Source organism: Rhipicephalus microplus, chromosome 6 (assembly GCF_043290135.1).
Source record: "Rhipicephalus microplus isolate Deutch F79 chromosome 6, USDA_Rmic, whole genome shotgun sequence".
Taxonomy (NCBI): Eukaryota; Metazoa; Arthropoda; class Arachnida; order Ixodida; family Ixodidae; genus Rhipicephalus; species Rhipicephalus microplus.
Window position 1 is genome coordinate 116548845 of NC_134705.1, and position 144179 is coordinate 116693023.

General features: G+C 44.4%; 4 protein-coding genes and 1 long non-coding RNA gene across 8 annotated transcripts; 2 read left to right on the forward strand and 3 right to left on the reverse strand.

The window, feature by feature from the left end:
• Positions 1-18654: 18654 nt before the first annotated feature.
• On the reverse strand, positions 18655-70926 carry LOC142765443 (uncharacterized). Of its 3 annotated transcripts, none has more exons than XM_075866474.1 (5): positions 70714-70926; positions 63251-63387; positions 63087-63178; positions 38557-38649; positions 18655-18694 (listed from the first exon to the last, which is right to left on the reverse strand). In XM_075866474.1, exons 1-5 carry the CDS (start codon positions 70891-70893, stop codon positions 18681-18683), a joined length of 516 nt encoding a protein of 171 aa, XP_075722589.1. In that variant the 5' UTR covers positions 70894-70926; the 3' UTR covers positions 18655-18680. The 3 variants fall into 3 exon arrangements, with proteins under 3 accessions (XP_075722589.1, XP_075722588.1, XP_075722590.1); XM_075866473.1 differs by lacking the exon at positions 18655-18694 and adding an exon at positions 29643-29971; XM_075866475.1 differs by lacking the exons at positions 18655-18694; positions 70714-70926 and adding exons at positions 29643-29971; positions 67380-67521.
• LOC142765445 (uncharacterized) lies at positions 23539-87587 on the forward strand. The gene is made up of 3 exons (XR_012884255.1): positions 23539-23567; positions 55195-55351; positions 86023-87587. It is a non-coding gene; the product is annotated as an uncharacterized LOC142765445 (long non-coding RNA).
• Positions 83846-97051, reverse strand: LOC119168489 (amblin). The gene is made up of 4 exons (XM_075866476.1): positions 96944-97051; positions 95280-95462; positions 85994-86173; positions 83846-84007 (listed from the first exon to the last, which is right to left on the reverse strand). The coding sequence occupies exons 1-4, from the start codon at positions 96993-96995 to the stop codon at positions 83883-83885; spliced, it is 540 nt and encodes a 179-aa protein (XP_075722591.1). The 5' UTR covers positions 96996-97051; the 3' UTR covers positions 83846-83882.
• Positions 97052-97352: 301 nt separating this feature from the next.
• LOC142765446 (kunitz-type serine protease inhibitor BmKTT-1-like) lies at positions 97353-116423 on the forward strand. Of its 2 annotated transcripts, XM_075866477.1 has the most exons (5): positions 97353-97476; positions 101025-101211; positions 111723-111923; positions 112832-113011; positions 116104-116423. In XM_075866477.1, exons 2-5 carry the CDS (start codon positions 101157-101159, stop codon positions 116157-116159), a joined length of 492 nt encoding a protein of 163 aa, XP_075722592.1. In that variant the 5' UTR covers positions 97353-97476; positions 101025-101156; the 3' UTR covers positions 116160-116423. The 2 variants fall into 2 exon arrangements, with proteins under 2 accessions (XP_075722592.1, XP_075722593.1); XM_075866478.1 differs by lacking the exon at positions 111723-111923.
• Positions 116424-128182: 11759 nt separating this feature from the next.
• LOC119182746 (uncharacterized) lies at positions 128183-130304 on the reverse strand. The gene is made up of 2 exons (XM_037433440.2): positions 130192-130304; positions 128183-128790 (listed from the first exon to the last, which is right to left on the reverse strand). The coding sequence occupies exons 1-2, from the start codon at positions 130264-130266 to the stop codon at positions 128599-128601; spliced, it is 267 nt and encodes an 88-aa protein (XP_037289337.2). The 5' UTR covers positions 130267-130304; the 3' UTR covers positions 128183-128598.
• Between the last annotated feature and the right edge of the window lie 13875 nt (positions 130305-144179).

Sequence of the window (144179 nt, forward strand, 5' to 3'; positions counted from 1 at the left end):
CTGGCGGCCAGCAATACAGACACGCGAGGTAACCATGCCGAGAACGGTAGATGTGCTCCCATCGGTAAGCATTACTGCAAACTTAATAATGGGCGTGATCACTTTTCGCAGTTTAGCACAGAGAGCAGTGCTCATGACTGAAATTTGTGGGCCAGTGTATGAGGACTGTAACGGTTACGTCATCCATCAAAAGATCTAAAATATTGCGGCGTGTAGGAATCGTCAACAGAGGATTTGCCGAACGGGTCATTATTGCAGCGTCACCTCCGGCAGCTGCATGGTCTAATTTCCCGAGGTTGGGGGCCCAGGTCGTGCAGGGGACCTGGATCAAGAAATCATCGGCGAGAGAGATCGGCGGCCTTGGGGTGATGGTGACCGGCTGAACCTTCCGCCCTGAACGTTAGTAGCAGCAGAATGTGGATCGTACGGAGTAGAAAACCGGCGAGAGTTGCCTTCAAATCGACGCCATATCCCAGTGTTCAAAGATGAATTGGATGTCCAACGATTGCGACAGTAGCGCTCAATGTGGCCGGTGCGAGAGCAGTGAATGCAGATCGGTCTATCATCCGGCATTCTCCATTCAGCAGGGTTCCGGTAGCGGGAAGGGTAGCGTGAAGGGTACACCGGATCTGGTGAACAGAAGCCGAGCTCTCGGTAGTGCGAACAGCGCAAACAGGTGCAATGACGAGATTTGCTATTTCTCCGCGAACGACGGCTTGGGTGAGGTAGACGGTGGATGCGTTGTCTTGAAGACCGTCGGAAGCGATGGCTGCAGGAGCCATTGCTTCGAGTTCGCGGCGAACCATTCAGGTGACATTTTAGGACGATGTGAACGGACGCGTGAACTTGGGGCTGTCTTCGCAAGTCAAAGTGGCTGCAGTATTAGGCAGACGCACCACCTGGCGGGTTATGCGACATTTCTTGGCGTGCTCGAAGCGCTGACATTCCTTCACAACCGCGTCGATGGTGGAGCAATCTTTAACGATCAACAGATTGAATGTGTCATCGGCGATTGCTTTAATTGTTTGGGCGATTTTGTAAGTTTCGCTCATGTTCTCGTCCACCTTTCGATAGAGGCCCAATACGTCGTGTATGTAAGATACGTACGATGCCGTCGATGTCTGCACGTGACATTCCAGGTCTTTTCTCGCCACCTGCTGTCGCCAAATGGCCTGTTGAACAACTCGAGAAGCTTCAGTCTGCAAATGTCCCAGCTGGTCAACTCCAACTCATGCGCCTCATACCAGGTGAACACCGTATCCCGCAAGTAAAATACAACGTTGGACAGCATCAACGTGGGGTCCCACCTATAGTATTCGCTCACGCGCTCGTACAATGCGACCCAATCTTCAACATTCACCTTGTCCTTGCCTGTGCCCGCGAAGTTTCCGGGGTCTCATGGGGGCAGAAGAATAAGAGGAGGCAGCTGCTGCTGCTTCTACTGCTGCGGGCGCTGTTGCTCTTGTGGGTGGGTCTGTTGAGCCGTTGCAGGAAAATGAAAGTGGCGACCACTCCGAAGTTCCATGTTGGTTTGCCAGGAAAGCCAGGTAGGCGTACCCAGCACCTCCACCATTTATCTTACAAGCAAACGTATATTTGCAGATATTTACGACGTTTACAAGCAACGACAATGCCTGGCACACTGGCGGGCTGGGACCAGTTTGTTTGTTTGTTTGTATCCTCTGACCAGTCTCTATCCACTTCGTAGTCTTTTCTTTTAGGCAGAGACCCTGTACCTCTTTATGCCCCAATCCCACTACTGCCTTGTGGCACTACCCGCGGCGTTAAAGCGCCAACCTGGCGCTTGTCACGAAAGGGGAGTGTTGGGTGACACATAAGGCTTCAGTCTTACGACATGCACAACAGTGGATGGTGGTGGCATTTAGTGCGCTTCGTCGACGACTCGCTGTATCTCGTAGGTTTGGTTGGTGATCTTTCGCAGGACTTTGTATGGTCCGTCATAGCGAAATAAAAGTTTTTCTGAGAGACCGATGTTACGACATGGGGTCCAGAATACTACGAGAGAACCTGGTGCATACGAAACTTCGCGGTTGTGACGATCGTATTGATTTTTCGAGAGGCTTGAGAAAGTATGAGTCGTTCTAGGGCAATCTGTCGTGCTACGTCGGCTCGCTCTATGGCATCGCGGACGTATGTGACAGGGTAGCTTGAACCAGCGTGAAGGAGTGTATCAAGAGGCAGAGAGGGTTCCCGTCCATAAAGAAGGTAGAACGGGGAATAGCCTGCGGTGTCATGTCTGGAGGAGTTGTAAGCGAAGGTGACGTAGGGTAACGTTGCGTCCCAGTCACGGTGGTCTGGAGAAACATACATTGACAACATGTCCGTGATAGAGCGATTCAGGCGCTCTGTAAGTCCAATAGTTTGTAGATGGTATGTCATTGTGAACTTGTGGTTCGTGGAACAGGAACGTACGATATCGTGGACGACGCGAGATAAAAAGTATCGGCCTTGGTCAGTAACGAGCTGTTGAGGAGCGCCGCGATGCAATATGAGGTCATGCAGTAAAAAGTCGGCGAAATCGGTAGCGCAGCTGGTTGGAAGAGCGCGGGTGATCGCGTAACGTGTCGCGTAGTCGGTCGCCACGGGAACCCATTTGTTCCCGGATGCAGAAGTGAGAAATGTCCCGAAAAGTCGATCCCTACTTTGTAGAATGGTTCAGCAGGGATCTCAATAGGGTTAAGAAAGCCAGCTGGAAGCGATGTTGGTCATTTTCGACGTTGACAAAGGTCGCAGCTGGCGACATACTTTTGCACAGAGCGTTATAGGCGTGGCCAGAAAAAACGGCGCCGGATGCGACCATAAGTGCGGGTGACTCCCAGGTGACCAGCGGCAGGTTCATCGTGAAGCTGTCGGAGAACATCTACACGCAAATGGGAAGGCATGACGAGAAGGTGGTCAGGACCATTAGGGCGCATGTTGTGGCGGTAGAGAACACCTTCATGAAGGAAATACAAGTTCAGAGAAGTGGGTGGAGTAGCGGAACTCAGGCTTCCTATGACGGGAAGTAAATGCGGGTCGCGACGTTGCTCAGAAGCGATATCAAGAAAGTCTGATATTGATAAGACGCAAGCCTCCGTTGCTCTCTCTGTGGCGTCTGGTGGATCCACTGAATACCGTGACAGGTAGTCGGCGTCTTGATGGAGGTGACCAGATTTATACGCGACCGAGGAGGTGTATTCTTGGAGGCGTAGAGACCAACGACCGAGACGTCCTGTGGGATCCATGAGCGAGGAAAGCCAGCAGAGTGCATGATGGTCAGTTACAACAGTAAAACGGCGGCCGAACAAAACGGGCGAAATTTAGTGATAGCCCAAACAAGAGCAAGACACTCTCTTTCGGTGATGGAATAGTTCTTCTCGGCAGTGGATAAAAGGCGGCTGGCGTAGGCGATGACGCAGTCACGTTCATGCTGACGCTGAGCTAAAACAGCACAGCACCAATTCCGTGGCCACTCGCGTCATTACAAACTTCTTTCGGGGCAGTCTGATTGAAGCGGGCTAATATTGGCGTAGTCGTGAGGGCAGCAATGAGCGCCGAAAATGCAACACTTTGAGGCGAGTTCCAAGTAAACGGGACGTCCTTTTTAAGAAGCTTGGTGAGAGGCCGTGCAATATCGGCAAAATCGCGGATGAAGCAGCGGAAATATGAGAAGAAACCAAGGAAGCTCCGGACATCCTTAGCAGAAGAGGGTACAGAAAATTGAGTCACTGTGCGCATTTATTCCGGGTCGGGCTGTACCCCAGATACGTTGACGAGGTGACCAAGTACAGTTATTTCGCGACGGCCGAAACGGCATTTGGAGGAGTTCAGCTTGAGACCAGCGTGGCCGAATACTCGGAGAATAATGGACAGTCGCTCAAGATGGCTTGCGAACGTCGGTGAAAAAACAATTATATCATCTAAACAGCATAAGCTGGTGGACCATTTGAAGCCGCGCAAAAGGGTCGGAGAACATCATGCGCTCAAAGGTGGTCGGCGCATTAAAAGCCCAAATGGCATTACTTTAAATTGGTATAACCCATCGAGAGTTAGAAATGCTGTTTTTTCTCGGTCTTGTGGGTCAACAGCGATCTGCCAATAACCAAGGCCAATGGACAAGAATAACTTTGCACCATAAAGGCAGTCAAGGGTGTCATCTATTCTTGGTAAGGAGGGAACGTCCTTCTTAGTGTCCTTGTTGAGATGTCTATAGTCAACGCAAAACCACCACGTGTAGTCCTTCTTCTTGACAAGCACGACCAGGGATGCTCACGGACTGGATGAGTGTTCGACGACGCCTTTAGCGAGCATTTTCTCGACATTTTTCTAGATGACAGAGCGTCCCTCAGTGGAGACGAGGCAAGGGCGACGATGTATTGGATTGGCATCGCCAGTGTTGATGTGATGGGTCACAACTGAAGTCTGGCCTAAAGGGCGGTTGTCAAGATCGAATATGTCCGCATAGGATGTCAACAGACAGTGGAGGTCTTGTACTTCGGAGGGCGAAAGATCAGGCGCTATCATTTTGTTAATGTCAATGCTTGACAGGTTGGGCACAGTGAGCAAGTTGACGTGCGGAGTAGGTTGCTCAGCCGACAGTTCAGAAATATCACACTCTTGTATCGACGGCATGACGCTTAGTTTAATACCAGCAGGCAGCACGTGTGCGGAGAAACCAAAGTTCAAAAAAGACAACTGGGTCTGGTTGTGGCGTACTCTCACCACGGTGTGCGGGACAGCAATGGAATGCTTTAGCACAACGTTGATAATAGGTGAAATGACATATTCACCATCGCGCACAGGCGGATCACACACGAGCCGCAGCTTGTGGTGGAAGATGCAGGAACTCGGTGGTGCAAAGGGGACTTTGAGCATCACAGGCAACAGTGGCGTCAAGAAGCAGCTCCAACTGAAGAAGACCCGTCGAGTAGTCGATAAGGGCAGAGTGCGCAGAGAGAAAGTCTATACCGAGAATCACGTCATGTGGGCACTGCTCAAGCCCGGCGAACAATATGACGGTCTGGCGGCCAGCAATACAGACACGCGAGGTAACCATGCCGAGAACGGTAGATGTGCTCCCATCGGCAAGCATTACTGCAAACTTAATAATGGGCGTGATCACTTTTCGCAGTTAAGCACAGAGAGCAGTGCTGATGACTGAAATTTGTGGGCCAGTGTATGAGGACTGTAACGGTTACGTCATCCATCAAAAGATCCAAAATATTGCGGCGTGTAGGAATCGTCAACAGAGGATTTGCAGAACGGGTCATTATTGCAGCGTCACCTCCGGCAGCTGCGTGGTCTAATTTCCCGAGGTTGAGGGCCCAGGTCGTGCAGGGGACCTGGATCAAGAAATCATCGGCGAGAGAGATCGGCGGCCTTGGGGTGATGGTGACTGGCTGAACCTTCGGCCCTGAACGTTATTAGCAGCAGAATGTGGATCGTACGGAGTAGAAAACCGGCGAGAGTTGCCTTGAAATCGACGCCATGTCCCAGTGTTCCAAGATTAATATGATGTCCAACGATTGCGACAGTAGCGCTCAGTGTGGCCAGTGCGAGAGCAGTGAAAGCAGATCGGTCTATTATCCGGCGTTCTCCATTCAGCAGGGTTCGGGTAGCGGGAAGGGTAGCGTGAAGGGTACACCGGAATCTGGTTAACAGAAGCCGAGCTCTCGGTAGTGCGAACAGCGCAAACAGGTGCGATGCCGACATTTGCTATTTCTTCGCGAACGACTACTTGTAGGAGGTAGACGGTGGATGCGTTGTCTTGAGGACCGTCGGAAGCGATGGCTGCAGGAGCCATTGCTTCGAGTTCGCGGCGAACCATTCGGGTGACATTCATGGACGATGTGAACAGACGCGTAAACTTGGGGCTGTCTTCGCAGGTTGAAGTGGCTGAAGTATTAGGCAGACGCACCAACTGGCGGGTTATGCGACGGTTCTTGGGGTGCTCGAAGCGCTGACATTCCTTCACAACCGCGTCGACGATGGCGCAATCTTTAACGATCAACAGATTGAATGTGTCATCGGCGATTGCTTTAATTATTTGGGCGATTTTGTAAGTTTCGCTCATGTTCTCGTCCACCTTTCGATAGAGGCCCAATACGTCGTGTATGTAAGATACGTACGATGCCGTCGATGTCTGCACGCCACATTCCAGGTCTTTCCTCGCCACCTGCTTTCGCCCAAATGGCCTGTTGAACAACTCGAGAAGCTTCAGTTTGCAAATTTCCCAGCTGGTCAACTCCAACTCATGCGCCTCATGCCAGGTGAACACCGTATCCCGCAAGTAAAATACAACGTTGGACAGCATCAACGTGGGGTCCCACCTATAGTATTCGCTCACGCGCTCGTACAATGCGACCCAATCTTCAACATTCACCTTGTCCTTGCCTGTGCCCGCGGAGGTTCCGGGGTCTCGTGGGGGCAGAAGAATAAGAGGAGGCAGCTGCTGCTCCTGCTTCTGCTGCTGCGGGTGCTGTTGCTCTTGTGGGTGGGTCTGTTGAGCCATTGCAGGAAAATGAAAGTGGCGACCACTCCGAAGTTCCATGTTGGTTTGCCAGCAAAGCCAGGTAGGCGTACCCAGCACCTCCACAAATTATCTTACAAGGAAACGTATATTTGTAGATATTTACGACGTTTACAAGCGACGACAATGCCTGGCACACTGGCGGGCTGAGACCAGTTTTGTTTTGTTTTGTTTTGTTTCTCTGGGATGATGGCTCATACCGACTCAGGGGGATTTGCCAAGAAAGTGTGGTGCAGTTTTTTTGTGATCATTTTAACTATGTGTAATGAATTGGTATTATATTAAGACTAATGGGAAAAACAACATAAAAAGAGCAAACTAAAAAAACTCTAGTTGAGCAATTTTGAGATTTGAGGTGATATGTTTACCACTGAGCTGCGTTTACTTTACTCTGCCGGTGGGAGTAATAAATTATTATTTTTTAAATGAAGATCACAAAGGTATACGCTTGGTTGCCTGAATGTAATCACAAACGGCATTGAAAGCATCCCTGTGGCAATGTCCCTAAACTGAGGCACCAAAGCTTAGTGCCGTTTTCACCGTTAATCCAACGCCTATTTTCAGAATTGGCATAACTAGTAACCTTTTTCGAAGCATAGCGTAGCGGTGACAATACAAAATATAATGATCTAGTGATTCCATTTCTCCGCAGAATGCGCAGAGGGTTGATGTTGTCTGACCATCTCTGTGTAGATACAGGTTAAGGGGGGGGGGGACACGACATCGAAATTTAGTAATTAAGGCTTCGAGCTTTCTGGGCTGGCTCCAGTGGTGTTGCCATGGAAACAAGAAGTGGTTATATTCTGTCCATGTAGTTACTTTTTCTATCGTATCAGTGGAGATTGCTGATTTTCGATATCTTATTGCCGTAATATATTCAACATCTGGCAGTATAGACAAAACTGGCCCATCAAGTGCGGCCCGTGCTAAGGAATCGGCCAATTCATTTAATCCTAATCCACAGTGCCCCGGAACCCATAGTAACCTCAGGAGTCTACACTGTGGGGGTACTAATGTTTTGAATGTGCTTAGAATTCGAGAGTTCTCTGAAGCTGTCAGAGCTGCACAAACTGAAAGAGAATCCGTCATTATGACTTCGTTGTTTTGATTTAATGGAAGTTTTCGAAGAGCTAGAATAATCGCCACGAGTTCCGCTTCAAAAACTGGAGAAAAATCAGGCAGTCTCACTGAAAAGCACCAGTCAAGCGAATCAGAGGCAATGCCTACACCTTCTTTTTTATTATTTACGGAAGCATCTATGGCTATTATATTTTTAATTTCTGCATGCTCCAAGTAATATAATAATATGTTATTTAAAAATTCGAGAGATTGTAACTTGGCGTTTCGGGGGAATATATCATCATACTCAATAATAACATGACAATTCGAGTCATTAGTCTCAATTACATTTCTAATGTTCACATTTATGCTTTGTAGATTCTTTTGTACAAACATTATCTAAGGTGTGTGAAACCGTGGCCAATGAGCAAGAAAGAAGGCGTCTGGGTTTGCGATAACAGCATATTGAGATCTTCTTGTTGGTTCGCTATAAAGTTTAAAAAATTCTTGCACGGTCAAAATTTGAAATCGACAAAGTAGTGTAGGCAGGCGCGCTTCCTGGTACAGTACGTTGATAGCCATAAATCTAGGGAGTCCCAGACACATTCGCAGTGCTTCTCGCTTCAAGACAACTAGAGGTTTCGTTTTATAAGCAGGGCCTCCCGAGAATAATATGCAGCCGAATTCCATGATGGGGCGCATATACATCTTGTACAATGTTATCAAGGTGTGCCTTGTAACCCATATTTCCGGTTACTTAGCTTGTGTAGTAAGCCTGAAGCCCACTGTGCTTTGGTAGTTATATACTCTATGTGTGGACTCCAGTTAAGTTTGTCTATATGAATGATTCCCAAATATTTTATAGAGTCTACTTGCTGGTTGGGTTGCTGTTTATATAGAATTGAAATGAAAATTGGGTCTGCAAGCGGATACGCCATGAGCGCACTTTTGTTGACATTTAACGATAACGAAATCGACTGCAACCAAATTTTTAACTTGTTAATATATCTTTGCAGTTTAAGTTGTGGTGAGTAAATACCACAGTCAGCAGCAAAGAATGCGATGTCATCAGCATAAATGTAGACAGTAACTTCTTGATCTGTTGGAATTGTGTCCGTTAAAGTATTAAATAATACTGGAGATAAGACTGCTCCTTGGGAAACTCCGCGCGTTTGTTTAAATCTAGATGAAGAACATCCAGCCTTGACGCAGTATAATTCTCTTGATTTTAAGAATTCTGCCACCCACTCAATAAAATATTGTGGGAAATTCAATCTCTTTAGCGTATTTAACAATATGAAGTGCTCCACACTGTGACACGCCTTAGCTATGTCAAGCGTTACTAAAACAGCGTAATGCCTTCTTTTTCGCGCAAGCTGTATTCGGCTCTCTAAATCAGCATGGGCACACCAAATAGAGAAACCATTACGGAAACCGATTCGGTTCGGTTTTATTAATAAATTGTCTGCCATCCAGATACTTATTCGGCTATATAGGACCCTCTCTACTACTTTTACCATGTTAGATGTTAGAGAGATTGGTCTGATATTATCGACTGTTAATCCTACACCTGGATTTTTTAGCATAGGAATCACCTTTGCTATCCTCCAATCCTGCGGCACCCATGAGTTTTTTAGGGAGTAGTTAATAACATTGGCGACGTCTCAAGGCGATAAATTGAACCGAATTTTATTCATGGGTACTGTGATTCCATCTGCGCCAGGAGACGCACAGGGTAAATGTTTAATCACGTTGGGTACTTCAGTCTGTGTCACTTCGTCAAAGTCAGACTTTGTCGTAGACTTGTGCCAGTTGTTTGGCAGTACTGAAGTAAATCTGCTTTTCAGACCTTTACCGATTGTCTCTAAGGTAGTGGTCATTTCTTGCGCCAACAGATTATCACAAGCTGCATTAACTGGAGGTGGCAAGATTTTCCGAGCTTTCATATATCAAAACAGTGCTTTCATATGTTTAGGCTTCGACAGGTATTCATAATGTCTTCTGTCATATTCTTGTTTAGCTTGAGCTACCGTTCTCTTAAAGCCGGCAGCAATGAATACATAATCGGCCCAGTTTTGGGGGGATTGATTATGTAAGAGCTGCTTCCAAGCTGCCTGACGTCGTCGGTGCTGTCTTGTACATTCATCATTCCACCAACGGCTATATACTCTTTTTGTGGATTCAACAGTAAATTCGGCTCTTTTGTAGGATCTTTTAATGACTGCGTTTATCTTCAGTGCTTTTGTATCATCGCTCTCTTCCGAATGAATAGCCAATGCTAACTTCAGATCATTCTTAAATTTAGTGTAATTTACAATTACTCTTACATTTGAACAGGATGGAAGTATCAGGCAAGAAATTTCAAAACTTATCGGTAAAAGGTCACTGTTGGTGCCACATTCCAGCGCTTTCCAAGAAGAAGTAGTAATGGCCGAACTGACAAAACTTAAATCTAAGGCCGACCTGGAGTGATTGCGAATAAATGTGGGGGTTCTGACGTTGAGGCACGTTCGGTCATTAGCCATTGTCCACTCCCACAAGCGTGTCCTGCTCAGATCAGTTCTAAAACCCCAAATCGTGTGGTGGGAATTAAAGTCTCCAACTAACACTTTGTCTTTGCACCACGACTTTGTAGCTAGATCTAAACTTCGTGTGTCTTGAACTCCATCCGAAAAATACATATTAACTAAAGTGAAAGAAAAGCAGTTGAGCATTGTAATGTCTACTGCTAAAATTTCACATTCTGGCGACATATGTTTGTATGAGCATTTGACTTTTATACTAATTCTATTATTAATAAAAAAAGCTAGACCCCCACCTCTCGATGGACGATCTAGTCGAAAAGATCGGAAGTTATTTAAATGGAACAAATTATGTACAGATAGCCATGTCTCTTGTAATGCTATAATATCAGGAGCTAATTTAGAAGTCAAGTATACCAAATCCGTAGATGCATATTGAATTGATTGGCAATTTCAATGGAAAATCTTAAGTGATCCTATGGTTTCGAAAGAGCTGCTACCGCTATAGCTTTCTCTAGAATGCTTTCTTTCAAGAAATCTCTCTTTGAAAGGCTCTCCTTTTCCTTCAGATACTTTTTGTTCTTTGTTTGTTTCGGTGAGTTAGTTTTTCTTGACACAGGAGATTTAGATCGCTTCAGAGACCTAGGGTCCTAATCCATGTCATCGGAATCTATTGTATATGCAGCTTTGTCCTCACTTAGACTCTGTATATCTACTGCAGAGGGTGCTGCAGACGGAGAATACGATGGTGCGGTTTCAAATTCCTCATTTTGGCTGTGGACGCCTATTGCAGAGGCTCCTGCGGGCGGATAATACGATGGCGCAGTTGTAGATTCACCCTCAGCTATTGGTCGTGATACCAGGCCTTACTCTCCCGTTGTACCAAATATGCGAGTCATCTGGTTAGCCACAATTTGAGATAAAGAATCGCAAAGGTTAGAAGTCAGTCGTTCCATGGCTTTTTCTAGAGCCTTTTCTATGGCCTCCGCTATATTCAGGGAAATCGACCCGTTTATTTCCGAGAGATGTCGTGCTGCAACACTGGCATACCCCTGAGTTCTAGCCTGTATTTGCGCTAGGGCTTCTCGTCGAGAACAGCGCCTACGCCCTATAATTTCAAGCATTTGCATTTCTCGAGCCTTAGCTGAGCAATCAGGACTATCTGCACAGTGTTGTTCGTTGCAGAGACAACATTTCTCTTTTTTAGCTTTGCAGTAAATTGTTTCGTTGTTGTCACCACACACTCGGCATCTGATTTCTGACCTGCATCCTTTATTAGTGTGACCGTATCGCCAGCACTTCGTACACTGGAGTGGTCGCGGTGATAGCGGTTGCACTCTGTATATTAGTGACCATGCCTTGATTCGCTTAAGAGATTCGCTCCAGCAAAGGTTACAATTACCGACTCAGTCGGCATCTTCTGCTTCTCTACCAGTCGTGCACACCTATAAACGGAGATAGCACCAGTCACGGCAAACGTCTCTAATACCTCAGGCGGTGTCAAGTTTACATCGACACCGCGAACAATACCTTTCACACATGCCAGATGCGGGGGAATAAAGGTGCTCACGGGATCGTCGCGAAACTCGAGCACTTCAATAGGTCTTGGACACAGAGCTGATCAGATGAAAAACATAGAATACCACCTCTGCCAAACTGGCGGACCTCTGTGATGCTGTGAAAGTGAGACGTCGCAGCTCTAAGCTCCGCCTGGACCACTTTCGGATTCTTCATCCGAATGAAGCCGTCATTGCTAGGGACGAGGGCCACAGGAACTGCGGGAAAGCCGTTGCGCAGAAACTGATCCATTGGTATTTCCTGTGACGGAAGTGAAGCAGACTCGAGGCAAGCCCCTGGTCCAGGTGAAGAAAACGGCATCTAAGTGCTCTTTCTAGCGCTAAAAGCGCTTACTTAGCTGTAAAGGCACTATAGGAACACCTAATAAAGACAAAGAAACCACAGAGACTACACAAACTTAAGCCGAAGCCCTAGAGCAAGCACGACCAGCTACTTGCGTGTTCGAGCGTATCGCAGATGTTCGAGCGGTGACTCAACAGTCAAACGGCCGGACCCGACAGTGAATCTTCTCTATCGACGGTGACCAGTCTCTATCCACCTCGTAGTTTTTTCTTTCAGGCAGAGACCTTCTACCGCTTTATGCTCGACTCTCATTACTGCCTTGTGGCAATATCAAAAGCGTACTTGTACAGCCTCCACAAAATGCGACTATGGCGAAGTGCATGGCGTGCCTGGCTGCTGCTGTCGCGGACTGAACTCATAGGTTCGACTCCGAGTGACAAAATTTTCGTGATGTGATACTGCGCGGTTTCCTGACGTTTTCCTTGTCGTAAATGCGTAATTTAGGTACTGCTAAAACCTGCGTAAAATAATTTGATGTTAAAAGTATTTCTCAACGTAACACAAGTATATACAAAATACAGGATTGTAACAAGTTTTGGCTGCTGGCCGAGTTGCTACGCTTCCGTCTTCTAGCAAACTTCGCAGCAGACAACACACATAAAAAAGCAGAACGCGACAGATGAGCGCACATTCACCAATGATTTATTGAAAAACTCTAATGACGGTAAATAGCCTCTAGCAAATAAGACGTCCACCATCAATTTTGATCAATGAACCGACGTTTATCAACGGTAGGTTGATGAACGCTGACAGTGACATGTCACCTTTGCTAAACGCTATTTCAGGTCAGATAGTTTTCTCCATAAATAAGTGGCGAGCCTGCACTTATCTGTCTCTTTTTATCGCATCTGCTACGCACTTTGCTACAAAATGTAAAACAGCTGAAACAGCGCTTATTTCGGAAGAAACAGCAGCATAAGGCTTGTCGGTGCTAGTGGCTTCATTCATAGTTGCTCTTAACAGATTCAAATAATGTCGTGAAATTGAAGATACAGGCGGAAATGTTGTATGCCTGTATGCTCAGATTTGGGTGCACGTTAAAGAACCCCAGGTGGTCGAAATTTCTGGAGCCCTCCACCATGGTGTCTCTTATATTCATATGGTGGTTTTGGGACGTCGAACCCTACATATGAATCATCAATAGTGGCATTGGAGAACAAAAAGTGAGCCAAAACTTTTCCTTGATTTCTTTTATTTAAGCTTTAATACTCGACACGACATACGTTATCGTGGTTTCTTTGTTGTTATTGCTCGATATCTATGCTTTTTTTTGCTACACATTCTACAGGCATTCTACTTTACGATTGACAATAAAGAATAAAACTCCGAAGTCAACGTTGTCTTTCTTTGATGACACCATCTGAAGGCAGAGCCACGTTGCAGCATAGTTCTGGTGTCATCGTTTTTCAGGACCACAATACTCTCAAGTAAGCGAGCAGTTTTAAATTGAATACTTCGGCCGTGTTACTCTGATTTGCGATCGCTGAGCAAGCTTCGCTCCTTTAGAGTTGTGTTTCAGGGTGAAAAAAAGCTCAAACATTGAATTTAGCGACTCCCTTCGAATATTCGTTGGTGGTCAGCTCGATTGCAAGAGACCACTCCCATATCCTAATCACAGCTCAAGACTTACACGCACTTTATATAGAAGTACCCTAAGCTTGGCGACTGGCAGTCAGTCCATGCATTCATACTAGATTCTACAGAGGAAATGAAGTTGAGCATGACTTTTATTTTTTTTCGTATATTCTTTTGGTGACGAAAATATATTGTTATATATATTGGCGCCATTACCAAAGGAAAATCCCAACTTTCATTCAGGTTCATGCTTAGCATCAACATTATGTATTCCCAGGTGCTTTTAGACGTGAACAAGAAGACGAGCCGCTGCAGCGTTGCTGTTACTGTTCGCAGGTGGTTTTTTATTCAAATTTCCTCGTACTGTCACCTCCGTAGCGGGTGCGATGGCGACAGCAAGGACAAATATTCCGACCCCTCTTCCGCCAAGACCGGGGTTTGCCCTGCAAGCGTCAAATAGCACTGGTGCACTTCAGCGTATGAACATAGCGTTGCCAAGGTCATCGAGCTGCTCTGACGGGGATTTAATTGAATGTGATGGTGGATATGCTGAAGCCACGAACCGGCGCTTGAAGAGGAAGCTACGCAAGGCTTCAAGCGCAAGTGGCCTAAGCCACAATGCATCGTCCTCTCCGCAGGCGTGCACGATTGCTTACGTCCCTATCACTGCTACAGGCAACCGGAATTCCCTGAACAGACAAGCCCTAGCAGCGTATCTTGGAAAGATAGCTGTAGGACAAATAAAAGTGGTCTGCATTAATCCCAGGAGAAATATACTCGCTGTTGACGCTTCTACACGAGTGAACCTCAATGCATTGAAGGCTGTGACTCAGATGGCCAACATACCTGTGCGCTCCTTCATTATATATGGAGGCTGCACCATTGCTGGTGTGATTTCTGATGTGGATAAGGATTTCATTAACAGTCATCTTTTAAAGCTGATATCTTCGACTGTCGATATCACAGACGTACATTGTTTTGTACAGACCTGTTGTGTGAAGATAGCTTTTGAGGGGCACACATTGCCATCGCATGTGAAAGTGGGCTATCTGAAGCATCTCGTGCGCCCGTACGTACTTAGGCCATTACAGTGCCGCAAATGTCAAAAACTTGAGCACGTTATTGCTATGCGCGTGAACAGGTTAACTTGTCCCCGCTGCAGCAAATTTTGAAGGGTCGTCGTTCGCGGTCTCTAGACTGAAGTGGCCCCACCACGGTGGTCTAGTGGTTAAGGTACCCGGCTGCTGACCCACAGGTTGCGGGGTCGAATACCGGCTGCGGTGGCTGCATTTTTGATGGAGGCGCAAATGTTGTAAGCCCTTGTGCTCAGATTTGGGTGCACGTTAAAAAACCCCAGGTGGTCGAAACTTCTGGAGCGCTTCACTACGGCGTCTTTCATAATCATATGGTTTTCGGGAAGTTAAACCCAACAGAATAATCAATCAAATCTCATTTGAAGTGTTCTAACTACGATGGCCTGCATGAGTTGAGGTCGAAATACTGCCTCAAAATAAAGACTGAAATGACCGTGCTTAGAAAGATGGTACGAGATCACTATACACACAGAGAAGCGGCTTCTAGGATGCACCGTCACCTGAGGCGCTCACATACCCGCATGCGATGAGCATAGACTAGTGTACAAAAGCCTGTATTGCATGATAAGTCAGCGAGAGATTCTTCTATCATCTCTGAAGAAAGTGACAGACAATATCTCAAGGCCTTCTCTACCGCCTTGGAGTGCGGAAGTGCAAGGGCCAGAAAACTGGCATGAGCATGAGACTTCGTCATCGGATGTGAAAATCAAAGCAATGCTTATGCAGCTCATCCGTGCTTTGCGAATGCTGCTTGCTGGTGTCAAGACGCCTGTTGCCAAGGCTGCAGTGCAAATTCTAGATGGACTAGAACTGGTGCTTGGTGCTATCTAAAACTATCAGAAATCATGGTGTCGGCAACCTCAACGTCATCACTAAGTGAAAGAATTGGTCATTTTTGTTATATTTTGATGGAACGCTCGATGGCTACGGGGTCACCTTGGAGATTTTAAACAGATAATGTTGAAATATCAATTCCCTGTTGTTTCGATATGCGAGTCGAATATGACTTCACCATTCAGACTGTCCGGATATGAACGATTCACTTCCCAGACAAGTATAAACCCTGGTAAAGTGTTACTATTCGTGTGCTGTGACCTCCCGTATTCCCATAACCAAATACCTATGCATAACAGCCGTGACTAGGTTTCTATCACGTTGAAGCTATAAGACGTACGATATCAATCATTGGTGGTTACATGTCCCAGAGCGGGAGATTTCATGATGGACACCTGAAACTTGTCATTGAATCAAGTCAAGTACCTCACGTCATCGTAGGTGACTTCAATGCACATTACCATCTTGGGGGCCGCAGCATCATAAGTTCTCGGGGAAGACAACTTCTAGACTTCACAAGCAACAATGGCCTTCATATTCTTACCAACAGATCAACGACATATCTCTGTGGCTCAACGTACCGAAGCTGTTTTGACCTAGATATTGCTTCTCGGTGTATTTCAACATCCGCCACCTGGTGTGCAGGCGTTGAAACATATGGTAGTGATCACTTCTCTACTTACGTACAACTACGATGGTATACCGGTGTTGCAAGCATTCGAAGGCGATGCACAGTTTGAGAGGCTTTTCAAGAAAATCTAGAAAAGTCTTGTAGCTTTGTAGTTTCTTTGGCAGAAATTGAAGAACGAATTGCCACAGCAGTACAGACCACTACACGTGTTGTCACAACATCTAATTACACGTTCATGTAGTACAAGAAAAGATGCAGGCAGTTCGTCGTCGAGCTGAATGCAAACACAGGCGAACAAAATCAATCACACATCTAAGGACCTCTCGTAACGCGCCAAATAAAATTCAGAGGTACTTAGAAAAGCTTGGCCGCCAGAACTGGAAGGCATTTTGCACCACCCGAGACCCACGAAAACCACCATCTCAGATATGGCAGGTCGTACGAGCTCTACCATCTTCTCCTCAGCAACAACGTCCTTTTCGTGCATTGGTCATCAAAGAACATGCAGTGAGAAACAGTTCGCGGAAGAATTCTGCATGCACATCTCTTGCTCTGCAACAATGGATGGCTTACTACTTCGGTGCGCACACCCTACGACAAACGTTCGTCTCGATCATCCGTGCATGCTGCAAGAGCTTCATGCAGCTATGTCTGTTTCGCAGCGTTCCAGTGCACCTGGGCCTGATGGAATCACCTATGCTACCCTGAGCCACCTTAGTCCTCGGGCAACCGAAGAACTGCTGTCTTTTTACAACCTTTCTTGGGCATCTAAAACTGTACCAGCACACTGCAAAACTACCAAGATTGTGGCATTGCTGAAACCAGGCAAGTCTCCCCGTGATATGTTATCCTACACACTTGTGGCGCTAGCAAATTTTGTAGGAAAACTCATGAAACGAATGGTTCTGATGCACTTAGAATAGTTCCTGGAGAAGCAAAGAGTATATGCAGACGCCATGACTGGCTTCCGAAAGGGAAAGTCATCAATTGACAGTGTGAGTGATTTGGTAACAACCGTTGAACATCAGAAACGGCACTGCCGATTAACGGCTGCAGTAATTCTTGATATCAAGGTGCCTTCGATAATGTTCTCAGTGACGCCATTCTTCATGCTCTTGAAGACTATGGCATCGGCGGCCACATGCATCAATGGATAGCCAGCTATCTTCAAGAACGAACTATACTCATTTCTACTACCGACTTTGACGCAAACAAGCATCCTTTCTATCGTGGCGTGCCTCAAGGTAGTCATGAGCCCAACTTATTTAATAGCGTAATTATTAGCCTCGTTAAAAAGCTCGTTAGCCTATAAGGCGAAATCTCCGTGTCTGTGTACGCAGATGACATTCGCATTTGGACCACAAGTCTGACACGTTTGCAAGTACAAAGAAACTACAACGTGTGGTATCGACAACGTCTGCATACCTCAGTACCAGCGGACTGCAACTGTCACCAACGAAAAGTGCAACCCTGCCATTCACGAGAATGTCCATTGTTTGCTACCTCATAGTGATCGATGGGAACATAAAACTTTCGGTAACTCATCACAAGTTCCTCGGAGTTATCATTGATCATGATTTGTCTTGTTCTAAGCGCATCTCATTTCCAAGAAAAAAACAAGACAACCTTGCCCAGGTCATTCCCCATATCTCTAGAAAACTATGGGGACCATCAGAATCATCTCTACTGCAGCTATGCCAGGCACGTGTTGTTGGATATCTTCGCTACAGTGTTCCTGTTCTCTCCAGTGCTTCTGCAATGGCTGTACGTACACTCGAGGGAGCTCAGGCGCGTGTCCTAAGAATTTGCTAGGAGTACCTTGATGTAATTCTATTTGGGGCAGTAATACAAAAGCACGTGCTTGTCCAGCTCATGTTTATCTTCAACATGAACCCCTACGAGTACATCTGACGCTACTAACAAGGCATCAAGATCATCCACTGGCAGACACATTTACCCCACGACCCAATGCTGCATACTCAGAAGCTGTTTTGTTTCACCGAGATCTGCTGCCTTCAAACTATGCAACACTTGTGATCTCCGACACACCACTCTGGACGATGCCTAAGCCGATCGTGCGACTTTCGATCCCAGGGATAACAAAGAAGTCAAAAATACCAACTGCTGGTTTTAAGCATTTCGCTTTGTCGTATATGGCCTATATTTATGGAAATACAGTGCACATTTTCACAGATGCCTCTGTCACGCAGACCTCCTCAGCAGCAGCTTTGACTGTGCTTCAAATGGGAGTCACTCAACGCTTCAAAATAGCACACCAGACATTATCTACTGCCACTGAGCTGACCAGCGTCCGACAAGCTGCGTGCTACATTTTACAGCAGACTCGAGCGAAATTGGCTTTTTTTTGCGACTCCAAGCTGGTACGGTACTACAGTTAATTAGCAACTACATGAACAAAGACAATGCATACAGTCCTCAGGTGTGGGCCGAAATGAAAATATATAGAATGATGCATTTCAATCCAGACTTACCATTGCGTTGTAATAGATTCTCAGTCATTGTGGCATAGCTGGAATGAACAAGCTGATGCAGAAGCGAAAATGGCACACTAGCAGCGAAATTATATCAAATCACTTTTTCCTATATGACATCAATGCCTTGCTGTCTAAAGGTATGAAGAGATTTGTGCAAAGACTATGAAATGATCCGGATAATCGCCAAGAGCGCATTTATAGACTTGATTCATGTCGTGTTTTTTGCCTTCCGTTCCGACTGTGGAGAGACCAGGAAACGGTACTACATAGACTGTGGCTGGGTGTTGCATACACATGATGATACTTATGCAAGATTGGCAAGAGCTAAATCCTTACTGCAACTTGTGTAACACGACAAAGACTTTTAGTCACATCCTATGTGTGTGTTCTTTATACGCAGTTGAAGGACAATCTCTTAAGCGCCTCACAGATGACCTAGACTGCCAACCCTTTTCCGGAGAGAAACTTTTGAATTCTTGGGAACGTGTGGACCACACCCAATGCAGCTTAAAGGGCCTGCTCACACCTCTAAGCAAGACAGGTTTAGATTCCCTTCTTTAGAGCATCGGCTAATGTAAAGACTTATGTGCGTGTCCTACACCGACCGAGTCATTGTGTGCAGTGACTCATTATGCCATACCACAATCTCCCCTCATCATACACTCCTCTTTCTTTTCCTTTTCCCTTACACCCGTGAGGAGTAGCAGGCTAAAAACCCGCTTTCCAGGCCAGCGTCCTCTCTTTCTCATTACATACCTTCTTCTTCTTCAAGTATTCCTATATAAATTCATGTGGTCAATCAATCAATGCTGCAAGATAGAAATAATCGAACGTCTCTCTTTTTCAACGTGTGCCTCTGCCTTGTCGCACCAATAAAGTCCCCACAAAAACATTGAAGGACACTTAGTAAACTTCAAAGGATGCTCGATGAAGCCTGCGCCTTCTTGAACAGAGTCGCTAAGAACTTGACGCGATGAGCGCGTCTCATTTCTTGCATGAATGGGCGCGCTGGTCACAAAGGTACTACTCTATAAAAACATGAGTGTTGTATAGAGAAATTTCCCAACTAGGTCACTATTTTTTTGCGTGCAGTGCCGTCTAGCGTCTGCCATGTTTCGCTGTGGTGTCGCTGTGTGGGGATCCTAGGCGCTGTAGGCAGCGTTTGCGCTCAGTACACGGGGAATGGAATTGAAACACTTTATCTTCCCTGCAGGACACTCTTAGCGCGTAGCGGACGTCTCCCACGTAGGGATCGATAGGAAATACATGGCGGCCACTTCGTGCTGAACGGCTCATTGCTGGTCGGCAAGAAGTGAGCTTCTAAGAGACCTCCTCCAACTTGGTTGAGGTGGAGTCGGGATGAGCGTTTCTAGTCACAGAGAATGTGTTTGAGACACTCAGTACACTATGTATTGCTGTTCCTTGCAGTACACAATATAAAACCCAGAAACACTTCACGAGTGTTAAGGCACTAGTAAGTAACCGCTAGGCTGTCTGCTTCGAAATGGCTGAAACAGAAAGCAGCGGCGATCTACAAGACATTCCCAGAGTGGCGCCGACAATACGGCGTGAATATAATTTCAAACATTTTAATAAGGACGTGTAAATGGTTAATTGGTCGGTATGTTCAGTTTATAGCTCACCTTGTGGGATTTTGGGGTATGCGCTAGCGTTAAATGTTCAGACAACTGCTGAAGTGATGAATAAAGCGTAACTTGAGACGAGTGAATATGTGAGCCATTGTCTAGCTGTACTTTAGGTACGCACACTAGTGTTCAAAATGACTCTTACGTTTATTGCCGTAATTGTTTAAGTTTATCGTAACTCAACAAACTCTAACAAATAGTCTGGTTCTACTCAAAACGTCACAATAAAATATATAGAACGAAGAAAGCATAAACGTGAATTTGTGTGTCGATTCTTGTCATCGTTGTAGTCAGAAGCTTATGCCAGACCGATGCATAGGATAACAAAGGAATGCACAAAAGATGAGCTCAAACTTCCGCGTAAAAGCAACCCTAGTAGAAAATGATAATAAACATCGTGCACATCTGGAGGCATCGAATGGCGTAAGTTCAATTTGGCCCGAGCAGCTGACATTGGTGGATTCGCCGAAAGTGCACCCGTTTTTGCTGACAATGTTTTCTTTTTTCAAGACGAGAAGCTTCCTTTGGGGACCTTCAAAAAAAATTTTTAGTTTGTCTGTCTGTTCATTTGTCTGTTTGTCCGCCAGTATTGATACCTCAAACGGCACTGAACGGTCGACCCCATTCACAGCACCCACCAATATTGCTCAAGGTTTAGTGTTCATAGTTGTGCGATTGTCAATTCAAAGCAATTATTGCGCATTTCTGAGGCTCTATAACAACACGTTGATGTTTTGTACGTCTGCCTTTATACTAGAAGAGGCACACACAAGTAATACTAAGTAATGTAGCGTTTATCACGCTGCGCTGACAGTGCAACGCTTTGTTCAAAGGGCAAGTGTTTCGAACGCTTTGCTAGGATGACACGGGGGTGGCACCTCCCCATCGCTTTGCGTTCTACACCTTATCACCTCTGAGACAGGTGCGCATCTTTCGCCGTGGGCGTGCACGCCTTCGTTTTCGAAGATAACTGCCAGATGGCGCTCGTGTCTCACGTGCCTCGATGCGCTCGTTCGCCTCTAACGCAGTGCCTCCAGAATATCATTCACCGTTGTTTTTTTTTTTGCGCAGAGCATCAAATAAACATTTTGTTCACTCTCTCCAGACTCAAGACTGTCGTCTTTCGATGACATTTGCAGTGTGTCATGAAGATTCAGGGCCAATTTTTCATAGCATCCCGAAAAGCGTACGTGTTTTGGTAAAGATTTGGCATTAACGATTGTGGGTTGATGATTCACGACACTCAGGCTGCTGTAAAACAAATTGTTTGGCTGTCCTTAAACCACCGCAGTTATTTTCGCAAAATTGACAAGCCGGGAAATGACGTGCCGCCAAAAAAATTTAGGGGCATGTTCGTGAACAAAAGAGCACGTATGCCATGCTGGCCTTTTTTGCCATGCAGTTTGTAAAGTGCTCATTTGATAATCTTGAAATTTCACGCACTTAGATTTCTGTACCTACAGGCATTATAACTCGTGCATGTCTGTATACAAATGGGGGATGTTGGTGCAACATAAGAAATCAGCGCAAAACATTTTCTGTACTACATGTTGCTTTGGTATTGGTTCTCAGATAAAAAAGTGTACCAGCACGCAAGCAAAATCAAAAGCTGGTGTATTGAAGATATGGCACAAGTACAGACAACACAAATATTAAAGTATTTGTCGAAGAAGGCCAAGTAAAAAGTCATTTCTAAGGGCCCCTCGCATGTCTCGGTGGCCAGTTTTTGTGCTTGTGGTTGTGGCAGTCAAATTCAGCGCTGTGGTAACCTGTCAACCTGTTCTCGTCCGATATTTTAATTTCCGGCAGCACCACTCCTTTGGAGCATCAAAAAGAAATTAAAACTGGAAACACAGTGAGTTCTCACGAACCGCGCATGCAAAACGCGGCAAACCCCACACACCAGTGGTGGTGGCTGAACAATCAGTGGCGAGATAGAGTGGCGAAAATGCACCGGTTCGAGACCTCCTCTCTGTGAACACAGTTTATATACCGACGTGGCCAGCGTCTGCCGGCGCGCCCACAGTTGTCACCATCACACGGCTCGAACGAGTATAAGACATTTATGGCCTTCGCCTTAATAAGTCACTTTTTTCGACTCTCAGCAAATTTTGTTCACACAAGATATTTTGTGGCCACTACAAGCAACACAACTTGCAACAGAGAACTGTTCAGCACAGCTGGTCGGACTGAAGAGACACATAACTGCCGACGCATATGAGAAACGAAAGTTACCCATATTTTCGACGAACTTCACGCTAACAAAGGAGAGCACGACGTACGTGTGCTAACATCCATCATGGGCTTAAAGACGTTACTCTTTTAATGCTGATCAAATCAAGTTCTTTGTACTGGCAGGTGTTCCAGAAAATCACAGTTTGTTACTTAATAACAGGAAAAGTTTACGTGGTTTTTGAATAACGTATTTCCCCAGGTAATGGTTCCACTTTCTTGTTTTAAAAAAAATTACAGAGAATCGGATTTAGAATGTTTACGCGGTGCAATATTACCGTGAGAGCAATCAAGTTGTAGCTGAAAATTTTGACGATGGCTGCAGCTTAGAAGAACAAACGATGGTACGGATGAATGCGGATCTTTTCAATAGCGCAAACATTGTGTGGTTGAGGAGTTCATGAAGCATGTGCGCGCGTTCCCGGTTCCTTACCAGCAAACTCGAGTTCCTACTGGCTCTTCTCATGTACAGTGGCAAGGGTTTCTCAATCTTATCTTTATAGAAAAGAATCAAGGCTAGAGCTACGCTCCAATGCGAACACAAGTACCCTTTAGCCGAAGACGTGAAATAACATGTTGCATTCATGAAAACGATACAGTGTCAACCAAAGTGCCGCCATGCAGTTTTGCGCGTAGACCACATTTCATAAAAAAAAGAAGTTAGAGTATCAAGACGGTTATAAGCCACCAACAAGAGCGTGAGTTCTCGGAACGACCATTACACGGGAAAAAAATAATTTTCTTTGACAGAATTCAGAAGTCGGATCATCACGAGTGTGCGACCTTTTTGCGAGTTAGTAAAAAAAGCAATCCGGTGTCATGAGTTGACGAAATGATAGAGCAACAAAACTTTACGTGTGACGTATACCCGCACTCGATGAACGAGCTTGAAGTGAAGAGTAAACTAAATGTGAATTTGATTGAGGTAAAAAACTAGTTTACAATCAATGGTGAGCAGTTATATATCATCCGCAGAACGCGAATCTGATGATATTTAAGAAGGACCATTCTCAACCAGCGGCGGACTGAGGTAAATAACTATGAATTAATCGTGAATCAACGCTAAATTTAAAAGTGACATAAATGCAAAATAACACTGATTGAAATACCGATCTGATATAAAGTATATTAGGCATTCTTCACTAGTGAATAATACGCGAAAGCACAGGCCCCCTTCTCATTATTATCATCCTCATCAGCAGCAGCAGTCTGACTACGCCCACTGCAGGGCAAAAATGTCTCCCATAACCTTCCAATCAACGTGGTCTTGTGCTTTCTGCTGCAACGTTAAACCTACAATTTTTTTATCTCATCAGCCCAAACTAACTTTCTGTCTCCCCTCCGTAAGCTCGCCTTCTGTAGGAATCCAGTGAGTTACCCTAATGACCGGTGGTTATTCCTGCCTACGCGTTAACTGCCCGGCTCATGCTAATTTCTTCTTCTTGACTTCAACCATGGTATCCTTAACCCCGGTTTGTACCCTGATGCACTCTGCTCTCTCCTTGTCTCTTACGGTTACATAAATCGTTTTCCTTTCCATCGCACGCTGCGTCGTTCTCAACTCAAGCTGAAACCTTTTTACGCCTTTAGGTTTCTGTTCCATAGGTAAGTACCAGCAAGATGCAGCTGTTATATACTTTCCTCTTGAGATTTAGTGGCATGTCACCATTCATGACTTGAGGACCCTTGCCTATCGTACTCATCCCAATTCTTATTCTTCTACTTATTTAAATCTCGTGGTTCGCCTTTGTGGCTATTACCTGCCCTGAACACACGTACTTCTTCAAAACTTTAAGTTAACTGCTGCCTATCACGGAGCGCTGTTCTCTTCCGAAGTTGTTGCACAGACGGGTTCACAGTAAAAGGAAACACTTTCGTTTAAGATACAAAAACTTAGTGACACAAAATCTAAGACACCAAAACTTAGTGTGTTAGATTTGCATAGAGCTACTGCTTCTTGACTGTTGTGACTTCTTTTGATAGACTGGTGCAGGTCACGAACAATGTGCATGTCTGCTTGCTTTATGGAGCTCACAATATGGCAGGTGATCATAGGAGTCTTTCCTTTAACAGCGGACGGTACTGTATATTACTTTCGTTTTCTGATGATTAATTTTAAAACCTATTTCTCTCCTCCGTTGCTTTAATTAGGTAATCATCAATTGCAATTCGTTCCCTGAGTTATTGTGTTACTCAGCAATGCAATGTCATAGGTGAAGTGCGGGCTACTAGGTACTCATTTTTTTTAACTCGTAACCCTATTTAATCCCATTTAAGACCTCTGAGAGCCTTCTGTAAGAACGCGGTAAATAGCATTAGGGAAATTGTATAACCTTGTCTCGTACTATTTTATTAACATCCTGTCGCTACCTTTATAGAGCAGTATAGCGGCAGTTCATCCGCTGCGGATTTCTTCAAGAATATTTATGTGCCTCGGCGACGCCCCGATTCACGAGTGTCTTTATAGCTGTTGATATCTTTACGGGATCTAATGTCTTGTCGTAATCTATGAAGGCTATGTATAGTGGTTGGGTGTATTCTGAGCATTTCTCTATCACCTGCCTGACAGTATGAATGTGGTCGATTGCTGAGTAGCCTGTACAAACTCCTGCTTGATACTTCGGTTGCTTGACTTCTACTCTAATATTATGTAAAACTGCGTGAGTTGGTTAGAGGACATTTTTGGAAACGTTTTGGAGCGCATACAGTGAGCATAAAGCGTGAGGCAAGCATATTAACAGACGCACCTATTTGTGTTCTCGCTTTCCATTTTCCCGTCCACTCTCTGTGCACCGAAATGTTTTCAAGAATGAATTCTAATGCGGTCTTAACTTCGTTAGCAGCTACCTTTGTAAATAGCTCGTACATGACGGAGAAAAAGCTGATTGGCATGTAATTCTCCAAGTCCTTTTCATCCTCTTTCTTATGCGCTAAGATTAAATTAGTATTCTGCCATGATTCTGGTAACTTATCCTTCAGGAGACTTTTCTTATACAAGGTGGCAAGATTTATAACACAATTCGTAGTCAGTTTTTCAACAGATCTGACGTTACCTAGTCCTCACCAGCAAGTTTGCCTTTTTGCATTCCCTCCAAGGCTTTTTCTTTAATTTTGTCACTAGTATATAGTGGGATGTCATCTGGCTTACTGCTAGTTCTCGCGTTATGGTCGCGGTTGTCCTGGCTCCTGTGCAGCTCTCTGTAAAGCTCCTCTGCTCCTTTAACTATCTAATGCATATTGGAATTTACTTTACCTTTCTTGTCTCTTAGTGCATGCATCTTGTTTTGCCTATCTCAAGCTTCCTCTTTACTGTTTTGTTATTTCCTTCATTTTTTCAAGCATCTTCAATTCTCTTCAAGTTATATCTTCTCACATAAGTTAAATTACGCCTAATAATAAGCTTCAAAACCTCTAGCAGTTCTATATTACGTCTTGTACTTGTAACTTTCATGCTTTCATGGTGTTTTATGCTTTCATATATGGTAACGTAGAGGAATACTATAGCAATAGTGAAAGGGTGGCAGGTATTGTAATTAGGCATAATAAACGATACAAAACGAAGGTAGTACAAGCCTTCACGTCTACATGCAGCCATGATTATCTCTTGTATTCAGGCTTCTATGAAGATGTGGACAGGACCATAAGTAAAGTTCAACACAGTATACTATACTGATGGGTGACTTCAATGCCAAAGTAGTGAAAAAATATGGTGATGACCAGGCAGTAGGAGATTATGGCATCAATAGTAGGAATGCCAGAGGGCAGTTATTAGTAGAGTTCGCAGAACTCAATCATTTATGGCTCTTGAATACCTTCTATTGAAAAGGAGTGATTCGCTAGTGGACATAAAGGAGCCCTAACGGCGAAAAGAATAACGAAATAGATTTTATAATGTGTGAACACCCAGGCATCGTACAGGAAGAGAAAATGTTTAGAAAAGTGCCATGCAGTGATCATAGAATTGTACGGTCTTTAATTGACGTTGACTTGTAGAAAAAAACGCAGAAGCTTAAGCGCGAGAAGCTAACCAATTATGTCGCCCTGAGAGATAAAGTACAGCAATTCAGTCTCTGTTCAGAACAGATACTCGGCTTTTATCGAAGAAACTGTCCTTAGCATCGGTTCATGTAGTGATAGTCTGACGAATATCATTACAGAGTGTGTGGTGGAAGTTGGAGGTGTGGTAGCTAGACAGGACTTTAACAAGCTGCCGCAGAAGACACCGAACCTTATCAAAAATGCCGAAGCATAAACGCTTCATTGCAGAAGGTTTATTTAACTGAACATTCTTTCCAGAAGAATCGCGTGTGCCTGGTACTTCAATTTTACACCTGAATGGGTGAATTCTTTTGAGCTCTTTTATCTGCCAGTGGGCAACGCTTTCTTGTGGCACAGAGATCTAGTTGTGGAGCAATGTATTAGGGAGGTGTCCAAAATTATTTCTTCATTCAAGTTGTAGTTCTAGCGAAGATGAAACATTTTCAGCTTTGCTTCTATTTGGCTGTATATTTTTAAACATATCATTGAAAATGTCAGACTCTTTGTGAAATGCTGCCTGCCAAATATTTCTTATTAATTGAAGTGTTGAAATACGTTTTGGCGGCAAGTAAATGAAAAAATAAACGTGGCTGATCTCTCTTTTCGAAAATCCGCATTACACAGAGGTTAATCGTGTCCTCACAGAAATAGTTAGGTCTTCATTGTTCATTGTTTCGCTCCAAGGGCAAGGAAATATAATTCTGCAGTAACAAAATCAAACGTCACTCGAAGAACGGAAAGCAGCTCGAAACTTGCAGCGCGCACCTCAAACAGAAAGCACGTATGAAATTAGCAAACGAAAAATGAGCGTGAACAAACAGTATAGCTCGACCCTGAATGCACGCTGCTCAAACAGAAAAAAATACGCTTTAAAGCAAAGCACAGGTATGCACAGGTCGAGTGCAAACAAAGGTCGCCATTCTCACTACTTCGTGTGTGAGCAGCGCGCTCCTTTCATATAAACGTTGCTGTGGCAGCGAGTGAAACTATGTCTGTGCTCTCTTTAACTACTGTAACATCAAAACCACTTTCGGTGAAGTGCAAGAAGCACCAAACGCCCAAATGGCGAGATAAGCTCATGCGCAAACAAGCCATCATGCTAGAGGGCCTCAATACGCGCTTTTACCTTACTATTTGTAGGCGACGCGTGGGGTGGCGTGGTACGACGACCTGCACAGCGCGCCTCTAGTGCCATCTCGCTACTGATGAGGAAAACTCGCTGACGTTGCCGAACATTAAGGACTGCCAGCGGTACGTGGTTATAGGAATGATTAGTCGTGAAAAGAGCCCTGCAACACCTTTTTAGCATGGTCAGAAAATGCTGCCACTCGGTAGTGAAGGCTCCCGATAACACACGAGCCAAATGTTATGCGCAGCACGCGGTCTGGAATTCAACATATATTATCAAAGTCAGGAAAATTGCTTTCTTTCTCTCGAAAAATGACGGAAGATGGTCTAAATTCACTCGTAGAATGCTCATCTATCAGCCATTAGCCACGGTGCAAGAATGGGTCATTCTTACACCGTGGTCATTGGCTGATTTCAACATGGCGTGCTCGGTTGCTTACAGAGATTGCCGTGAAAGGCAGTCACTTGTTCACGCGTGCGCGCGTGATCGCACTGGGAAAGCGGCGTATTTGAAGAAAAAAAAAGAAAGTGCTCAAGGTGACGAGGCGTGCATGACGTTTTTTGTCTGCCCCTCTCATTCATCTCTGCTTAGCTTCCAGCACTTTCGTCGGCACGAGAGAAGAGAGAATGTGATCACAGCGTGTGACAAATCTTTGTGACTCCACTCGTACAGGACAGATTTTTAAAATTTTTGTGGTGTTCAATTTGTAACGCACTAAGCTCTTCCACAAAATTATTTCCATGTTTACTCACAGAAGTGTTTCAGGGCCTCTTTAAGATGTTCGATAAGGACCACTTTGTGGTATAGTGAATAGCGTCACGCGCTGAGGAGTGTGAGGTTGCTGGTTCAAGGCTGCTCTGCGGAACTTTCTCTCTTCGTTTTTCTCTTTGCAGTCTGTTAGCAAGTATTTTACAACGTCATACCTATGACGAATATACGCCATGGAGCCGTCGTGGACTCTGGCATAAAACACTATCGTATAAAAAAAGGTACTATAAATGTCAATAGGCTCTCTTTATACGGGAAGCTATACTTAGCAGTCATGAGTGCACTAAATTTGTGTGATGAACTAAACTGAATATCACATTGGAGATAACCAATCATGAAATTGTTGTACAACTAAATCCAGTTTCACAGTCTTTTAAAAACTGAATATACGCTCTTAAAGCTTGACACTACAAGCAGTAAAATAGTTGCATGGAAAAGCCAATAAGTGAGTGTCCTTGCCGGCCAAACGTGCATTCTACCTTTGAATAAAAGAAGCACTAAAACCCAGTACTTATATCGCGATCTAATCTGCTAGAGTTAAAACATGAGCAGCCCCGTTAAGATGCAGGCGCTTTTGCTACTGGATCACTGCAGGGGCCTGAGCTGTAGCATTTTTTTCATATATGCGATGTCGCATACTGTCATCTCTTATCGTAACACAGGTAAAACCATATATAGCCTAGCCAGCTCTGGCATATTCAGAGCTGCTCGCACCAAGAAATCTTCCTATTGTAGGCTCTTCAATCTTCTGCGCACGTAAGTGACGGGTGCAGTGGTTGTTTTGAACTGCTCTTTTGCGAAGAACGCTGTTCAAAGTAGTGAGCTTTACGCAGAAAAAAGGATTTCTCATTTGCCCAAGAAGTCGAGGGAAGTGGCTTAAGCGGAATTAATTATTCATAAAGAGAACAAGAGAACACGCTTCACTTTGTAAAGTACAGTAGCCATCAGAACGATCGAAAGCAACAAAATCACAACGTAAAAATGAGGTAATGGGTTATGCACAAATTTTCAGGAATTTCTTAATTCTTTAGAGCGAAGTTTTTATTATATACAATAAATAAAAAAATGGGAATACCATTTGTAAATACGCAGTAGCCACAATTTATTGGATGCTGCGAGAACGCTTCAAGGCTTTTTTTTTATTACGAGAGCACTAGTCTTGAGATTCACTTGAGCTGCTTAAAATACTTTTATTTTCAATTTCAACAGCACTGTATTTATCTAACGCTATGGCTGCATACAATATCATTGCAAATAACTTTGTTCATTATTTCCACATTCAACTTGCGTATATAACTTTCTTCGTGAACTGTTCTTAACACTTCATACAGCTTTGTTTACCTACGCTTTCTGAGAGAATATGCACTGGCACGAAGGCGTGTAATTATACGTGACATTTTGATACGTCAAAACATAGTTGAATATAGATAAGCAGCTTTCTTGGGGTCCTTTTTCAATAGTGGAATTTTTCAACCGTAGTTCTAACCAGGTACCTTCAGCTGAAATCAAAATTAAGCCACACTTGAGTCACATTTTCATATTGCAAGAATTTAAAAACTATGCCTGAAATACACAAACTGCATTGTTTTTACTGTGAAATGTTATATAATATTACTCTCGCACTTTAGAAGAGTGAGAGCAAATGTTTCGAATGAAATTTACACATGATTGCTTTTTTACTGTTTCATGACTGTACCAACAGAGGCTGATAAAAGCTGCCTAGCACGCGGCTTCTACCCTATTTGCGACCGATACATGGTATCCCGCATAAACAAAGCGCCGCCAATCGAAATGTTTGCGCAGGCCTTGTTTTGAATGACTTGATCACTTTATGATAATATGTAAACCCAGATTACCGTAAAGCTGGCGCCATGTAGAAAAGGCGCTCGATGCAATATTCAAGACGTGGCATGGTATGAGCCACAGATTGCAGTACGATAATGGGGTCTCCGCGAGCGCGATGGACTACAACAGCCTTCGGCGCCATTAGCTACCGCAGGAAGGCAGACCCCGACCACACGAACTGAAGTAGCTTGTAAGGTAGCGCATCAACCTCTCGTTTCTGAGCAGGCCATATATTTGTGGGGACTACGCCAGACAAAGATCTCGTCAAGAGAGGGTCGAAGCGGGTAGAGACGACGTGGTGCAGCGTCGAGGCGTGCTTACGGCTCTACGCTTTTGCTCTCCTTGTCAAAGTTTGTGGTGTCGTGACCTCTTTTTTGTGGCATCGTTTGCACTCTCTGTATTCTGGAGAGCTTCAATACTGCGTGAAAACTGTTGTCACACGTTGTGAGTTCTCGGATACGTACTTCTCTAGACCCAAAAAAGCTTCCGAACGGGCTCGATGCTTTAGTAACATGGCTTTGTCCGGCTTTTAATAATGATAAGGATATGCGGTTTTTAACGTCCCAAAACCACCATATGATAATTAAAGACGCCGTAGTGGAGGGCTCCGGAAATGTCGACCACCTGTGGTTCTTTCACGTGCACCCAAATCTGAGCACACAGGCCTACAACATTTCCGCCTCCATGGGAAATGCAGCCGCCGCAGCCGAAATTCAATCCCATGACTTGTGGGTCAGCCGCCGAACACCTTAGTCACTAGACTACCACGGCGAGGCTGCCCGGCTTTTGAGATTATCTAGATGTATAGATGTATAAAAAAAGTAAGGCTAGTGGTGGAGTAGGCGCATTAAATGACTCGTAAGGACGTCTTTTGCGCGTGTCGCGAGCAGCTTAGACAACTGGCCATTGGCTAAGCCAGGACTGTACGCTGAATTACCGAGGAGCAGTCACCACAAGGGTACCGCAAGGGGGATCTCTTCTAGTGGCCGAAGGCAGAGAACTGCTTAAGTGAGCCTACATTGCTGACTATCTCAAGCGCTTTGAAACAGATTAAGCTCATAGACCGCGAATTACACTGAAACAAGAACCTCGTTGGGGTGTTTTGTTTAGAAAAAATTTATTTACAGCATGTACAGAACACAAAGGCTTCATACCATTCCAGTAACAGGGCACATACACTTCGGCACATCTATATTTCACGACTAACATCACTACGTTACAGTGAAGACATTTGCTCTAATATACATGATTATGTTGACATACACGTACACAAGAATTCAATGTGATATCACGATACAAGGGTATAACGGTACAATAGATCCAAATGAAACACAATTTGTAACAAATGAAATCATATAAAACAACTCAACGGGCACTGCTTAGCACCAAGTCGGTCGAAAAATGAGTTGTATCCTTTCGTGTTCCGCCTTGACGAAAGGGCACGACCAATGCCGCAGAAACTCTTGCTCCCCGAGGAAGAAAAGCTCCTCGGAGAGGAACGCGAGGATCTCTCGTCTCATTCTCCCCAGTATCAGCCACGAGGCACGCCGGCGGCAATTGGCAGCTACGGCCTCACATCGGTTTCTCCAAAGACTGAACAGCCCCGCAACTATTAAGAGAGCGGAGAAGCGGCTACGCGGAAATCGGCCGTTGGACACGAAAGTTCGCACACCCTGTCCCCGAAAACCAGCATTAACCGCATGCCAAAAAAGGCGGGAAACCACACATTCAAACGTCGCATGTCGATTGGTCTCTACCATGACGCAGTTGGGGTAAGTGTAAGTGCGAACCACCTGCCATCGCTGCAACCGATCTCGCGTGGGGAGCAAGCCCCAGCCCAACCTCCAGACAAAGTCTCTGAGATGCCCTGGCAACACTGCGGCAGTTATTGGTTTCCAGGCGCGGTTCAATACAGATTGACGATGCTGGGGCACCAAGGGCCATAGAAGGGCGGCCATTGTGTCCACCACTTTAGAATCGGCCACCTCTATCTCTGGGCACGTAGCTTCCAAACGTCGGTGAAATGCCAGAAGGGCTCGATACAAAGATGGTAATTCAGTTGATTGGGGACCTTTGTTTATTTGGCTATCCGGCAAGAAGACACGTAGTGATAGCCCCAGATGGTAGCGAGCCAGTGTCTGAGCGGGCATGTCATCAGTGCTTAGTATTCGCAATAGAGTGCGGAGGCACAGTGTAGAAGCCGTGACGGAAACGTCGGGGAATGCAAAACCGCCTTGATCTCGCGGTTGAGCTAACGCTGGACGCGATAACAATTCTGTGCCACCAGACCAAAAAAAGAAATGAACTGATGCAGCTTTGCATTTTCCTGCAGACGTGGAGTAGTGGTTTAACAGAATGGCAAAGGTACCGAAATTTTCCTAGGTACACCGTTAGAGTTAAGTATCGGCGTTCCAAGAGGGGGAATTCGAAGTACCTGGCTGCTTTGATATCATTTAGAAGAGTTTGTACAACGAATGACCAGATGCTATCCTGTATACCAAATACAGTGAATGTAACTCCGAGTATCGAAATCTCAGGAGACCACTGTAAAGGCGACGTGATGTTGATACGACCGCTGGGATTGCCAATGAAAAAATACTGGCTTTCAGAAAAGTTTAACCTTGCACAATAGATAATACCGAAATCATGGAATGTATCAAGAGCATGCTGCAGCGACTGTTCATTATGTACATATAGAGTAATATCATCTGCATATGCAGCGACCGTTACTTGAGTGTTACCGGGTAGAGGTAAGCCACGAATCTGCGGGTGATGTTCAACGGCCCTTAAGAAGGGCTCTAATGCAAGGATAAATATCACTGGGGTGAGGGGACACCCTTGACGGACCCCCCGCGTGACTCTAAATGCGTGACTCTCACGGGAATCTAAGTAAAGGGTACTTTCAAAATTAGTGCACATCGCGTGGATGAGGTCAATGAACTTATCTGGGAATCTGTATGCATGTAAAACACTTAGTATGTAGCCATGTTCTATGAAATCAAAAGCTTTCTCTTGATCTAATGAAACCAACAGTCCTTGCGCACATCGGCTAATGGTGTATTAATGATGTCACGCGTTAACAACGTATTGGTGTGTATTTCTTGGCCCGGAACAGAACAGACCTGGTGGGGAGCGATTAATGTTGCAAGAAATGGACTGATTCGGCGCACCAAAATGTTGGCCAAGAGCTTGTAATCTACATTGAGCAGGGTAATAGGGCGCCAATCTTCTGGTCGCGTGGACATTGGGTCTTTCATGGGAACTAGTGTTATACGGCCTTTGTGGAAAGAGGTTGGAAGTGTAATATCTTGGTAACACTTGCGAATGACGCGTGACATAGTTGGACCAATGATGGGCCAGAACTGTACATAAAACTCTGCAGGGAGTCCGTCAGGCCCTGGGGCCGACCACTTTTTCATTGCGTCTAATGCGCCCTTGATTTCGTCATCGGATGGCGGTGATAGCAGGACGTCATTTGACATGATGGAATCATGAGGTAAATCTTTTAGCAGAGGATGCGAAGAAATGGATCCTGGGTAGCAGACATTAGCACCAGATTTAGCTATTGACTGAAAGTGTTGAGTGAATCCTGAAAGTCGCGCGTACCCACAGCAACTGGGGCGGGAGAGTTCAGCGAGTGGGCAGGCGAGCCTGGTGGACAAAGCAGAGCTCTTCGTGCATACCTTAGCACCTCAGGGTGCGCACACGATGCACGTCTACAGCGCCAAGCTGCCGCCAAGAGTGAAGAAGCGCGCATAAAACGTTGGTACCGTTCAACGAGCTCCTCTTGCCATGCCCGCATTACAGTGGAAGGACTAGGATCTCGATTGGCAATGCGTATCTTCTGGATTACCAATGACGCAACTTTCGACATACGGGTGCGAAGTCCTCTGCCCGACGCACTGCAATGATGGCGCCACTGTTCTTTGAGGCGATCCCAATCAGCTACATCCGCCGCAATGAGCGATGCGCGTAACGCTCGGGATAATTTCTCCGTAGCCTGAGAGTCCTGGAGGACGCGGCAATCGAGACGCCATGTTCTGTGAATTGTTGGCGTCCCCGCTGGCAGGCGGAAAGAGAACATAACCGGCCAATGGTGGCTAATGTACACTGGTGTCGGTGGCAATGACATTACCCCGGTGTCGTGAACGTAGGTAATGAGACTGGGGGATGCATACACGCGATCGATTTGGCTCCTCGACGCTGCTGGACGCCAAGTATAGGCATAATTACTGACATGCACACTTTGATGAATGTCACTCAATGCCAATTGCTGCACTAGACGTTCGAGTTCTCTGGCATTCCAGTTTGACCGGCCGTGACCCGGACCTCGAACGTCTGCGTGTGAGTCTAAGACACAATTGAAATCCCCTAAAAGTACCACATGTTGGGAATTTAAAAGCAACGCGTCAAGACATTGGAAGAACGCGTTTGCGTTCACGAGTTCCGCTGGGGCATACACGCCAACAAATCTTATTCTTAACGAAAAAAAGGTGCAGTCGAATGCCAGCACGCGTCCGAAGGCATCGAAGGAAACATGATGGTCTCGTAAAAGACCTCGGTTAAAAATAATGACTCTTACGCCAGTCGAACGAGTGCTGGCGTACGAAAAGAAACAATCAATATTGAACGCGCGCTTTAAAGCGAGTACAACAGAAAGCTTGAAAAAATTTGTTTCTTGGACGAACAGCAAATTACAGTGCACTGAACGCGCAAAAGCCAATAGTTCAGCCTGTTTTGGGGGATTGCGGAAACCTTGAACGTTAAAAGTATTAACCTTTAGAGTAAGAGCCATGGGGAAAATGAAAACATAGTATAGGATCACGCAAATGCAGGGGTACCTTCATCAGGTGCGGGAGCAGGAGCCCCGTAAGTGGCCGAGTCATTTTTTTCCGGCCAGGCGATCCACCGGAGGCTCGGGGCTTCCGCGATCGCGACGAAGTCTGCAGGGGACTTCTGTCTCTGGTGGGGGCTTCTAAGTAACGAGTAGTTATCCGGTGGCGTTTGGGGTCCAGGCTCTTTAGCGAGGATGCTACAAAGGCGTCTCCACTGTCCTGGCTTATGTCACTGGGGCTGGTGTCTTCGTCAATTTGTAGGGGCGCCTCACTCACGGTGCTGTTGGAGTTTTCGTAGATGCAGACATCGTCGTCTTGAGATGTAGACTCCTCGATGACACCTGAGCTTGTTGTCGACAGAGCAGCGACGCGAGGAGCGTCAGATGCAATATTTCCATCCGAGACGCCGTCCTCACGAGGCGCTTCGTCTGACGAGAGCTTGGCCTGCGATTCCTCAGAAATGGCCACGGGACGCTGGGAACTTAGGTTTTCAGTACCTGGAGGGATTACCAGGTCCGGAATTGTTGGGAACGCAGTGGGCGTCTGGTGCAGCGTCGCGATTGGCACACCTTGGTCGTGGTCGGTTACCGCGGCTCACGTTAACGAATCGTCGCGCTTGTTTTTAGATGGCGTTCCTGGTTGAAGTGGAGGAAAATCCTTGGATGCCACCTCGGAATACGATGGCCTGATGGTGCAGGCCACGGCGGCATGCGGGTCCCCACAACGACGACACGGCAGCGAGCAGCCTTTCCCGTCGTGGCCATAAACGCCGCACCTTCCACAAAACGGAGCTGTGCAGTTCATGCGGAAGTGCCCACTGTCTCCTCATCGACGGCACACTCGCTGGATGCCTTTATAGTAACAAGTTACTCGACGGCCCGCGACCGTAAGGTAGTTAGGCACCCGTGACGAAGCCTTCATTTCCATGCGGACGTATCGCGTCCCAGGGGTCACGGTTGGGCGCGATCCCATGAGTCCTCTGGTGATGTGCAGCACGTTCCCGTAGGGAGAGAGTGCTTGTGCGAGGACTTCGCTGGGTACGTGGCACGGCAGGAACAGGACGGTCACTAGGGTCACTTGGGGTCCCAGGGGTACGATGGCGACGCGCTCTCCTCGGATGATAAGGTGCGACGCGTCTACGATTTGGGCCAGTGCGGCCTCACTGTTGACGGTAACTTGGTAGTTCCGGCCTCCAAAGTGCTGAACGCAGTACACTTCTTCGATTCCTAGTATTGAAGACGTCGCGTCAACGACGTTTTTGGCACTAGTCCCCTCGGGGACGACTACGTCGAAGGCTAGCGCCTTCTTCGGGGACTGGCTTGCCATTACGGGCGTCTGCCAGCCCAGGGACGCCCTGAGACGCTAATGACGACAACGAGGGCGAAGCTCCTTATAGCGGCACCTGTTCATCCCTCGTAGCCATTGTAGTGTGTAACAAGTATAGCATTTTGACCTCCAAGGTGGTGCCGGTGAGAGATTTCTTCTGTGCGTTGTTGAACAATAAAAGATAGTGCTCAATGTACATGCTGATGGCTGCTAAGAGAGAATCGAAACAGGAGCATTCGGCTATTAGTTAACGCGCAGGCTTCAATCCCTATTAGCAGCCAGTGGCATGTACATTGAGCACTATCTGACAAGAAAAGGTTGCTACGCTATACTCGCTGGGTGTAACCTCCTTAGTTTTAGAAAGGTTTAGTGAGCGATGAACCGCAGTGCCACGAATAAAATGAATTAGTATATACCATGAACTCGAGGTGGTTAAAGTTGGGAAGTAGATACGAAGCGCAAGCCGTAAGAAAGTGTGTGTATGCCACCTCTCGTCCTTCTAATGTCCGCTGGATGGCGGTGCTTCTATATGGGAAATATATGATCAAAAGATGCGAGATTGTATTACTTGGAGTGTTGAATAGATGGACGAACAGACGCATGTCAGATGCATGGATGGACGCATGAACGAACACAAGGGTGGATGCATGGACGAACGCAGGGACGGACGCACGAACAGACACACGTACGGATGGGCGGATGAACGCATGGACGGTCACATAGACGCACGCATGGACGGACGGAAGCAAGAACGAATGGACGGACAAATGCTTCGCCCCACTCTCCATTATTCACTCTGTGGATATGCTGCCATTTTTTACGCCCCAGTGAATACAAGTTGGGCGCCATGGCACGGGAAGCCATGGCATGATCTCGCCAGTTACTTGGAGACAACTTGGCGGGAGACCTCATAGCTGCCGAGCATGGCCTGATTGGAACGCGAGACTTCTTCAGCGTCACAGTGCACCAAAATCTGCGGCTGGGTACGCCAACTTCCCGATGCTGAAAAAAAAGGCGCTAGAGGCTAGATGCGAGCAAACGTGAGTCACAGTCTCCGATCGCCTTTCGGTAATGTCTTCACAGGAGCACAATACTACCCAGCCATAGACGTATTTGTAGGGGAGTTTTCAATGGGTGTAATGTTAACTGGGGTCTGGTTTTGTCTAAGCCATCGACTTCACATCGAGAAATTCCCCACTGCTTTCAAGTCTTCTAGTTCACACTTGACTTCATTAAACCATAATGTCACTGCAGTAAGTTTGATGCAGAGTAATTAAGAAAAGATTTAAATTTTGACTGTAACGTCTTTCTACGATACATGTATGACCAAAGTGTAAAAATTCCAAGCCCAATATTCCAAATACAAATCATAACACTGGTAAGCTATGTTTGTATCAATGTGCTTACGCTTTTATAGTATTTTCTTCAGATATCCACCTTTATTTGTCTCCTACAATGTTATCGAAACGTCATGTCAGTGACACGTTCTTTTGTAGCTGTTTTAAATTTAACTTACAAACATGAAAAAGAAAGAAAACAGCAACGCTAAGAATTTGTTAGCGCGTTTTATATCTAAAGAGTGCATCAATATTTCAAGTTTTGTATTTCATTATTGCTCTTACAAAACCAAAACGCCGCAGTTATTAAAAAGGTCGTGAAATGGTCGCTGTACAACGACAATGCGGCACAATCGGCAGCCACATGCGCTAAATACATCATCAGCCCGAGTGGACCTGCATAGTCTATCGAGGAACGCGGAACTCTACGGCATATCGAGGGCGCGTAAGAGGCGCTCATCGGCGTCTGTCATATGCTATTTGCGTTTCACAAGAGCGCTGCCTGATATGAAAGTTAGCAGCGATTTCATACGGCAAAGACGCTGATGGGTGTTCAAATTTCACGCACTCGCAAGTACCGAAAAGTTCCGCGTTCCTCGATAGGCAAAGCATTACTTATGATAACGTCGCCCAGTTAGTGCGTGCGGAAGCCGGCGGTTTCACATTGCCGTTTTAGAGCGAGCGTTTCACGACCCCTTTAATGTTGAACTGAAAGTAAATCTGGCACACTCGTATACTTACAAATAGACAAGTCATTGTGATAATTCATGAAAAACACTCCACATGTGCTGTCGTCACTCTGGTACAGCAACGTCTCATAAGGTTCGCTGTTTGCTGAATAGAAATAGAAATACATGAAATGTAGTACAGACTTCTTTGAATCACATATGACAAGCGTGATAGAGTGATTTGACTGGCTCGCCGAATTTCGTGCCCACTGATTGTTCTCCCGCGATCTCCGACGACAGTGCAGCTCTAGCCGACTGGCTCGCCCTACGCTCTCTCCAGACGCCGACAAGATCTTTCGCTGAGTGGTGCCCCATCCTCGGACTCCTGCGATAGTGTCCATCTTTCCTAACTTCTGATTACTTCCGTTTTTCACTCTCTCTGCACCTCTCTCTATCTCTATACCTTTAATTCCTGCTTACCTCCATCTCCTGCGCATAACTGTAATTAACCCTCCATCGAGAGTGGCAGTAACCAAACTGCGGTTATCTCTTTCTTTTTCCCTTTCAAATGTCACTTTCAATAGAGTGATTTGTCTATTTACTGCAAAGTTTTAAAATTTTATGATGTAAATTGTAATATTTTTGCATACAGCAATATATTAAATCACGCACTCAATAAAATAGTCAAGTTAACTGTAATGTTATAACTCGTTCAAAATCATTATATTAGCTGAACAATATTTACTAGCCAAGAGCGATACCAGCAATAATATCCAAGTGGGAGAGGCTTAGTTCTGCAGTGAGTGTAGTCGGGGTGATGTATTTTGTGTGCGTGCGTGTGTGTGTGTTGAAATGCGAGGTTTAACGTCCCAAAACCACCATATGATTATGAGAGACGCCGTAGTGGAGGGCTCCGGAAATTTCGAACACCTGGGGTTCTTTAACGTGCACCCAAATCTTGCAACACGGGCCTACAACATTTTCGCCTCCATAGGAAGTGCAGCCGCCACAGCCGGGACTCGAACCCGCGACCTGCAGGTCAGCAGCCGAGTACCTTAGCCACTAAACCATCGCGATGGAGTGCGCGCACGCGCGCGCGCGTGTGTGTGTGTGTGTGTGTGTGTGTGTGTGTGTGTGTGTGTGTTTGTGTGTGTGTGTGTAGCTTCTAAGTTTGGCTATGCAGTGTGGGGCATGTAATTGCAGCTTTGTGCGGGGATTTAATGCGGCTTCAAAATCAAGGCTTCCTTCTGCGCTATCGGTTTGTGCAAAAAACAAAATTATCAACATTTTAAAGCAGTTCGAAACAAGGACTGTATGATTACGTAGAACACAGTCGGTGGGTAGCCACATTTTAACTAATTGTAGTTGCGAATTAACTGTTGTTCACTCGTGGCGGAAAAACAGAGAATCTAATTTGCGTCAGCGCGATCTATTAAATATATGTATTCACACAACAGCATTATAAAACATCGTCAGTGTCGACGTCCGCGTCGTTGGTTGTGACCGAATAGACACCATCTTACCAGTAACCGGAAGATCCGGAAAGATGAAAAATAAAGTGTGTGAGCAAAAACTTTGGTTTGAGTGAAAATCGAACCCGTGCCTTCTTTGATCCGAGGACCACTACTGCTTCAAAAAAACAATGCTATGAATGTTGTGTAGCACAAGGACTCGTCTCAACACTTGTAGTATTGCTTGACTGGCATGTAGGATTGCGAAAACACGTGAGTTGCGCGACAAGTAGGTGTTTTAGAGAGCCCGTAAACCACCAACGGACGCTCGCGTGTTTCTACCCTTGCCTTTTTTTCTATTGAGAATAGCTGGCATGATGTCAAATCACTCTGTTGCGCAATACAATGACGCTGTCGTTGGGCGAAAGAAAGCCTGTTGTCTGCTAGCACATGCACGCGCCTGTTCCGTTTCTACCTCGGGTGCTGAGGGAATGCACTAGGAGAGGTGGTCAAACGAGCCGACGAACGCAGCCTAGCGAAGGAAAGAGGATGGTATAAGATGCAAATACTTCAGGTGGGGACACTCGCGAGACGCAATCGACCAGATAAAGTGACAGCTACGCCTGTCCAGCGGACTGCTGCCGGCAGCGTGCCGGTCGGCGAGTTGACGGAACTTGAAGAAAGAGAGAGGCGTTGCTATAACAACCAGTCCGTCGTGGGAAAATTGAATTCAATGGCACAGGAGGGTTGTTCGTGCCAGAGTGCAAATTGATTACTGTTGTCTGCAAGCATGACGCGGACTTGAGTCACGTGGAGAGCACGATATACGTGCTCTCCACGGGACTATGGAATGCATGCCGATATTTGAAGTGGTTCTCGCACGTCCTGGGAACCTAATACAGCTTGGGGCGTAGCAGATTCGCACATAAATTACATGCTTTCCAAAATTTTATCAAGCGGTTCGTTATTTAAATACGCTAGCTTTCATGCACTTGCTGATGGTAGTAGCAAGCTGGATCCGCGAAGCGCGTGAATGGCGAAGGAGGGGGTGGGGGGACGCAGATGCCTTTGATGACGAGCATAGCAAAAGTTCAATAAGTGAATAAGACCACGTGTATGCTCGTAAAATGGAAGCAGCCACGTATTTACCTTGACAAATTCGTCGGCGTGCATCCAATAGATACCATCCAGTGTTGCACCAATTTCACTTTTCGCGGCTTTAATGATAAGTATACGATGGAAAGTTCACGAATACGTGATTAACCGCTGGGAGACAAGTATACAGGGGACCCTACGCATATCTTCTCGCTGATTTCACCATCCTTCTTACCGTGCACAGAAAGAGGATTACAGAATTTTTTTCCGCATTTAACAATCAGCGGACCTTTTTAGGAATGCCACTGTTAACTTGTTCACAAAAAGCAGTAAATACACAACGTAATAACTTAACAATAGCTGACTACGCCTGTAACATAAAGAAACACTATTTATTACACGTATCATTGTGTTGTATAAACATAAAACAAATGGTCGCGCATCAAAAATTATACACATTCACAAAAAACCCTCTCATCTGTGAAGTGTTTGCTGCTGAGTGCATCATTTGTGCTGAGTGGACGGTTCTTCCTGAAAAACGCTTGAGTGCATGCTTTGGGGCATTCGGGATCAGAAGGAACATTGGATAGTATACATTTGCTTGCCACGTAGAGCAACCTTACCGGCACCCACTAATGAAACACTTTCTTGCCATATTCACTCACTGTGAATTACAGATTACATTCGTGGCTGATCACCACATAACAAGTTGATTTCGCTAACGAGAATGATGAAATGCCACTTATTACTTCATGAAACGCGCCAAAGGCATGATAGCGACTGAAGCGGCCGAATGACTTGTTTTTTTTATTGCTAGTGAAAAACGCGACGCTCTCAGGACGCCGGCGTTGCCACCAACCTCACCGGTTCCTATAGCAACGGTGCGTGAAAATCCTTTTCTATTTTTGTGTTGCGCTCTCTTGCCGATAGGTGCGCTGCCAGCAGCGGTTCGATGGACGCGCGTCTCGGTTACTTTATCTGGTTGATCGTGTCCCATAAGAAAGCCGAGAAGTGTCCCCACCTGAAGAGTTTGTATATTACAACGTGGGAAATAGCGAAACGAGGAAACGTGTGGAATTCAATGAGCGTTCCCTGCAGCCCCGTACACAACTGCCACGCAATATCTAAATTTCTACCTCTGGGCGGCTTACGGACCCTTTAAAGCCGACGGATTGCAGAACACTTAAACATCTCTGCTACCAATGCCTCAACCTAGCGAGGAACTGGGTAGGTTCGCATGTAGGTGGTGCTGAAACATTCATTTAACAACAAAAAAAACGAGGTATGCAGTGACCGCCTTATAAGAGGACGGACGACACACACAATGAGTAGGAGGTGATCCCTAGTACAAGACCCCATTGCCGTCTGCTGCTGCCTGGGCTCGTCGAACCAATGTATTTAGGGCCTGAAGGTTAGAACAGCCAAGCAGGGTCGCCTCCCACTCCTCCTTGGTAAAGTTGGGTATAGGGGGTACAGTAGGGTTGCACGGGCAGGCCCACATCATGTAGTAGATGTCCGAAGACTTCTCCCCACAGTGTGAACAGCTGCCGGAAAAGGCAAGATCAAATTGTATGAGTGCTGCCGGACACAGCGTAGTGTTCGTGAAGAGTCAGTGTAAGAGCCGCTCCTACTCTTTAATTTGGCCTTTGCGTGGTCGTGCATAAAGGTTGAGATCAAATTGGTAATGGTTCACAATTTTGCGCAATCAATACACCGGATTGATATCGAGGTCTCCTGATCGGGGGAGGTGAGTAGGAATGCCCGGTGAGAGACCGCAAAGGTGGCGGCGTCGGCTGCCTCGTTTCCTTTGAGTCCCATGTGAGCAGGTGCCCTGACTAAATGGCGGGAAGCAGGGATTTCCTGATAGTCTTAGCGTTTCAATAAGCGGTTGGCAAGGTACGCGCCACAGTCACTCACGATGTTTCGACAGGCCCCTCGAGAGTTGGAGATGATGGTTTGCGATCTGGGGTGGACAAGCGGCCAATTCAATGGCGACTTCCTCCACGTGGAATAGGTCCCGTGTTCGAAACGTGAGCCCGCTAACTGATAGGTTCTCGTGTACGACATCGCCCGTGTACCAGCCCCAGGTGTGGGCCGGAGGCGTCCGCATAGAACACGCCGGGTTTTGATTCATAATAGCGGGTCAGGGCTTCCGCCCGCGCCAGGCACTGGCCATTGTTGTCTTTTTTTGTCATATTGTTTGGAAGAGGACGCTTGTCGAAGGCGCATCTCTACTCGAATGGGAGTTCAACGCAATCTTCCGTGATGTGAATGTGTTATATGTGAAGGGGGGCTAATTGGCGGTGCCCCGCTATTCTCAGTGAAAGTCAATTGTACTGATTTGTGAGACCCATTACGATAATACCATATATGGCACTTATATAGGCTATATGTGGCCACATATAAATATATATGTCAGCATATGTGGCCACACACAAGCATGTAGGCCAGCGTATGTGGCTTCCATTTACCATTTATGGATGTATATCTGGCGGAGTCGGTTCATTTATGGGGTTATATACAGCCCTATATGACGTGGTTGGCCCATTTAGAGTCACATCCAGCCGTATGAGGCACGGCCACACCATTTATAACATATCAAGTGGATCCTTATATACGGAAGTGCTCCCTTATATGGGATTAACCACGCATATATTTAGCATTATGATCACGCACTTTTATGTGGATTGTGATATATCACAATTCGTACACAAAGGTGACCTGCTTATTTTCTACAACAACAAGAGCATTATTTATATATGTTTCTGCCATGCAAAAAAACAAAATTTCAGGTAATCTTTGTGTACGTGATAGTTGTAGCTATGCATGCATTCGTGTAATTTAACTTGTAAATTTTCCATGGCATTTAGGTTTGAAACAATAAGTTGCAATTAATACGACGTGAATAATGTATACGAGAGCAGACATATTTTACAAGGAAGGAATCGTGTCAGGTCACAAGACGTATTGAAGCTCCCGAACTTCGCTATTATTATGGAGCAATCCTATATAGTATTATGTAAAAACGAAATGCATGCAACCTATATTGTTCACATTAGTGAGTTGTTTGAAGTGGCAGCAAGAAATTGTAATTTCAATTCATTTTAGCTTCCACATCGGCGGAGAAAATTGCTGAATATTTGAAGCTTTTGATGGCTATATGCTCAGTTCATATAACAATATTGCAGTTATTCTATTGAACCCTCGTCTGCCATTGCTTTCAGCGGCCATTTACCACAGTTGCATGCGCAGTACGATGTTTAAAGGAGTATCTTCAAACACAAAAAAAGAACTTATGTGAATGCAACTTGTAGGCACTATTATGAATAAATTCACGTTGGAAGTTGTACTAATTTATTGCAAAAATACATCTCGTATTTTCTTTGGCCACGAATAATGTTCTTGGCTGTGTACATAATAAATTTATCGAAAATTTTATGGTTGCACTAGTAAACAATTAATCTGGTGTAATCATTGCAAGCGTCAAATAAATCTCATGTCATACACAAATACGTTAAGAAAGGTGCCACTAACTCACACACGATACACATTTAATGGACCATGTATTGAAATGCTGAAGCTTTATAGCAACATTTGACTTAGGCTGCCGAATTCATTTGTGTGGGTAGGTCATTACTTGGTCGAGCTCACCAATGCGCACGTGCCATCATCAGGATTAGCTTAAACATTGCCTTGCGAATACAATTAGTATGACACATTTTGTGGGCTGGCATGATGCCTAAGCCAAACTCTACATTATGTAAACAGCCCCTTGCTGTGAAGGCGCTTGATAACTAAAACTGCTTGTGAACATATCCTTTCAACACCAACACTGTGGTGCATTTATCGATAAAATATGTATGCCATACATACCCAACAAACTGCGCCATTACACACTCACGTATTAAGATTCATGGGCACCTGGACACTGGCATTTCCTTCAATGTGGCCAGATATTTTCAGCCATGTCAGAATTATAAAAGGGTATTATTATAATATAATTGTCGCTGTTGTTGTTGCTGCTGCTATTGTGGTTATATCTCGCAAAACATCCAACGTTCAATTTTATACGCTGCCAAATCTGTGTCGTAATGTGAGGTTTATGAGATCAGTGATCTTGGTGTTTCTTTTGATAGTATGCTGAATTTTTTCTACTTGCAATAAATGTGCTGTCATGTGAGGCCTTCGTTGTTTCCCTGTTGGCAGAATATCTCTCGAGAATCCGGTTCTCCTGCAGCCTTCTACAAATTTTACACCGCAATATGTCGTGCTCAACTTGAGTACATATGAATATCTGATCTGGAATGGCCATGCTAAACCCAGCAGTAATGCCACGTTGTCCAGAAAAAATTCATAAACTTTTACCCCCATCGTTTATCTAGAATCATTTCAACACTGCTAAAATATTGTCTTTGCCATCACTTAACGGCCGTCAAAATCGCGCTGAGCTGTTATTTCTTTACAAGCTAGTTCAAGATGAGATATTCTGCCCTTCTCGTCGTAATGACTTTCAAACTCTACGTAAGTTATCCAGAGACAATCCACCGTTTCATGTACCTGCCAGCTTCTTCGAACACTCTATCCTTTACAGAATACCGAGTTTCTCAATCGTCAACTTTCTTGATTCGTTAAGTTTTGCATAGTCTACAGTCACTTTTTGTCAGTGAGGGCTGCCCTGTTCTAACGTAGATTTTCGCATGCACAGATTCTTCTCTTTTCCGTCTTTCAGGAAGCCCTCCGCACGGTTGTGTATATTCCACATTATTTTTCAGTCCAACTGCATGAATATATACTATTACATTTGCTGTTTCTATTGTGCGTTGATTTCTTTTCGACTGCTCCTTTTTGATCTTTTTATTGATTTGCATTTCTGTGGACAGTCTGTAATGTATTGTTTCTTATTTTCGTTTTATTTTTGCGCGCGCCAGCACTCAAGACTCTATGGTTGTTCCTGGGTACGTTAAAAAATAATTGATTGATTATTGGTTGATTGAATACTATTATTATATGAATGATTGAGAAATAAGATGAAAATCTGGCTGGAACGCGTTTTGGTAGCTAGCGTACACGAAGCAGTGATTTGAGCTCCACGGAATGCCTGTCTCAAAGATCCTGCACCTGGAGCTTCCTGGGCTCGCGGGAGTAAGTTGAGGTCTATTGTCCCAAAAAAACTCGCCTGACTGCCATACAGCTGTTGGCGAGTTTGCAAGAGGTGCACACAGCAAAAATACAAAAAAGGGCGCCCTTCGGAGGGGTGAAAAATTTGGAGAAGGTTGTTCGAAGAAGCGCGCGTAGGTACCGTGCAGCCCTGCCGTGGCCTACAGCAGTCTGTCGACACAGCAGGAAAGAGAGTGCCGCGGCTCACTTCAAGTAACGACGAAGAAAATTGTTTGCACAAACATTCAGTCGTATAGTAATAATAATGCGTTAATAATTGTTGAAAAAATGAAACGTCATTCGCCAATGAGCTCAAGAAAATTTGGTTCCAGTGAGAAGCGCGTAAATCATTGATCTCAAGGAGTAATGTGTGTTTCATTGTCAAGCCTGCACTGTATCCATCCGCGCCATTGCTGCTTTTTGATCGCCGGAGACTAGGTGCAGCGCTGATCGAGTTAGTGACTTTTCATTCCTCTCGCTCTTATTTCATGTTCAACTACTGCTCCAATTTACGCAAGATATTCACGCAGCTCTCAGGAATCTACTTTGGTGTACGTGGCGAAAGTGTCAACGGACATGGAAGTGTTTTTGTGTGCGTGTGCGTGTTTATGCCGCTGGATTAAGGATCGTCAACCTTTCGAGCGAAAAAAAAATGGACACCCATGCTTGTGGGCAAGCGTTCTTTCAAAACTTCTCCCAAAAGCAGTACGAATGGATGTGGTGGTTTTAAGGTGTGAATAGGTTATCAGGATTAACAGGCTTCTTGAAAGACAAGTCTCGATTAAATGTTAAGGTAAGTTCATCATTTTATTACCTTCGCATGTTATTCATAAATATCATGATAACTTAGAAAACGTAGCGCATTGCATGCTTGCTGAGTAAATCACCCCATACTAATCGTGGCTAGGTCATTAGGCTGTTTTGCTTAAGCAATACAACAACACTTTCTTTTTTTATTTCTTTCAGACCGTGCTCTATTTAATCGAAAACTCTACACCAGGAAAATATGGGTTTCATAAATATATTGATGCAAATATACTTGTCTTGTATTTTTCTAATTTTAACGCTTGAGAAATTACCAAGAATAAGTTACAACTTGCGTAATTACAAATAAAAAGAGTTGCATGTCTCCAACTCCGAGGGTGTCATGAGATTTCTGAGCCCGCGTTTAAATTTGTCTTGCGTTTGAATTTGTGTTTCTTCGTCTACGTTCCCCTTGTTTTTATATTTACGTTTGTTTTAATAGGGACATGCAGTTAAAATTTTTTTGCTAGTTTGGTTCTTCAAAGCAGAGTGCAATGCTCACGGATCAAAACAGAAAAACTTAAGAATAGCCCGAAATTTTGTTTCCACCATCTACAATTCGGGTGATATAATAGCTAATTTCACTGGAATGTGGACATCACAGGCAACATTATCGTTACTGATGTCGCAACATTGTGTGCCTATCTTGAGAAACTGCACATACCCGCATACATAGTTACACAAAATAATGTGATGTCACGTTTTAATCTGTGAGCACTGTAGATAGTTTTACGCAAGCCGACAAATAAACTGGTCTGATGCATTAGAACTTGCTGCTGTGTGTAAAAACTAGGGGACCATTAAGCTCCGTTTTTCAGAGTTGAACGTGATAGTAGTATCCTGTTTCTTGTGCGTAGTTCAATCTCTCAATGTGTACTTTTTATTGCAAGATGCTACTTGAACAATTATAATTGTGGAATAGTACTGTGTAATTGAGAATGTTGAAAGTGTCTTAATAAGGTTTCGCACATGGCTGCATTTCGTGTAAAAAAGAGGTAGCATTGTTTAAAGCACGAGCAATGGTATGTTATTACTGAGTTGCGCAAAAAACTGAAATACAAAAAGAAGACAACTGGACACACCGCACACTAGCAACTGAAACTTTGTTGGAGAAAACAGACATATATATGCGGTTACAGGAACACGTGCGGTGAAAGGAAATGATTAGATGAGCATACAGATTGTATAAATGATGCGCTTCCAGAAAAGCTACCGGAGTAGCAAGCAACATAACCTACAGTTATGTGACACATAAATTACCAGCTTTGTTTATGAAATACGCCTCTTCGATTTTCCGCGCTACTATGTCCCTGGATTTAGCTTTAACTACCATATCATCAAACAAGGGTGCGAGGCCACACTCTCTACAATGTGATAATTGGTTATAGAATGCTTGACCCTATATATAAGCTTTGTGACCCAAAATTATATCATTGAATTCTAAATGATACTTCCCGCACGACAGTGAAGTGCCGTACACCACACAATGTCCACACGGTGAAAGAAATTGATTAGATGTCTGCTCATCTAATCATTTTTTTCCACCTCGCGTGCCCTCCTGACCACATACATATGGCTGTTTTCTCCAATGAAGTATCAGTTGTTAGCGTGCGCTGTGTCCAAGTGTCTTTCTTTTGCACTTCAAATTTTTTCGCGCAACTCAGTTAAGAGGAATTACCAACTCGCCCAGCAGACCACGCTTCTCATTATTATGTGTGTAAAATGTTTTAGAACTTTATGCACCCACTATGCAGTCGTGAGGGAATACGCGCGGTAACATGTGTGCATTTTGTATTGATCGATTGATTTGTGTAGTTGAACGTCCCAAAACAACAGTATTATTAAGACAGACGCCATAGTGGAGGGGTCTGGAAGTTTCGACCATCTAGGGTTTTTAACGTGGACTCAAATCTGAGCACACATTGTGCGTTTTGTAATGATTGGCTGTCTTTAAACCACAAAGTTACGTTGGTAATAACGTGTTGTGATGCTCGATGCCAATTCACGTTTGCATCATGCTATAATGCTGCGATAATAAATGTTGTGCTATGAAACCTGTATACAGGATGCGTGCATTTCTTAAGCATGACAGTTATTTTTATTGCATTTTCAACCAGAGGAAGTTATTCGTACTTTATTTCCAAGCAGACGCATAGCTGTGAGGTAGAGCACTTGCTTGCCATGAAAATGGCCTGCATGATTTAGATCATCACTGAGACCCAAAAATTTATAAGAATTGTTTCATTTGCATTCTCTCTGCTTCTGGTCATGAACAAGATGAATTTTCACTCAGAGCCACCAATGCTTACGCCGGAATTTCTAAGGAACGAGATCTTTATGGCTGTTGCGTTAATAATACAGTAATGGCAGAACGGAAAGTGGGTTACGTTTACAAAAGACATATTCTAGTGTCCCATTTGCAAGAAATGTCGCGAAAAACCTCCGTTCCCATGCGCGCAGAGGCCTGTAGACACCAGTTTTAGCACTCATGCTATAGGTCATTCCTAGTCACAATACTTGCACATGACAAGCTTACATACCGATCGCTTGTGACAGAACCCCAGAAACGTTGATTATTAAGTCATTTAGGTTTTCACGCAGTTAACAAGCAGTTCATATGCTCAGCACCAAGTCAATAATTCGTTTTGACTAACTATCGACGCTCCATTAGCACGCCAGATAAAGTTTTAAATAAACACACCGTGGAAAATCTTTTCAGGAAACTCAAATTGGGTTCTTTCATGCGATTTATTATTGTCATGTCGGACTCAATAAAGCGGTATGTTTACTTGGACCATACTACGTCTCAAACCGTGTTGACCATAGGTTCAAGATAAAAAAAAATCGCTTGCAAGACTGACGCGTAAAATACGAAGCGTTTCTTGGCGAACTTCGGTGACGTGGAGCGTATCTATCTATCTATCTATCTATCTATCTATCTATCTATCTATCTATCTATCTATCTATCTATCTATCTATCTATCTATCTATCTATCCATCCATCCATCCATCCATCCATCCATCCATCCATCCATCTATCTATCTATCTAGCCACCTACGACATTTAGCTCTCCTGGCCGTTTCGATAATGGTATCAACACAAAACTTGGTATGGCCCAACATGACTGTACGAAGAACCTATTTGACTAGTCATAACTAGAAAATCGTGATATTTCATGGTTATTTACATTTCATGGCCCTGCAGCGCTCGTGGTGGTCTCGTTCACAAGGCATGTTTCAAAATCTGGTATGGTATGATATGATTGCATGGCGAACACATGTGACAGACCGTAACACAAAAATCATGAGATGCGTGTCATGTAACAACAAGACTACATGCCACGCTCATGATGCGCTCGCAGCCGTTTCGCTAGCCTCACATATACCAAATTTGTTATTATGGTACGTGAATGAATGACGGAGGTATGTGACTGGTACAAAAATGATAATCATGAGACGCTTGTCATGTAACAACATGACTAAATGCTATGCTAGTGATGCGCTAGCAGCTGTTTCGCTAGCTTTATATACCAAACTTGGTATTACGAGGCGTGAATGGATGACGAAGGTATGATACTGGTGCAAGCATGATAAACATGAGATGCGTATCATGTGACAGCATGACAACATGCTTCGCTCATGATGCTCTTGCGGCCATTTCGCTAGCTTCACATGTACAAAACTCAGTATTACGCGACGCGAATGGACGACATAGGTAAATGACACATCCAAGCTTGATAATCCCGACATGCGTATCATGTAACAACATGACTACATGCCGCTCTCATGATGCGCTCGCGGCCGTTTCACTAGCATCACATATGCCAAATTTTGTATTGCGTGACATCAATGGATGACGAAGCAATGTGACTGGTGCAAACATGATAATCATGAGATACGTGTCAGCGGGAATGTGAAGGGGATGTGCGTGGGGCCCTTACATGCCAGCGTATTCTGCTCCTGAACGTAAAGCTCAAGCGTCGAGCAAGTATGTAGTTATTTATTTTTTATTCGATGCTCCGAAACGTCCCCATGTGAGAATTTCGCATGGAGCAGATTTTTCGACACACATGAAAGAAAAAAAGGCACAAACTAAGCCAGCGTTTGAAATGATGCCCATAACAGTACATGTCATGTAAACAACCGCTAAGTAGCTAAAAAACGAAAATCATCGATATTTTAAATGGAGTCATGAAAAATGGCCCAAATAATGCGTTTAGATATGAATCATTTTCTGAACCGTACACAAAAGTACACAAAACCAATAGAGTAAGTTTAGACCAGCCGTGAGTGCAAATGCAGTAGTAACTTGAAGTTGCGAAACACTGATGCAAAATTTACCATATGAAGTCGTCAACACACATATGTCAACGACGAACCGTCACTGTCGTTCGAAACGGGCCACTTCTGGGCGTGCACATAGTCAGTGGTGTGCCTGCTTTGCAGTTTCTTTCCCTGTTTATCGCCGAGGCCTTGAAGACGGCTGTCACCGTCAGGTTGACTGTCAACAGCATAGCGCCGAAAAAGAAAGTGTGATTGACCGGATCGATGCCTTTTTTTCTGCGATCTTATTATATGTTCGTGTTATCATTTATTGCCGAAAGCGTCAGCTTGTTTGCTTTTTTTCTTTTATTTCTTTGCTGTTTCATTTTTACGAACTCTTCAGAGCGCTTTCTACGGCCTAGCTGGTTGCCGCATTCGCGGTGATAGACAAGGGTCCAAAATACACGGGGGGCGCGTCATTTGCCCCGTGCATGCTTAGATGTGGCGTATTCACGCCGACAGATGTCGCTCATGCAGCTCTGAGCATGATGTTCTGTTGGTCTAGACACAGTTGACCACTTTATATACCAAAAGTAGCGATATCTGATCTACAAGGATGACCGGCTTTCTGACAAAAAGAAACCCTGACGAGATAATTAGATGTCTTCAGTTCCTGCGGTGGTAGGCTATGCTGTCCAGTTATTGCGTGGTGGAAAAAAAGCATCCCCATTCATGTTCTTCCACTTATTTCACTCTCATGGTTTGGCTCTATGGTTACTACCTGATCTAAGTAGACATATTTCTTTACAACTGGAGATGTCTCTTTATCTATCGCAAAGTGCTGTTTCCTGCCGGGAGTTTTGCACATTACTTTAACTTTGTGCATTATATTTTGCGACCTACTCTTCAGCTTTCCTTGTACAGTTTAGTAATTATGAGGTGCATTTCATTCCCTGAGTTACCGATCAAGGCTTTCAACTAAACTTCGACGAGGTGACGCTAGTGTTCTGTGCACACTGTGGTTGGGCATCGCGTTTACTGGTGCGTACGCATTCCACTTTAAAATGGCCGACATCAACACATGTGACATCACCGAAGATGGAAAGACAATTCGACACGTCCTGTGCGACTGCCCCGAATACAACATACAAAGACAATACTTTTCTAATGCTCTCAACACGTTAGATTACCAGCCACTGTCAGAGGAAAGTATACTGTGTCATCGCCTAGACTCATCGTCACAGAAGAAGGCCGTGCAAGTGGTACTTCGCTTCTTGCAAACTACTGGCCTGTCGGAACGACTCTGAGTAAATTACTTTTGTGCGTGTGTGTACCCATGCTTTGCTCTTGTTTATTTTCCCTCTCTCTCTCTTTCAGCTCCCTATTTCCCAAATGCAGTGTAGCGTACCAAACCAGATAATAGCATCGGGTTAACCTCTCTGACTTCTTTTTTTTTTCATTTCTGTCTGTTCTCTCTCTCATCAAGTCATGGTCATCAACGTAACGCCGCTTACTAAGATCCTCTTTGTTAACCATTATCCCTAACTCTTCTTAATTTGGGGCCCTGGGAGCCTCCTGTGAACAAGCGGTGAATAGCATAGGAGAGATCGTGTCTCCTTGCCTTACACCCTTCTTTATTGGAATTCTGTCACTTTTTTATGAAGAACTATAGTGGCTACTGATCCACAGTATATTTATTCCAGTATGTTTATGTGGCGTTCATACATGCCCCGATTTTGTATTGCCTGCATTAATGCCGATGTATCGACTGAGTCAAACGCCTTCTCGCAATCTACAAAAGCTATGTATAGGTGTTGGTTGTATTCCGCGCATTACTCTATACAAAGACGCGACGTCCATTGCCTATAGACATAAGCGTGCAGGAGAGCAGCGGAATGTACGCCACGTGCGATCCGGGCACTGCAAGCGGGAGTGCACTGAGCGCACTACGCGAGACTCTTGGCGCTGTAAGCGGTGATGGGGGCGTGCCACTACAAGGCTCCCTCCTGCCCGCAGAAAATAAGTCGTAATTTTATGATCATTGTTATCAGAAAAGATATCTAGGCTAATCGCGCTCAGGCAACCGCTTAAATTAAGAGAAGTTAAACTAATATATCTGGGTTTGCCATGTACACCCTCTACTCGGTTGATCGCCACAACGTCCGTGCGGCCATTTAAAGCCACTGTGACAGTCTTTCCAGTACGGTCGAGCACCTTAAATGGACCTTCGTATGGTGGCGTAAGCAACGACTGGATGTCTTCTCGTCACACGAACACGTCACTTGATGAAGAAAGGTCTTTGCTTACGAAGACATCATAAGTGAAAGTCAGTCGGCTGTTTTGATCGCAGGCGTTGACATGAGAGCCACAGGTTTTTGACGTAGTCAAGCGCTGACAGTTCAGTTGCCGTAGAGGCGAAGAACTCGCCAGGTAGGCGGAGGGTGGTGCCGTATACCATTTTGGCTGCTGTGCACCCGTGGTCTTCTCGGATCACTCAGTGAATTCCAAGCAGCACGAAGGGAAGATCTTCAACTTGTGAAGTTCGAGCGTCGCGATCGATAAGTGCAGCTTTTAGCTGTCGGTGTAGTCGTTCGACCAATCTGTTTGCAGAAATGTGGTATGAAGTCGTATGAATGGAGCGTACACCGAGGATACGTGTCAGTGCTCTAAACAGCTCCGACTAAAACTGATGGCCACGTTCTGTAGTTACAACAGGGGACAGCTAAAGCGAGGTATCCATCTGGCAAGAAAAGCTGATGCCACTGATGATGCCGTGATATAATGTAGCGGGAACGGCTCTGGCCAGCCTGTGTTGCGGTGGACACAAGTGAAAATGTAGCACTTTCCTCGCGACGAAGGAAGCAGACTGACGATGTCGATGTGAATACGATCAAAGCGGCAATCTGGAGAGCGGAATTGCTGAAATGGTGATTTCTTGTGCCGCGTTGTCTATGCCCGCTGGCAGTGCAAGCACTCGCGTGTCCAACGCCTTACGTCCTTGTTGATGCTGGACCACACGAAGTGAGAGGTCATAAGACGTTGTGTGTCGTGGATGCCCGGGTGACTTCCTTCATGCAGCTTTGCGAAAATTTAATAACGGTACGACGATGGCACAAAGGGGTGGTTGTGGCCGAAAGACACGTCGCACGCAATTGTACTTGAGGAGAATCGCAGCCGCACGTCAGTCAATGAAAGAGAACTGGTGCTTGTATGTAAGTCACTCAGTTCACTGTCAGAACACCGTGCGTCTGCAATTGCCTTGAAGTTCACAACATCAGATGCTATGACACTCACACGTGAAAGGGTCTCGGTAGATGCGTTAATGGGGCCTTCTATGTACCTCAAATCAACAGTTAATTCTGAGATAAAGCTATGATGTCGACTTTGACGAGATGTGTAAGCACTGTGGTTTCCATGGCAGGCGAATTTCAGGGGCTTGTGGTCAGTTAGCACGTGGAAGACGGCACCTTCCTGTTCGTGGCAAAAGTGCAGGATTCCAAAGTAGACGGTGAGAAGTTCACAGTCAAATGTGCTGTTACAAGTTTTGTCATAGCTTTTGAGAGAAAAATCCCAGCGGGCACTACGAGCCTTGCTGAAATAGCTGTAAGATGGCACCAACGGCGGTTGAAGAAGCATCGGTGATCAGCCGCATTGGCGCGTCGGGTAGCGGATGTACGAGCAATGTCACGTCGATGAGAGCAGTTTTAGCCTCCTGGAACGCTGTGTCAGTAATACTTGTGCACTATAGAGGAGTTCACGGTGCTTTCGCTGATTTAAGCATGGCAGCGAGTGGCTGAAGAATCTGGGTCGCGTGTGGTAGGACGCGCCGGTGGAAATTCAGCAGACCAAGAACCTCAATCGCGTAGCTTGCGAAGTGATGTTGGACGAAAAACTTGCTCAGGAATGGAACTTTGGTTTTCAAAGGCTGTTTTTTTTTTCAGGTGGGACGAGGTGGCCTTGAACTTTGATGCTGCCGACAACAAAAACGCACTGCGCTAAGTTAATGATCAAGCCGTGTTCCTGGAGTCTTGAGAACAGCAATTGCAGATTATCCGCGTTCTCTTCAGGCGACGAACTTGCTACAAGGATGTCATCGAGGTAGGTGACGACGAACTGTAGGCCACGAGTGACATCATTGATTAATCTTTGGAATGTTTGGGCGGCGTTTCTCAACACTGAAGGCATGTGGACGTACTCGAAAAGACCAAAAGATGTTGCAATGACAGTTTTTGTTATGTCCGATGGCTCCACAAGAATGTGGTGGTAAGCCTTGACCAGATCAACCTTGGTGAAGATAGACGTTCCAGCTAGTGTTGCTGCGAAATCATGGATATGAGGAAGCGGAAATCGATCGGGGGCAGCGCAGCCGTTTAATGCACGATAGTCACCACAGGGGCGCCAGTCGCCGGGGTCGCGCTTCGGTTTCATGTGCAAGGCGGATGACCAGCTGATTCACGATAGGAGAATAATGGCCAGTTGCAGCATGTGCTCGAATTCTCTGCGTGGCGGGGCAAGGCGATCACCAGCAAGACGTTGTGGCTTCCTGAAAACTAGAGGTCCAGTTGTAACAATGTGGTGCGTGACGTTGTGTCGCACCAGTTGTTCCGAATTGTTATGCTTTGTCAGTTCGGGGTAATCACACAAAATTGATGCAAACGAACCTGCTTCGTAGTTGGGAGCCGTTTACACAAAGGCCAACACAGGTGCGAAAACGTCCGCATGTACAAGCTGGTAGTACAGTCCGCAAGGCGACGTGAGCGGATGTCCATGTTCAGGCTAAAGTTCGTAGGAAAGTCCGCTCCAGGTTTGGCAAAGCGCACATCAGCGATAATAAATACCCACCGAAATGTGCGGCTCAATCCTAAGTCGATGGTTAGTGAGCGCTGTCCAAACGTTGAGATTGTGGAACTGTTCACAGCTTGTAATGATGCCGTCTTCTCAGCGCGTTGCCGATCGAGGCGTGAGCCAGAAATAACGCTCACATCATCACCGGTGTCGACCAGAAAACGATGCCCTGTTGTTTTGTCTGATATGTAGAAAAGACAGCTGCGTGTCGTTGTGGCATCCTGCGAGTCACTCGCCGCCATTAGCGACTCGCATTTGTGTTTTCCTGCCAGCGACCGGGTTTTCGGCACTTCATAGCACTTGCGCCTGAACGAGCATGGTACCAGCAGTACCACTCTCACGGTTGTTAGTTGAGCGTGAGCGGGATCGCGAACTTGCGCTGCCACGGGAAGGGTGGGTTGTCGAAGTCCACATCGCAGCGGTGGAGGCAGCGAGCTCGTCCACTTTCTCTTCGAGGCGAGAGGACCGCGCTTGGGTGTCGGGTGTCAAGGTGGTCGCTAACTCGACAGTGGGGACCACGGGGGAGTAATCGGATATACCGTGGGCCAGCTCGGCTAACTTTTCAAGCTGATAGTCTTTCTTGTGGACCTTTGACGCAAAAGTTTTGGTCTGTCTGTCTGTCTGTCTGTCTGTCTGTCGGTCGGTCGGTCTGTCTGTCTGTCCGTCTGTCTGTCTGTCTGTCTGTCTGTCTGTCTGTCTGTCTGTCTGTCTGTCTGTCTGTCTGTCTGTCTGTACATTTGTCTGTTCGCCCTTAACAGTACTTCCAACAGTCCCAAAGTGTCCGAACAATACTCCAAACAGGAGACCCCATCCGCAGCGCCCCCCATTATTGCTCAAGATTCAGCGTTCACATTTGTGCAATTGTCAAATAAAAACAAATTACTGCGCATATCTGAGGCACCATAATAACAAGTCAATATTCTGTATGTTTGTCGCTTACTAGAAAAGGCATACTGAAGTAATTCTGAGGATCATAGCGTTTATCGCGTTGCGCTGACCAGGCAACGCATGCAAGAAAAGGCAAGTGTTTTCAGCGCTTTGCTAAGATGTTTTTAAAAAGTTTTAAAAAGTTAAAAGTTTTTCTTTTGTAGAAGACCGTTTCGTAGAAAGAACGACGCAAGTGCGCGCGTGAATACCTTCGGGACTTCGGCGGTCCTGCCTTCGAGGTATTCTATTAGGGCCTTAAGTTCCGGGTCGGCCCACTGTCGTTCAGCAAAGTCATCGGTAGTTATCGTTTCCAAGAAGTACTCGTCATCCGGGTCGTCGGGTAGCGGTTGGTCGACAGGCGCACGAGACAGACAGTCGGCGTCAGAGTGTTTTTTGCCGGACATGTAAATGACAGTAATGTCATACTCTTGAAGTCTCAGGCTCCATCGTGCGAGGCGACCTGAAGGGTCCTTCAAGTTGACTAGCCAACACAAGGCGTGGTGGTCGCTCACAACTTTGAAGGGCCTGCCGTAGAGGTAGGGGCGAAATTTCGACGTAGCCCAGATGATGGCGAGGCACTCCTTTTCTGTTGTGGAATAATTTGCTTCTGCTTTGGATAGCGATTGGCTGGCGTAACTAATAACCCTTCCAAGTCCGTCAGCCCTCTGCACAAGAACGGCGCCAAGACCTACACTGCTTGCGTCAGTATGTATTTCTGTCTTGGCGAATTCGTCGAAATGGGCAAGTAACGAAGGCGTCTGGAGGCGATGTTTAAGCTCCTGGAAAGCGTGTTCCTGTGGCGTTTCCCACTTGAACTCCACGTCGGCCTTGGTAAGGTTAGTGAGAGGATCGGCGATGCGGGCGAAGTTTTTCACGAACCGCCTATAATAGGCGCACAGGCCCAGAAATCGGCGCACGGCCTTCTTGTCAGTGGGCGGCGGGAAGTCGGCGATGGCGGCTGTTTTCGGTGGATCGGGACGAACTCCAGACTTGCTGATAACGTGTCCCAGAAACAAGAGCTCCTCATACGCAAATCTGCACTTTTCTGGCTTCAGTGTGAGTCCGGACGTCTTGATGGCTTGAAGTACAGCTTCAAGGCGCGAAGATGCTCATCGAAACTCGAACAAAACACGACGACGTCGTCCAAGTACACAAGGCAAGTTTGCCATTTAAATCCTGCCAGTACTGTATCCATAACGCATTGAAAAGTTGCAGGCGCTGAGCAAAGGCCGAAGGGCATCACCTTAAACTCGAAGAGGCCGTCCGGTGTTGTAAACGCCGTCTTCTCTCGGTCTCTTTCGTCCACTTCGATTTGCCAATAGCCAGTCTTGAGGTCTATTGACGAAAAGTACTTGGCGTTATGGAGCCGATCAAGTGCGTCGTCTATTCGTGGGAGAGGATACACGTCCTTTCTTGTGATTTCGTTCAGGCGGCGATAATCGACGCAGAAACGTAGGGTCCCATCCTTTTTCTTCACTAACACCACGGGGGATGCCCATGGACTCTTGGACGGCTGGATAATGTCATCCCGCAGCATTTCATCAACTTGTCTCTTCATGGCCTCACGTTCTCACTTCGAAACCCTGTACGGACTCTGACGGAGTGGTCTGGCATTTTCTTCGGTTATGATGCGATAGTTTCGTGATTGGGGTCTGCCGAATTTTCGATGACGACGAAAAGCAATCTTCGTATTGCAGAAGCAGGGCCTTGAGCTGTTCTTGCTTATCGTTCGGTAGTCTGGGATTGACGTCGAAAGCTATGGGAGGGGCTTGGTTCCTCTGAGCAGGTTCCACAGAATCGGCGAGGGCAAAAGCACTGGTGGCTTCGACAATTTCTTCGATGTATGCGACCGTTGTTCCTTTGTTCACATGTTTGTACTCATTGCTGAATTTCGTGAGCATAACCGTTGCTTTGCCTCCCCGCAGCTGTGCAATTCCTCTTGCGACGCAAATATTTCGGGTGACCAACAGATGCTGACTGCCTTCAACGACGCCTTCCAAGTCAGGTGATTTAGGAGCGCCGACGGAAATAATGACGCTTGAACGAGGCGGAATGGTGACTTGTTCTTCCAGCACATTCAAGGCATGGTGTCCTGACGGCGTGCGCAGTGGTAGTGCTTCTTCTGTGGATAACGTTATCGACTTTGTTTTTAGGTTGATGACAGCACCATGGAGGCATAAGAAGTCCATGACAAGGATGACATCTCTCGAGCAACGCCGTAGGACTACGAAGTCTGTAGGATAAATACGGCCGTTAATGGTGACTCTCGCTGTGCAGATTCTTGCAGGCGTTACAAGATGACCTCCGGCTGTGCGGATTTCAGGGCCTTTCCAAGCTGTCCTAACTTTCTTTAACTTCGCGGCGAACGACCCACTGATGACAGAATAGTCGGCTCCAGTATCGACGAGAGCGGTCACACTGTGGCCGTCAATAAGGATGTCGATGTCACTAGTTCTCCGTCTCGCATTACAGTTAGGGCGTGGCGTCGGGTCATGGCTGCGTCGGCTTGATCCGCTGCTTCCATGTTGCGTCGTCAGGCCACCTCCGGTAAGTGAGCTTTCGCCATCAGGGCTTTGCCTGGTTGGCATTGTGTTCGGAAAGCTCCGTCGCGGCGTCGTCGTCGTCGGAGGATCTTCGGTAGTTCATCGCACAGCAACCGCACCTCCACCGGTTGCTGCCCTTAGTTTTCCGGATACGGGCTAGGAGACCGGCCCCGCGTTGGGCCGGAGTACTGCCGGGGGTGCGGTGACATTCGGCGGCTGGGCGACGGCGAACGGGAAGGACTTCGAGGTGTCCATTGAGTTCCTGTCAGGTAGTCGGCGATGTCACGGGGCCGTTCCCCTGGCTGCGGACGTGGTGCATCGACGGCGAAGCCACGCAGTCCCATCTGTCGGTACTGGCAACGGCGGGAAGTGTGCCCGGCCTCGCCGCAGTGGTAGCACAGTGGGCGGTGTTCAGGGGTGCCCCAAACGACGGTTTTCCTCGGCGCACTGCGCTGGCCCGCTAGTGAACGGTAGGTCGTCGGGGGGGGGGGGGGTGGCGGCGGTGGTGTCCGGTGACGGAAGTGCGACGGGGCGGCGTTTTGCCGTGGACGGGGAGGAGCGTTATGGCGCACTGCAGTGGCGTAGCTCATAGTTTCTGGCTCGGGCAGCGGTGTTTGGGGAATTCGAAGTGATTGCCGAACTTCTTCTCGCTCAATGTCAGTGATCGAATCCACTTGAGGGTGCGCCGAAGGCAACAGTTTGCGCAGCTCTTCCCGCACGATCGCTCGGATCGTTTCACGCAGTTTGTCGGAGTCACTGGTTTGAGCAGCAGCGCATTCTGGAGTCAGGCGACGATTATACTGTCTCGTGCTCATGTCAAGGGTTTTTTTGATGGTGGTTGCCTCGGATACAAATTCTTGGACGGTGTTCGGTGGATTTCTCATTAGTCCGGCGAAGAGCTCCTGTTGGACCCCTCGCACGAGGAAACGAACTTTCTTCTCCTCAGGCATGTCTGGGTCAGCGTGACGAAATAGGCGGGTCATCTCCTCTGTGAAAATTCCAACCTTCTCATTTGGTAGCTGAACCCGGGTCTCTAGTTGAGCAGCGGCCCTTTCTTTGCGAGCGACGCTCGCGAACGTTTGCAGAAATGCGCCGCAGAAGACATCCCACGTTCGGAGCGTGGACTCACGATTCTCTAGCCACGTCCTTGCGGTGTCTTCCAGGTAGAAGTACACACGACGGAGCTTTTCTTCGTTGTCCCAGTGTTTGAGGGCGACCACACAGTCGTATGTTTCTAGCCAAGACTCCGGGTCTTCGAACGATGACCCATGGAAAATTGGTGGTTCCCTGGGTTGATGCATGACCATTGTGGGCTGGGATGCGGCGGTTGTCATTGTCGCTGCAGTCGCGGTCATGGCCTTGATATTCCGCGCCTTGTCTTCTAGAAGCCCGTACTCCGGTGGTAGCCCTTGTTGTCGGCGGCTTGTTCGCTGCTCCTGTTTGGCGTCGGTGTCTTCTCCGCGACGTGGGCTGGGTTCACGATTTGACGGGGGCGTCCGGTACATGAACGAAGCAGCACCTCCACCAGATGTCACGGGGTCGTGACGTGGCCGAAGACAGGAGACTTCGTGTTGGGATTTAACTGTTTATTTGGGCGAACCTGTGCCCGGTAAACGGAAAGTCCAATTACAGCAGCAGTCTCGCACAGATAGCAGTCTCGAACTGATAGCGGCGAACGGAGCGTCGGCCTTCGATCAACAAATGACAAGCGGCGAAGCGCGTCGGCATTTATACTCTTGCCATCGAATGTTCTAGCGTTATCGCTGGCGGCGGCGTAGGTTCCACAACAATCTGTACCGTTCGCACAGTGGGCGTCATCTTATCGAAATGATCTACTACAGTCCGGAACGTTGCCCCGCCGCGGTGGTCTAGTGGCTAAGGTACTCGGCTGCTGACCCGCAGGGCGCGGGTTCGAATCCCGGTTGCGGCGGCTGCATTTCCGATGGAGGCGGAAATGTTGCAGGCCCGTGTGCTCAGATTTGGGTGCACGTTAAAGAATCCCAGGTGGTCTAAATTTCCGGAGCCCTCCACTACGGCGTCTCTCATAATCATATAGTGGTTTTGGGACGTTAAACCCCACATATCAATCAAGTCCGGAACGTTGTCGAAAACTGCAGGCGCGGTTCACGCTGAGAATGGTGTGGTGTTTTGGGACGATAACAAAAACTTGGTAAATGGAACGTGGCAATATAATGATCCCGTAACTCTTGAAATTAGGACGTACCGCAAATAAAACTCTCCTAACCATGTTTACCTATTAGCGCACAATGAAGAAGTGCGCTTAAACAAACAACATAAATTAACAACACGTCGCAGCTAACGCACCCTGGGCTCAAATGACCCTTAAAGTTAACCAACGCCATCCTCGCCAAAACATTATTAAACTAATTTACTGATGTATTGTAAGCCCTGTCCCTCTCTAACACCCCCAATGTCAGAGGTGGGTGCCACAACTCAGCTCAACTCCTCTACCTAATTCAAGCTCCCCATGCACACTTTGCTTCACAGTCCGGAAAAAACAAAAACCTCTCCCACGCTTAACTTCCTATAACTTTGCCTCAATACTCATGAAAGCTTACACAAAACGTACATCGTCCAGCACACATTACCCAACTTGGTGCCCGGGTTACCCTACTTGTCACGCGTTTATTCCCTTCTAAGGTCTTCCCGTCTCGCTAAATTTCGCTATTGTTGGCTTCTAAGTGTGCGCAATGTCAGAGTTTTGCTGATTTCAAATGAGCGTGCTCCTACTTTCATGTTTTATATCATCTGAGAAGTTGCGGGCTCCTGTTTTGTGAACTAATCGGTACTTTTATGTGATTGATACGTTGAAGGAATACGTCGCGAACGGTTGGAGTGCATGAAAAGCAACCGCGGAAAGTTTCTAACTGCTAAAAATTAGACTGGTGCTGCCGTTCAAGCTGTATTCTATTTTGTTAGTGTGTTAGAGTAATAATTAAAACTCTGGTAAATAAATATATTGCAGTGATTCTCAGTTAGTGGTTTTCAGTCGGTCGTCAGATATCCGTATTAGTAATTAGATATTGTGCTATAGCCTAACAACATAGAATAGTGAATGAAAAGATAAGGAGCGAAATATTTCTAATCCTAGAGAGCGAAGAAAGTAATGACACGTTTGCATCATTCACCGCGTAGCGTCAACCTAAATTTATAGACCCCGACGACACTCGGCACCACACAGATACACAACGATGCTCCATGCGACACGTTCGTCCTCTGAGTCATAGTACAGCCTGTGAAATAAGGTTAGCTGAGGAAACCAGCGTCCACGCAAGTGTGGCTGGAAGTAATTGTAGTGGTAGAAATTGAGTAGTAAGCTGGAATTAGGACGTTTTTTTTCCTTCAGGCCACCAGCACTTCAGTGCACATGAGCACATTGATTGTTATCGTGGATAACCACCAACAGTTCTTTGCGTTGCCTAATGGCGTCAGAGTACCATAAGCATGAAGCAATAATAAGTTATTTGAAGTGTCGAAAATCACGCTCATGTGCTTACCTGGAGTTTTTATCCGCATTTCATTATATTGGTTGGCAGTGGTTGCAAAAATTGGGTGGTGTTCGAAAACAGGCTGAGCCTCGACCTTTTTGCTAAGGTTTAAGAAAAAGATCCATTATTTAAACCTATTGGGGTCTCCTTATATTGAAAAAGTGTAAGCATACATCTCTCCGTTGTAAAAATAGTATCTTGTCATATTGACGTAAAATGGGGTGACTTCACTGATGGCATCCACACTGCACGTCTTATTACTTTTTTCCGTGCTGTTGTATACCCATATCTTCTCTGTCGTGTTAAGGAACTGTAAGGAAAGGCGAATAAGTTACATAACGTGCTTGACGTCTGCACAAACTGCTTCCTTTGCGTATTTTTGAGATGATGACATTACGTTTCGGCGCAGCTAATATTTCGATATGAATTATAACCGCACACTTGCTATGAAAAACAATACTTCACGCTTGACATGAAACTTACTTTTTGTCGTGACGTTTCTGACATTGTTGTTAGTAAAGTTTTATGAAAATTTATTCATAAAAATTATTACTCTGATGGTGGCTGCAGAGTAAATTGTTAATTTAATTATTGAATATTTTGATTGACTGAAAAAACAATGTGAGAAAACGAAATATGTCTGCACGCTAAAAAAAGCATACAGAAACCACATACTCACTTTGACAAAATGCTTAACGCTTTCCTTCGGATTAACCTATAAAATGTCTTATCAGGCACAGCGATTTTGTATGAGATTCTCTTGCGCTTAGTTGACACAATGTTCATCATGTAGCAAAAATGATACTACCGTGCAAATTCTGGCGCAATTAAGAGTCACACTGATAAGGAATATTTTTTCAGCGAAAGCTGTTATGAGATTATGAAACGGGTCGTGTGCGCCATCACCGTGTCCGCCGTCGGGATCGTGTCCGCCGTCGCCGGTGTCTGTAATCATTAAGGTGCAAAGCTAGAAAAAAACTAGGTAAGTGAAAAACACCAAGGACGTATCGAGAATTAAATCCAATTGCCCCACGTGCCAGCTTAATATTTTTCCCATAAGTTATAGAGTTTTCTAAAGATAACTAGAGGGGACTCTGGCGCTGCGATCGTTCAGCGACCATGGGAATGATGGGTAGTACACAGATTTGCCTAGTCTTCGTACCTGCGGGGGGTGAATCGCAATTGTGGCTTCGTTTACTGCTGTGTTTCGGTTTTGTTTTGAAAGAAAGGACAAACCCTTTTCAACTTCAGACGAGGTTTGAAAAGGTAAGCCTAAAAAATAATGTGTTGAAGCACAACCGCTGAAAATTTGTTGATTGTTGTTTTGTGAGAAAACAGCTCCAAGAGCACACACGGAGCCTGAAGCAGGCCAGAAGCACCAAAATTAGACAAATGTGTGTACTATCCATCATTCCCGTGCTCGCTGAAGCGTTGTGCGTTGCAGCTTCCATAAACACTACACCATAGTTCCCTCTAGTGTATATAGGAAACTGTATGCCCTGAGCTACAACGTCACTTTTTTTAGAGGCGAAGCTCCTTAAAGCAGCACCACAAAACACCTACCATTTTAAAGAACGGAAACTGAACTGTTAGACTGGTGTATCAAAATAGCATGCAAATACGTAGCGGTGGCGTACTGAACTGCAATACCGCGAGGTGAGATGGTGCTGGTAGTACTATCATCATCAATAAAAAGACATTTTTTGCAGCAACCGGGGGAAGGGGGGGGGAGGGGGGCTCGCGGCTGGTTCGCGCTGCTCGCTTTCTCTGGCATTTTTTTTTTCGTTGCTAAATCGCGCTTCGCGTCTGTAATTATCGTCGGTTGACCTAGTGGCCTTTACTGGTCAAAACAACGTCAATCAAGCAAGGTTCACATCGTTTATTGCGAGCGTCCAAGCCGGTACAATCAATGTATACGGTCAGGTCCAAACAGAACAAGTCACTCATACATATCGAAAGCTTTCCACCCGTGTGTAAAGACTATTGAAAGCTAACAAGCATATGCATATAGTTGAACATCGAGATCGCTGAATGAACGTCGCTCTCATTGTGTAGCGGCGTTCGAGTTTAATATCGTGGCTTCAGGACTGGGGTCCGATTTTGCCGTCAGATGCGGCACTTGCCCTGTAGTGTTGACCTTGAAGTGAGTGCATGATGTGTAATCGGGAAGGAAGCTTGCACATTGCCGATAGATAGCTCGAGCAGTGAGAGCAATGTTGTTTTGCTAAATTTGTTACATAAGCAATTGTGGATGCGTGCAGTATTGAATTTTTCTCTCTCCGCAATGCTACATTGAGTACTTCACAATTGTTCAATGTCGCGTCGGGGCTGAAGGGTAGGCACTAGTTTTAATTCTCAGCCGTGAGCCCCTATCATAGGTAATATGTGTTTACGTGATGAGCCTAAAAATATTTCAGGCTTGCTACATTTATTGTTAGAGTTAAGTTACACAGTTACTACAGCTAGAATTTTTCGTCGCAGGTAATGACCGGTCGGCCAAATATGCAGCGAACATGTATGCTAAAGGAACAGTTATGAGGTGTGCGCTTACAGATCGAAAAGGCCCAATTCAAAGGAAATGTGCTCAAAACATGCATTGTACATTTTTGTTGTTTGTACATCTTTGTTCATGCTCCTACAATACACTATCTGCTCAGCCCTGAACACAACCTCTTTTTTGCATAAACATATCGATAGAACTTCAGCACTCTCTTGCAAGCAAGCACTCCTGCAAATAATTGGTGGTACATGATGTCAATCTGTCCAAATACTGGATCAATAACGGTCACATTTATACACACTTGTTATTGTGCTTACTTTTTCAGTATACTTGTGCTTCAAGCTGAAGTTCTTTTCTACCTTCTACTTTTAGAGGTTACGACTAGAAATACGTACTATCTTGCAGTGTGACTGTGGATAAGTCAAGATCATGTATGTTTGAACGACCTGTGCGATTTCCTAGATTTTTTAATGATGGTAGTGCACAGAATTTCCCTTCATAGTGGTAGACACTATAGTTATGACAACTTAATTTAAACAGAAACAGATATGCTCAAAGAAATATGGGACATTTCTTTGCTATAAGAAAAAAATGTACCCCATCCAATGAGCACAATCTTGCTCTTCATGACAGCATTCACGTCTTTGTGGAAGCTGTGCTGCAAGTGCTCATCACTTTTATGAATAATTATTTTAGGAGCATGTTGAATATATGTGCAAAGCTAAAGCAATTGAGTGCAGCCCTGCGAGCTTTGGCACATCTTTTAATCAATTTGTAGGAGCTAAACACAGTAATTAGGACAAAACAGTTCTTGGTGATGTTCGTAAACTGTCACAAGTCACAACTAAACGTCGGAAAGCCTGTATTGCCCCTCACTGCGGGGGTGTTCATTTACTAATGCAATTAATATTTTCTGACGATTCACATGCCAACTATGAATTGATTTGGAGTTGTACAGTAGTGGGCAAATTTAGATTGATTCTGGCTTCCAGGGGTTACAACAAATGACATCGTAGCCTCGCAGGAGAAAAGACTGCTTCTCTAAACAATTTCTCTCACAACTCATGTTCATAGATTTTTCATAATTTCAAGCTTCCATCTTTTAAGGGTCGTTTTAGTTCACCTGCACAATGGGGACTGGTTCACAGCTGAGCACGAGAAGTTCAGAACTAGCGCAGCCCGAGTTCAGCAGTGCGGTTTCACAAGTGCCAATGACAAGGTGACAACAAAGTAGAATTCTTTTGTTCACTTAATTTAATGAGGGGAACATCTTGGCAAAACCCGCCGCGTTTTTAGAGATGGGTACTGTACCTACGTCTATTGCTATGTTGTTTGTTAGACAGTGCGTGCGGATACACTAAACCAGTGCCGTCAGAGTAAGAGGTACAGAAACGTTATGAACTAGTTTTGGTGCTGCACCTCCCTTGCACTTTTTTAATGAATGGCACGGTTTAGAAGATGACATTGCTGCACTACTGAAACGAATGGTGAGGTGCAGCACTTTGTAAAACGGATCATGTGGTGCAGGCGAATCGAACAAACCCTTAAGCACACAAGCGTCTAAGCGTTTCACCCGCATCGAAATATGGCCACTGTGGCTGGGATGAAACCTGTGTTGTTGAGCTCAGCAGTGCCACACAATCTAACTAATAGTGTAACAGTTTCAACGTTATTAAAGTGTAGATTCCTTGCCACGGGTGGCAGCCAACGCTTGTGCCCAATCTAAAGCACCCCTCCCTGATACGATAAACGTGGTAAAACGTCCAAAAATACAGGATTGCATGTGTGAGGTTCGAGATTACCGTTGTAGTGGACATTCAGATGCTTCAACGTGCTTGCAGAGTGGACATTCGGAAGTAGTCATCCAGCCGTTGCATGGCAGTCTGGAAAAACAACATCACCAGATATCAATGCATGAAATTTTCCAAAGTAAAAAAATAAACTCAGTTGACTAGTACACAACAGTATTTTATACGTATATGTAATGGTATCTCAGAACACAAGTATCACTCAGGGCTGCTTCTTCACAACGTGTGTCGTGTAGCAAGTTCCTTGCCCATTGTACACAGCCGCTTCCATGTCAGGTGGGTCAGGAGACTGTGGCAGAAAAAGAAGTATTTCTCATTTATGTGACCCTTTCTTTGTCACAATATAGCAAAACCACACCCATAATTATGTGACGTTTCTCAAACGCGATGGCGGTAAACTATCAACTCGTAGGTTTTTTGCACTAATATATAGGCTAGCTAGGAAGACACATGCGAGGCGACAGTGATATCTTTGCCTTCTTTCATCGCAACGGCCTGGTTGGTGTTACTTGGCGATAGAATTTCATAATTAACGAGCCAGTGACTTGTTAACACGGGAAGACACGCCGCGAGTAACGCATATTTTTTTTTCCGGGGACAGATTCACAAGGTAAAAATTTGTAAAATTTACTATTGTAATGCGCTGCCACCTTGTGACACCTACGCAGCCATTGGCAAAAAAAAACTACATATGTTGAAATGAACCTACTAGCCCAGCAAGCAACCGTCCTTTAAAAAACTGAAGAGGGTTCTACTCACCGGCCCCGGCTTGCAACGGGTGTTCATCCGGTGAAAGCTTCAATGGTCGCTTCGTTCGCTGGAAGCCACTTGAATTCCCTTCGCGAAAGCACTTGAACGAGTCAAAATAAACGTAACGAGAAAGAGTGTGTCGGTCGGCAGAGGCTCGAAATATTTTCAGTGAAACAAAACGGTTCAAGACACATCACAACGTACTGCGAGCCGTTACCTGCCGTCGCAACTGTTGGCCGCCGTATAATATTTTGAAAAGAGGATATAGATGTCGATAGCCTGCTGCAGACCACGAGTCAGCTGGAGCAAAAACTATTACAAGACATTGATGACGCAGCACATGTTTACGAGAAACTACTTGCTATAAGACATGTCGCTTTTTATGCGTAAGAAACGCAAATATGTAGAATTTGATCGTTTTAGAATTGAAACTTGGCCCCGACGAGGGCACCCCTGCAAGAAAGTGCAATGGCACGAGTGGCAAGAGAGGTTAGTAAATCCACTCTGGCTGTTTGAAGCAAAAACGCGCCGTGGTTGATTTTTTTTTTTGTCCCCTACAGGTGATCACATGAACTTGAGAGTTTTTGGGGCCTGGCGGCACCCTTTCGTCCCTCGTAGTAGTGCGTAGCATGTCTTACGTTTTACCTGCTAGGTGGTCCAGGTGGGAGATTTCTCCTGTGCGTTGTTGCAAAATGAAAAATTCACAGCGTGCGCGTTAACTAAAAGCCGAATTCTCCTGTCTCTCATTACCCATTAGCAGCCAATGGCATGTACATTGAGCACTATCTGATAAGAAAGGGTTGCTAGGTTATACTCGCTGGGCGTAACCTCCTTGGTTTTAGAAAGGTTTAGCGAGCGTTGGGCTGCAGTGCCATGAATACAGTGAACTAGTATATAGCAAGAACTCGAGGTGGTTAAAGGTGGGAAGTAGACACGAAGTGCAAGCCGTAAGAAAGTGTGCGTGTGCCACCTCACGTTTAGTCCTTGGAATGTCCGCTGGATGGCGGTGCTTCTATATAAGGAATATCTGATAAAAAGATGCGAGATGGTGGAACTTGGAGTGTTGACTATAGAAGGACGAACGGACACACAGACAGGTGCATGGACGGACGCAAGGACGCATGCATAAACGAACGCAGAGATGGACGCATGGACGGACAGAAGCAAGAACGAATGGACGGACGGATGCTTCGCTCCACTCTCCATTATTCACCCCGTGGATATGCTGCCGTTTGTTTTTCTTTATTCCATGCACTCAACGCGATTAACTGCGAACTACGCAAAAATACTTTATCAAAGTCCGGAAAACACACACAAGCGCCGCTAAGGAGAAGCCACGTCGGAACGTGATCAAAGTCTCAACAACACTGCGCACTTGAGCAGATTTTTCTCGGAAGACAGACATCGTTGACCGAGCTGGTTCGGCGTGTTAACAGTGCGACTTTTCACTGTTGCTTAGAACACCATTTCTTGTAACTTCATGGCAAACATACCCTATTGACCTGCCTGACATTAAGAAAAATTGCAATGATGTGTGTAATAAAGCGTTCAGAACAGCATAGAAACAGCCAGGTGTCACACAGTGCGAGTTAGGTAACACGTGGGTCGTCTAATGGTACATTTTCATTACGATAGCACTAGACATCATTCTTTATCTTCGTCCGCCACCGTAACGAAAATTAGCACAAAATTGTTTGCAAGCGCTGAGTGGCATAGTGAATGCCTGCACAAAAATTATGAGTTATGGTGTAGTGGGTACCCTGCTAGTGTTCTTGTAGCAGCTACCTTAGTGAAAGGCCGTTTTTCCTGCTTTCGCTCTGACTGTACTGCGCGTTCCGCGCAAGCGTGGCGTTTCTTTCTTGTTTTCGTTGTCCTCATCACATGTCCTTGTGGTATTATGGTTGATAACTACTGTTGAGTAAGCCATAACTGATGGCGACATCTTCAGCATATCACCACTGAACATTTCCACAAAGTCTATGCAGTAAAATCGAAAACAACTTTCGTGTAGCCGGCTCGCTTCGTTTTTATTTCTTGTTTGGCTTTATTAGCGCCCCCTTCAAGCAGTGGCTTCCAGGAGAGCAACAAAAGTGAATATTGCTATGATCGCTTGAATATGGCACTCACAATTGTGGTTTCTTATGACTGAGACATTTGTCTATGACTGAGACATAGCACTACACCAAGTTCTGACAATTTTACGTCAGCTTCACAGCTACAAAAGTAGCTGTTTGTTTTCAGCCACAACAAATGTCTGCTAAAACATTACGTCTTTGAAAACGATGTTTTTCGTATGATAAAAAATATCAGGTGGTCAAAGTTTTTGGAGCCTTGCATGACGGCGTGTTTCGTACTCATCTGCATGTTGCGTTCGTAAGAATTGAGATAATATATTTACTATTATTATTGTAATTATAGAAGCAATCTCTGCACATTATGCTCTGTTACAATATTTGCTTTTGCAACTACAGTATGTGATGGCGATACATAAGAACTATTCGTAAATACGTGCATTGTTACACACTTAGGAATAACTCAAAACATAAGCATGCGATGCAGAACAAAAAAAAGTTTTTACCTGCTCGATTGAATACACCACAAGGTTTGTGCCTTTGTTTGGTGGTTTTTTCGTCCCGTCGTTTGTAGGGGTTGCTATTTCGCCATATTCATAGTCATAATACGATTCAGCGCTATCAATACTCTCTGCGCGTACTGCCAGTGACCAATAAATTACTGAACATACTGCCTGTAAACGCATCCCCACGTCTCACGGAAGTAGTCTTGTATTATTTCCAACAGTTCATTTTATACTGCCTCATTTATCATGTAGTTTTTATATTATCTCTCGTTTCTTGAAGACACACAAAGTTTAGGAGCGCTTTGGTTCAAAAGTTATCTCGCGACATTTTCTTCTTTCTGAACTATACTTGGCAGTGTGAAATATCTATCAAATACGCCACCTAATCAATTGTCAGCTTTCTAAACTTTTCCTTGTATTAACTGAAAGCGCAAACGTGAATGAGGTATTCAAATCGAAGCCTTTTCAACGAACTGCAGGTGCTTTGAATATTTATATCTCTCTATGTACTTATCTCTTTACGTAGCCGTCTGCGTCTGCACACTCTCGTTGTCACCCCCGCAACTTGATACACGCCAAAACTAGCTAGCGTGGAAGGGCATCAGTGTACAACGAGCACTATTAGCGAATCATTACACGAGCAACATAAATAACTTATGGCGCACGTCTATAAATCGTTCCCCACAGTCACATGATACTTTATTAGCACAGCCCCTCCAATGCAGGTGACTCACAAGCGGCTATATATATAAGCCTATATTAAGCCTATATGACTATATATTAAGTTTATATTAGGCCAGAAGTCACGCCGAGGTGGTCTAGTGGCTAAGGTACTCGGCCGCTGACTCGCAAGTCGAGGGTTCAAATCCCAGCTGCGGCAGCTGCATTTCCGATGGAGGCGGATATGTTGTAGGCCCGTGTGCTCAGATTTGGGCGCACGTTAAAGAACCCCAGGTGGTCAAAATTTCCGGTGCCCTTCACTACGGTGTCTCTCATAATCATATGGTGGTTTTAGGACGGTAAACCCCACATATCAATCAACTATATTAAGCCAGAAAGAATGATAAGAGGCTGACGCAAGATTGACGAATTAGCTAGAGGTAGCTTGTGTAGCAGAAAATCTCGCGGTGGCATCAGGAACCTCATTGGTTCGGCAAAAATCATAGGGAAGCGAATAATCATCAATCATTCAATCAGTCAGTCAATCATTTATTTAACACGCCTTGGAACAACCATGAGATGCTAGTGCAGGCGCACGTAAAAATAAAACAATAAAAACAAACAATAAAGACAATAAATAATAATATAACGACACAAATACTACAATACAGGCAGCCCTCAAAAAATCAAATAAAGATTGAAAATACACAGTAAAAGATAGATCAGCGCAAAACAGGACGAATAAAAACACAAGATGAAAATCATAGAAATGAAGTGATGAATAAAGGGGAACACACACATCTATGCGCAAACATTCCTAAAAGACGGAAAGGGAAGAATTCATGCATTGTGAAAAACTATGGTAAAACAGTGCAGAGCTGAGATAAAAAGAATTACGCTGGACAGTGAAAAACATCAAGATTATGCTAGTAAACATTATATGAACTTTGTGTTTTGTGAGAGGTAGGAGGAGGAAGCAACAAAAAGAGAAAAGGCAGGGAGGTTAACCAGAAAGACATCCGGTTGGCTACCCTACACTGGGGGATAAAGGAAGGGGACAAGAAAGACGAGAAAGAGGGAAGAGAGGGAAAAAGGGGGTGGGGGAGAGACTGACAGTAATTTCACTGCAGCGTGTAGAACTCTACCACATGTCAGAGGCGTTCACACAAGCCTGTCTTTCTCAGGAAACGCAGCAGGGCTTTCACTGCCTTGTGGGCTGTCGAGGCATGTGTACGTTGCTGTAATAGCACCTGCACAGAAAGAGGCCGATCATCCAGTCGCCGCATTGCGTTGGCAAGTACTTGTCTCTCTGAGGCAAATCGAGGACAATGACACAACAGGTGTTCGATATTTTCGTCGGTGCCGCAAACATCGCACGCCGCACTGTCGGTAATTCTGATTAACGTGGTATAAGCTTTCGTGAAAGCAACTCCCAGCCAAAGGCGATAGACAGGCGAAGCTTCACGTCGATGTAGGCCGGGTGGAGGCCGGAGTTGTAGTGAAGGGTCGAGTTCGTGCAGTCGTGTACGTCGTATGCTTGGTGTGTTCCACTCAGTCAGTGTGAGACTGCGGGCCAGTTGACGTATCTGCCTCGCCGCATCCGCTCTTGAAAGCGATATCGGAACGCTGTTCGCTTCTTTATGTGACGTGCGAGCAGCATGATCTGCAGAATCATTGCCGCCTACACCACTATGCCCAGGTAACCACTGAAAGACGATGTCATGGCCTTTTTGTATTAACAGGTGGTGAGGTTTCACGGTTTGGTAGGTCAACTGGTCGTGGCATCCGCGTCGGAGAACTGATATCAGGCACTGTAACGCTGGTTTTGAGTCAGAAAACACAGCCCATTTACGTGGTCTTTCTTCTGAATTGATGTGTTCCAGTGCATTGCGCAGAGCCTCGAGTTCTGCCGTCGTCGAACTTGTCACATGTGAAGTCTTAAAACACCGAGTTATCCCTTGTGATGGTATAACCACTGCTCCACCTGAGTGTTAAAAGAAGTTGGCGGGTACATAAAATGGTCAATATTCTCTGGCTATCTTACGTGGAATCTGAAAATTTACACAAATGAGAAGTAAAGGGCAAGATGGCATACCGAGAACAAGTTTGTCAAGAAATAATATTCAGTGCGATTTTATCGGCAGTAAAGTTATGGCAATGATAATATTCTGGTAGTGTTAAAACAAGATTCCGAGGTATTTCTAGCGATACGATGTTTGTAAATGCCTAAAATGTTTTTCTCGACACGCTCTATGGCATCACATCCAAAATTAGCAATGTCATTCGATATCATAGATGCATGTTTGAGTTGAGAAAGACATATCACGGTGTACAATATGTGAAAGGCTGTGGGAGAACTGAATTCTCGAGAGATTCTACAAATGCAGGCAAAAGAACGAAGGCCACGCATGGTAGTACGTTGAGTGTGAGCAGAAAAATGTAGCATGCTATGAAAAAGAACACCAACACCACTGAATTCGTATACTTTACATAAGGACATAGTATTGACACAGTATTCAAATGACACGATGGATGTTTTGCGAATATACTGATGAATTTGGTCTTTGAGGTATTCAAGCGAGGTATTTATTATCACACCATTCAGAGAAAACACAAATTTGGCTGCAGCCAGCGACAGTCATTGACTGAATTACTTTTTTAAATATCCTAATGTCATCAGCATACAAGAGACTAGAAGAATATTGAATTCCAAAAGAAACATCGTTGACGTAAATTAAAAGTAACAGTGGGCCTAATACCGATCCCTCGGGGACTCCAATAGTCACTTTGTACAAGAAATACGTAGGGCCATTGACGGCAACATAGCATGGTCTATTAAGCAGATAGCTTTGAAGGAGATTCACAACAGACGAGTCAAGATCAAAGTTTGCAAGTTTAAACAAAAACTGTAAGTGGCTGACTACGTCAAAAGCCTTGTTCAGGTCACAGCAGGCTACATCAACCTCTACTCTGAGAGAAATAGGAGAAGAAATTGGGGTCATGAGACTAGCAAGATTCGTGGTAGGTACTTGAGCGGCCAAGGAGAAACCAATGTTGATAACAAATAATGAATTATTCAGGCTGACATAAAAAACTTTGTGAAGAGCCAGCTCAAAAAATGTAACAATTGTAGTAAAAGTGCAGCAATGCTTAATTGTGATCTGAATTTAGGAAAGGTAGTTTCGATATAAAACTAACCATATCTTGCATCTCTCTGAATAAAACTAAACCAGATCTGTGGAACTAGGGTTGAGACCGCAGTACTGAGTAAAACAAACAACGTAACTGATACGGATCTGTATAGTTTGTGTCCTAGCTAGTCATTTTTATCGCACATTTGTTCCAGAAATAGTTGTTTTCTTCGGCGAGTTGACGCTTATTGAAGGACTTGATGTTCTAGGGCGAAATTCAACTACAAAAAGGGAATAGCCGACCTATTCATTTCATTGCGACCTAAAGTATTCTTTTTTTTCGCTTTTTTCGTAAGAGCTATATTTCCTGCTTTCACTCCAAGATGGTATGTTTGAAAAACAAGACAACTGAAATGAGGACAATGTGCACCGACCCATTCCACTGAAAAATAGCGGATCCTAAGTGGCGTGGCAAAAAAAAACAGTGCAGAGGAAGCAGGTGACTTCAAGCATTAGTCAAGAACTCTCCATAAATTTCAAAAACATAAAAACGCTTTCAACATCTCAGAAATTAAAACCGTTGACGCGGACTAGTATCTTAACCAAGAGTACTGATCTGCAGATGGCAAGATTGATGAACCGACCGACCTCCTCACATGGTAGGTCTGGTGACCTTTTCTAATTTTGTTGCTCATAAATTCAATAAGAGCCTTCGTATGTACGTATTTGTTTAAGAATCCAAATCGACATAACTTTGGCAGACGTTTTTGCATGTACACTTTTCTCAGAGTTGTTTTACCTCATATAATGCGGTGTTATGGCCTCTTGCTTGCGCAATTTGTCCAAACTCTGCCATGAAATGATCGCATGTAGCCTGCGCACTCGCAGATTTTTTATTGTCAACGGCATTGGCGTGTAGACCAGTGACATCCTGACATTATACCGGTCGTGCAGAAATAAAATCATGCTTTGAATAGCTTGAAGATTTCCTGCGAGCAAGAATAACCTTAAAATGTCACGCTGCAGAGTTCCGCTCATAAAGTACGCTCTCAATTTGTAAAATGTGGAGGCACCGTTTATGCTTTTCTGGGTCGTGCCAAAGACTTTTAACTATTTGAATTACCAATGCTCTCACAGTTTTGTTTATTTTCGTTTGTTGAATATTGATTTTATTATTAAGGTTGCCTTCTACATCATTAGGTAATACTATTAAAACTTACCATAGCTTTCCTAAAGAAACACCACTTAGGTAAGCAACAGAACACATATCCGGTGGTCATGCAAACAGGTCATAGCAGTATTCCAAAGGGTAATGTAGGGCAAGACTTTCTCGAGGAGCGATGGCTGGGTGCGCTGACTAGAGCAGATCTTCACGAACAACTGTGGGAAATTCAGCGGGTTCAGACCGTCGTGTAAAGACTATGCCTCACCACACAAAATGTCCCGGTGACCTGAGTGCGGGCCAGTTACTTTCAGATGCTTCTTTACTTAAGTTCTTTTTCATCCGTTCGCCGACCCAACAGCATTAGAATTTGACCCGGAACTTGTACACAGCACCTACTGTGATTATTACTATTTAATTAAAGAACAATTTTTACCATTTGGTTGGCTTCTGAAACCTTCATTCGACACTCTTCGATAGTTAGATTAAGTTTTCAATTTTTATGACGTAGAAGAAATATTTTGTCGTGACGATTCAGTATGAGGTCAAGTTGCCGCCAATGCAAAGGGGGACAGAAGAAAAAAACAAAATTTGAAGGCGACATTGATTTTAAACCTTATTGTTTTCTAGCAGCGCTCCCAATTATGCGTTTGTGCTACCTGCGTTTATGCCATCCATTGAGTTTCATACAATAATACCTTTAGAGAAATGTGGCGCTGCGATCATTGTACAACCTTGGCAGTTATTGGAAGTACAGGGATCGGACCATATAGCGTCAGCTGCTTAAATGTCTACGGACTTTTTTCTGCAGTTTTGGTTTTGTTCTTCGCGCACCGTGGGTAGTGGGACGCGTGGCGAAGCGCTGAAGCAGCGCCTTTGTTGTTCAAAGAGACTGGAGACCACTAGGCCTTTTGATTTGTTGCAACATTGGAGCTTTATAAGATGTACCTGACAGCTTAAGTGAAGCGTCACCCACGTACCACTGCGCATGGATGTAGTGTGCCGTGACATTTCAGGTTATTGCATCGAGATTATATTTTTTTATAAGCGCTTTTTGCCAAAACTTGATGAAATCAACTGCAAAGTGATGGCAAAGTTAAGCAGACGCACCATCACGCTCCTTTAAGTCTAGTATACAGCACAACGATAGGTGCACTGGGAGCAGACCGCTTGGACAGACGAGCTTAGCCTCGCAGCAAACGGCATGTTAAATGTGTGTCACTTAGTATTGTACTGTTATTCCCATAAATAGATAATGCGTACATTTCAAGAAAAGAAATGGCAGCATATCCACGGAGTGAATGATGGAGAGTGTGACTAAAGCATTTGTCCGTCCATTCGTTCTTGCTTTCGTCCGTCAATGCGTGCGTCTGTGTGACCGTCCGTGCGTCCATCTGCAACTCTGTGCGTGCGTCTGTTCGTGCGTCCACACGTCCATCTGTGCGTCCGCTGATGCATTCGTCCATGCGTTCATCTGTCCATGCAGCCGTGCGTGCGTCTGTTCGTGCGTCCACACGTCCATCTGTGCGTCCGCTGATGCGTTCGTCCATGCGTTCATCTGTCCATGCAGCCGTCCATGCGTCCGTCCGTGCGTTTGTCTGTCTGTCCGTTCGTCCCTCTTGTACACACTCCAAGTACCACCATCTCGCATCTTTCCATCGTATATTCCGCATATAAAAGCACCGCCATCCAGCGGACATTCCAAGGGCTACACGAGAGGTGGCACACGTGCACTTTCTTACGGCTTGCGCTTCTTGTCTACGAAAAAGGCCGTAAGCGTCTCTGTGCTTCTTCATTTCTTGATGTTAAAGGGGCATATGACAACGTCACTCAAGAAGCTATCCTCACTGCTCTCCAAGACGCAGGAGTGGGCAGTCGGATGTCTTAGTGGCTGCGCAGCTATCTCTTTGATCAATCCTTTTTCGTAAGAACCGAGGATGGTGACACTTCGCTACATTGTAGCTACTGTGGTGTTTCCCAGGGTGGCGTACTTAGCCTTGTACTATTCAACCTGACGCTAATAGCTCTGCATGAACATCTACCAAGCACTGTCAGATTGTCAATGTACGCGAATGACATCTGTGTTTGGACGTCTGCAGTGACACGTCTACAAGTGCGAGTGCGAACTCAGAGAGCTGCCACTCAAGCTTCTATTTACCTCAGCAAACGAGGTCTGGAGCTTTTCTCTGAGAAATGTGCACTTGTGGCATTCACGTGCAAACCGACGCAGAACTACAGCATTCTGATAAACACCAAAGGGATACTTTGCCTCCGAAGCAGCTCACACTACTTCTCTTGTACGGAAAATACCAAGACTCCATACATATATACACTTATGGATCGGTTCAGCTGAACAGTTCAAATGGAGCAGTCGTGATACCAAGGTTGGTCACGACGATTAAATTCAAGATATCCCACGCAACAACATCAACGGCAGCAGAATTGCCAGCACTTCGTACCGTGTTGAAATTTGTCATTAATCCACCCACACACAAGTGGACTCATATTTGCAAGATGTTTCAGCGCGCGAACAAAGGAAAAAGGACAAGGTAGACAGAAAGAGCGCTGACTTCCAACTAACTTTATTTCACAGAGTGGCAAGAGTTTATACGTCTCAAAAGGACGATTACAGAGCATGAAGATTAAAAGCAAGCCTAATCTACACATCAGTAACAAAACACGTGTGACGGGTCCTCTATTGCCTCAAAGCCAAGCCAGGTAATCACGTTCAGCCTGTGATAAAGCGATCGATGATATGCTTGCACATTTATCTCCTAGCAAGTGTATTTTCTCGGCTTCGATAATTTCTCGAGTAAGCTGGTCCCTATGCCTTGCCAACATTGATCACTGATCAAAGAGAGAGGTGGACCCACAATCTCGGCAATGAATGCCAAGATGCCCTTGTACCACATTGTGCACATTGTTTCGGTGTTCTTAGAGGCGGTCATATATGCACCGGCCGGTTTGCCCAACATGATGCACCCACACGTCAGTAGAATTGAGTATACGACTCCCACTGCGCATGGGACGTAGCGTGTCCTGTGCGCGACAGAGCACGAGGCAGAATTTGCACGAGGTGCGTTGACCCGTTTGCAAAGCCTCTTCAATTTTTCCGGTGCAGAAAAAAACCATAAAACGTTGCCTCGTAGACCGAAACGTCGAGTTCATGTGGCGTCAGTCGCTCCGTTACCTGCAGGCCATCACACCAAGGAAGTCTCCAGCTGCTAGGGACCGTGTGCATGTTCTCGGGGATGCTTTTCTTCCCGATAACGTTGAGCACATCCTATGCCTCGGACCAAAGTACGTGGTGGCACCTTCAAGAACATCGCACGAGCTCCTCACTCTGGTCAGGCAAGTCGCCCGTCGTGCTCCTGACTCTGAATGTGATAGATGTGTTGCCCAAGGCGTGCAGGTGCTCTTGAGATGTAAGCCTTCGAACAAAGTTGTCAATACAGGAAACACTGTCGCGTACCTAAAGGCACATTACTTTTCACTTCTGCCGGCTGACAAGGAAGGTGGTTTTGCGGTTCTCCCTCGTTCAATGTTTAAGGTGAAAGCTATGCAGGCAATGCAGTTTCTTTTCAACGAGAATGACGAGATTGGTCTGGATAAGCTTAAGAAGCGTGCAAAACTCTTACCAGGGCCCTGGGGTTTCGAAAGCTTTCAAAGGCGATAGATAGTTGCAAAAAGCTTAGCCTTGACCTGTTCTTTTCTGCGAAAACTCACAAAATTGACTGCCCATTGCGGGTCATTGTAACAGAAAGGGGTACCTGGCAAAAGTCTGCAGCACTTTTCTCGCAGAAAAAGCTAAAACATATAACAATAGACGATCATTTTTTAATCAAGAACTCTGACGCTATTATTATTACATTATTGGGTGAACTAAACAGGCCTCCAGGCAATGTCTGTGGATATTAAGGACTTGTATTACTCTTTGCCGCATGAAAAACTACTTAAATGTGTAGAGGAATCCATAGACAGGTTAGGATCATCAGCGTTCCAAACGCGTACTGTAATTCATAACAGCAGCTTATTAGAATTACTCAGTTTTCATTTGAAGGCCACTTTTGTATCATGAGAAGACAAAAACTACTTACAAAAAAGTAGAATATGTATTGGTTCGTGTTTGGCACCCATTCTGAGTGACATATTTCTAGCGCATCATGATCGTGTCTTGTCAAACAAGCTTGACGACTCTGTAGTTTTTATAGTTTGTCGTTTTGTTGATGATTATTTAGTGTTGTTGAAATGCGATAGTCAAAATTTTCAGACCGTTTCCTCGGACGTGTTGGCTGTTTTCCGAGAGTGCCTGAAACCACTAGTTCTAACCCATAAATCACCCACTGATAACAACCTGAAGTTTCTAGATTTGAAGCTTTTGCTAGAATCCCGACATGTTTGCTGGATGTATGAACCAACAAGTGGCAAGCCACTTCTGCCTTTCAGCTCAGCTCACTCTAAATTGGTCAAGCGGGGCATTGCTAACCTCTGCCTTGTCAATGCCTTAAAGAAGTCCTGCCCCCACATGGTACACCACAGCTTTGCTACACAAGTTGAGCGGCTTACCAAAGCTGGTTACCCCGCGCATGTTCTCGTTTCGGTGGCGGAAAAGCTGGTCACTGTCTTGAAGCGAGGCGACAAACCAGATAAGCGAAACAGTGTCAGGAAGAGCCGGCCTGCCGTACTGCCTTACGTGCACGACGTATCAAACAGGCTAAAAAATATTGCTCGAGACGCCAACGTTTTTGTGGTTTTTTCTGCACCGGAAAAATTGCAGAGGCTTTGCAAGCGGGTCAACGCACCTCGTGCGAATTCCGCCTCGTGCTCTGTCGCGCACAGGACACCCTACGTCCCATGCGCAGTGGGAGTCGTATACTTGATTCCACTGACCTGTGGGTGCATCTATGTCGGGCAAACCAGCCGGTGCATAAATGACCGCCTTCGAGAACACCGAATTAATGTGCACAATGTGGTACAAGAGCGTCTTGGCATTCATTGCCGAGATTGTGGCTGCACCCATCTCTTTGATCAGTGCTCAACATTGGCAAGGCACAGGGACCAGCTTACCGAAGAAATTATCGAAGCTGCAAAAATACACTTGCTAGGAGATAAATGTGTAAGCACATCATCGATTGCTTTATCACAGGCTGAACGAGATTACCGGGCTGGGCTTTGACACAATAGAGGACCCGTCACACGTGTTTTGTTACTGATGTGTAGATTAGGCTTGCATTTTACATTCCTGCTCTGTTATCATCCTTTTTAGCAGTATATATTCTTGCCACTCTGTGAAATAAAGTTAGTTGGAAGTCAGCGCTCTTTCTGTTTACGCTGTCCTTTTTCCTTTGTTCGCGCGCTGAAACATCTTGCAAATATGACTACGCACCAACTAGCCCAAGCTTCTACTCTTACAAGTGGACTTTTTTCTGCGACTCGAAGGTGGCACTGCAGTCTTTACTATCAGCCTTACGCCACGGGCCGAACAAGCAGCTAGTACTAGAGATAGCAGCAGTTATACGCCACCTGACTAAGAAAAGGCCCCAAATTGTATTTCAGTGGTTACCCAGTCACTGCGAAATCATCGGCAATCAACGAGCCAATCAAGGTGCCCACTCAGCCCACGCAGAAGATCATGATCTATTACTACCACTTTCTAGGACAGATGATGCACGAAAACACCGCTGGCTTGCTCGCTAGCAAACATCAGAATGGAATCAGCTGCACTTCAAGCATGCTCGACTGTACTCGCTTGACTCTACGTTAAGTCTTCAAGTCCACTCAAGACTTTGCCAAGAACACCAGACTCTTTTATGTAGGCTGTGGTTGGGCGTTGCGTTTACCAGCGCCTGCGCTTTCTGCATTGGTATGGCCAACACCGCAGCCTGTGGCCACTGTGGCAAGGAAGAAACCATTCAACATATTTTCTGTGACTGCCTAAAGTCTAGCAGACAACGACTATGCCTTCGCAAGGAACTCGGAAAATTAGATAATCAACGCCTGTCGGAGGAAAGAATTCTGCAATATCGCCAAGATGCAACTTCACAGAAGAAGGCCCTGAAAGCGCTACTGCACTTTTTGCGATCAATCGGTCTTTCTGAACGGTTGCAGCCAGAACGCCCTTTCAGTGTGTGTTTTTGTTTACTCATGAGTGCAAGTGCGTTTTTTTTTCTTTCTATCTACCCCACTTCCCTTTCTTGCCCCTGTTTCCCCGCCCCCATTGCTGGGTAGCAAACCAGATGCCAATATCTGGTTAACCTCCCGGCCTTCCTTTTTCTCTTTCTATCCCTCTCTGTATACCACGGGAGGGTACGTGCCTAAGGTGTGCGAGTATGTTCAAAAGGGGATTGAGAGTTTATATCGATCCAGGAATGGTGATCTCTAAGGCAGTTTATATCTATCCAGGAACGGCGAGAACTAACATTGGTCATTTTAATACGAGAGCAATAACGAAAAACCTGACGAACGCAAATAATAAATCTCAGGCTCCCAGCAGGAATCGAACCACACCAGTAAATTCTGTGTGAAAGTCAAGTATCTTACCACCGAGCCCTGTCAGATCTCAAAACTGCTTTTAAAAAATGAGGCAGATAAAGAACCCCAGGTGGTCTAAATTTCCGGAGCCCTCTACTACGGCGTCTCTCATAATCATATAGTGGTTTTAAGACGTTAAACCACACATATCAATCAAAAAATGAGGCAGGGTCATGCTGTTGATATTTCAATGGTGCTTGCAGTGCTGGCTCTCTGACTTCACGAAGCATGAAATATGCACTATGCACTCCTAAAGTGAAGGTGTCACGTGAGGTTAACCTCAATTGTATACTAAAGCTCCATTAACTGAATTTGTGTTATATATAGCAGTAGTCAGGGCTACCAATTTTATGATCAGAAGCGCTACATATCAGCCTGTCACTTCTAATGTTGCTAATACTTATGTTGCTATTTTAATCGTTACGTAAATGTAAACGACTGGTCACGTATAACATATTTGACTGTTCAACATATATTTGTTCATACAACGTTTGTACATATTTTTAGCATGCTTTAACGTTGCTTTGCTCGACAACAAGGTGAAAGGCAGTCACCTTCCATCCGCATGCTTCACATAAGATCGATTCCCATGGTGTGTGTAATCTGTCCCCTATTTTACAGTTCTGAATCACGTGAATTCTTGCTTGGTGACAAAATGACAGCCGGATATCGGCGATGACAGTAAGTGCTGTCAAGCCCAACCGTACAGCGCAACCTATACCACTATGCAAAAAACATACTGTTCCCAATGAGCCGATATGATTGTGCTGTTAAGAGTTTCTGGAGCTGGGCACGCGCAATGAGTATCCTTGAACAGGGACCACATTTTTTTTTCAGTGTATATATTAGGGGTGCCCAATTCGCGAAACAGTAAAATAATACTTTGTGTAGCAACCTATGTCTTGAAAGAATATTGTTTACCCCATCTGTGTTGGTTATAATACTCTTTTCTGTGCAAGCAAATTGTTGCTAGTCAAGCGACGCAAAGCCATAATTTCGCACGTCGTCACCTTGTATGGTCGGTCGGGCGTTGCACCAGGCCACACATCGCCCCCCTTCCCCATGATTGTGATATCCTGTAGAGCACCTCACTTCTGTTCCAATTGTATTATAATTTTATATCATTAATTGCGCTCTTGTACGTAGCGATAGTTAGAGCGCGAGAACAGAGGACTACAAAGAGACAGGAAGGACACGAAGGACACTCTTTGTCGTCATTCTGTTCTGGCACTATAACTACCATCATGTCATACCAACTAGCCCAAGCTGCCACACTCTTTGTACGTAGAGAGTACATGCACAAACATACGTTTACGCAGCCCAGAGCTCAGTGTCCAGCCACTGAAAAGCTCAAACTATGTTATTTTAGTCGCCCCGCCGCGGTCTTCTAGTGGCTATGGTGCTCGGCTGCTGACCCGCCGGTCGCGGGAATGAATGCCGGCTGCGGCGGCTGCAATTTTGATGGACGCGGAAATGCTGTAGGCCCGTGTGCCCCGATTTGGGTGCACGTTAAAGAACCCCAGGTGGACGAAATTTTTGGACCTCCCCCCCCCCCCCCCCCCTACGGCGTCTCTCATATACGTATGGTGGTTTTGGGACGCTTAACTTCATATATCTATGTTAATTTAGACGAATGTCCTTCAATAACTTCAAGCGCATTTTATCTTTATTTCGTTAGTTCACTATCATCCTCTGAATACATTTGCTAAAGTGTTTAAGGACGTGTTGCGGCTTGGTTGAAGCCCTAAGTTGTAGTTCTTCTGAAAAGCATGTGTTTGTTTTTCACATATCTTCTTCACGTTCTTGCTACCTGCAAGTTTAAAAAACAGGGAGATTTATAGATAAAGTGCTTTATTAACCTTTTGACCATGGTAACATTGTATACTGGTGCATCAATACTGTTTGGTTCATCACTTGATCAAAAACTCTAAACACAGTCAAACAAACGAAAAGAAGTTTTGCTGAGTATAGAACATAAATGTACCATACAGCAGCGACAAGCCTATTGGCTGTGATATTAGTCATATGTTGCCACGTATAAAAAGATCATAGCTAATATTATGCTAGCAATTGCGTGCCTACTTTATTTCAGTCATTTATTTGTACGTTCACGGTAATGTTTCAGAGGACCTCAAACGTGTTTTGTGTGAACGCAGGTGATACACGTCAACCAGACAGCCTTTGAATGTGACATATCTCCAACCAAACTCGTTCACTACGCACCACCAAAATGCTGTTGACTATCTAGCGGGCTACGAGTCCAGTTAAACTTTACAAGCAGTGCAATTTATGCGTGTGGATCTACGTACGTCTCTACTCTATTTCTCGCACACCAACAGCGTCATGAGGTCATCGCCAATTGGACTTGGCGAATTTTATAAAAGTAAACAATATACAGACACAATTGTATTGCGGCATTTTTAACATGGTAATACTGCTAAACAAGCTATCTTGGGGGGTTATTGAGCTATGACTGGTTTAAAGACTCCACACTGGACAAGACGCCACGCTCCATGTAAGCTATGAGACGCGACAGGTGCAGACGATTAAATTTGAATTTTTCCCACTGTGACATTGGTCAAGAGGGGGTGTAGCCAGAGCATGTAAAAATTCACGATTCTGCCTAAGTCGCGACATCGTGCTTGCACCTCTTATTTCGTGTTGGTAATATTCTGTTCCGCTTTCGAGGAAACGATGCAGGGCCTTAAGACACAAATACATCCTATGTTTGAGGAGCAGCTAGGCTGAGAAGGAATAACTGCGAAATATCATTTCCCTATGCAACTGACACTAAAGTGCGCAAATGTGCCAGTCCTGTCAACTCTAAGGTATTGGGTTTTTGTGAACCAGTATTGGCGATGTCGACAGAAACACTTGTACTAATATCTACCGATGGCGACAAATTTATTGTTTCGCACAGCGGAATGGGAAATATTTCTCTAGTGCTGTACGACGCTACGCCAGCACGCACTTCCTCGCTTTTCTCATTGTATGAGGTTCATTGAAACTACATGTGTTCTAATCTGTGCACGGGATAAATTGACAATGCTTTAGAAGAGTCAGATGTCATAATAACAGAGCTTGGACGTATGATGATGATCAGTCTCATAGGTGTAGTATGTCAGTTTCTCGTTTTTAGCCTACTATACAAGAAAACTAGTTCTACAAGTTTCAAACTACACCAGACGGACGGAAGTCGCAAATGAGCGAGATATTGCGAAGCCATATCAGGTGCAATAGGCAGCTAAGCCAGTGCCGTCAGACCACTAGAAGCTTCATTTTACCAGCAAGTAAATCATCTTCACCATTGTGCAACCATTGCGCTGCACTGCAGCCCAAGTGGCCCTCGACAAATTTTCAGCTGATTAGTGATCAGGCTTTTATTGTGGCAAATTCAGCGCTTGTAATGAAGGTGTACATTCCTCGCTTGCTTTCTCACGATTACGTGTGCTATTCCTACATATGACAGAGCATTTGTTCTGGGCGTGGAGTAAGGCTTCGAAAATAATTTGTTTTTCTGTAAAAAAAGCAAATTAAATAACGCAGCTCACACTGCAAAGCACTATTCACTGAAAACGCAGAAGCATAGGCTGCAAGCTTCGTTGATAAGAGATCAAATGTTTTCTTTTGTCTTTTTTTTTCTCGGCGATCATGTTTAGGTAAGGACCCCAATGGTACGTGACCTAATTTGGCATATGACGACCATACGTAATCTCCCATGCGATATTGATGATTTACATAGCAAAAAACAGAAGAATACTGATCATGACTTTTAATAACAATGTCACTAACTTACCACTGCACCGTCTCATGCACTTCTCGCAGGTTTGAAATCTGTTGGCATTCCCATTACATCCACTATAAATGAATCCACGGCAGCGATCGCTCCCAGCATCGTAATACCAGGATGGACGGAAACCTTGGCAAACTCCGGCTTTCGGCTTCAAGCTGCAGACTTCCCGATTTTTGTGACGACCTGTAATAGAATAATCCACGGTGCGAGAAGATACAAAGCACTTTTCAAATCTTCATCCAATTTTAGGCTCCGTTTGCTTTCCTACAACTGCTACACCATCTTGCTTTACCTTCTAGCACTGCGAAACCTACCATAAGTACGTCGGTGGTATGCTTGCGCAGCTCATTACTTATTTGAATGACCGAAGTACCCAATACTCGTTCGTAATACAACGCCTTTATTTACGCAGCTGTTCGCAATGTGGAACATGCTTATAATGATGATGTACAACGAATTTAAGGCAGCTTTCCACCAGTGGCACCAAGACTAAAGGAAGGGCATATCTAAAAAGACTTCTTGACTTCCCTTTAGTTTTATAATCCTTCATTTTTCTTTTTTATTCTGGACATTGAATGTCTTTTGTTGTCGTTGTTTGTTTCTACTTATTTCTTTCTCCTCATTAATTTTTTTTGTATCCTTGTTTCTCTTGCTTCCTTTCTTTTTTCTCCGTATACATACCGCTTGCATATGCATTTCTTTTCATCTTTTTTTTCTTGCTCTTGATTTCTGTATCTCTTTTTCTGGTTCGCTTTCTTTTTGCCTTTCTCTTTCAGCCGTCTTTTCTCTCTATTTATATTTGTCATCCTGCATATGCCTCGCTTTAATCTCTACACTTCCCTTTCTCGTCTTCAACTTCATAATTTTTGTCCTGGCCCTCACTTCCCCTCTCTGTCCCGTTACTACACTATACCGAACCATACTATTCAAAGGGCTCCACTGTCAAACTATCTCTTCTTTGCAATCTATGGGCGTTTGAACCCCTCACTTGCGCATTTTCCATGTCTTCACGCTTGTGAGATTTTAAGCTTCTCCGAGACACTTCGACCAACATGCAGCAATAGCAATCTCAATGGCCGTGGGGTGATCATCGGCTAAGATCGTTCCGACATTATAAGCTCGGAAGCCTTAAATTCCCGCCACCGCACCGATGAAACAGGCGTGATGCCGGAAGCTTTCGCATTTTTCAAACCCACTCATAGAACAGGCCACTGCTACCCGAACGTCTACCCTACCGATATCGGTAAAGCATGCAGGCACAGCGATTGCGTGCGGGAAGAGGGATTGCGCCGGTGACAAGTCGTGAAAACACCGCCTTTCGCAATGTGCCTATACTGGCCATCAATGCCGCAACAAAGAAGGCCTCGATCTCACTCGCTCCAACCATCGCCTCGGCTGCAGTAGCCACGGTGGATCTTTTCCGTTGGCACCGCTGCCATGGGAGGCAGCCCTCTGAGGTTCGAAGCTAAACGGCCTGCTCTGTGCCATACAGCATACCGAGCGTGTCCCCCGTGTTCAGGGACTCCGAGCTGCCACCTGAAGCCTTGAAGATGAAACTTCTGACACGATCTAATAAATGACATCTTCTTTCTTCGCACGCAACAATGTCTACGCATGCGTGACTTTCACATAGGGCTTTTTTTTTCAAAGCACTTCCAACTAATGACATTGCTCTGTGGAAGAACTCCTGCTTGTCATGCAGAAGACCAGGTTTAACTAGCACAATAATACCGGTTTACTATAATTTAATTTTTTTTTTGTATCGTTAGTAACTTCTTGTTAAGGAGAACGCTAGTTTTTGCTCGCAACCAGTGACGTCGACACCAGTATTTCTGCGAAATGAGTTCTACACCACTATCACGTTGAAACTGAGCTTACGTGTAATCATTGCACAGTTACAGAGGTGAACACAATGATATTCAAAGTTAATACACGCAAAATTAAGCACAAATAAGCTGTACTCAGCAGGCCACTCGGTAGGCTTGACAACTGAAGCTATCACTTTTAAAGACAGAACCATGCAGCCCCCCCCCCCCCCCTATGAACTCTGTCGTGGACGTTAACAATGTACGCGTGATTTTAAAAATCACCCATTTTTGCCATATTCTACGTTACAGGCTTGTGCAGAGCCCATGGAAATATTTGGGAACGTGGCGTGAACCCTGAATTCTCGTGGTAGTGAATTAACGATATACAAACATTGGTTCCATACTAAGGACGTCATTGTGACAAACTTTTGATTAATTGAACTACCCTTCGGTCTACCTTGGTTCTGTAGTTCTTCGGAGTTGTGCGGCAGTTCGTGGTGGCGAATACAACAGTTGGCGAAGAGTCATGACGTCACCAATCGCTGAAGTATTGAGCCTGTGCCAACCACTGGATTTTTCGCCCTTGACCGTAAAGCCCACCATTCATCGGAAGCAGTGGCACCGCCTTTCCAACAATTATCTTCTGGCACCGGGAAGTAACGCCCACCAACCTGCACGCCGTTTAGCTCGGCTGTCGTACTACTTCAGGGGGAAGGCCAACTCTTGTACCATAGAGTAATATATATAAAGTTAAGAGAAGAGTCTTCCTTATGTCTCAGAGGCTGATTTGGGTTCCTAACGCACGAAACAGACGTACGGAAACTTTGCAGCCTCAGTGATGGAGGCAGCAGAAATGGTCATCTTGAAGGCCATATTCTAGCGATTACAAAAAATACGCAGCCTCCGAAACCACTCTGTGTGCCTGCTCATCTCTAAGGCAATACTTTATATTTTATTTTTTAACGAGTAGCAAACTTGCATCGATTAGCTTCTTGTAGAGTGTACCAGTCCACCAAAGCGGCAAGCACACGTTGCCAATGTGTGTCCTTGCACACGTTTTGATTGAAGCGGGAGGATTGTTTTGGAACAGCAAAAACATTTATTTTAAAGTCAATTATTGGTAAGCACATGCCCATTTTCTTTTCGAGTCAATGATTGATGAGCGCGGGCGAGAGGAGATAGGTTCATTGCACTGTAAGACGAGGCAAGCCAGCTGCGATATCATGAGTTCAAATTACACAAAATAAATAAACGTACAGGCGACATTACAAAAGGACCCACCGCAAAGTAAAACTGCAGTAAATACTCAAAACTAGACATACAGAGCGCAACGCAACACGACAGTATTGTTGCCGCAGCACTCGACTCCGGATGGCTATAAATGAAAAAAAAAGAAAAAAATGGTGGCTACGTTTTTATCCGCCTTCGCACAAATTTTCTCCTATCCATTTTATATCGCTGTTTCACACACACCAAAAAAATAGCCGCAAGCAGTCGCTGTAGCTAAAACAAAGTAATTTTTGATGCCAAGCAAGGTGTTAACGAGGTATGAGTGTTTATTCAGAAAATTACGCCACAACTTTAGCTAACAAACATTTGTATTGATTCGTCACTTCTCTCTTATTGCGCTCGTTACAAAAGTTTGAAGCAATTTTCGAATGCCAGAGGTAACAATACTAAGCATAACTGCAGCTTTCCCACAATCTTACACATACAATAACTTCGAATACATGTAATACTGGCAGAAAAAAAAACTAGCAATGCGAGCTGCAGCTCACTTTCTTGAGCCAAGATACTATTTTCTCGCGAAGGTGCTGCGCATCAGTCCAAACAGTTCTTTTTTTGTGTGTGTGTGAAGTTAAGCAATTCACTAGAATAATGCGCGAAGTGAACAGCACAATAATACTCTCTACGCCGAAGCAGCCCAATGCAAAAAATAATAGTTTAAGGCTTCAACGCAAATTGCAATGCGCACTTTACGAAGTAACTACGGCGTTCGTTCCAACTAGCAGGCAAGGAGCGAGGCAGATGAAACGAGCAAAGGCCACGACACACGCCAGCAACGTTACAGAACATCTTTCATCGTGTGTCCCTAGTGCTTTCCGTACTTTTTCACTGCCTTAAATGCTCATCAACACGGAGCGTTACAACATTGCCGTCGCGTAGACGCCATGAGCACTTATCTCGAATCGATTCATGCCAGATCCTACCCGACAATATCAAATTGTCCAATCGCAGGCGATAAAGACAGATTCAGAGCCTCAATGCTTGATGGTAAATGCCACAATCGCAGTTTCAAAGACACATCGATGTATAATGCACTAGAAAAGGTACTGTAGTAGATAACCAGTACGGGAGTTTTTTTTTTTCGAATACAGTAAGTGATGTCTTACCTTCTTACGGCTGGCGTGAAGCTGCGTAGCTCCGTCGCATTTTGCTGGAGTGACCACTCTTGCGTTGTTATGTTACTCTATGCTTGTACTACCATCGTATCATCTATTTTTTGCAACTCTAGCCAGATTCACCCAAATCAGCAGTTCACCACGCTCTCTTTGAGCACTTTCTCACTCTCTCCCATCGCATAGTCATCGCGTGTGCTTTGCGATCATGGTCGAGAGAAACTATTATGTGGTGCCTCACGACGAAAGTCGCATAGAGTAATTTTTGTTTAGTTAACAAATCCGTGGGGTGGCGTCTGCATTCCTCATGTTCACAACGTTGGCGGTCACGCTGGTTCCCTCTATATGCGGTGTTTTGAGATAGCGTGTGGTCGCTCGTAGCGCTATGCGGGCAACCAATGGGAAAGCGATGATGCAGCGCATGCGCTTACTTAGGAGCGCTGTGAGGCGACGGCATTGCTTTGAGCCAGAAAGAAGGAGCATGACGGAAAACACCTAACAAATGGAGAGGAGAGGGAAACACATGTATCGTATCTCCGGGATCAAGCCCTCTGACGCACGTGTGACGTAGGCAGTCCTACCCTACATTGTGCTATCACATCACGCCTACTTTCTGAACAAAGGCAAATGGACGGCTTCCATTGGGGACCACGCGTTTCCATTGGCAATGAAAAAAAAACTGTTATGCTAAATTGTATATTTATGAGCAGTGGACTTGCTACGCTTGGAGACTTTGACCTTCCGTGAAGTTCATTATTTATTAGACACCTTTACGCGACAGGGAGTAGCCGACGCCCTATTTGTGCGCCAACCTCACAGCAATAAGAAAAAACTAAAGGAGGAGTTGTTACTACGCATTGTCGCCGGAGAGCCCATGGAAATGCACGTGCCACAGCCACCCGCCATGTTCGTGGTTTGTTTCATGTTTCATTCATGTAACTCTTTCGCTTCCCCAAATCTCTGTGTTCTCTGTGTCCAAGTGCATCAAGTGCTCATGCATCTGCAGCGTGTTCATGCAGCCTCGATGAACCAGGCAAGAGAGAGAGAAATGAGAAAAAAGGAAGGCAGGGAGGTTAACCAGATGCTAGTATCCGGTATGCTACCCTACTCTGGGGTTGGGGAATAGGGGGTTGAAAGAGAAAGGGAGAGTTAAAAAATAAATAAGAGAAAAACACCGACACACACGCACACACAAAATCAGTCAACTCAGAGGCGTTCCGACAGGCCAGTAGTTCGTAAGAAGCCCAGTAGCGCTTGCACGGCTTTCTCCTGTGACGATGAGTCATGACGATGGCGCAGTATACTTTCTTCTGACAGCGGCTGGTCATCTAACCTGTTTAGATTATTACAAAGGTGTTGTCTTTCCAGGTTGTATTTCGGGCAGTCACACAGGATATGTCGAATTGTTTCTTCATCTCCGCAGTGTGCACAGTCAGCGGTGTCGGCCATTCCTATGCGGAACGCGTACGCACGGGTAAACGCGACTCCCAACCATAGTCTGCACAGAGCAGTAGTGTCGCCTCGTCGAATTTTCGTTGGAAGCTGCATGCTTAACGTTGGGTCAAGGGATCATAATCTTGCATGCGTAAAGAGAGGCTCATTCCAAAGAGCCATGGAGCGTTGGCGAGCAAGAATGGGGAGCCTCCTAGCAGCATCCGTCCTTGAGAGAGGTATTGACTGGTCGTTGTCTTCTGTATGGGCTGATCGAGCAGCTTGATCAGTTCGTTCGTTACCGATAATTCCACAGTGGCATGGCAACCACTGAAATATAACGTGGTGCCCTTTCTCTGTTATATGGTGTAGCATTTCTGCTGTTTCAAATACCAACTGCTCGTGTGGACCACGGCGTAGATTTGACAGAAGTGACTGCAGTGCCGCCCTGCAGTCGCAGAAAATCGTCCACGGTTGCGTGCTTTGGTCGTTAATAAAATGCAGTGCAGCGCAAAGCGCTGCAAGCTCTGCTGCCGTTGTTTTGGTTGCATGAGCTGTCCTGAATTTGATGGTTGCGGCGTGCGTTGGAATATTGACCGCCGCTGTTGAGCTGTTTGGCAGAACGGAGCCGTCGGTGTAGACGTGGGTGCAGTCTTGGTACTTCTCGTACAGCATAAGTAAGGCGAGCTGCTTGAAGGCTGGTATTGAGAAATCTCGCTTTTTCTGGATCCCTGGTATTGTCAGGTTGATGACTGGCTGTTTGAGGCACCATGGAGGAATTGAAGGTTTCGCCGAGGGCGTAAAACCAGTTGGTAGGGAGTCACCATGTCTAGTTATTGTTCAACAAAAGAAAGTATGAGGTCTATCCACTAGTAGAGAGGCTAAGTGGTGATGGGGAGTCCGGCCCACAAGCCTTCTGTGTGTCCTCAAAGCTTCAACTTCAATATGGGTCCGCACGAGGTGGTCTTTGGCTATAGCTGTAGTCGCTATTGTTGAGGCACCCTGAGGCAGACCTAGACATATTCGAAGCGCCTGTGCCTGAACGCTTTGTATCATGCGTCGACTTGTTTTGCTGGCGTTTGATAATGCAGGCAGACTGTATCGTAAAAAGCCAAGGAAAAGCACCCTGTACAGTCGTAACATAGCAATAGGCTGCATTCCCCAAGTCTTTCCAGCGAGAAACTTGAAAAGATGGCATATGCCTGTCAATCGCTTTTTCAAATACGACACATGAGGGCTCCATGATATGTCTCTGTCGACTATGACACCCAGAAATTTGTGAGATCGACGATATGGTATATTTTGACCATTAATTGACACTCTGTAATTCGACATGGGTTTGCGCGTAAATGCCAGAAGAGCACACTTTCCGGAAGAAATTTCCAGGCCTCGATTGCGTAGATACAAAGTAGTTGCAGTAGAAGCTCTCTGTATTCTCGCTCGTAATTGCAGGCGAGTTACCGCAGATGTCCAGATGCAGATGTCATCAGCGTATGTTGATAGATAAATATTGTTTGGTAGGTGCGTATTGAGAGCGATTAGTGTTATATTGAATAGCACGGGGCTCAGTACACCACCCTGAGGGGCGCCACGACAACTGAAATGTGTAGACGTGTTCCCGGTCTCTGTACTCACAAAATAGGATCGCATTTGGAGATAACTGCGTATCCACTTAAACATTCGGCCGCCCACTCGAATCTCTTCTAGTGCGGTAAAGACGGCTTCATGTGTAACGTTATCATAGGCTCCTTTGACGTCAAGGAACAGAGAGGCGCAAAGACGCTTATGGCCTTTCTCGTGTTCAACGTACGTGATTAGGTCGATCACGCTATCGATCGATGATCGACCACGTCGAAAGCCAGCCATGGCATTTGAGTAGATCTCATGGTACTCCAAGTACCAGTCGAGTCGGCTGAGAATCATTCTCTCCATCACTTTACCCACGCAACTAGCCAATGCGATCGGGTGATAGGAGGAGAGTTCCAATGGTGATTTGCCAGGTTTTAGTAATGGTACTAGACGACTAGTTTTCCAACTTAAGGGGACAGTGCCCTCTAGCCAACAATCATTATATAGCTGAAGTAGAGCTATTCTCGCGCGCTCACCCAGATGACACAGGGCTCTGTAGGAGATTCCGTCAGGTCCTGGTGCGGAGGTTCGTTTGCATGAAGTGAGTGCTGCTTTGAGCTCCTGAATGGTGAACGGGAAATCCATACAGGAGTCACGTGGTGGCGGACAACTGCTCGAATGTGGTGAGCTGCTGATGGCTGGAGTTTGCCCTGATAATCCGGCACAGAACTCTTCAGCAACGTCTACATCTGGTCAATTTTGGTGAAGGACTAAGGCTTTGAATGGTGGCTTCTGAATGGGTGGTGACCGCAAACCTCTAACCGTCCTCCATATCTGCGATAAAGGCTTACGAGGGTCGAGTGACTCGCAGAAAGTAATCCAGCGTTGAAATTCTAACTTGTCCAACCGACGTTTGATCTTCTTTTGCATACGTCTAGCAGTCCATAAATCTTCTATGTCCTTCGTGCGCCGGTACCTCAATCGAGTAGCTTAAGGGGAAGTATTAAATGAGGTTCTTCGCACGAATTATCTTTCACAGCAAAGCCGCTCTACATACTACGAATAAGGAAGCTTTTTTTGCGGCGACTGCGTGATTACTCGACAATTGAATATATTTAGGTCTACTATAAAGTGTGAAACCTGAGAAAGTGCGCGGCACATGAACCAATGACCTTTCATATTCTTGTTATTATTTAGTGGCTATTGTTAATGGCGTTCATTCTTAATCAGCGTTGTCTTCTAAAGTGTAATTGTGGCACTGTGACGTTTTCACTCTATGTGCTAAGCGATGTGTGCTAATGTGTGATGCTGATTAAGTGGTGTATTTGCGCACAGGATGGCGGCTGAGTGGTTCTGGAACTGTGGATATTTCTTGTTGGCCTCCCTTTCACGCCCCGCTGTTGTAATGGTCTGGTGCTGTAGACATTAGCCTTACACTTATTTTACTTTGGGTTGATCAGTGACTTAACTGCGTTTACAAGCCGCAGAGGTGTGCGCTGTGACGTTGCCTGGGCTTTGTTGTTGTCGCTTAGCCTGTCACGCTTGTAGAACGGCGGGTGCTCCGTAGCTCTGGCCTCGGTATTCGACTAGAGCCGACGCTGTCATTTTAGGGTCTGTTGCAAAACGGTGCGCCTTGATAGGGCACCGGAGAACCACTGCTGGGTGGAGCAACTGTGCACTTCGTGAGGTAGTGGCGCCCTCTCGCGCAGCATTTCAGGCCGCAACACTGTTTTCGAAGTGTGTTTAGCAATCTTAGGGCGATATGTTGCGATCACTTCTTGATAATTTCTGCAATGTAATACTTTAAATAGTCTTTATTTATTTTATTATAGCTTTGAGCATTTCTAGCATGTTCTCAAGCTTGCATTTACCTTATTACATGGAGCGTATTCACGCCACACAAAATATTTGGATGGGCGAGAAAACAGTCTTCTAAAAGCACTATGCGCTTAATAATGGACGTTTCCTTTGTTCTTCATTGTACTTTGCTAATATAGTAAGTCAAAACTGCATTGTCTAATTATTTCAGAAGACTGTGTAGGAGAAATCACTATGTTACGGATATAAGAAGGTGGTACTTACGTGTGCACGCTTTTTGGCATTCCCCTTCCGAACTGAATCGATTTGAGTTTCCGCCGCAGCCACTGTATATGAAACCTTTGCAATGGCCACTCCAGAAACTGTAGTACCACGAGGGTATCTTCTCAGAACAGTGACCGACGACTTTGAGTTTCCAGCATTTAGGCCACACATTCCACCAAGCAGCTGAAGTGAAAAATACACGCGTAATAATAACCATGGCTGCCATAACACCGATACAGAACAAAAAGCAACGCAGCCACTAGGTTTTAGGCATTTTCGCTATTGCGCACTGATATTATTCATAGGCGTGTCTGCACATATTTTAGGCGCGGTACTTCGTGCTGACGCGCATTTCAACTATAACTGTCATATGGCTATTGTTAGACATTTTATTTCAATGAAACAATGATGGCACCAGATATATAGGGCAACGGCAGCGCGTGATGTGCATGTGTTAAATTTAAATACAAATATCACAATATTTACAAAATACTTTGAAGTGAACTCTTACCATCACGAATAGATAGATAGATAGATAGATAGATAGATAGATAGATAGATAGATATATAGATAGATAGATAGATAGATATATAGATAGATAGATAGATAGATAGATAGATAGATAGATAGATAGATAGATAGATAGATAGATAGATAGATAGATAGATAGATAGATAGATAGATAGATAGATAGATAGATAGATAGATAGATAGGTAGGTAGGTAGGTAGGTAGGTAGGTAGGTAGGTAGGTAGGTAGGTAGGTAGGTAGGTAGGTAGGTAGGTAGGTAGGTAGGTAGGTAGGTAGGTAGGTAGGTAGGTAGGTAGGTAGGTAGGTAGGTAGGTAGGTAGGTAGGTAGGTAGGTAGGTAGGTAGGTAGGTAGGTAGGTAGGTAGGTAGGTAGGTAGGTAGGTAGGTAGGTAGGTAGGTAGGTAGGTAGGTAGGTTCGTGAGAACAGTGGTTTGTACCGATCGACATTAAGCAAATGGAAATCATACCAGCGCATACGTTTCCGCATCGTATTCTTGCAGTGAAGTAAACGTGAAATGTGCTTATCAAAACCAACCCCCTTCCATACGATAGCATGCGAGATCAACGGAAAGCTCTTGTGTTCTGAATAGATGTATACCTCATAGACCTTTGTACTGATCAACAGAAGCTTGGAACATGACAGCTGTGTTTCTTTCAACGCCATTAGACAGCTGCTGCGTTAGAAGTACAGAACATGAGTTCAAAGTTGTACTTCTGGAAAGTTGGCAGTTTTGCTCAGCCATCTGAGCTGGCCTCTCTGCTAGTAAGAATGGATGGGCGAGAAGACTGAGAGGCGTGCGATAGAAGTTTCAGTGTGAGAACCAATGCAGCAACGTGCCTCATTATGGCTTGTTGAATGACAATGCCCTGAGAAAAGCATACCTAACGTGTGCTTGCCGAATATATGGTCAACACTTTACATTAAGAGAAATGAGCCTACGAAAAACGCGTACATTATTTGAAGTGAATAAATATGGAAAACTAGTCCCCTAGAATTTGCAGATAGCATTGTTACAGGAAGATTTCACTGATTCCCGTTTCCCATTGACCGGAGTGAATGCACCCTTCTCTATTAAATATTTACAATTCTGGGTGTGTTACTACATAGAAATTTAAGCTGTTTCAGAATCTTACCTTGTACACCTACGAAGCACACCAGGAAAACACACAAGCCTTTTGGCTTCATTCTTTCAGAATGTCAAACCCAACCTTGCGCCATTGTTAGGCGTCTGTTTGTCTCACGACATTAGAGAACGTTTTTTTTAAACTGCAGCTTTCTGAGTGCTTTTTCTGGGTGACAATTTGAATGCTTTGTTCCACCACAGCACCAATTGTTCATTATTTTTATGTATTGCGCTCTCTGCCAAAAAAGGTGCATTCGTTGTCTCTAGGCATGCTTTGTTACTTTATTTCCACAAAAACGAGAAAGAATTTTTGTGTATTTTAAATACGACAATAGACTTTTTCAGTCAAGTATTTTATTGATGTGTCCTCTTGAGACGCTGCCTCATATTTTCATATTGAAAAAAATGATAACGTTTGCTGCGCTCAAAACATTGCCTCCTAGATTGCGCTGAAAGAGTGAATCGAGAAACTGTCACAATTACAGCAGCACAAAAGTAGCCACAGAAGATGCGATAACAAGCTTATCTTCGCGGAAAGTACACGTAAGTATTTAGTGGACTCATATATTTGGACACGACAGCAACCATAGCAGTAAAAAATCACCAATATCGTAAGCCTAACTGTAGCAAATGTGCTGCCACCATTTCCACTGCGCACTTGTGATATATGCGCGAAATGTTACAGTTTTATTAGGTGCGGATTGCATAAGGCTTCAATGATGAGTAAAAAGTGTGGGCGCACCATCGAAGCCTTACTATATCAGGTTGATAAAGAGGCAGTGTGAGGTTCACGTCATCATTTCCTGGAATCATGCAGCATCGAGCGCATGCACTTTACACATTCATAGAAAGAGGGCATAGACGAAAAAGAAGATTGCATTGTTCGGGCTCTGCCTTAACGTCCGTTGAAAGGTGTACGGTGGAAATTCGGCTATTGTTATCAATGTTGTTATCGTAAAGAAGTACTGTGAAATATGCTACAATAAAAAAATTGAGCAGGTTTAGATCAAAAGTAATGAATCATAATTCGATTAATACTGTTTTTACATCCCAATAGCATTTTTTTCATTACAAAAACTGTGGTGAATATCTTCGTAAATTTAAATCAGCACATGTGGGGAGTTACGCTATTCATAGATGAATATATATTCGCGAAATGACATGCACATGTTCTTGCAGATGTTTATTTTCTTTGTTATGTTTCTCCGTATGTTAGTAGCTTTCATGTGCATAATATTCTTGTTTATTATGTTACTGCGCACGTCTATGATACATATTTCTTCACACCACGAACTAACAAGATGAGCGCTGCTTTGTGGCGTCGTGAGCCTACGCAAGCCGTGTCAACGCCTCGCATCTAGTAAAAGCCGGGGTAGTGTTACCAAATCAGCAATAAGTATCACAGACTCCTCGGAGAGCCTAAAGGAAAGTCAAACAAAAGTTGCTGAAGATGGGCGACACTCATTGTAAACCTTCGTAGCATGCTCTGCTCAGCAGTAGTTCGCACTCGACCTCGGCTTTGTATTCGTTCGCGTTCTTCTGTAACTGCACCTGCCTTCGCTTTCAAGTGTGCACAGCTGCAGGCACGCACTTCTCGAGTCGTGCAGGTGTGGCAGGGGGCTATTTAAACGCTGTTCAAAGGCACGCTATAATGGCACTTACAATCTCTATACATGGCAAGAATTACATTGCCTATGCAACGCATCTAAGTAGTTTCTGAACTAATGTTGGGTCTATCACAGCAGTACGTAATACTCCTCTATTCGAAAACTTAGCTCTGCACTCCGTCGTCTTTTCGTGTACGCAACGTGTTTCGTCAACAATATAGTCCAGTGTACAGGCCAGAATTAACATATTATACCAGTATTTGGGCTGAAGTAAACGTATTAGGCCAGTATTTATTCTCGTTCTTTATTTATGTGCTTTGTGAAGTTACTTGTGTGACTTTTGCCCCAGTGCGCCTAACACCAAGTTAAAAAGCTCTTTAAACTAACTCGGGGAGGTTCAGTTACGTAGTATCTAACTTTGAATGAAGCGTCTCTGTTTTATACACCACATTATCGGAAAATATTCGTTCACGTCATGCGCGTTGGGGGATAAACGAGGCATTGCGAAACAAATGTTGGTGTTTTTGAAATTAAAAAAACAACACCAGTGCGAAATAGATAACATGCCTTAGGTATTATAGATGACGCAATGCGGCACTAGAACACCTTTTATGAAGTCCTGTCCTTAATTTCATCTACTCATTTAGGAAGTTCTAATGACCCTAATGAATTGTATTGCATCCTGAATGCATTACAAAATTACGTTTGTTGCCAAAATTTTTGGAGGATACTTGGAAGTTCAATGTCATGATCCAGACAAAATAGGAAGAAGACGCCTTTCGCCCTCGAGTCTAAAGGGATGGCATATCTGTTTCCATGCATGGTAAACCGGAATCGCAGTCCTTATTCGGTGGCCTTCGGAGCAGTGCCTATGACATAAGATTTGTGTATATTGAGTGGGAACTGTTTTTCCCAAAACACACCATTTTAATTGAGATGAAAGAAGTGTGGCGTTCCGTATGCTCCGCGGTTATATTGTAGTCTTCGGAGCCATCAAGGACCCATGCACCCATCGCACTTGTTCACTTCTGATGTCAATACCTGACTAGGTGTTTTACATATGAAAAAAACACCGAAGATCCCGATCGTCCTTAAGGCAAACTCTGAGCGCTACTTGGTGTAGGAGCAACACCACTATAGTTTGAGGTTCTCGCTCTTCGTGGTTGTAGCAATGTAACAATCGTTACATACTACTTTCAGCGCTCGAGCGCTACAAACACCATACAGTGCAGTTCAGGCACCCCAAATCAAGTGAAATACGGACCAAGCAAAGCCAGATGGAGTGCAAGTACCGTCCCTGCATGAGTAGGGGCCCCGAATGAGAGATTGGCGTGCTTGATAGAGGAAGAAAAAAAGTGGAGTTAGAGGCTATTGGCCTATGAAATCTACGGACTCGGTGTTCTCTCTTTTTCGTCGTCGTTCGCTCTATTAGTTACATCGACGGCGACAACACTAACGATGACACTGCTCAATGCAGAAATGACAGCCTAAGAGCTTCGCTCTGGAACAAATATAGAACATTCAGTTCTACCATGTACATGCGAGTGCACCCATGAAGCTACAGCATTCCACAGCAGTGGTCATGCTGCTCTAGGTGGTGCAATCAATACTTGTTTGCGTACAACACTTACAAATAGCACAAAAGGCAAGCACGTTGACATTCGGCACAAAGGAAAATATCTCCACACTATCGCAACGCTATGTCAGTAACAATATATAAGAAAACTTTGAAAAATGACCAGAAGAGTGGAACGTCTGACAACAGTGACTAAGAACACAAATTTCAGTGAAGCTATGCTTACTACAGGAATTGCTTTCTCGTTGAAATTTAATTTTTTTAAATATTCAAGCAATTGTCATAGCGACAGCAATGTTATAATGTGCTGGCTCGTTCCTAGACATCCGTGTGCCTATGTGCGCATACATTTCTAACTAGAACACGTAATAGTGTTCTACAAACTAATGTGAGTGAGACTTACGTGTAAAAGAAAGCATTACGTACAGATACAGAGGATTAGGCACAATATACAACCCCTATTGTAGTGAAATATGCCCTTTCTTTACCTGGTGGCTTGTTTTCTTACTTGACGCAAATATATAATTAACATTAAGTGTGTAGGCATATTCCAAAAACAAAAATGACTCAAATAAAAAAACTGGCAGTGTTGCGGAATATTCCTGTGCCTCTCACTTCTCACGAGATTCAAAGTGTAACATGAAGTGAGACAAGCGTGCACAAAATATACTTGCCGAACATGTGTAATGAATACACCATAGGTATCTATCTGTTCTGTAACAATATCTTCTTGCAAAACAAAGCGTTGATAGTATTGCTTTTCAATTGTTTTGGACAGTGATCTCACCTTCTGAGATATTGTACATTAGTATATGCTGCAACAATCATAAGCATGACCATACTGTTTGATAGTGTTTTATAAGCAGAAGATTGTATTACGTCCATTTAAAACATAATATTTATTACAGGTATATTCCTATACGAAAGAAACTTGAAAAAATTGGTGCCTTGCTCTTCTGGCTGCTGCTGCCTAAAGGCCACATCTTTAAATGATATCTTGAAGCTTGACATCCACAGATTTGAAGAGCACATTCTTAAGCATGAAGAGCACACCTGTACTTTTTGTGTATTTTGCTAGATTCTGCCACATTTATGGTAAGTTGCTCGACTAGATGCTGTGTCCATGGAACTAACGAATTGATGAGAAATTTTAAAATAATTTGTTATAACATCAATGTTTCTTCGCGTTTTTCTATTGAAAAGTACAGTCTATGCACCACGTACATCAGTGCAGGAGAATTTCGCAGAAGTAAAATGATTTCAGGCGAATTGCGGAATCTATAGCTTGTCAATCTGAAGCACACTTAGGATGTTGAATTTTGTCGCTATGCGCGTAATACTTTGCATGTAATACATACAAGTGAGTCATCACCACTTTCATAAAAGATCTTCACAGGGACGATTGCTATGAATATGGCACACGTAATCAGGGCAATATATCGTCACGTGCTTGCTCAAGAAAGGCGTTAGCAATTGTTCATGTGCCATGAAGGACTATGAAATAGACGAAAAAGAAGAACTTGCTTGCGCGTTCTATTGAAAACACGGCCCTGCTTCTGGTGTCTCAATCTCTGCGGCAATCCCTCTGTCTGACGTCGTGACACTGGTGGAGGTGCTGGTTAGGGGGAACGCAGAGGGCCTGAAGTCCCTCACGCAGTATTTTCCTGATCATTTTTCGCAGGGAACTTTCGCATACGGCAGTGTTCTGAGCAGCAGCACTTACTGCCATGTGGTTCGACAGGTGGTCAACATGCCGGCGACGTTGTTACAGTGCGCACCCGATGACCGTCAGCTCTGTTATGAATTCATAGACTGTTGTAGGTGGCTTGCGTCCGATGCCCACTGGTTCCTTAACACCCTGCATTAGGTGTCGCACCTTCTTTGCCTCGCGCACGTCAGGATCAGCTCGTCGAAACGGACAGATCATACCCTCTGCGTACATGGCGGCTGTTTCGTTGGGTTTTTTACGTGGGTCTCAACTAGTTGCTGTGCGTGGTCCCATCGGTCCAAGTTCAAAAATGCAGCGAGGAGCTTTCGACGGAAATCTTCCCAATATTGGAATGTAGCCCGGCGGTTCTCGTACCACGTGCGAGCGCTATTTTCCTATGCAAAATATGCATGACCAAGTTTGTTCTGTGTTCTCCAGTGGTTGTAAACAGCGACCCGTTCGAACTGTTCGAGCCAGTCCTCGACATCCTAGTACTCTTCCCCACAGAAAACTTCAGAAACGCGAGGATGTTCAAGAGCCACCTGTGAGAGAAGAGTGGTCTATGATGGATGGATAGCCGTGGATGTCGTAGGAGCTGCAATGCTGGAAAGAGGAGGAACAGGTGCGAACTCCAGACTTAGACCTAGAAGGCACCGACTGAATCGGTGCACCGGAGTCGTGACGAGGGGCTGAGTCTCTGGACTAGGTGAACGGGCCAGAGCAAGACTGTCCTGTGTAAGGTTGTAGGCTCCAGCACCTCCACTTTTCGTCTATTGCGGCACCATTGACCCCGCAGGGGCGCCTGCGCAAGCAGGCGTTTGGTGTGTAGCGACACCATGGACCCGAGCTAATAGGGGAGTTTTGGCTCCTTCCCACGCCTAGCCATACGTGGCTGAGCCGTGTCCGGGGAAAAGGGGATCCTGGGGATTGAGTTGACGCTAGGTGATTGGACCTTTAAGGCCCCCCAGCAGAGGCAACACACCCCTTTGGCCCCGGATTCACGTAGATGGCACCCCTGGGCAGACCCACCCAGGGGAAATCGGCAGTCACCTTTTCCTATCTCTCTCCCCTACAAATTCGTCTTTATCTCTCACTTTTAGTCATTCCTGTTTACTTCTCTCTTCTGTTTACTTCCAATTTTTCTGGTGGCCAGTGTTAACCTTGTGTAGTTACTCAACAATAAGTAGTTATATTTGGTTATAGTGGCAATGTACGGCTGGCATCTGCAGCCCTATGCTATTAAGGGCTTCAGCGTCCCCTGGTTGGACTCCATGGTGGGTGGTCGCCATTGCTGCCAAAAAAAACAACACTACTGTGGGAACACCTGCATTTCCCCGTCTCCTAGATCGTCTTCCACTTAAGAGGGGGCGCACCGATGAAATATCAATTTTCAGCCAACTCAGACAATGCTTTCCAAAATTCTATGTTTTGCACAGCAAAAATCCAGCAAAACAAGCCAGAGCCATATCGCCATTTCTTGTTGCCAGATCTCTGACTAAGGTCTTTGGCCCAGGATACAAGGTTACAAAGATGGCTAGCGGAGACCTTCTCCTTGAGCTGCCTGAAAAACATCACTATGAAAAACTTCGCAGTCTCGTAGCATTTGGTAATATCCCAGTATCTGTTTCACCTCATAGATCAATTAACACCTCACGCGGAGTTGTTTCAGAAGCAGACCTTCTTGAAATGTCTGAACAGTAACTGCTTGAAGGGTGGAAAGAGCAAAATGTCACGGATGTGAAACGAATCGTCATCAGATGCGACAACAAAGAAATACCTACCAAACATATAATACTGACTTTCGCATCTAGCACAGTGTCTTCATCTATAGACACAGGCTACATCAAACTCTCTGTCCGTCCCTACATTCCCAATCCAAGACGGTGTTATAAATGTCAACGATTTGGTCATGGCTCCCAGATCTTCGGGGGTCAGGAAACTTGTGCAAGAGGGGGTAGCCACGGCTACCCATCTGATAACTGTGTTACTACGCCTCACCGCGTGAATTGTGACAGGGAACACGCCGCGTATTCGCGTTCGTGTCCTAACTGGAAGAAAGAAAAAGAAATAATCACTCTTAAAGTCAAGGAAAATATATCATTCAAGGAAGCCTGGAAGAGGGTCTCTCCTTTATACAACACATCTTATGCTGATGCGGCACGTTGGGGGGGGGGGGCAGTGTCGCACCAGCCCGCGCCACTCCTTCAGCCCGCGTATACAGAGCCGTAGTCTGTGCCACCTGCCCCCAAGGCGGCTGTAGTCCAGGCTACAACACCTACTCCCAAACAGAGACTAGAGACTCCAGAATCCTCAGGTCTCAAGGCCTCACCTCACCAGGCGAGGCCCAAAATTTGAACTAACAGCCCGCACGTGCGGGCATCCAGTGCCTCCGAGGAGGCAATGGACACATCGGTACCCTTGGTGCCGAAAGAGCGGCGTGGCTCCTTGGAGCGCGCCAAGAAAACAAAAAAGCAGATAGCAGAGCCTGGTGACCACCCTGTTACGTGAACTCAAACTTCCCGTCTAAACAGCCACTCGCTTTTCGTACACACAGCACTATTTTACATTTACCGTGAACACTCAAACTATACTATGGAACGTCAGGGGCCTTCTCAGAAACCTTGACGACATCCAGGAACTTTTACACGAAGACTCACCAAAAGTGCTGTGTGTACAAGAAACACACCTTAATTCAAAACACACAAATTTTCTTCGTAAATACGTTATTTTCCGAAAGGACTGTGATGATGCCATGACATCAACCGGAGGTGTTGCCATTATAGTGAATCAAGGGGTTGCATGCACACACTTACAACTCCAAACATTCCTTGAGGCAGTGGCTTTTCGAGCGGTTATTTTTGGTAAACTGATCACAATATGCACTAATTACATTTCTCTTAGCTATCAGCTGCAAAAACGTAATTTACACTCTTTAAATGATGAACTTCCGGAGCCTTATGTTCTCCTTGGAGACCTTAAGGCGCATAGCAGGCTATGGGGTGACTCTCGTTGCGACGCGCGAGGCCGACTGATTGAACAGTTCCTGCTCTCATCGAGCGCGGGCCTCCTAAATAAAAAAGAACCAACCTATTATAATCTTGCTCGTAACTCCTACTCTTCCATAGACCTAAGCATAGTATCTCCATCGCTTGTGTCTCTACTTTACTGAAAAGTCATGACTAATTCCTACGGAAGGGACTATTTCCCCGTAGTTTGGAGCATATCTACATCAACTGAATGCCCGCCCTAGGTTCCGAAATGGCTACTAAGCAAAGCCAACTGAGAACAGTTCTACACCATCACTCATTTAAGTTGGCGTGACATATGCCCTTTAAGCATTGAGGCGGCTGTCGACTACTTTACAGCATCTCTGATTGGTGCAGCAACAAAAAGCATACCACAAACGAATGGACACTTTGGAAAACGACGTGTGCCATGGTGAAACTCATAGTGCCGAAATGCACGCAGGCAGCAAAACAAAGCATGGAGGTTGCTTCGGATTTCATCGACAGACGAGAATCTTGCCAATTTTAAGAAAATGAAGTCTCAGGCCAGGAGAACGCGTCGGCAGACCAGAAAATAAAGTTGGCAAGGTTTTTATAGGGGGATTAATTCATATACCCAAGAGGCTAAAGTCTGGAACATGGTTGGTAGAATAGCAGGAAGGCAAGTGCATTCACTCCCAGTAGTAAACACACAGGGTGACAGCCTGGAAGATCAGGTGATTTTCCTCGGTGCACACTTCGAGCAGGTCTCTAGCTCGTCGCACTATACTGAAGCGTTTCATAGATAAAGCAAAAATAGAAAAGTAGAAGCTGGAAAACAAATGTACAAATCACGAGGCATACAACCAACCTTTCAACTTAGCTGAGCTACCAAAATCACTAAACTCCTGCAGTAATTCTGCCCCAGGCCACGACCATTGCATGTATGAAATGTTGAAAAACCTGCCGCTTGAAACGTTAAAAACTTTACTCTCCCTATACAATGCTATCTGGCTTTCTGGCACTATCCCTACTTCCTGGAAAGAGGCCATTGTTATCCCTATTTTGAAACAGGGCAAGGACCCTTCCTCAGTTTTAAGTTATAGGCCAATCGCACTAACGAGCTGCCTTTGTAAACTTTTTGAAAAAATAATTAACCGCGCACTTTTATATTTCCTTGAAACATACAATCTGCTTGACCAATACCAATGTGAGTTTCGAGAGGGTAGCTCCACCACCGACCATCTGGTGCGTATCGAGGCACAGATCCGAGACGCTTTCGTCCACAAACAATACTTCCTCTCTGTGTTTCTCGATATCGAGAAGGCTTACGACACAACATGGCGTTTTGGCATATTAAGAGACTTGTCTCATTTGGGTGTGCGCGGTAGAATGCTTTCCATAATCGAGAGTAACTTATCCAATCGGACTTTCCGTGTGCGTATGGGAAGTGTTCTCTCCCAAACATTTGTTCAAGAAACGGGAGTAGCGCAAGGCGGTGTACTTAGTTGTACAGTTTTTATTATCAAAATGAATTCCTTGCACCTGTCCGTCCCCCGCAACATGTTCTATTGTACATATGTCGATGACGTCCAGCTTGGCTTTAAGTTATGCAACCTGGCAATGTTTGAACAGCAGGTTCAGCTAGGTTTGAACAAGATCTCAAAACGGGCAGAAGAAAATGGATTCCGACTGAACCCCGAAAAATGCACATGTGTCTTGTTCTTCCGAAAGAGAGGTATGCACTCAGAACCTGACATTCAATTGAATGGTCAACGTCTGTCTGTTAATGCCGAGCATAAATTCTTAGGCCTAATTTTAGACCACAAGCAAACCTTCATACTGCAAATTAAGTATACAAAAACAAAATGTATAAAAGCCATGGGTGTTCTGAAAGTGTTGTCACGTACTGCGTGGGGTAGCGACAGGCAATTTCTCGTGAATTTGTATAGGAGCCTCATTCGCACACGCTTTGATTATGGGGCCGTTGTTTATCAGTCTGCGACTCAGAGTGCTTTGAAGATGCTGGATCCTGTGCACCATTTGGGCACCGCCTTTCTACGGTTGCTTTTCGCACCAGCCCTGTAGACAGCCTTAACGTTGAGTCAAATGAGTGGCCGCTTCATCTGCAAAGAACTTACATGTCCTTTGTATATTTTCTTAAGGTGAAAGCAGACAAGAAGCACCCCTCATACTCTACTATTTATGATTTGTCGAGCTCCAATCTGTTTCAAAACATGCCTTTGATGAGGCAGCCCTTCTATGATCGCCTGAAGGGTCTAGCTGATGAAACTAGAGTGTCACTTGAACACAGTTTGATGGTTCCTGTAGCATACCCGCCACCGTGGCAGTGGCAGACTATAGACTGCGATGTGCCTTTCCTAGAAGTTACAAAACGTGCGCCTATTGCCCATATCCGAACATACTTCCTGGAACTTCAACACAAATACACACGTCCTGAGTTCTTTACCGATGCCTCTAAGTCTAACTCCTCTGTGTCCAACGCTGCTGTTGGCCCTTCCTTTTCGGATGCTGGCCCTCTACATCCAGGCACAAGTATCTTCATAGCGGAAGCTTACCTGATACTTGTGGCAGCTAAACAAATCAAACAACTACAAATAGAAATAGCAGTAATTTATACGGACTCCCTCAGGGTGGTAACGGTTCTGCACAATCTTAAAAAACAAAAACCCAGTCCTCATCTCACTTTACTCCACTTTATGCACACTCTACACACTCAAACAACATGTTGTAGTGTGCTGGGTGCCAGGGCACCGTGAGATCCAAGGCAACGTGATGGCGGATCAGCTTGCTGCATCCGTCCACGAAAGCACTGCCACTACACCCATATCAATCCCGGCCCTTGATCTTAAGCCGTCTCTCAAACGAAACCTCAGGGACTACTGGCAGAGCAAGTTGGATAAACACACACAAAACAAACTACACATTATTAAGCCACACCTTGGTCATTGGCTGCCAGTATCAAAATCGCATCATACAGAGGTAATACTAACGAGACTCAGGATAGGACACACACGACACACACATATCTTTTGTCCGGTGGCGATCCACCATTGCGTGCCAGATGAGGTGAAGCGTTAACAGTCCTTCACATGTTAAACCAGTGCAAACACTCACAAACTCTAAGAAAACAACATTTTCCATTACCCTACCGACAACATATACCTTTACACCCTGCAATGTTCGTCGGTAGGGAACCGCTTTTTATTCATCAATCATTGTTACGGTTTTTAAAAGAAATTCATAACTTTCATATCCTATACCCGGGCATTCCGTAGCACGACATCTCCATAGAGGTTTTTGCTGCGGTGGCTACACAAGAAAGCACTTGCCTCACGGCCCTTGGACGCAAGGGTATGAACGAGTGAGGTATTGTGCTAATGCCATACATGGCCACCATCGTTTTTCATTATCACCAACTTTTGTCACCTATTCACACCACACACACCTTTCACGGCGTGGTCATGATTTTATTACCTGTATGTTTTACCCACCTTACCGCGAGGAATCTTATGGCCCTTATACAGCCGCTTATCACAATCATTGTTCATATTTTTAGTAAGATGAATTGGCGCTCTTTGGCCGTGAAGTGGCCCTTGCGTCACAAAACATCAAACATCATACTCATGCTGCACCAATGACACTTCTCACACATGAGGACGTCCCATTCTTTTCGGGTGAACACGAGCAAATGGCATTCAATGAACTACGACAACGCCTGCAAACACCTCCAGTCCTTGCGCACTTCGACCAGGAAGCCCCTACAGCACTTGACACTGACGCCAGCGATGTAGGTCTGGGTGCCATTTTGGTGCAGTGGCAGGACGGCTGTAAAAGAGTAATTCCCTACGCCAGCAGAACTCTCTCTCGCACGAAAGAGAACTACTCGACTACCGAGAAGGAGTGTCTCACCGTGGTGTGGGTGGTCATCGAATTTCGTCCATATTGTCCATGGACGAAATGGTCGATCACTCGTCCATACATATATGGACGAGTGATGGTCGATACAAATATCGCCCATCACTCATTATGCTGGCTCACCAACCTTAAAGATCCATCTAGCCGTTTCACGCACTGGAGCCTAAGGCTTCAAGAATTCGACATGACCATCATCTATAAATCTGCGAAGAGGCACACCGACGCCGACTGTCTCTCACGGTCGCCAGTGAAGACTATCGCTCATAATGATGAAAACATCGCGGCATTATTGAGAGTTGTCAACACGGCCACTATTGCACAAGAGCAGCGCAGTGACCTCGAGCTGTTACCACTCATTCAATATTTAAAAGGACGACGTCAAGACGTGCCACTGTTATTTGCTAGAAGACTGCCATCTTTTTGCTTGCGAAACGATGTTTTCTATAAGAAAAAGTTCCCACCAACTGGCAACCCGCACTTGCTGGTCGTGTCTGCCTCTCTTCGAAAAGAAATTATGAAAGCGTACCATGATGATGCAACTTCTGGTCATCTAGGCTACACCCGTACATTATGCCGACTACGATACAAGTACTACTGGCCAAAGTTACCTGCTGCTGTTAGCCATCATGAGCTAACTTGCACAGACTGCCAAAGACGCAAGGCGCCTCCCAGCAAGCCAGCTGGTCTATATCATTCAGTATAAGCACCAGCGAAGCCGCTCACCCAGATTGGAATGAATTTCCTGGGTCCCTTTCGACTTCCAGAAGCCGGAACAGATGGATTATTGTGGCCACCGATTACCTCTCTCGTTATGCGGAGACTAAAGCTATGAAGCGCGGCACAGCAGCACAAGCCGCTCAGTTCTTCATCGAAAACATCTTCCTTCGGCATGGCGCTCCGACAGCAGTGATCACAGACAGAGGATCTTCCTTCACTGCAGAGCTTTTGGAGTCGGTTCTCAGACTCAGCGGTACAGCTCACCGGAGAACAACTGCCTATTGTTCGCAGACAAACGGACTGACAGAGCACTTCAATAGGACACTCACAGGCATGATTAGCCTGTACGTTGACACGGAACATAAAAAACTGGGATCAGATATAGCCGTACGTGACCTTTGTCTATAATACCGCTCGAACAGAAACCACTGCAATGACACCTTTCAGTATGATCTGTGGTCGCGAAGTCCCGGCAACGCTGGCATGTGTGTGACGACATCCATGTAGACGCCGAAGAATTCACTCAGCGCGCCGAGGAAGCCACACAGCTCACGCGTGTGCGCATCTGTGATCAACAGCATCAAGATGCACAACGTTATGACCCCCGGCACAAGTTCATTAGCTACACACCAGGTGTCAAAGCCGGGGTATGGATTCCGATACGTCGACGTGGACTCTCTGAAAAACAACTAAGACGGTACCTTGGCCTATACAGTGTCACGCGACGCTTGAACGACGTATACTACGAAGTTGTTCCCGGCACTGACTGTAGTTCTAAGCGCCAAAAGCATTTACCCGAAGTCGTGCACGTCATGCGTATGAAACCATGTTTATCGAGTTAATTAGCTCCCGGTTACTGTGTTGACGCGACCACTTCATACGCCAGGTAGGGTGCCTAAGTTACGCATCGGGACGATGCCTCTTTCGGAGGGAAGCAAATGTCACGTGCTTGAACAAGAAAGACGATGGCAGTTGTGCATGTGCCATGAAGCACTATGAAATTAACGAAAAACCAAAGAACTCGCTTGTGCGTCCTATTAGAAAGACCGACCTGCTTCCGGTGTCTTAATCTCTACGGCAAGACCTCTGTTTGGACGACGTGACAATATTAGAGTATATGAGAACACCATGTCATGTACAAAAATACCTTGTGCATCCGTTAATCTATATAAAACATTGTACTTGTATTTTCGTTTGCTTGTTTTCAATGTGGAGTTGCCATATTCAAGAAGATTTGGCGCAATGTCCTCAAAATTAAACAATGCACAACACCCAGAGTTCACATGATTCGCCCTCCAAGCTCGGCTTGACGCTGCCTGCGTGGCACTATCCGGGTGGCGTGAGGTCTGTGCTGCACCTTCTCTGGACGAAATGAAGACTTACTCAACATCATCATCAAGCTCGACATACAAATGTTCTATATCAAAGTAAATGTAACTCAAACAAAATACAGTATAGTTTACGTTAGTAATACAGTGAGGCCAAGAAATATTTTAAGCACGAGTACTTTAACACATGTAATTACCACCTACTTCAGTTACACCTATTTGCAATATTAACTGAACAGGTATACGGCATAAGTTAATAACTCATTTTTTGGAGGCTGTTGCAAGCTGCTCAAACTGAGAACCTGTACGCGACACTTAGGTACAGACAGCCACGGAAGAGGTAATTAAATGACGCAGCTCCATGATGTCGAGCTCTATCTTTGGCGTCAGCATACTTATGATCCTACTGAAATGCGGACCTTGCCTTGCATTACTGCGTCTGGGAGTACGGGGGGTTACATTACAGAGACTAATGGATGTATGCACATTTAAAGCGCACAGTATTTAAGATTGAATTGCAGGTTCAAGAAACCATGATAACGAAGATGAAACTAAAAACTTTCAACATGGAAGGACTCACAGCGATACCATCTCAAAAACCAAGAACAAGCTTTTTTTTTATTTCAATATGAGTTTCTGAGCCACTCATGATCTACATGCGGAATGTACAAGTTGGGAAAAATATTTTTTTGGTTCTGCGTAGCACTGCGTATTATATTACAAGTATCAAAAGTTCAAAACATAGATACAAGTAAGAAGTATTTCAAATAATGTCTTTCCTGGTCGTGTTTTATACATGCTTATGATGTAAATTCTGTTCGTGGCCTTCAGCACCACAGAGATTGCGTTTAGTCTAGAGTTTCAAGTTCCTACTTGCTTGTCCTGCAGTATTTAGGTTCTCTAATGATGTCAATCGTTTCATTCTTCTAGCTCATTTGATAGGGGCAAGTCTAAAAACCCCCAGCTACTGCTTGAAGCCGAAAGCTTCAGGGAACACATGTGGGAGAGGTCCATTTACTTCGTGGTATTTTGATTCTGAGAGCCGTAAATGCAAGGCTTTCACCTTCGGCGGATGCAACGGCAACCTAAACAGGTTTTCTTCGGAAGGACAGTGCCAACGCTGGTGCTTACGTAAGTGAATGCCTTCCCTATATTAGAGCGTTTCTATCCAGCTATCTGGGAAAGCACGGCGTTTAGGTCAATGTAGAAAAGCATCAAAAACTATCCGCGTCAGGTATATTCTTAATAGGATAATCGTTCATATTCCCATTCGCTCTCTACACTTAGGCCTCCTACTATGTTGGGTGATAAATATTAGAAAATATTCAGATTTACAACATTTCTAAGCAAACTATAAATATATTAAAAAGTTCTCGATTATCAAAACTTTGCAGTTCATTTCAGTAATAAATACTTATTATACAGCATGTACAAAACCAGAAACGAATAGAAAAATCAAATAAACATGACAGCATATAAATACAAGGAAGAAAGCAAAGCAGATCTGCAGTTATCAAACTGACGTATCAGGAGAGTATCGCACGTTTTCTGTCGAAGAATAAACAATAGTAGTAATGCTGCAAATAACAATTAGCAAACTTTTGAGTCACATATTTGTCAATACTGATAATTAGCGTGTAATCAAGTGCGCGTAACGTGAAAATATTTACTACTAAAAAATATGCCCGAGAATCGGTACGTCGATATTGTACCTTGTTTTTACAAAAAAACTTTTTCTCAAATTGGCATCTTGCCAACATCAACCGACATTACACAACGCTAATATTGATGAGTTCATTCAAACAAATATTGCAGGTTGGTTTTGTTGTCGTTCGTCGTAACTGCCAATGGCATAATGCATCCAGGACAGGAAAATAGAGTGACGCGCGAACAATCACATATAACGCAAAAATGACAGAGGCTAATGTTTTATGCGCTTTTGTGAGATAAAATGCCATGGCATCTTGCTAAATCGAGGGCTAAGAAAAATGTTGCTTAAGATTTTTATTGCACTCTACGATTTTTTTTTTTTTGCGCAGGTGGTGTTCCAGAGAAACCAGTCTGTAGCTTGACTGTCGAAAAAGGAAAAGGTATTGGGGGCATTTTCGCATGGTCGTATAATCCTACACAGGACCAATGTCAAGTGTTCCTGTACAGCGGGTTTGGGGGAAACTCGAACAAATTCAGAAGTTGTTATCAGTGCATGAACAGATGTAGCGGTGAGTTTCTTTTTCTTCAAACATGCAAAAATATTGTCCTTTATTAACGCTCTAATAGCTTCTCTGACTTGTTAGTCATTTCTAACGCTAGAAACCAATTCACCAGCCGCTCAGTACTCGCGCTGTGTGCCTTGATGTATGCATAGCTTCTCTAAGCTCGAGAGACAAGTAACACTAACCAAGAGCGCAAGACAAGTGCTGCCATCTGGCTTTTGGATGTGGAGAAGCTGCGGACCAGTACCTACTAACCTGATCTTAGCACCTGCAGAGTTAAGTTCACATATATGATACCAGGGGTCGAAAAAGCAATCATTCCTAGTTGAACTCCTTCATTTAGCATGTGCAGAATTGTGTACATGTAATTCAAAGATGCGTCACATGCCACATGTTTGTTCAAATGGCCTGAAACTCGGCTTTAGCATTCCTGCAGGCTTTCTCAATGAACAGTTATTGGTCAATTAATTTCATTGCGCTCCGTAGTGCTGCATAAGACCACTTTGCTGGAGACACTACCCATGTTCGACGATTCTTCGGTGTGCTGCATTCCAGGACCGACGTGGAAAGTTTATTTCTTGTCCGCTCGGTATGAATACAACCGTAAAGGTAACTGTGCAAATGATTCACGCCAAATTTTCAATTATTTTCATGCAAGAAGTAAAGCTGGCTTCTGGCAGACTAATTAGGTAGTTAGAGACAGACTCGTTAACATATTTTTTACTGAAAATCACACAAAACATCACATCCTTTCATTTTCTTTCTTGGAACAAAATAATGATAACTTAAAAACACTATCTTGCAGATTTGGAGTTTTTCTGACGGCGCATACTAAATTGACTGAAGGGAGCAAGCATTCAGAAAAAAATTATGGCGGGCTAGGTGCTTGATAATGATCAAGGAGCTGTGTCCCACGACTGCTGAGAGACCGGGCAAAAGATGAAACAGTGTGCTGCCCTTGTGTAACCGTCCACGCGCAATGCGTTGTTCTATGAGCCATTAACATCCAAGATTTATAGTTGCTCATCAAAGGACACTAAAGGTGACACAATGATGACAACGGGAGATATAGTAGCTTCATAATGTCTTTGTACTTATCAGCTATATGAAGTGCACATGCAAGCTCACACCGTCTTATTGGATGAATACAATGCGACATTAAAATGTACACCAAGCTATAATGCAGCAATAAAGGAGGAGTGCAGACACGCTTCGAAGCATTTAAGCAACGAAAGCCACTCTACATCTAGAATTTTTGTCTTGGTGGTATGTATTAGCCCTGCTCAAGCATTCATGTATTCTGGAATGGTTCAAGAAGAACAATTTGAAATATTTAGGCTCAAAACGGGGCCATATTTCACTGATAAACACATTGCTTACCAAGATATATAGCTTCGCTACATGTGGCTCAGGTTACTCTGCAGCTATCAAAAAGAGACACATATTTTCTATTCAGTGTTCTTCTTGAAAATGAAAAAAACATTGATTGTGTTCTCTTTACTATAATTCCCGGACACGTTCTGAAATGAGTCCTTGTGTTTTCGTTATTATTTCATGTCATTCTCACAACGCTAACTGAGAGCCGGTAAGTGGAATCAGACCGAATGTAAAGCGGTAGAACAATGCCCTCTATTACGAGTAAAACAATAAGACTGTTGAATTCATACAAAATTTTATTTTCACGTGGTATCATTGTGTAATATTATCAAAACTGATATATCGTCCCAAAACATGAGCAGGCAGAAATATGTTTTTTGTAACCGTAACAGGAAGCCACGCTATCTGATGTGAGTGGGTTGCTTTCATTAAAACATTTTGGCTTTGGGCCATAGACGATGGAACTCAAGCTACTTGCAATTCCTAAGACTTAGTTTTAATTACGGTGTTTGCTGCTCGACAACATATATTCAAAAAAATATCAAAATTCAGTACTTTGCACACACACCAGCAATTACTGAAGAGCCTAAAGCACACTTCTTTGAAACTTCAACTTTCTTAGAATGTAAGATCTTCCCCGCGATTACAAAGTGACGAAGTTCGTGGTTAAGCCTGAATTTCATTCGTACCGTCATTGATTGAGGAATCGATTCATTAGGCGCGTAACTTAAGCATCAAATAGCAATATCAGCAGCAACAAGAAAGAAAGCACTATAAATAATGTCTACAGCCTTACTTCATGTCATGCACAATTAGAGTACGCGTTAAGGACTTATCAAAACTTAGTACATCAAATTCTTGAGCTTTCACAACGTTAGCGTGGCATAGGCCGAATCTTCCGACTACCATCTGATTTTAAACTGACATCATTTCTGGAACATCATCTATACTTTTAGGTCCCAATAATTATGATGTCATCTGTGGTTTTACGTTAAAAGCCAAAATGCTATTATGAGAAACGCTGGTTTGGCTCTAAAAGATTCGGCGAACTAGTTATTTCTATTGATCGTAGAAATCGCTCAGTAAACAGGTCTCTGCCATTTCTCATCTACCCCGATTCAAATGCCTCGGTCGCGATCGAACCCAGAACGAAGGCTGCATCCGCAGCCGTGCACCGTAGGCACAGATGACCGTGGCGGGCAGTTCAAGGTCGCCGACATATAATTCATTTCTTCCCCATCGAAAGAATTAATAAATTGAGCCAGAAGTCGCACCTCTGTTAAGAGTAGCGCAATACATTTGGTTCACGATATTTACAACAATTAAGGACGGTGTCTGATGCTTTATTTCCGTGTTAGCACAAGGACGTTAACGCCCATTTTAGCGCTCTTGCCTCCACTAGCAGATATTCAGTGCTTATAAATTAGCGCTAAGAACAGCTTAACATACCTGAATGTCCAAGCGAGTTTTTCGTGCAATCTCAAAAATATGTCAACAACGTAGGCCTCCTCAATTTATTTATCCACAATATTAAATCATCACGGAAAAGGCAGCGAACAAGTAAACAGAGAGGGAGAAGGCGAGGAGGCTAACCAGAAAGACATCTTCTTGGCTTCCCTATATTGGGAATTAGGAAATGTTACAAAATAGAGAAAAAAGGAAAGAGAGTAAAAGGGAAGGGAGAGCCAATAAATTCACCCCCATGGTTTGATTTTTTTCAGGAAACAAGAACTCTAGATATATATGCGACATTCTCAAATACCAGTTCATGGTGTAATACTTCTCACGAGTGCCATTTGGCATTGGCTGGCCTACATGAAAAACATAATGCCCTCTTGAACAAAAAGAGAAAATCAAGTTTCAGCGGAGTATCTCCAGCATAATAAAGACTCATGCGTAGTCTTACATGATTAGGATGTTTATGTTTTTACTTTAAGATACATGTTCAAGTTTCACTCAAGGGCTAAGGAGTAGCCGGCGCCATAATTGTGTGCCAGCATCTCCTTCAATCAATCAATAAAAGATGTTTATTGCCCTCATTTGTTGTTGCATACTCGTTAATCGCAAAAATACCACTACAAGAACGAAGTGAAATGGGTTGCAAGAAGACGTTTCATGTAGAACTGTTAGTTTTTTTTTTCAACTTGCAACAAAAATCAGTTTTACTTGGTCAACCACAGTATGTTCATATTTTACAAAATTTGTGGGGCCATTATGCGTTTACAGTACTTGAAGGAAATGCCGGGCAACAGATTAGGAGCATGCAAGCAAACGTTCCTGAATTTTTGTTAGATTTTTCGTTACTTTCTGAAGATATTGCACCATTTGGTAAAAAAGGCGGTGAAGGATAGCGTTCAATTTAATTCAAAGGGTCCACAAAACCTAGCTTTGACAGTCAATGCTACTAAAAATTGCTGTAACCAAAGTGACATTTCTTACTACTGTTACAGGAATATGCGAGACTATCATTTAAAATAGTAGTCGTGATCGCAAATGCATCAGGGTGATTAGCGATCACTACCACAGTGCTCCTTTAACGACAACGTTTGATGTCACACATTACAGACTTAAATTAGATGTACGACTACCATAAAGGTGATCCCAGTTGTTAACCGAATTGTCTAAGTCATGCTCTATATTACGTGCCAAACTTTACCACCATTTGAATGACCATTTATTTGATTCTCAGGACACAATGTTACAAAATTGTACAAGATCATTCATCTGAGAACGTCGCTAGAAATTCGTTAGAGGTTGGAGGAATTCACCTCGCAAAGGTGACAATACCAGTTTTCACTTATTGGCAGTTTGTTTCATATCGATTTGTACACCTTCAAAATGTAACTGGAACCAATATAAAGAACGAAGTGACTTCTTATCACTAGTTATTTGGTCATGTCACAGTTTACACAGAGAAAATGAATCGCCTTTTTATTGAGTCTTCCTTTGATGTCCATGATGCAATGTTACAAAAATATATGAAATCATTCTACCGACCGCATTACTTGTGATCGCGAATAGGAAGGATTGATTGGCGTCCTAATAATGACCACTTTATTGCTAATGACAACTAGTATGATATCAATGAGCTTACAGTCAAATTGTAAGTGGGACTGCTACAGAAGACAAATTGATTACCTATCGCAAGTGACTCGATTGTCCCATGTTAACTGCGAAGCATTGTTTTGCGTACTGCAAGCACATTTGGCGTATGTCTATGTATCTAGATGACTATCTATCTACATAGGTGCGGGCGAGTATGTGCCACTGGTGATTGACAGTTAGTAAAACAAATGTGCAATTTTAACGCGTGAGCGTTAAGAAAAAGCTGACATCGGCTGCGTTGATCCAACGAATGTAAAGAAAAATATGCCAGGGTCCCAGCAGGAATCAAAGCCTTGCGTTCTGCGTGGCAACCAAGTATTCTGCCACAGAGCCACGCCACGTCTCGCAACTACTACGAAGATGAGTGGTCGAACCTATAGGTTTTAACATCCATAATGTCTACATTGAAGTCGCCGACTAGTATGAAGTGCGGAGAGATGGACGCATGGATGAACGGACGGACTTGTGTACGTGTGCACGCTTGCACGGACGGACGGACAGATGCATGAACGAACAGAAAGATGGACGGCATTGGTGATCGTGTATTATGCTGTCATTTAGTTTATTACACACAAGGTTGGTTGTTTACACATATGTTTCCCATTTCTCTTGCAGGTGTTTAGTTTTGGTTTGTGCTTTGTGGGGCGTGATGGACGCCAACTAGGTCGGCGCTAAGAAGCTTGGCCTCTAAAATCTGGCATTGGCACAGTCAACCAACGAACGCATAGAATAAATATCATGGTTCCATCAGCAATGCAACCCCACATTATGTGTGGCAATCAAGTATTCTACCACACAGCCAGGCTAGGTCTCAGAAATGGTTTTCAAGTAGACCGTAATCTTCGTGAAACGTGATTTTGTTGCAGCGCTGGCTATTCCATCTTGCAAACAGTACACAACATTTCCAGTATTCACAGGATTTACATTTTTCAAGATTTGGCAAGCATGGACGTTAGCGGTATTGAAAACTCCCGTCTCCGGTGCGTGCGGGCCGGAGACGGGAGTACTGGGTTTGAAAATTTCATGTTTTCAAACCCAGTACCAGTCAGACTATTTTTGCACGCAGTTCTTTTGCTATGTCTCTTATGACCAATACCATGACGCACAGGGTTTTAATGAAGTTGACATATAAATGCTTATGCAATAAAAAATTTTGTGATGCATAGAGAGTAAGGAACACGTGCATACACAAATCTATTGATACAACAATATTATTCATAAGATAATGCGCCTTCAAGCGACGTAAACGGAGATGCAAAGTGCCACTAATAGATGTTATATGTACCCTACTCGCTTCTTCAAGGAAGGCTTGGACAGACGCTTTCATTTTTGTAAATGTAAAGTTCTTGGCAGTTCTTTTTTTCTGTGCATTACGTTCATCCACCACTCCAGAGAGAGCACAAGATGCCCCGCTTCAAGGTTACAAATGCTCGACTGCTCCCTTAACGACGTTATGTGTTTTCATTGAAATAGCCATTACATGGAACCACTCAGAGAAGTTTTTGCCATCACCATCACCATCATGTTCCGGATATGTATATATAAATCAAAAAGTCTAAACAAATCAGACAACAGTTTTCTAAGTGCGCCACCAGCATTAGGACTTGCGACCATTCGCTCTGAAGCCTGCATGCCACGCTAGACAGCTCTGCCACACGTCAGTCATTCTTTGAATGCTAGAGGCAATCAATTACCGCTACCGGTACCCAGATTCCGGAAGTGCTTCGACGTGTTGTTAACCACCAGCGCGGTGGTGCGAAGGGCGCGCTTTAAAGCAACGCTCATTGGTTTCTTTTCAACAGATTTCGATACGTGCACCGAAAGTCAACGAAGTGGATGCTGATGATACAGCAAAGCTGGGTCCTAAGGTTCAATACATCTGTGTTGAAGTCATCGACTATCGACCCATTCGCGATATGGAACACCTGGCAATTTTTCGAACACTACGCGCAGCAGCATTGCACAGGGGTCACCACAATCCGCAGTGCTCAACAAGGAGGTTCCGGTGCCGTAGACGCTCGCAGCACTCAAAAAAAAAGGTTAAATTACAAATGCGATAGTTGTTAGTTTCAAAGACGATAGTCTTTCTTGGGAACCTTCAATACAAAAAATTTGACATGTCTGCCTTTGTACAATTGCCTGTTTGTCCACCCTTGACGGTACCTTATGGCACCACAGAGACCAAACGATACTCAGAACGGCCGACCCAGATCACAGCACCCGCCAATATTGCTCAAGGCTGAGCGTCCTTACTTGTGCGATTGTCAATTAAAAAGCAATTATTTCGCATATCTGAGGCGCCATTACAACAAGTCAATATTATGTATGTGCTTTTTTTACTAGAAAAGGCATACATGAGTAATTTCAGGGATAGTAGCCTTTATAACTCTGCGCTAGCCATGCATCGCTTGCACGAAACGGCAAGTGTTTCCAACGTTTTGCTGAGACGACACGGTGGTGGCTGCTACCCGTCGCCTTTCATTCTACGCCTTATTAATTCAAAGACGAGCGCGCACGGCGCGCGCCCTGTTTTCTAGGATAACTGCCAGATAGGGCTTATGTCTCACGCATGACGTGACTTGATGCGCTCGTTCGCCTTCACTGCACGCTCGAGGTACTCTAACACAGCGCTTTCAGAATACCATTCACCGATTTTCTTGCGCAGAACATCAAATGAACGTTTTGTTTTTGTTCACTCTCTCCAGATGCAAGACTGTCATCTTGCGTCTGGAGCGAGATATTTGCGGTCCTTTGTATCTGTCTTTTGCATACCTACACTCTAGCTTCAATCATACGTTTTGACCAGCGTGATATGGGAGTTGAGCTGTGACGGCAAATAAGTCACTGTCCTGCGCGCGCACGCGAGCGCCCGTGTGTGTATGTGTGTTGGGTTTGCGTGCGTGCGTGTGTGTGTGTGTGTGTGTGTGTGTGTGTGTGTGCGCGTGTGTGCGTGCGTGCGTGCGTGCGTGTGCGTGTAAGTGTGCGTGCGTACGTGTGCGTGTAAGTGTGCGTATGCGTGTGTGTATGCGTGTGTGCATCTGTGCTTGTGTGTGTGTTGTGTTTGCGTGTGTGAGTGTGTGTGTGTGTGTGTGCGTGTGTGCGTGTGCGTGTAAGTGTGCGTGTGTGTGCGCGTGTGTGCGTGTGTGCGTGTGCGTGTGTGTGTGTGTGTTCTTTTCACTTGAGCGAAGCTCCGCAAGTATCGAGCTGTTTCCTGATCATCGTGTGACGTCCTAAATTGTTTATCACATTGTTGCTTTGCCCTATAAGCTTTAGAGACATTTTCGTGCAAGAACGCATAATTCTGCTGGAAACACACCTCGTGGCAGAAGCGTGATCCATCACTTCTGCTGAAGTTTAAAGTTTGATGGATGCCCGTCTGGTCGGAGGGATGCATGGTGAAAGTAACAAGCCATAGGCCCTTCTACGACGCGCACAGAAACACATGGCAAGAAGACTATACGCCCCCGACGTAAGCTTGGTTCAGCATGAATTGTGAGCCTGTGGCTATCCCAAATCCTTGAACGCCGTCGACTGACAAATGGCACGTCCGGACATGCCCTGTGCTGCCTTTGGCGGAAAGTGCGCGAGAATACCCTATATTCTTTTATTAGCTCAGCCTTCAGTCACGTTCTACGTTCCTACAAAGACCATGTGATACATGTTCTAGGCCAGAAACAGTGACAGTGACTCGTCCGTGGGAAGGACAAATTACCCAAAGTTCCCTAGTGTGGTGTACGCTCTCCCGCACCAGGATTCTCACAACGTGTATAATGATAAGAATGGTTGCTGTTAAAAGCTTCTCAAGCAGCACAACGATGGCGTGAAGCCGGCAAATATTTATTCCGGTGTCTTCTCAGAGCGTGATTCAGGGAGACACTTAAACGACGGGGAGAAGACAGGTGTTCTTGCTAAAGAAAAAGAACTCGCGATGACTTTTAACTTGGGTTTTTCATAATACAGACAACCACACGCACTCTCAACAAGAACGATGATTTAGGCTTAAGATTAGGACATTGTTTGTTAGCCCCCGGATCTCCAGCGTTGCAAAATTTGCAGGCAATCACCCTGCCCGGTTTCCTTCTTACTAATTCTAACTATTGTCCTGTTATTGCTTGCTTAATTTTTTCATAAGCACGAGCATACTCTTAAAAGTTGCGCGTCGCGCCATGTAACTCTGCATAAGCCAGTGGCCTCTGTGCTGCTCGGCATGCAGTACTGTACAGGAGGAACGATGACAGTTAACAGCATCAGTGTATGCGCACTGCCTGCGTGATATATTAAAGCTTATATGACGCTATCTGTTCGCTCACATGTTCACATTTTACTCGTGAAGAGGCTCCCTTGTTGAAGCCAAAACGTCGTTCTTTTTTTGTGTGCGTGTTTTGAAATTCACTTGGAACGGCGTGGTGTCTACGGTTTTTTCACCTTCACCAATCACTTGTTTTAGCAATATAATCACATGTGTAGGGTAAAAGTGAGCACTCTCGAGTAATTGTGTAACTTACGCCTGTGCTCATGCAAACACTAGCCCGATGCGCCACAGGATTACGGGAGGTAGAGATTCCTAGCTTGAGCCGCAAACATCCGCAGACGTTCGACGTCCTGCAGGCCCCTGTTTCGCTCCACCAAGGTACGCCATTCTCCCGCCGACATCATTGCCCTTCTGCACTACTTACTGCGGGATTTTGATTGGTCTGCGCTATTGCACTCGAAATAAACGGTGGTGAAACACCGTTGGTGCACGTGAAAGTTGCACTACTTCGAGAACGACACGTAACAAGTTTACACGAAGCGAAAGGCAAAAACCATATCTGCGCCGAAAGAGAACCCCCAACGCCAGTGCGTCGGGGGTTCTTCACATGATTGTGAACGATCACAAACGATCACATGATTGCTCGCCGGCACGCATTCTAGGGAGCCGTGTTTTAACTGCGTCGTCCACGAATGGTCTCTATGGACCCCATTAGGTGTATGGCACATTACTTCTCATCATCACTCACAGACAGGCAACAGCACCACCCCGCTCCACTAACAGACAGAACCTTGCGAGAAGGACCGTCTGAGCCATACAAGGCGCGTTCGTAGGATGCCCTTGACTTGTTGCGATACCCTAGTTAGCAGAGCATCACGCGCATACCATCGCTGCCCGAGAAGTCGCGGAATTTCTTCCCAGTCCGGTTTTTAATTTAAAAATTTTTGGTCTGTCTGTCTGTCTGTCTGTCTGTCTGTTTGACCAGCGTAACGATACCCTAAATGGCTAACCCCATCCGCAGCACCAACCAATATTGCTCAAGTTTAAGCGTTCATACTTGTGAGATTGTCAATTAAAAAATCAATTATTGCGCATATGCGAGGCACTATAATAACAAGTCAATATTCTGTTTGGGGAAGGCATAATAAGTAATTCTAAAAACCGGTGCGTTTATCACGTTGCGCTGACTAGATAGACAGATAGATAAGAAGTTTATTCAGACAGTCATGGTCTGGGATGAAGGGGCTAAAGGCAGATGCAACTGCCTGACAAAGGCCCCCCTACCCATATATTGCTCAGGGGTGGAAATCTGCAGTACATGCGCAAATACAGGTAACAGGAAAAGGCAACAAAACAAAACAAAAAAGAACATGCGCACAGGCGATCAAAACACAATAGGTAGAATAGTTACCTTCGGTACACACTAATGATGCGTGACAAGAAAATGTTTATACAAGCCCTGATGATGATCAATGTTGCAAAACAGTATAAAACAAAATAGGAAAAAATCAAAACACAGCAAATGCACAATATAAAGAGAAGATTAGGAGCTAAACAAGAGGTAATCTTTAACTTTTTTCCGTAGGCTGTATGTCGAACAGTTGTCTTGGATCATATTGGCAATTTCTCGATTATTATTCAGAAAATGTGGCATTAAATAGGCTAGCGTCTGAGTACCATATTTAGTTCGGAACATAGGTGTTCTGAGTCTATTTTGCCTTAGGTTATATTGTGAATGTACAGATAACGATGATGAGGACAGGATTTGGGGGTCATGCAATATTTGCCTGTGTGTATGCATTGCAAGTCTTAGTTGGAATAGCTGATCTATTCTGAGTATATTAAGCTTCGAAAAGGATGGCGCTGTGTGGTCATTTCGCTGAAGATTGTGAATGCAACGGACAGCTCTTTTTTGTAAAATTAATAATCTATCAAAATTTGTTTGAGTAGTGGTACCCCAGATTAGGAGACAGTATTGCAAATTAGAGTGAACGAGGGCATAATATAACTGCAGTTTCAACCTATTAAGCACCAAGGAGCTAACTTTATACAGTATTGAAATTGACCTGCACATATTTGCATGAATCTCGTTTACGTGAGGTGTCCAGCTCATATTCTCTTCAAAAACAACACCTAGAGATTTATAACTAGGAATCTGTTTGATAGCGCAGTTTTGAAATATTATACAGGCATTATGATCGTCAGGCTTATTACGGCTCTTGAAAATAATATATTTAGTTTTTTTTTTACATTAAGTTGAAATTGGTTTAGATGCAACCAGTGTGAAAGTTCAGTTAGCCATCTATTAGCTACATTTTGAAGTTCAAGTAGATGTTTACCTGAAAAAAAAGTACTCGTGTCGTCTGCAGAGAATTATGTCAGGAGTTCGCGGTATGTTCACAATATCATTTATGTAAAGGAGAAAGAATAAAAGTCCCAGAATGGAACCTTGCGGAACGCCATATTTTATTGGCTGAGATTGAGAAGAGTAGCCATTTAGACTAGTGAATTGTACCCTGTCAGATAAGTAACTGCGGATCAAATTTAATACGATACCTCTAATACCGTAGTAAGGGAGTTTGTGAAACAAAATGAAATGCTTTATGGAATCAAACGCCTTTTTGAAGTCTAAAAATATTGCAAGAGTATATTGCTTATAATCCATGTTAATAAATATTTTTTCTTTAATATCCAAGAGTGCCATTTCAGTAGATTTCTTTTGACGGAACCCGAACTGTTGCCTTGCAAGCATTTGATGGTCACCAAGAAACTTCATTAGTCGTGATTTTAATGTATATTCTAAAACTTTGGAAAATAAATGTAGCACGGAAATAGGCCGGTAGTTATTTCAAGTCGTCGTGAGAGACACCTTTGTGGATGACTACCATCTTAGCTATCTTCATGCCATCAGGAAAAATACCAGTGGCAAAAGCTTGATTGCAGATATGCTGCAGTGGGCCACACAGTAATTCGGCGACATGTTTAATTTGTTCTACCTTAATGTCATCGTAACCAGTGGCAGTATTTTTATTTAAAGACTTCAGGTTCGTAAGTATTTCTAATTGACTACAGGGAGTCAAGAAAATAGAGTTCGCAGAGAAAGAAGAAATGTATTTTTGGCAGTCGTTTGCTGCGTCCCTTGTCTGAGCTGCTGCACCTGAGGTTAAGAAACGATTATTAAATTTATCCGCCAGACGAGCTTCTCTAAACTCAACACCGTCAATTGTTAATGCTGAAGGAAGAGAACCTTTTGTTGTTCCTATGAGTGTACTTACCTAGTTCCATGCTTTCTTTGGATTGAAAGAGACCTCTGCAAATCGAGCCTGATAATACTGAATACGGGCTCTCTTCAAATCAGAGTTTAATTTGTTGCGAACTTTTTTATATTGATGTAATATAGATCTGTCTCTTATCCTAATAAAGTTATGGTATAGTTTATCTCGTTCTCTGATTCTGTTGTAAAGACCTCTGTTAATCCATGGTTTCCTAGACTTTCCGTGCTTTTTATAGTATTGTAGTGGGAAGGCAGCATCATAACAGCGCTTTACATGTTGCAGGAACCGATCATACGATATATTAGGGTTTTTCTCACTGTAGACAATCTCCCAGTAGATACTCTCAATACTAGCATGAAATGCTGACAAGGCATTGGTATTGAAAGAGTGATATGGAACAGGAGCATCGTTAACACTATTTTTTCTTTCTTAGCGGCAGGAAAAAAACAGAATATGGACAAGTGATCGCTCAGATCAGTTGTTAGCACACCAGCACTAACGTCGTTTCTATCCTAATTAGTTATACATAGGTCTAGCATAGTTTCACCTTCTGCTGTTATTCTAGTAGGCAAACTTATAAAGTTCCTACATGAAAATGATTCGATTACATCTAAAAATTGTCTACTTTGTGGAGTAAGAAGTAACAAATCAATATAATTATCACCGACAAGCACAATATGCAAATTTCTCAAGGACGCATATTGAAGCATCGAAGTTATAAAACACAGAAATTCTTGAATATCCCCTGATGGGGGCTGATAAACTGTGACAATCAGGGACATTACACATTGAAAGGCAATGGATTCATAATGTGCGCTAACACAACAAAATTCGGGAAGCACGACATATGAAACATCTTTTTGTATATATAGCGTCACACCACCACCCCTACGATTCGGTCTATGCACGCTTTCATGCTTGTATCCTTCGATGAACACTACATCGGGCGTGCAAGAGTACCAAGTCTCAGTGAAGGCCAGAAAATCGAACGTATGATCTAAAGAATCAAACAGCACATCAGTTTGCTTGTTTCTCATACTACGTATGTTTAAATGAAAGATCGACATTCTGTCCGGCTCCTTAAAAGAACGGCCCTGCACAATTGATTTAAAAGTTTGAGCGTCATAATATATGGCTTCATGGAAGATAGCCATTGAGGGGGATAACTGAAAATTGAAGTAACGTAAGTGATAGAAGACACGGTTCAACGAATATTATCTAGGTCGCTTTCGCTGTCTATGCGCAATGCTCGATCACCGGGCACCTTGCGCACAAACAATTTGCCGGATTTTTGCCACGTGAACATATAATGGTATTCCTCTGCCTTCGCCTTCATTAGCAAGAGAAGTTTCTTGTTCTGTGGCGTCAGATTGTCAAGGAAATACACGTTAGAGCTAGCAGTTTTTAATTCGACCTTCTTAGTCATCCACTGGTCACGTGTTGCTCGTGACACGAAACGAACAAGTACAACAGGAACTTTGCCGGTTTTTGGTGGAAGTCTGTGCATGCCTTCGACTTCAGAGCTCGTCAGTTCAGGAAGGGTAAGCTTAACTGCTAAGTTATTGAGCTTACCGAGCAAATTTTCATTCTGGGTGACAGGCATGTCGTGAATTTCAATATTTTGGCGTCTACTGTATTGCTCTAAAGCATTAACCTGTTTTTGCAACTCATGGACGTTCTTAGTGGTGTCGGACAACTGGCCAGAATGCACCTGTTTTTTGAGGACTGCTATTTCAGCTGATTGCTTTTGAATTTCAACGAGCACCGCATCATATTTATCAGACAAATGCTGAACTGACAGCTCCAATTTGTCGACTGTATCTTTTACTTTCATTAGTGCATCCACCTTTCTCTGTATGTCTGGTATTTGGGCCAGCTTCCTATTAATTTCGATCAGTACTTTCTCGAACCACGAATTATGCTCCCCGGTGTGGCTCTTATCGCCACGTGCACTTCGGGCCGCCGAAACCAGTCATGTCTGGCACTTCCATGTTTTCTTTGCGGCATCATCTTTTTTGAAGGTCGTTTTGCTCATTCCTGAGCATGCTCCCAGGTGATAGCCATATTTGCATTCAGAGCAGGTTGGATATGAGCCGCTCTCTAAGAGAGGCTCATTACAGACTAAGCAGGCATCAAACTCCGACATCTCGAACTGAGCAAAATCACAGATTCCACAGTATCAGCGGTCACAAAAAGGAAGACACAATGATCAGGAAATTCTTGCAACAGCGGTGGCGGCGGTGGCAAACAGCGTCAAATTAGGGAAATGTAAATACAGTTTACACCAACCTGCAAAGTCAGACAGGAGATGGTTAGCCACTGTTTCGTAGCCGCCACCGCTGAGCAAATGTTCCTCGGGTGTCTGGGTTGTGCCTTTTGAAGGTGCGTCTCGATTACGTAGTTCACAAAGGGGGTGTTGTCGATTCTTGATATAGACCCGGGATTCTTGATATGGCGTCGAAGCACGCTATGCTCAAAAAGGCGAGTGTTTCCAACGCTTCGCTAAGACGACATGGTGGTGACACCTTCCCGTCGCTTCGCGTTCTACACCTTATCGCCTCCGAGACAGGCGGGCACGCTTTTCTTCGTTTTCGAAGATACCTGCCATATAGCGCTCGTGGCTAAAGTGCCTTCGCTGCATGGAGAGAGACACTCTAAAGTAGCGCCTCTGGAACAGAATTCACTGATTTTCTAGCCCAGGGCATCAAATAAACGTTTCGTTCACTCTCTGCAGGCGCAAAACTATCGTCTTTCGACGACATTTGCAGTGAAACGTGAAGATACAGGGCAAATTGTTTTTCTATCAAAATGTATCTTTTGGATTTGATAGCGTTCAATTTATTCTCGTCATATCCGTGACTGAAATATGTTAGTTATGTTTTGGTGAACCGTGGCAAAGATGTATACTTTCTTTTTAAAAACCAAATATGAAGGAAACACAATGTCGGCTGTACGCGAAGGATCGCTCACATGTTTTCGTCAACAAGGAGCAAGCGTTTCTGTGTAACTCTGCTCCACGAATTCGGATGTGCCAAACCCATTGCCGTTCGCCGCTAAAGGACTTTTCCCAAAACATAAATGACATCTTTTGCACTTTTATCTCTATGACTGCAGTATTCACTATAAAGGGACAAACAGCCCACCCTTAAACCTAATCGTTCTGTCATGTTGACGCATAAGTATCTTTTATTTGAGGCACCCGATACATTGCTTCATGTGTATGAAATGCACATACAGATAACACTTTGCCAGATGCCTTCGTATATTACATGCTCCTTCGATACTGTAGCAGTGCTGCACCACGAAGAGGCGTACACAAATATACCCTCTAAACCACAAAGATGAGATCTGTGTGTAGCTATCACAGACAGCGCACTCAACAGCTGCTTAGGCTGTGTGGCAACTATTTTAATTAACGTAACCAAACTATCTCAGAGACCCGCGTACAACGCCATTGTATGATTCTCTTTGTGAGAATGAAAATATATTCATGCGACCCCCCCCCCTCCCCATGAAAAAAGAAAAACCAAACAACTCGGGCAGCATGTTTCACGCAAATAATCGGTGGCCACCGTTTTCCTTGTTCATCCAGATATGTACTTCTGGCTCTCTGCGTAGTAGAACTCTCTGAATTTTTTCAAGCGTTGCATCTCCGTACTGGGAGCTACTCCTGGCTTTGGTGTGAAGCAACCATTGGTGACGTCCGTCAAGTGCACATTGAATAGAAACCAAGTGAATTTGTGTTTTCTGTCCTTGCTACTCATAACTAAATCAGCCTGCAAAAGAAAATTAAGAAGAGCTCAATTATTGCTTGAAAAACAAATGACTCGGCAATCAGTCAGACACGATGAGTTGATTACTGCTGAGCATTGCGATTCAGAAATATGGACACTTACAATGATATAGAGTAGATGTCTTAATCTCTGAATCACCTAGCTAGTTCCATCACACCCAACACCATCTCTTTTTGTTCTTAGAGGAACTGATTTTGAGATAAGAAAATGTGCTTCGACAGTGATTCAGAATCATCAACAGGGTGATGTATTTAGGCAAATTCTCATTCTTCGAGGCCAATGGGGAAAGCCAACTTCATCTTTGTAGGCTTTGTTTTATTATATGGGAGTGCTGTTTAGGACAAAAAAGGTGCGTCATGATTATTTCCACGGCTGTGAGTGGTAGGGCATACTTAGTACACAAGCAGAATAAATTTGTATATTGTGCTTTCATCCCCGACCATGAAATAAATCACATCTTCTATATCTTTCATTTGCGTGTGTACATTTATTTCAGAAGAGTACCACAGGTACGTATTCTTGGTTTGAAGTTTATTGTTGTGCCAAACGAGTTCAGTGCGTTTAACTTATCGTGACAATCAACGTGACATCTCACAGCCATAAAAAGGGTATTAGCGGTTTCTGGTTGTCTTTCTTATTTTAACTCATGTATCTTCTAATATAATGTTGACAAAAATATCGCGATTGCTTCTTTAGAGATAATCTATCGCTTTGTATATATGAAATATACAATTTGTTCCTATCGCTTTCATTTATTCATTCCTACGGTGACACTAGCGTATATTTTATCATGGGGCTTGAGCGAACAGTCATGCTTCATTGAATATACAATTTCCGATGAAGTTATTTGCTCAAAATATTTTCTTTCAGTGGTAAATATAAACAGCAGCACTCTTAGAGACACGTGTATAGCGTAATTTCAGTGCAATTAAAGACCACCAGTTGGTCTAAATTTCCCGAGAGCCACACTACGACACACCTCATACTCAAACCACAATCCTTCTGTGTATAACTCTATATAATATTATAACAATGTCTGGCACTGGGCATTCGCGTTTTTTTTCTGATGTGTAGCAGCCTGAAAACATCCTCTATAGGTTTGTTTTCTGATGTTAGTTTCCCCTTTGAAATGATTTATGCTGAACGAGTCCACTTCTTTAGAGCAAAGCGATGATTCTATGCATCGGTGATCAGATGAATTTTTGATACTTTCCAATCTATGCACTTGTCACGCATGGTCAAAAAAATCAAACATAACTTTAAAAATTACCTTACCTGCATTCATCTTTATTCATAAAACAGAGAAACGTATGAGCATGCCACCTCAAGCCAAACTGAAGTTAGCGAGGCAAGCAGTATTTTCAAAATAATGAGAAGTCGTACCTTTTCCTTCATTGTGTCCAGCGAATCAAAGGTAATGAAAAAAGTTATGTTGACAGCTGTATTAATGCCAGCCATTACCTTCTCACTTTGTAGTTCCGTGGTACTGCCTTCGCATGACTAGAACGAATGGAAAACACGTGTTAATCGAGAGCTGGGGTGTTCATTTGCGCAGATTATCACAAATAAATTTTTGTTAGGGCACGGTATGCTTCGTATGACTACCTTTATGGCACTGAACGTGATAGCGCGTCAAATCTACCTATTTGTTTATATCTTATATAGTAACTGTTGATATAAAACTGAAATCAACTCAGCGCGAAAAATAAAAGAACATGGTTGTCCCCCAAATAGAAAAGTCGGTAGAATACAAAACGGAGCCATGTCTTCCCAGTGCTAGTTGGTGCTTTGTTGTTCATTGATATAGGTTAGATTGCACAGTGCCTGTAGTTTTAAGGCAGCTATTGCACTGTTTTACGAGGATGCACCAACGTTGACGCATTGTGGCGCATCGCCATCCCGTTGACTAGTGACCATGCTCATGAATAAACATTTCTGACAGCTGAAGTAGTTAGCATCGTCTGTTAAATTCCGCGCAAAGATGACATCCATAAGTGCATGATAAACACGGATGCTCAATATAAGCTAGCTCAAAACGTCTTCACTTGAGAACAGAAACGCCAGCGGGTGCCCTCCCAAATTACACAGGAAGCTATGCCTGTGTCTATGTGTACCACAAAGTGCTTCACGAACACAAAAGACAAAGAGTTCCTAGATTGAACAATGAACGTGGTTAGGCGTTTCAATTTTTTACTGGCATGATTCTCACTCCACTGATGCTTGTATTGCATGATATTCGCCTGTAGACGTTGTAGCCTTTATGTGGCGTTTAAATAGTTTTGTCAGTAGCTGCTGCTGCACTGGCAGTGTAAGATCCTGCGAAACTGCTGTATGTCGAAGTTGCACTACCAAAACGACGATGTGTCACATGCTGAAACGGCGTAAAAATTCTAGCACGTAACTGCTCATTAGCGAATTGAATCACCATGCTTTCATGCTGATAAACAGTTTCATGCTGAAAACAAAAAACCTAGTTGCATCATCAATGATTGAACAATACTTCCATTGGTGCATCTTTTTTTGTCACATGCATTGTTATCTATATTTATGCGAAAAAAAATTATTGCTGCAACAGATATTGCATGCTTCATGACCAATGCTGATAGCATTGCCTGACTCGTCACACTTATACAAATCTCCTAATGGCCTCCTGAATAACCCTTCGAACTCACTAAGCTGGTCATCGCGCTCGCAACAAACCCCGTCTTTAGGTCTGTCTAGACCATTCAGTTTCCTGCAATACTCACTGGAACTCCGGCACTATAATCGTTCAGCCACCATGAACGATAGGTGGTGCAAGGATTTCTCTAAATGCAGTGTTCTTGTCTTGTAACACACTTGCAGCTTTATTTGTTGTATTAGGCATATTTTTTCGGACAAAACAGTGGATCGTTGTCAACTTCATGTACCGATTCGAAATGATGGGCCTAAATATTTGAAGGTGATCAACAGAGACTGCTGACCTATTTCTGAACTTCGTTTTGAGACAAAGTGGCTGAAGGCCACGAGCTGAAACGCCAAGATCAAAGAACGAAGGTTAGACAAATCCGTGTGCTACCCATCTCTCGGGTGATGATTGAGGCCCCGTACGTTGAAGCTTCTATAGAAAGTAACACCAAATTTTCTTCTAGAGTACAATTAGGAAATCTCTATAGCCCAGTCTAAACTTGATAATCCACAGGCAGTCGCACCTCATAACTTGCCTTCTAAATTATAAGGGAGCATTACTTGCGACAGCACTGGCAATGCATAGGGGGGATGGGAGGGCTAAAAAGCTCCCATGCCATGCTCTCATAAGACTACATGTGATAGTGGCCTAAGAACATTTCATCCCCCTGTATTTGCATGAGTGCTAAGCTTGTCGCAAACGTGGGACAAACCGGAAAGACATTAACGTTTTGTTCAACCTACCACCGATGTCATCCTTCTAGCCTTCATCATCCACTCTCAAAACTTGTACAGAAGCCATGTCCCTCCTTTGAAATGAAAATTTTGAGATGTTGCGTCGATGAAAGGACTCATCTCAACACGAAACATGACTGTTTCTTGGCGTGGTAGCAGCACCGCGGTGAACATGCTGACGCTGCACTCGAATGGTTAGAAAAATACCGACTATCTTCCAAGCTTAAGTACTAATGTTAAGTACTATTGTGCCAATTTATCCATCTTCGATATGTCATCAACAAAAGCGTCGTAAGCATTGCTTTTTTTCTATACAAGAACTTCGACAGTACAGTAATAGTGCAATTGTAAAGTTTATTCGCAAGAGCCATGACACGCAGAATTGCTAGATTGGGACATTGGTAGCTTTTTGGTGTTAGCTACATAAGTGCTGCTTACGACAAGGCGCGCACAGAATCATGTAGACAATATTATTTGCCTACATGCTTCATTGTTCCACTTCAGTATTACTTCAGGATCAAAAACTTGTCATACAAGCGCGGACTGCGGTGAGGCAGGTAGCCACCATATTTAAAGTAAATATTTTTTATATATGTTCTTTTCTTTTTTCTGGATAGGGTATCGCAAAGGTTACGTAATCGGTAAGGCGTCACTCTTAGCACTTATGTTGATCGATCTTTAGCACAGTTGTTCTGAACCCTAATATTACCGTGATTGTGCACGCGTAACATTGGTGTATGCGCAAGCACAATATTAGACACTGTATACGTACCAGCATAACATTAGGACCCTTTTTGGAAGAGCTCTCTGATTACATACTCAAAGCAACTCCATCTTGCCAATGTTTCCCACCTTACAGAAGGCCTCGTCCGTGGTTTTGGGGGCTTCTTCGTCATGTTAGAGCACATCGCAGGTATTCACATTTACGAAGCACTCGAGTGTTGTCTACGCAGGTGCATTTATATGTGATGATGTGACTGCATGGAATACAAGTTTGACATCGTCCTGTGTGACTATATTAGCGTTATAGGTACATCATTTAGTTTCCTACCAATGTTGCTTGTCAGTGTTACTTCGCCTAGTGCTAGTGTGAAAAACAAATGTTAACACCAGTGGATGAGTACTCGAACGTAAGAACGAGTAAGTCAAAGGTATGAATATGGATAACATAGGAAGGCTTCGAATCACGGGGCACAATTACCAGCAGATAGTTGAGTTGGTAACGAAGGCTTAGGAAAGAATATAGTGCGAAACAACATGGTAATCAAAACAAAGCAAGGCGACACTAACGCCAACTATCCACAAAAGGCTTTTCACGATTGCGGTAAAATAAAGAACACAAAATAAGTTATCTGTACTTCCAAAAATATGGCAGTGCCGCCTGTAAATGTTTTAAATTCATGGGTGTGCGTGGCCATAACTGTTCAGGCACATGTATACACATGTATACTTTATATGTATACTTCTCATGTATACTTGTATACATGTATACACATGTATACTTTATATGTATACTTCTCATGTATACACGTATATTTCTCACATGTATACTTTTACATTGTCAAGAGTCGCCCCGCCGTGGTGGTCTGGTGGCTAATGTACTCGGCTGCTGACCCGCAGGTCGCGGGTTCCAATCCCGGCTTCGGAGGCTGCATTTTCAATGGAGGCGAAATTGCTGTAGGCCCGTGTGCTCAGATTTGGGTGCCTGTTAAAGAACCCAAGTGGTCGAAATTTCTGGAGCCCTCCACTACAGCGTCTCTCATAATCATACGGTGGTTTAGGGACGTTAAACCCCACATTTCGATCAATATTGTCGAGAGTATGACGAAAATTTGGTGCGGGCACTGTACTATGCGGGCACAAGAATGAGCAATTTGTGTTAGGGTTGCTAACTTGCAGTGGAAGCCCAAGTGTATCGAAATACCAGACTTAAACGATAGGCTTTCCTGCGCCTTGCATTTGCTACACTTTTGTACATACACATTACGGTGCACAAATCAAATTTTCTCGTGCAGGTTCACCCGCAGCAGTGACTTACAGAAACCGTATGCTAAGTAGCACACCCTTACCTCTGGCATGCTGCCTATGGCAAAACGGGTACAACGTTGATACGCCGCGTACTCCGGCTTCATAAACCTTACGGGCATATGGTAATTCAACACGCCCATCTGGAATGCGAAAGCAACTATTTTTGCGTTGGTAGCGAACAATGTAGTCTTCATGGGGATTGTATTCTTCTGTAACAGAGAATGTGCACAATTTGTAAGTCCTTTGCCGAAGCTTTTACGTCGCGGCACGCTTGAAAGAATGCTGTCTCTGCGTCAGAAGCATATACAGTTATTCGAACTGAGACCGCTTTTAAAGCCCTGTTTTTCTTGATTCTAAACGTGGTTATGATAGAAAGTCGAATCATTTTAACTGAGGTTATTTCAGGTGGTCGTCATGAAGTCATCATTGGTTAATTGTGATTTCCGAGCACACCTTTACAAGGAACATCACACGTGACAAAGGATTTCATAAAAATGCCTCCCGAAATACAATATGTGGGCGTCATCGCAAAAATACTGTACGTGCCCGTGGCTTAAACTGAAATTTATTCAATCATCACGCTGTGCCATAGGCAAAAAGCTACCTAAGAGGCGAAGTTTCGTAACCCCTTCAGAAAACTGATCTTCTAAATTCATTCCACAATTTTTGTCTCTTCCAATAAAAGGCACTTTAGTATTGGCTCTTAGTGATTTACAGCTTTACACAAGAACTGAATGCACTATTTGAACTACAAAAGATGTCAGCTATAATACCTTTGGAATTCAAGAATTCTTTATTTGAAATCATGAAAGAACGCAGCAGAAATATCATTTAATTCTTCGTATATTCGCACTACAGTTGCAGTTCCTAAAATGTCAACAATTAAACGACATATCACCGCAATATACTTCCATGTCTGTGCGTGAAAACGGCTCTTGAGACTGGCTTCTCGCTTAAATAACATTAGGATTGTAAAGCCATGCTTTTTTGTAGACATTGAGCAATTGTTGCTGCTGAATGCACTGATTACGGATACACGTATGACATTTCAGACATCGACTGCTACAGCTAACGAAAACAAATGGAACGCACCGCTAAAAAACAACTCTTTTTCAGGTACTGCTGATTGGGCGTAGGGTATTCGATACATCGATGAGTGTCACAAGACAACATGATAAAGAAAGCATCAGCAGCGGGTGAAAGAGGTCATTCTGTTTTTTGTTGTTTTCGTTCGTGGGAAAAAAACACCCTTCATCTATAGCTGTCACACAAAAGGCCATCATATACAACAAGGAAAAACACACAGCCGAAGAACTGTTTTAGACAAGTCAACAATGAACACAGTGCTACTCTGACCACAGCTAACACACTCCACGAGTGGAAAAATTTGATATAGTGTACTTGTATTTCGCAATAAAAACAGGAACTTCTCAATTCTTCACTTATAAGGGACTCAGCGCTAAATTACACCAAGACTGCTAGAAAGCAAACAAAAATTACTACTTATTTTTGCACGCACAATGGCAAAAAAACAATAATACAAGTATTTGAGACGTTTTTAGTGCTACGGCAGCTGTTCTTGCTTTTCTATATGTTTTTTATGTGTGCGCCGTTGGTTTCTGATGATCGACAAACTTCTCACAGGCATATAATCCTCATTGGCGATGTTGTTCTCAGTGGAATATTTCATGCTTATGGGGGGAAGGGGACAGACAGTGCCCAGGACAGAGGCTCACTTACCATCGATGACATCATATTGTTTTTTGGATCCCAGGCACTTGCAGGCATTGCCTTGCAGGTTGACAGGCTGCGCACCGTCAACACGCACGTAATAATAATTACCACGGTCACGTCATCCCTGCGACAACGTGAGAAAACCTAATGAGACATCAATTTCGGCGGTATCTACATCGGCGAAAAAATATATTTCAATTAATCTTACTATAGGTCACAGACTTTGGGATAAGAAGGCTACGGTGTTTCGTGTTCGCGCACTCAAGCTTACACTGCACCCCAACGCCCTCTGTAGTTTTTTTTTTTTCATAAGCTAGTGATATTGCTCAGCTCAACCATTGCAATCATTCATTCATAATAGGGACGTGATGAAAATTCGCACAGTGCCTCTCGTGATCTTGGGGTTGGCTAGGCGTGTATGCTACCAGTAAAGATAGCAATATAGCATACCACGTAGCAATATATATATATATATATATATATATATATATATATATATATATATATATATATATGTATATATATATAAATATATATATATATATATATATATATATATATATATATATATATATATATATATATATATATATATATGTTTATATATGTACTGTACGTAGCGTCAAAGAAGCGGGAAAGCACTTCATGACTAACGTTTTGACCGCGCCTCGGCCTTATATATAAATATATGCCTATTTCCAGTATTCCCACAAGTTTTTTGCTGCATAGGTAGGTACCGGTAAGACGGTGGTCTTTTATACACTCCTCTTGATGAATAATGGCAATCTACTATTTGTCAATAAAGGTTCCTTCTCGAATGTGCGCCACCTCTTTTTTTATAAAATGTATGTAACGAGAGGTTGGTGCCTATGAGTGGCGCCAGCTACTCTTTTTGCACAAAAGTCGACATCGCACATTTTGTTGCAAACACAAGGCTATACATATGTACATAGCACAACGCTTACCCAAATAGTCCACGCTTTTCAATACTGAGTGTCCACACCACACAAAAACGTGTCCACACTACACAGAAATGTGTCCACACCTCACAGAGTTTGTAAAAACACAAGTAGTCATGCCATTTTAAGTGTTCACACAAAACATGAAAGTTCAATAAAATGTCTAAGGTGATCTTGTCGCTTAAGTACTGAACTGTTTTCAGAAAGGACTTTCCAAAAATATCTTAGTGAAGCACGAAAATACTTTTTGAAACATACCGGTAAACAGTGGTAATAATACATTTTTTCGTTTAGTACTTTTGAGCTATTTCTGATTGCTCCAGAAAGTGAACGACTGCACGCGCTTCAGTAGCTTGTAGCTTTTCTTTTGGCCATGGACCCTAGATTTTTGCAATTCATGGCAGTTGCTTATTCTTCCATCTCGTCATTCGGCTCGACGGTTACTACCTGTTCGAATGAGACGCAGTTTTTTACAACTTCAAGCACACTGCTGTCTCTCCCGAAGCGCTGTTCTTTTACGAGATTGTTGTATATTACTTTCGTTACCTGCAGATTAATTTTAGGACCCATCTTTCTGCTCACCTTGTCTTATTCAGTAATCATGAATTGAAATTTGTCACCAGAGTTACTCAGCAGTGCAATGTCACCAGCGACGCGCGCGTAGCTAAGGTACGCTTCATTATCTCGTATACCCAACTCTCCTCATTCTACGCCTCTGCGAACCTCCTGTGAGAACACGGTAAATAGCATTGGGAAAATCATATCTCCGCAGTATATCGCGGCCTTTATGCCATATCTAGAGCGATGGGGTACTCACGAAGTGAGTTTTGTCACCGTCGCCTTCAGAGTGTTGTAAGAGTCCTTGAAGTCGTAGCTGTAGTATCCGAAGCCAAAAATAATGTGTGACGATTTCCCATATTCCGAAGCTGGAATGACAGACCTTAATTTCTGCAAAAGAAAAAAAATTGATGGTAATTTTTATTTCTTCTAGAGTTCATTCCTTTTCAAGCTAGAGCGAGAATGCAGAAGAGGATGCATGAGGCGGAATAATAGAATGAGACATCAAGAACACCGTACATACATCAACGCAATAGCACTTCTCACGTAACAAAGTATTTCACAATATATTATGCAAAAACTACCAATATAGAATAATTATCTTTATGCGCGAACTTGTTTGATGAGGGTTACACCTAAAATTTCGCTTTTCTCAAGTTTTAACTGACCTCTCTACAAACCTCTTTTGTTGTTCAACAAGTCTGAAGTCATATTTGAAGTGCTGTCTGCTAAGCTCTGTTACGGTATTAAATACGGTATTAAATAGCGAGGACCACCAGAAGTTCATCTGTTTTAAGATCAGCTTGTCCAAGGTTCTACGTTTCCTACAACCGTAGGCGTGTTCAATGAGGTGGGGCAGCGGGGAGACACCAGCGATTAACTGTCCGAGGGGGTGGGGCAATCATATCCCATACCTTTACTCAGGCTGACCTGTCCTATAATTGTTTATAGGAGAGCCTTATTGCTGCATAACACCCCCCCCCACCCTTCCTATGGCGAAGATTGCGCCATTTTATGACTACGGTTACCCTTTCACCTAGTTTGAATAACGAACAGCCATACACTTCATTACATTCGAACTAACCCTGAAAACTGACTAAACTATACTGCTATTTTTAGTACATCATATCCTTTCCTCTGAATTCATTGCCGCGTTCTCCCGCGTATGCATGCGCTTCTTTTCTTCGCCTAAGCAGTGAATTCGCATAAAAGTGCAAGTCTATACTCATGAGATTATCTGAGCACGTGCTGCCGTCCAACTGTGAGAGATTGACCCTTCTTACTCGTAAATACTGCTTGTAACTTCGTCAAACATATTGATCTGTACCGTTACGCTTAGTTCGACGCAGATTACAATACTTGCTTCATTACTCTTTTTTTTTCATTAGGAAGCTTTGCAGGAGCATATATTTATATGGCGGTTGAACGAAAAAAAGGCACATATTCGTTCAGCATTGTTGAAAGATTGAATCAATGCAATAATGTTCCTTGCGACGACAGCTACAGCCACAATATTACGGAAATTTAACATCACTGTACCACCGTTGTCTTCTTCAACAGAGCTGGGCCATAGCTTTGGAGGTCAGCGTCGGTTCCATAGATCTTGAGAATGCCAAAATGCTTGATCTTTTTCGTTTGAACGAACTGTAGCGCACTCGTCATGCCTTTATCAGTCGTTTCGTTTATGTACCTGGAAGAACAAACGGGATGCATGCGTTCGGTGTTCGAAGAGCACACCATCATGCAAGAACGTTCAAGAAAATTTAAACCATTGCTTGCGAAGCACGCTCACTGCAAGTGGATTTTTAAAACTTCTACCCAATTTGAATAGAATTATGCATGATTGATAAATAGCGTATGTCCCAACAATATGACTGTTATGTGAGATTTAACGTCCCCAAAGCCACCATTTGATTATGAGAGACGCCATAGTGGAGGGCTCCGAAAATTTCGACCACCTGGAGTTTTTTTAACGTGCACTGAAATCTGAGTTTCAGCTAGTTGGGCACCACGGTGGGCGTATTTCAGTGGAGGCGAAGTGCTAACGGCGTGTGGGCGCTGTGCGATGTCACGGCACGTTCATGGACAGCTGATCTGGAGTTTTCTATTATGAGGTACCTGATAACTATGTCTCGTTGTTACCATGAAAACGTTTATATATATTTATTACCAGCGGATATCGTATAGGTGTAACCAGCGGATATCGTATCGGATATAGGTATAGGCGCAATGCGGGAGGCCTTTTGTTGTTGTGCTTTTGTCATGTTTTCAGCCTCGAGCTAGAACTTCTCATATTTAACAAACTAGGCCTCTTGTAGTTTCAAAACATTTTGTTTGATTTCTTTGGAGTACCGATGGCCCTTCTAAACTTACTGCAGCAGCAAAGTTTTTAATTTTACCCTTTTGTTACCATTCATGAGCATTATAAGGTTTCATTCAATAGAGGCATCACAGTAATTTTGCATTCATGGGCGTAAGCATAGGAGATAGTGTGTTACAATAGACTCACAACATATTTTTTTCATCGTTAGAAAACTAAGCAGACTTCTAGCTCCGACACTCGGGCTTCTTCAAGTCAGGGCTTACCCTAACCCCGCGCTATTACACAAGATACATCCCTAAATACAGCCAACTAACACATATTCCTTCTGCAATCGTATAGATAATTTATAACACTTGCTCTGCTGGTGCCCCGCGCTTCGCAGTGAAGTCACCATGCCGTCTAAATAGGAGGGTGATAATATCAGCCTTAAATAGAAGGGTGGTATTACCAGCTCTGAACTCGAACGAAAGTTATCGGCATTCCAATGGGCCAGCGACACACACAGAGACTTGGTCTTTCTATTCCCTCGTGGCGACGGCCCGCAACGTGCTACATCACGCTTTAAGGGACCTATTAAAGTTCATTCATTCACACATTCAAAACATTTCGTTATCACGAATTTAGGCTATTACTTTTCACTGTGAATACGTTTACTAAAGCTGATATGATAGTTGTACCTACAATCTTTCATTTCTCAATTGTTTAATTTTTTACAGTCGCGCAATCAACGCAGCATTATTTTTGGACATGACATAGCAAACACGAGATTTATTATGGCTGCCTTGCGTTCATAAAAGCGTTCTTAAAGCTAGGCGCCGGGGCGTCAGCTGATTCCGCTTTTAGCAAGATGCGGCAGAGTAGCCGTTAATTGAACCCGCCTCTTCGGAGGTCATTAAGGCGCACCTGTATAGCAACTGATCTACTGCATGGAGAGCATGTCTTCGTGCTTTTAACCCTTTCGCTCTACCAATCCAGAGATGACTTGGTCGGGCAATGGCACGTGCACGTGTTTTGCCAACAAGTCACTACCTGCCATTTGCAAGGAAAATAACTCTCGTCAATAGAGAGTATTTGAATAGGGACTTCAAACAAATAGAGCCAAGGCCACTGCGCATGCGTAAAATCCGAACCTCGTTGGGTTTTTGGGTTGGGGAAGCTGTTCTTCAAATTTTGCGGGAACCCCAAAGCCTGCCCTACAAGATTTGCATCAGACAAACGAGACAGTACCCACTGAAGTGATGTGACCAAGAAATGGGTGAATATCCTAAGCGCCGCAGACCCCGTTCGAAAACTTTTCGTTCCTGCTTGACGCAAAGCGTGCATAATCGAAGAGCTTTGGGGCTCTAAACTTTTGGGGTCCCTATTCAAAACTCCCTTGTAATGAGCTACAAGTTATATTTCAGCATAATTCCTCTCCGTAAATGGCGGTAAGTGCTGGTGTTATTAGTGCAGGAGTGGAAAGCCCTCAGTCTCTCTCAGGTTGCGCAATAAATATTGTGCGGCGCCTGGTTCGTATATTGCTTTTGAACCGCGCAATATAACATCTTGCAACTCGATTATTTGTCCTATGGCGTCCATCTTTCACGCAGTGCCTCCAGACAGAAGATTATCGTATAGACCCATTCCATGTTTGTAAACACAGGATGTCAACATTATGGCTAAAATTATAGCGATGTCCACACGTAATTTCCGCTATAAGCGCTGAGGGCTGCGATGTGTGCCAAAAAAACGACGATGTGAGACTCCATAAGCGTTGTGAAAGCCATAAGCTGTGAGGGCTGAGATGTGCGCCAACAAACAAAACTAAGTTGTGAGACGCGACTCACATCCAACCGCAATGCAGTTTGTCGGCACACCATTTTAGGGGCGAAGCTCCCGTTCGTCTGTCATAGCCGTTGTAGTGTGTTACAAGTATAACATTTTGACCTCCAAGGGGTGCCGGTGAGAGATTTCTTCTGTGCGTTGTTGAACAATGAAAATAGTGCTCAATGTACATGCCAAAAGCTCCTAATGGGGAATGAGAGACAGGAGCATGCGGCGTTTAGTTAACGCGCACGCTGCGATCCCCATTAGCAGCCATGGGCATGTACATTGAGCACTATGTGACAAGAAAGGGTTACTACGTTATACTCGCTGGGTGTAACCTCTTTGGTTTTAGAAAGGTTTAGCGAGCGTTGGGCCGCATAGCCATAAATACAGTGAACTAATATATACCATGAACTCGAGGTGGTTAAAGGTGGGAAGTAAACCCGGAGCGCAAGCCATAAGAAAGTGTGCATGTGCCACCTCCGGTTTAGTCTTTGAAATGTCCGCTGGATGGCGGTGCTTCTATATGGAGAATATATGATGAAAAGATGCGAAATGGTGTTACTTGGAGTGCTGAATAGATGGACGAACGGACACACAGACAGATGCATGGATGGACGCATGAACGGACGCAGGGGCGGATGCATGGACGAACGCAGGGACGGACGCACGAACAGACGCACGCACAGACGGGCTGATGGACGCATGGACGGTCACACAGACGGACGCATGGATGGACGAAAGCAAGAACAAATAAACGGTCGAATGCTTCGCCCCACTCTCCATCATTCACTCCGTGGATATGCTGCCATTTTTTTTTCTCGTTGTATGACTGAGAACACTGCATGCACTATTGCAAACCCAGCAGAAACTGTGGTAGGCAGAGCACCTTTTGTCTACCAAGACAGCGCCACCGCATTTTCGTGACGCAAGTCCCGTGAAATTTGTCTAAATGGAGGACATTTGCAGCGAAGCGCGGAGATCACCGGCCATTTTTTTTATTTCGTGCGTTGATGGTTAAGAACACTGGTGGTGGCCGACAACTACGTTCTGAAATATACTGTATTTTGTTCACTCAAAACTACCTTCACTGGAATGAAAAAAAAAGAATAAATAAACGACAAAGCATTGCCTCTACCTAAAGGTTTTGTACAAGCACTCCTCGCGGCCTCCAGTTTTCGGTTTTCGCTAGCGCCAGTCGCCGCACTTACCGCACGTCTAGTGATATGCCACACGTCGTTTTCTTATATGTCTTAGCAGAGAGCTCGAGAAACAGCTGATAAGAGGCGGGCACGATCGGCTCTTCAAACGCCTGATTCAGGAGTCGCACGTCGGTGTACATGAGGATGTCGCAAATGCCGTCACCCGGGTACATGGTCTGATGAGTGGCCGTTTCGCTGACCGAGCACATCAGTGGTGGAGGAGGAGTCGTCGCTGCATTCGCGTAAACAACTGACAATTCACTCTGATTTCAATAATTCAAGAATAAGCCTTTCACTGAAGATGGAGGAAAAGAAATATTGCTGTGAAAGAAACAAATATGACAGAACTAACGCAAGGACAATTCCGTGTATATGATGAGTCTGTGGCTATAATGGCGAATTTTTCGGATCCCTTCAACTGAACACTATTATTTAGAATGAAAAGTGGTCCATAAGGTGGCAAAATGGAGGTCAGAGCAGTTTACTCAATAGATAGGTCAGAGCAGTCAGAGAGTTAGGAGAAATTATAGCAGCATTTAGACAGACATGTCAAAGCTGCACTGAAAGTCGCACAAGGTTTTGAAATATCCCAACGCCGATAATAGTGACGGATTTACATGCCAAGCACCTTAGCGCCGAGCTGAATCTCGTATGCAGCGTGACCACCTTCACAGCGCATGCGCGTCTTCTACCCCTTCTCTCCGCTCCAATGCTCCCCCCTCTCTAACCTCGAAAACGCCGACGCAGGCAGCTTCTGCTTGCGAGTTGCTTGACTGTCAAAACAGCAACTTTACGCTCCGCTTGTAACCTTTAAGCAGCGCTGATGACTGCAATATTTGGCTAAGCAGTTCATAGCCGTGTCTGCCTTCCAACAGATTTGTTACTTCAACAGGCTCGAGGAGGTCTTCATGTCCTCTATAAAAAGCAGCTGTTGCCTTTCTTACATGCTGCGTGTTCGGCCCACGTCTATTTCTTCTGCTTAATTTAAACTGAGGTGTGCATAACACTTATTTGTACTCTGGCCGACTCCGCACTCCACTTCTCTTTTCAAGTTAGACCTATCATTTCTCATGTCATTGCTCGCTACGTTGTCCTCAATTTATGTACAAACGACGTTGTAATCCACAAGGTTTCTGCATCGCAGGTAAGTAGGGGCAACACTCGGTTGTCACATATCTTCATCTTGAAAGATAGAGACAAACTACCAGTAGTTATTTGATAATACTAACTGAATATGCTCTACCCTATTTTTATTGACCTCCTTATGCCTTTATCTTTTATTTTAGCCATTTGTCTGCTTGTTAAGAGTAGGCACTACTTACTCGTGGTCGTAGTTTTTCTGGTCTTAGTTGATGCAGT

Bases quoted from the DNA above. Each gene is read 5' to 3' on its own strand.
- LOC119168489 (XM_075866476.1), bottom strand. From the start codon at position 96,995: ATGAAGCCAAAAGGCTTGTGTGTTTTCCTGGTGTGCTTCGTAGGTGTA. The intron at 95,463-96,943 runs GTAAGATTCTGA...TTTTCACTTCAG, and splicing joins GTGCTTCGTAGGTGTACAAG to CTGCTTGGTGGAATGTGTGG. The intron at 84,008-85,993 runs GTAAGTTAGTGA...TTAAACTTGCAG, and splicing joins GTGCATGAGACGGTGCAGTG to GTAGCAAGAACGTGAAGAAG.
- LOC142765446 (XM_075866477.1), top strand. From the start codon at position 101,157: ATGAAGAGCACACCTGTACTTTTTGTGTATTTTGCTAGATTCTGCCAC. The intron at 101,212-111,722 runs GTAAGTTGCTCG...TCATTCTTCTAG, and splicing joins TAGATTCTGCCACATTTATG to CTCATTTGATAGGGGCAAGT. The intron at 111,924-112,831 runs GTAAGTGAATGC...TTTTTTGCGCAG, and splicing joins GTGCCAACGCTGGTGCTTAC to GTGGTGTTCCAGAGAAACCA.
- LOC142765443 (XM_075866473.1), bottom strand. From the start codon at position 70,893: ATGCGTTTACAGGCAGTATGTTCAGTAATTTATTGGTCACTGGCAGTA. The intron at 38,650-63,086 runs GTAAGCACATGA...ATTTCTATTCAG, and splicing joins AATGCGGATAAAAACTCCAG to CAAACAGCGAACCTTATGAG. The intron at 29,972-38,556 runs GTAAGTATACGA...TTTTGATTTCAG, and splicing joins TCACAATGACTTGTCTATTT to CTGAAGGTACCTGGTTAGAA.
- LOC119182746 (XM_037433440.2), bottom strand. From the start codon at position 130,266: ATGGCTGGCATTAATACAGCTGTCAACATAACTTTTTTCATTACCTTT. The intron at 128,791-130,191 runs GTACGACTTCTC...TTTCTTTTGCAG, and splicing joins TGGACACAATGAAGGAAAAG to GCTGATTTAGTTATGAGTAG.